The sequence below is a fragment of the Pezoporus wallicus genome, unplaced genomic scaffold, assembly GCF_028554395.1.
Source record: "Pezoporus wallicus isolate ANWC-B61680 ecotype Strahan unplaced genomic scaffold, APGP_CSIRO_Pwel_v1 contig_10953, whole genome shotgun sequence".
Classification (NCBI taxonomy): Eukaryota; Metazoa; Chordata; class Aves; order Psittaciformes; family Psittacidae; genus Pezoporus; species Pezoporus wallicus.
The window spans coordinates 230-144,408 of record NW_026640653.1 but is presented as its reverse complement, the minus strand read 5'-3'; the positions used below and the strand labels follow the sequence as shown (position 1 = coordinate 144,408).

Below are 144,179 nucleotides of genomic sequence, written 5' to 3'. Positions count from 1 at the left end.
CAGGGAACCAGGTAGCAGCTCCTCCGTCCAGCTCCTCAGGGTGCCACTGGGGTCCTTCAGACGAGAGAAAGATAACAAGATAGAGAATAGCTTTCTGGATGTTGGAAGAAAGTACGCGAAGGCAGGCAGCTCCCTTCCAGGATGCCCTTTGTCAGAGACCAGATTAGCCACTTTTATTACCCAAATACAGGCAACACTGCTGCTCCGTAACACTTGACCAGTGTTGACCCCAAGCAGATTAGACACACATGAGTGCCCCATTCTCCGGTGGGGCTTGTGCTGGCTGCGACTGCTTTCAGATTGCTTCCTGGGGCTGGCCTTGTCATGGGACTGAAACACAGATTCGTGGATTTTAGCCTTGCAGCACCAGCTTCTGTAACCCTGTGTGCCACATCTGAAGTGCAAGGTGGGAAAAACGATGGCTCCCATCTAGACGGGAGCATGTGGCAGGGCTTCATGTGAAACCAAGACCAGTTTCAGCCACAGTCCTCCCTTTTGCGTAGGTACTGCATTCCCTTCCCAAGCGTTTCTGAACCACCACCTCCGTCTGCAAACACTAAACATAATAAAGAGCCATTGCAGGCTTCATCCGAGCCTGGCTATAATTAAATATATTGACTGATAAATTGAGTATAGTTATACATCTCCATCTGGTCTCAGCAGAGGACCACTGACATTTTGTTCACATATCCTCATTTTTTTCGTCTCTTTCAGAATGAGATTTGCATCATAGCTTTTTAATGAGCTAATAGTTAAAATAGACCCCTATAATTACGCTAGAATAATCCAGCATTATTTCAGCTTAATTATAGGGGGATATCTTAACTATACATCATTTGCAGTTCTCAGTCACTCTAATGCACAGATGTCTGAAGAAATGACATAAAATACTAGCAAGTTATAAAATATCTAGAGTGGTGCTCATTGCGTCTGTGGAAAATGATCACATCTATTTTCCGTGCCTCTGCTATGCAGTCTCCCTACTCAGATTATTTCCTGCCAACCAAGAGATAATATTGAAAGCAATGGAAATAAAATACTTCACTATCTCATGTCATGCTCTTCTATTGTAGATTCTTTCATTTTCATATCTCCTTGATCCTTTCATAAATCTTCTCATCTACATACCACAGTTAATTTCTCCAGATCTTTAGCAGTTCTGGAAGCAAACCAAGTCCTAAACCCACTGCCTTCATAGCTGTGGCCAGACTGCCTTTAACTTTGCCATGGGGTTTGTTTTTTGCATTAAACTACCTGGAAGAATTGCCCGGGAGCACATGGAGTTGTTATTCATGGTAAATCATCTCTCCCCACCCTTGGAGAACACCACATCCCGACAAGGCAGCATTGCTGGGAACAGTTAGCTCTCTGCTCTGGCTCTCTGCTCTGGGACTCTGCAACAGAGACATGTCTCTCAGACATGTCTCTGCTGCACCATGAGGCTCTTCCCTCTGGGGTCCCTCCTGCTGTGGGTTGCAGGATGCCCGTGAGAAGGCAGGAGATGACTTACTGGCAAGTGGCTGCTGTTTGGGGAAGGTGTAGCTGTCACCTCTGTCCTCCCACACTCAGCACCCCACGGTGTATTGCCATCCTTGGGCTCACCTAATGCTACCAGTAGCTTGGCTACATTTCCTCTATCCAATCCTGCATGCAGGGATCTCAGCCCCCAGGGCTCCTTAACACTCCTCTTCTTTAACTCAGTCATCCCTTCTCACCTTACAAGTCAATTCAATCTGCAAAAAACTCTCATTGGGGGCACAAGGAAAACGGTCTCCATGGTCAGTGCTACCTATAGGCACCTAAATATTTCCATTCACAGCTTGAAAGGATGGTTGGAGAAGATAAATGTGGCAGAGCGGTCTGAAAGCAGGCAGCAAGGGGGGCAGGAGCGTGCTCTGCAGTCCTTTCGCTGTCGCTGTGGTGCTTGGCCAGCCAGCGCTGATCATGCGGTAAGGAAAATGCAGCAGCTCCTGGGTGCCCAGCAGAGGAGAAGGGCAGATGCCTGAGAGGTCTGTGCAACAGAGGTCTGTCGGGGTGTGGAGGTACCTCCCTGTTGCCACCAGCAGCTCCCTGCAGGCTGCCCGCCCTGCTGGGCAAGCTCGTGTGGAGATGAGTGTGCTGCCCTGGGTTGGAAAGCAGGAGGATGATGAGATGATACCTAAGGAGCCTGCACAGTTGGGTGGCAACCCCAGATATTGGTCCAAAAAGACCAATGAGGAAAAATCCTTCTGGACCCTGGAAGGTCAGGCTGGCTTTCTGCAAGGAAAAGGGAAACTTTTAGCACAAGATCACTATGGGCACTGTTATCTCCACTTTTCAGTAACCAGCTTACCCTCTTCTTCTCTCACTCCCATGGTCTTGGACCAGATACTCACACAGATGACACAACCTTTTCCACCTGAATAGGGAAAGAATAAAGACGCGGTGTTGAGATGCACATAGGGATTTTATGTGCCATACAAACATCTTAAGACATTTCCAAACAACATAGCATATTAGCTGCACTTTCCATTACAAAAGATAATGGAATAAGTTACCATTTTTGAATAAGAAATAATTTTCTAGGAGAAAACGTAGCATACTCTACAGTTGGCACCCTATGCAAGGAATGCAGGGGGGAACAATGTGCGACCCCAAGTATATACTTTGATATTCACAAGTTTGCATACCCCAGAGAAGGAAAGATTCACAGGAATATTCCCCTAGGTCTAGGGGAATAGGCCTAGGTCTATGGCCTTCCACAAAAGGAAAAGGTTAAAGATTTGCTCTGTCAACACCATTCCTCATGTTGTCTTGTAAAGCACAATTAGAAGGAAAAGCCTTGTTCTTTGGAATAGGAAAAGTAAAAAGGATGGCAGGAAAGGTGGTGGTGGTAGGCCATGAGGACAGTAACAGCTGTATGCATGCATACGCAGGCAAAGCTCAGCAGTGAGGAGATGATGGAAGGAGGGCTAGCAAGAATGGCTGTGGTCTTCTTGTGTATCTCTGTGAAGGCATGGAGAGGGTCATCAGAAATGGGCTGCAACCACACAGGAACCTCTGCGAGGCTGCTCTGACTTTGGAGGATGTTACCGTGAAATGCACTGAGGGACAGTTTGTATAACTGAGCAGAGTGGGAAGATGGGTGCCACTGCTGAGCACCACGGTAAGCACTGGGAGAGGATTCCTAGCTCCAAGGGATGCGCAGGCAGAGCTGCATTTCTCTGAAGTCTGTGAAGCTATATTTAGCTTCAATTCTCCCTTTTAACACCTGTGGATCACCTAATGGGCAGAGAGATAGCATGTAATAAATGTGATAACCTCCTTGGAAAATACCTCCTGGCTTTTAAACTAATCCCTTGATACTTTGAGAGGACTGCTGCGTGACACTGATTAAACCTCAGGGGCAAGTCCTGCTGAGGTAACACTTAGTGCTTGTAGGATGTCGTTCCCTTGCCAGGCTGGTCTCTGCCTTTCCTCCTCCATGAAATAGGGTTTTAGAGCCCCCCAAGACCATGATCCTGATGTTGATCCTTCAAGCTCCCACCAGAAACATCCCTACTTGAGGCAGGGACAAGGACAGAAGCTTTGTTCTTATTCTACCAGTCTTTCAACCCCTTGAGCATCCCTCTTCCTCTACAGAGGTCCTGCCCTCTAGGGGTGCCATCTCTGCCTGTTAATTGGCTGGTATAGCTGCTTACCATTGTGACTTCTTGTCAAATGCACTTGGACATTTTCTTATGCTCGGTGGCTGACAAAGTGAAGGACCTTCAGTTGGGACTGTGCAGAAACATGAGACAGGTTTGATTTACACTTGATGTGGTGCTTTTTGATAATCTGGTTGGTAGTTTTGATTTTAAAAGTTTTTAAAAATTTACTTTTTAATCAGGTAGAGGACTGCACTACAGGCAGATGCTTATCAGGAAGACAACGATATATGGCAAAGTGAACCCAAAGCAATAGAGGCTGAACAGGCAAAGGAACAGGTTGACCTATGTAACAAGCAAAATTTCTGTGAGGCACTACAGAAAGGACCAGTCATGAATGAGTAGTTTTAGGATAGGGAATGCATGCATTCATCCCGCATCTTGGCAGATCCTTCTCTAGTGTATGGCAATAGCCTGAAATAAACCACTGGAGGATTCACAGCTGGTATGTATGTGTATGGAGGCATGCCTACAAAAAATCTCAGCTCGCTCTCTATGGCTTGCAGGCATGAACAAGCCCTGGGTCCCTCTGGCCCTGACTGGACTGTGAGATGAAGTAGCCTTAAGGGTGGCTTGGCTTGAGCACATGGACTACCATGACTTGTGCCCTTTCCCTCCCATCACAAAGCACCCAGATGAAGAGGAAGGAAGGATTCTCATTTGACAGTCACACACTCACCCGAACAGTCCACGCTGGCCCTGGGAGAGTCACAAGCAGGACACTGGTGGTTGAAGGTACTTCAGCAGTTGATCTTATCCATGCCCCATTCTCACAGAAGCCCTTGACTGACAGGTGATCCAGCACTGATACACTGTACCCCGAGAGGGTCAGTGTCCCTCTACATGTCAGCCCTGCAGCTTGAACTAAGAAAAGATCTTTGCATGACTGTGCTTGGAATATAAGGATGGACCTGGGCTAGCCTGAGCTGTCAGCAGAGATGATGTCCTTATAGACAGAGTCTTTCTGAGATGTACACAGTGAAGAAATGCATAATCTGGAAACTTTAAACCTTCCTGTGCTTCTCTTTTGATATTGTGTAACTATAATGCTATTGTCACAGTTTAAAACCAGGCAGAGGGCTCGTTCACTCACTCCCCTCCCTTCTTGCTTTCCCCCTACTCCTGGAGGGACGGAGAGGAGAATCGAAAAGAATGCAACTCCCACGGGTTGAGATAAGAACAGTTTAGTGACTAAGGTATAACACAAATCACTACTGCTACCACCAATAATAACACTGATAAAAGGAAATAACAAGGGAAGAGAATACAACATCTCGCCACCAGCTGACCCATAACTCGCCCGACCAAGCACTGACCCATAGCTCCTCCAACCCCGCAGTCCCAGCCCTCCCGGCTAACTCCCAGTTACATCCTGGGCATGATGTGCTGTGGTATGGAATACCTCTTCGGTCAGTTTGGGTCAGGTGTCCTGTCTCTGCTTCCTCCCGGCTTCCCCTCCTCCCTGGCAGAGCATGTCACAAAGTCCTTGGCCAAACCAAAACATCCTTGTTATCAGCTCTGTTCCCGAGCTGAAAGTCAAAACACTGCACTGCACCAGCTACCAAGAAGGAGAAAAATGACTGCTACTGCTGAACCCAGGACAGCTATATACCCTACTTTTGTATACTAGGGAAAAGAAAGAGGGAATTGGAGGGAATAAAGTCCTGAGTATTAGGAGTCAGTATGCATTTTTTACTTACCCAGGGTTTTGGAAATATTGCCAGGGAGCACAGGATAAAGACCTAAAGGAAATCACCTTTTATGACCTAATAAATCCATTAGAATCAATTATATTGAGCTATATCAAGCTGAAAGCTGATCCCCTTAGCAACTTTCTATGATCCAGTTGTGAAAATGGTAACGATGAAATTCTCAGGAGTTGCACAAGCCTCTAGTACCTGGAGGTCTGTTTGCTCACTTATTTACATATGCATGCCTTCCTGCTACAGTTTGTCATTAACCTTCTTTGTCTTGTATATGAATTGAAAGTATCTTTTTCATCTCCCTTGCTGCTGCTGAAAATGCCTTCATACAGGTGTACTGGAAATGTCTGTCTTACACTGAAGAAGTTCTCATCTCCTGGAGATGTCTGTAAAACCGGATAATGCATTTTATCAGGGCAACTGACTCCTGTTCCCAGAGCCTTGTCACTTGCCTAAAGCTCAGTCCCCCCCAGACTCCTTCAAGGACTGTTTGTTATGCATGATGTCTATAAAGACTCCTACATCATCAATCCATAGTAGCCATCCTGGTCTGTGGGTGACCAGGGTTATAAGTTCTTCACGCTGCCTTTAAAATGCCCTTCAAATAGTGACAATGCAGCTGATAATGCTTGTTTTGGCCCATAATCTTCCTAGCTAATTACAGGCACAGGACGGGAGCTCCTGAGTGAGGAGACTGGTTATCAGGGCCCTCTCCAGCAAGACAGGAGAGAAGGAAAGAGGGCAGGAGGGAAAGCTATGCCTCTTCCCTGCCTGAGAAGCCAGACCATGTTCCCAAGCCAAAGTCCTTCAGCTGGGCCCTTTAAACTGCATGCAATTAGTCTTCAGGTCTGTGTTCCATTGCCAAAGTTCATCTAACTGTTAAATAGTGATAAACCAAATCATCAACACCCCCTAAGTCCCCCTCTAATGGCAGCACTGGAAAGATTAATGAGTTTGAGAGCTAGGTGAGCTCTGCCAGAATGTTTCCAGACACAGTCACTCTCAGATTTTAATGAATTTGGCCAGCAATCTCCCTTGGTGCTTGCTTTCTTGCATATTCATATGACAAGCTTTTGTCAGAGCAAAGCCTTATAAAGGCAGCATTTCCAGGCTTGCATGCTTGAGCGTTCCTGGGAAGCAGAGCTTGAAACTGGGCCATGAAGGTGTGGGAGCTCAGAGTTCATGTGTGCCCATTTGTGTGGTGAGTGCCCACAGTCTGGTCCCCCCCCAGTCCTCCTCCAGAGCTCTTTGAGAAGAAGCCACCAGCCTGGGAAAGAATCAAAACAGACCTGGAAATGGGCCGGCTGAACCATTCTGGGTAGCTGAGAGTTGCTGTCAACAGCACTGGCTGAGGATGCAGGATTTCGCTCCTAGGAGCGAAGTGTTATTTCGCTCCTAATAACACTTGCCCTGTCTCAGTGTTTCAGGGTCATTTCTGGCACATAGGCTCATGATAGTGAGCACAAGGCTGTAAAAGTTCAAATTATTAAATCCTTTAGGGATCTATGAGGAAAGAGCTAAAGGCCATGTTGAGGTATGTGGTATGTCACACTGAGCAGAGAGAGGGGGATTTTGATTGTCTAATGAAGGCTCCCCGATGGACCTCCACTGGATCTTGTATTTGTTCATTAATGCCACTTCACTCTACATGACTAGTCCAAATACTAACCCAACAAGGCAAATAACTTCAGCCCTGTGTTTTGCCTGGCAATGCATAACTGTGCTAATTAGATTGTCACTTAATTTAAATCTTTAAGTAAATCCTTAATTTAAGGTGAGCCTTTTAAGGTGCACTGAACAAAGAGAAGTACCAAATCTACTGAAGAAGAGCTAGGCTTCCCATGTTCAATCAATTGACCTTAGAAGCTCACAATGTCCAAAGGCCACAAGCAAGGGTGCAGGGTTTATGAAGTGTGTGTGCTCTCTGTAGATCAAGGTGCTGGCTGGGATAACTACTGTGACCCCCAGGCACAAAACAGGGTTTGGTAGGGCTGAAGGACCAGCCAGCCTTGCATGGAAGGGAAGGAAAGGAGATTTGAACTATTAATTTTCTCCATCCCGACTGAGAATTCTGTCAGATATCATTAAAATGTGTGTTCGGTTTAAAACCCCAGCAAGGCCAGATGCTCGCTAAGTGGATACACTTCAGCAAGTGCCTGAACATTAAAATACAAACTAAAAGGGAAAGAGCTAGTGCAACTGAAGCATTAAACAAATGCTGACAGGACATGCATGAGCACACATAAATCGTCGTGTTTACAGTGAAGGACGCGAAGAGCTCCTATTTGCATCCAGAGACATCTGATTTTTCAGATGCTTCAAACACACGGTCCCTTTCGCCTGCCCAGCCACAGTCTGCCATAGACAGGGATATATATAAATAGGGGCAAATAGATACATAAATGGCCAGTTCACTTGGCAGCACATGCCCACATCTGGAAGTGTGGCAGCTCCCGGTCTGCCACAGCTGTGCGACTTCACATCTTGGGACCATCCAGCTGGTTGTCTAAGGTGGATGGTCCCAAGCCACATCCTGGCTGCAGCTGCCAGGTGTACCCAAGAGCTGCAGCATCCCCCAAACACTGACTATGAAATTCCACCACTGCCCCGATACCTTTGGCTGACACCTCCTGCAAGCAGGGAGGATAAACCACAAGCAGTTCTTTTAAACCAAGTAATACAGCATTTACCTTGCAGCTGTCAGAACACAAAACTGCAGCAGATGTTACAGCAGGGCTCCAACCCTGCTGGTCCAAAAAGTAATGCAGTATCCTGTCAGCTCTCACTCCAACCACACGCAAAAGCAGACACTGACATCTACGTCTCTCGCTAGCTTATGAGGCAGAAACTCCATCGTGATTCTGAGCAAGTCAGCAAGATGGTCCATGAGGTCTCATAATGGTTAACGCTCCCTTACCACAGAGAGTTTTTCAGTAGACTCAGACTGTACAATGTGTCATTACCCCTTCAGTTTTGATCATCGATCTGAAGAGCATATCGCCTTGGAGATTAACAAAGACATTCTGGCTGCAAAGCTGCTGGAAAGGCCTCTTTGGTTGATTTTTTTTCATGTTGCTTTGCGTTTCTGCTTCACAGAACAGAAGGGCAATAAAAATTAATTTCATGATGCAATAAAATGTTTGCCTCTGAGGTTTCTGGAAGCTGAAGAACTGGTATTTTATTTGCATGCAAAAATTCATTATGGATATAAAAGTGTGAAGATATGGTGTGTTTGTTAAACGTTAGGATATCATAGGCTTAGAACCAAATGAAATAGCATTTTAAACCAAACAAGGTTACAAATATTGCCATTAAAAATGGTAGTAAATAAATGAACTATTTCCAATCCATAATTATTTTAATCTTCAGAGTGGGAATACAAAAGCATCATTAACTGGCCCCAAATGCCTCAGGTTTGGTTCCTAATTTGAAAGGTCTGCTTTTCCTGAGGTTATCAGATGTTCAGAAGGAGTTTTGTCAATATAAGCTGTCTTTTTTTCCCAAGGCTGTGTTTCTTATTCTTACTTATGCTCAGCCAAAAACCCCATCTTGCTCCCTCTGTTACTGCCTGGCTTTGTAACAAGATGGAACAGCAGCTCCAGAAATGAGAAAAGTAGCACAGCCAGATGACCCTCCTCGGAGGGTCAGAGCACTTAGTGGAGGGATGGAAAGGGAAAACAGAGAGTGATTATTTAGTGTAACATTCATTTGCCCAGACACTGCCTGTGTTCCTGTGTTTAGGTCTGGTTTGGGATGTGCAGGGTGAGGCCACGACACAAGTCACATTGTGCTCTTAGTAAGTTAGAAAGACACTAACAAAGTTATTCTTCTGAGAGGTTGTTTTCACTGGCAGTGGGGGATCCTAGAGTACAAAGCATTAAATTGGTGGCTGACACAATGCAGTGCTCACTGGATAAACTGCAGAAGATAAACAACCTACTGGAAGTGCTCTGAAGTGTGGAGTGCCCTCGCCTTATACACTCTCTTGGAGTTTAATCAAATACACACAGCTGAGGTTCCCATTTGTTATCAGGACTCACTGCTTGAAACACCCAGCACAGTAATGCAGTGACCCAGCGGTGCAAGAGGGTCTTCAATTGCAAATGCAAACTCTCTGCCAGGGTCTTTGTTAGAGCAAATGGGAAAGTCTAGGAGCTTGTTTCTGCACCGAGTCAGGGAAAGCAGATGGAGGAGGCAGGAGGAAGTTGAGCAGAAGCAGAGGATGGTTTGCAACATGGTCCCTGGGCACCTTATGCAGACAGAGGACTTTCTGCCCATGGCCTCCAACCAAAGCCTGCCACACACCAGCCCAGAAGAGGATACTGATACATGAGAAGGGTGGGAAATGTCACTGAAGCAGGCAGAGAAAGGCAGGGATCCATTAGGGATGGATTTACAGAGTCACCTTGACCAAGTTTTAGGGATGAGGGGATAAAGACTATGAGCTGTTAGCAAAAAGCCACTCTTCTCACCTTTATCCCTCCCAGCATCCAGAGTAATGGGGCTTTGTGCACAAGTTTTGTAAATAATCCACCCAGGTCCAACGCAGTGACAACATTTTGTGTTTCACCTTCCCACCAGCCAAGCTAAAAACCTGGGGGAGCCCTCAGCCCAAAGTGGAGACCTAATTTTACCCATAGTAACCTTTCTCCTGCAGCTTAGACCTTTCTGCTCAGAGGAAGGCTCATCAAGTCTTAAATGAATTAGTACTTTTCAAAAAGCATTCTCATTACAGTAGCTAAAGGGTGTTCCGGAGACATGGATGGAAAGGCACAAGCTCCTGTTCTGAGACCATTTGGCACTCTACATCTACGGCACAATTGCTCAAATCTGCTAATGATTGCACTCAGTGACCCACACAGTCCTTTCCAGTCCATGTTCTTCACTAATCAAGAGGAACAGAGTCTCAGGCAGAATGCAATTACGCAGGGAGGTTCAGTTATGCATAATAAAAACATCCCACCAGAAGAAGCAGTCCATGAAGCAGCAGCAATACCAAGAGACCAAGCAGTGACAATGCTCAGGGGATATTAACTTACAATGAAGTTTAGAGACAAATAAAGATTAATACCAATTTGGGCTTCTTCAACAGGGACATTAAGTTGGAATACAGGACATTTTCTCACTTTCACGGTAATGGGCTAGCTTTCTCCCATATGACCTCTCCACACAGAAAATTGCCATGTGCAATTGCTCTGACAAAGTGATGCCCTTAATGCGAACACTCTTTAGCTAAGATCACTCCTTCTCTGAAAATTAATAAATAAATAAATTTGATATAAGTAGCCACGAGCTCAAAGTAGAGCTACAAAACCAGTGAGAAACCAACAAAACTAGACCAATTTTGTTACTCCCCAAGCTTATGTGTGGTCATGACAATGTACGCATAGCACGTACTGACTCCTGTGGGAAGGTTAGTGAAGTTATATAGGCAGTTGATGGATAACAAAGACTAAAGAGGAATAAAGTATGCAATAGATATTACCTAGGAAGGAGACATCATAACTGTCAACTACTGCATGCACAAAAAGAGCAGACCACCACAACCTATGGAATAATTTTCCTCCCAGAGGAATGTGTTGAAAACATCATAATGAAAAACTGTTGAATTGACCCTGAAAAAATACTAATAAATAGATAGTCCCGTAGCAGCAGAGATGGGCAAAATTACATGAGAAGGCTTACAAACCTGAGAAGTAGGAGTGATGCTGTGGATTTTTGCTTTCATATGAAAGGATTGCATAAGTAAGATTTTTCAAAGCAATTTCTCCTGACAGCGTGCTGCAAATGAAGACTTTTCTTTGATAGCAGAAAAGTGCATAAATGATTCACTGCAGAGAGAAAAAAAAAAACAGAGCCAGGGTGACAAAGACACTAAGTGAATGTCAATGTGAAGAGGCATTTGAGAGAACTGGTAAACAAGCTTCCACCCCTGGTACATGCCAGCCTGCGGATTAGGACCTTAGGGCCTGACTTTCAAGCGAAGATTAATCAGGTCTCTATTTCTGCTGTTCTGATGAGAAACTGTGCTGTATTATTGTACATCAAATAAGTCTTGAGTAGAAATTTTAGTAGGAAGATACGTGAACATCCAGTCTGTGGGGAGAATTGGAAAGGTGATTGAGTAAAGGTACAAAATGATTGCTGAGTAGCTAGAGATTTTCTCTTCTAATTAAACTGGTTCTGGATTCTGGAACAGATGGTAAAAAAAACCTGTTTTCAGGGTGGAGTCTGATATCACTTAAGGGATGTAGTTCCTTGTGACTGAAGATGATTGGTTTTGGTAGTCTATGAAGTCACCTTCTGTCCTGTGATTGCATGTCCCTAATGCTACTCCTCCTGAAGATCATAGAATCATAGAATAGTTAGGGTCAGAAAGGACCTTAAGATCATCAAGTTCCAACCCCCCTGACATGGACAGGGACACCTCACACTAAACCATCTCACCCAAGGCTCTGCCCAGCCTGGCCTTGAACACTGCCAGGGATGGAGCATTCACAACTTCCCAGACCAACCCATTCCAGTGCCTCACCACTCTCAGAGTAAAGAATTTCTTCCTTATATCCAACCTAAACTTCCCCTGTTTAAGTTTTAACCCATTACCCCTTGTCCTATCACTAAAGTCCCTAATGAAGAGTCCCTCCCCAGCATCCTTATAGGCCCCCTTCAGATACTGGAAGGCTGCTATGAGGTCTCCACGCAGCCTTCTCTTCTCCGGGCTGAGCAGCCCCAACTTCCTCAGCCTGTCTTCATACGGGAGGTGCTCCAGTCCCCTGATCATCCTCGTGGCCCTTCTCTGGACTTGTTCCAACAGTTCCATGACCTTTTTATGCTGAGGACTCCAGAACTGCACACAATACTCCAGGTGAGGTCTCACAAGGGTAGAGTAGAGGGGCAGGATCACCTCATTTGACCTGCTGGTCACACTCCTTTTGATGCAGCCCGTTGACTTCCATGGGGTCAAGATGGCATAAGGATGTGAAGAGTCTAGGGAAGATACAGCACCTGCTTCCATGATCCATACCTCTTAGGGCACAACAGCAGCACTTGGGAAACACTAGCATTGACAGAATAGTGTGTTCACGTTGAGCAGCAGGGAGAGCCAGGTGTAGGACGGTGGCTCACCTCAGGGCAGCTCTGTCACCACTGCTTCCTGGAGCAGGAGCTCCTTCTGCCTTTCACTGGAGTGACAACATCAGGAGACTTCCCATTGCACAGCTGGGAGATACATCAAATCCCTGAGCTATTTTCTGTGCTCAGCAAGGTACTCCACCAAAGTTTTGTCTGCGGTCTTTTCAAGACATGGGGATGTTCCCAAGGTGCAGCTGAGGAAAAGTCCCAAAGGCATGCAAAGATGAAGGATTGCCCTGGATCCAGTAGAAAGCAGATGTCAGTCATGAGAAGCACTCCATAGACAGATAGGAACAGCCTCACGCACACAGGCCCTTGTTCTCATGGGTGACTTCAACCACCCTGACATCTGTTGGAAGGACGGTACGGGCCGGCACAAGCAATCCAGGAGGTTCCTCGATTGTGTGGAAGACAACTTCCTTCTGTAAGTAATAGAGGAGCCGACAAGGAGAGGTGCCATGCTTGACCTCATGCTCACCAACAGCGAAGGGCTCGTTGGAAATGTGACGCTCCAGGGCAGCCTTGGGTGCAGCGATCATGAGATGGTTGAATTTGAGATCCTCAGAACAGTGAGAAAAGTGTTCAGCAAGCTCACTGCCCTGGACTTCAAAAGAGCAGACTTTGGCCTCTTCAGGAACCTGCTTAGTAAAGTTCCATGGGATACAGCCCTAGAGGGCAGGGGGGCCCAAGACTGTTGGTTGATATTCAAGGATCACCTGCTGCAAGCTCAGGAGTGTTGCGTCCCAACCCGAAGGAAGTGCATCAGGAGGGCCAGGAGACCTCCTTGGATGGATAAGGAACTGCTGAGGAAAATTCAAATGAAAAGAGAGGCTTATAATAAGTGGAAGCAAGGGCAGGTGGCCTGGGAAGAGTACAGGGATGTTGTCTGAGAAGCTAGGGACCAGGTTAGGAAAGCTAAGGCTCAGTTAGAATTAAACTTAGCTAGAGGTATTAAAGATAACAGGAAGGGATTCTACAGGTAAATAGCAAATAAAAAACAGACTAGGGAGAATGTAGGCCCCCTCAGGAAGCTCTCAGGAGAACTGGCTGCACAGGATTTGGAGAAGGCTGAGGTTCTGAATGACTTCTTTGCCTCGGTCTTCGCTGGCAAAGGCTCTGACCAAACCACCCAAGTCTTGGAAGGCAGATGCAGGGACTGTGAGAATGAAGACCTTGCACCCACTGTAGGAGAGGATCTGGTTCGAGACCATCTTAAAAATCTGAACGTGCACAAGTCCATGGGACCTGATGAAATCCATCCGCAGGTCCTGAAGGAGCTGGTGAATGAAGCTGCGAAGCTGCTGGCCATCATATTTGAGAAATCATGGCAGTCAGGTGAAGTTCCCGATGACTGGAAAAAGGGAAATATAACCCTCATTTTCAAGAAGGGGAAAATGGATGACCTGGAGAATTACAGACCAGTCAGTCTCACCTCTGTGCCTGGCAAAATCTTGGAGCAGATTCTTCTGGAAGGCATGCTAAGGCACATGAAAATCAACAAGGTGCTTGGTGACAGCCAGCATGGCTTCACTAAGGGGAAATCCTGCCTGACCAATTTGGTGGCCTTCTATGATGGGCCTACAGAACTGATGGACAGGGGTAGAGCAGTTGATGTCATATACATGGACTTGTGCAAAGCGTTCGACCCTGTCCCACACGACATCCTTGTCCCTAAATTGGAGAGACATCAATTTGATGGATGGACCACTGGGTGGATAAAGAACTGGCTGAATGGCCGCACACAAAGAGTTGTGGTCAATGGCTCAATGTCCGGCTGGAGACCAGTAACGAGTGGTGTCCCTCAGGGATCGGTGTTGGGACCGGTCTTGTTTAACATCTTCGTCACTGACATGGACAGTGGGATTGAGTGCACCCTCAGCAAGTTTGCCGATGACACCAAGCTGTCTGGTTTGGTTGATACGTTGGAGGGAAGGAATGCCATCCAGAGGGACCTTGACACGCTTGTGTGGTGGGCTGATGCCAGCCTCATGAAGTTTAACCATGCCAAGTGCAAGGTCCTACACCTGGGTCGGAGCAATCCCAGGCACAGCCACAGGTTGGGCAGAGAAGAGATTCAGAGCAGCCCTGCAGAGAAGGACTTGGGGGTGTTGGTCGATGAGAAAATGAACATGGGCCGGCAGTGTGTGCTTGCAGCCCAGAAAGCCAACCGTATCCTGGGCTGCATCAAAAGGAGCGTGACCAGCAGGTCAAAGGAGGTGATCCTGCCCCTCTACTCTACCCTTGTGAGACCTCACCTGGAGTATTGTGTGCAGTTCTGGTGTCCTCAACATAAAAAGGACATGGAACTGTTGGAACTAGTCTAGAGAAGGGCCACAAGGATGATCAGGGGACTGGAGCACCTCCCATATGAAGACAGGCTGAGAAAGTTTGGGCTGCTCAGCCTGGAGAAGAGAAGGCTGCGTGGAGACCTCATAGCAGCCTTCCAGTATTTGAAGGGGGCCTATGAGGATGCTGGAGAGGGACTCTTCATTAGGGACTGTAGTGATAGGACAAGGGGTAATGGGTTAAAACTTAAACAGGGGAAGTTTAGATTGGATATAAGAAAGAAATTCTTTCCTGTTAGGGTGGTGAGGCACTGGAATGGGTTGGTCTGGGAAGTTGTGAATGCTCCATCCCTGGCAGTGTTCAAGACCAGGTTGGATGAGGCCTTGGGTGATATGATTTAGTGTAAGGTGTCCCTGCCCATGGCAGAGGGGTTGGAACTAGATGATCTTAAGGTCCTTTCCAACCCTAACGATTCTATGATTCCATATCTGCACTTGGGCTTCAGAACACTTTGATTTTTCATTGTGGTCTTCAGATTTGTGGCTATTGCTGTCCTGTCCCACTCATGTTCTGGCCATGACCTGATACTATCTTGGTTGCCATCTCTGAATTGAACAAGCCCTACCTGTGCACTGTAGTTGGAAGTGTGGAAGTGGAGGCCTGGCCCCCATCATTTTACACTCCCACAGCCCCTACCACTGTGCAAAATGAGTTAAAGGTGCTGACAAGTCAGGAAGGCTGGGTATCAGCTGTACCTGGCTTTCCACAACCAGGGAATCGAAGAATCGTACTTCAGGCATGGCTGCAACAACCTGTAAGCATTTCAAGTTCAATCCAACCATTCCATCCCAGCTCTGCTGCACTCCCACGTTTCCTCCAAGGCAGCTATTTGCAAGCGAAGGAGAAAAGTCCTATGCTTTTTTGTTTTGGCTATGTTTTTTATCCAGGTTTATCTCTGTGCCTGTTCCACACAGGGTTCAACAGGCAGCAAAACAGCAGATCTCAGAAGGCAATGATCTCTAGGGACCCCCTGGCTAGGAGTAAAGTAGGCAGGAGCTGCTAACAGTTTGTAGCTGTCCCATTTCCCATTACATTAATGCCAGAAGGTCACAGTATCACAGTATCACAGTATGTTAGAGATTGGAAGGGACCTCGAAAGATCATCTAGTCCAATCCCCCTGCCGGAGCAGGAACACCTAGATAATGTTACACAGGAATGCGTCCAGGCGGGTTTTGAATGTCTCCAGGGAAGGAGACTCCACAACCTCCCTGGGCAGCCTGTTCCAGTGTTCCGTCACCCTCACTGAGAAGAAGTTTCTTCTCAAGTTTAAGTGGAACCTCTTGTGTTCCAGTTTGTACCCATTACCCCTTGTCCTATCATTGTTTGCCACTGAGTAGAGCCTGGCTCCGTCCTCGTGACACTCCCCCTTTATATATTTATAGACACTGATAAGGTCACCCCTCAGTCTCCTCTTCTCCAAACTATAGAGACCCATCTCCCTCAGTCTTTCCTCATAAGGGAGATGCTCCACTCCCTTAATCATCTTCGTTGCCCTGCGCTGGACTCTCTCCAGCAGCTCCCTGTCCTTCTTGAACTGAGGGGCCCAGAACTGGACACAATACTCCAGATGCGGTCTCACCAGGGCAGAGTAGAGGGGAAGGAGGACCTCTCTCGACCTACTAACCACCGCCCTTCTAATACACCCCAGGATGCCATTGGCCTTCTTAGCCACAAGGGCACAGTGTTGGCTCATGGTCATCCTGTCGTCCACTAGGACCCCCAGGTCCCTCTCCCCTACACTGCTCTCTAACAGGTCATTCCCCAACCTATACTGGAACCTGGGGTTGTTCCTGCCCAGATGCAGGACTCTACACTTTCCCTTGTTATATTTCATCAAGTTACTCCCTGCCCAACTTAGTAGGTATTTCCTTATCAGAGACAGGAAGAGGCGCTAAGCTCCCAGCAATTCTCCTTTCCTGGCCTGGATACAACTGGCTGGTTTTGGAGGCAGTGAATGAAGATGATTAATTATCACTCACTTTTTCACTCCATCAGATTAACGAGGGACATGCCTGTCATGCCAACAGCCTCCCTGCCCAGCCCTTTGTATACACAGCTTGAGTGGCGTGATTCAGTCTCACACGCCACCTTCTGAAGGGAAGAGACAGGGCCGTGAGTCAGTAGGACATGGCTCCTAGAGTCCTTAATGTGGTAGTGTCATCCCTATTGAGCAGAGCTGAAATATTTATTAAACACAAACACAGAAGTGATTGTGCCTCCTTAATTTGGCAATGCTGTCTGAAGAGTTAGAATGCACAATGCAGATCAGCTTAATTAAAATGCTGCATTTCAGAAGCTAATGATCCTCATCTGGCTACCAGGAACTCAACGAAGAAAACAGGAAAAAAATGAATGAACTATGACATTGAAATGAACTGTGGGACATAATAATAAGTGTGAATTTCCTTTTGTGATGCCCAGTTGCCCTTTGTGTACATACCAGCCAGGAATCAGATATTTGTCAGATAAAACAGATGACAGCTATGCTAAGGAAATCTGGGACCCTTAGCTGGGCTAATGGCCCAGCAAGTGTTAAAGACCCATTAGTAAGTACAATGGAAACGAATAATGACTGTAATAAATAATGAACACTTGGCCCTTAGCTAAGATGTATTATATTTCCCATTGTATATGTCAGTAGTTAAGAGTATTTATAAGCCACAGTCACAAATGACTGGCTTGTGCTAAATGCAGCTTGGAGTAGGCAGACAAAATTTTCTTGGAAGTCTCTGGGCCAAATTCAGCAGCCACGTCAACGACACTTTCAGCAGTACCATTTGTCCCCCATCTGTGGGAGCAATATGCAATTTAGTGCTTAGAGTATTTGAAGGAAATGGCTACAAATGTGGTCATAAAGTTTTTCTCACTGTCCCTGCTCTTTGAACACCAGGGTGCCTTGGGGCAGTCTGTAGGAAGCCAGGAGGGGAACCAAGAACAGCCTTGGAGAGGAAGCATTTCCTGAAGACTGAAGGGCCACTGCTTCCTTGGGTGGGGAAGGGTCAGGCACCCCAGGGTGGGAATCAGAGGGCTGATGCTTTTTTCCCTTGGACAGCCTAAATAGGTGCCTTCCCACTCCCCATGCTTGCTGTCTCCAGGGAATGTGTGAACCACCTCTGGTGTGTGGGAGAAGTCACCCCAAGAAGGACTGCTGTGGGCTGTGTTGGGCAGGAGTCACTGGCATTTAGCTCCCCAGGTGCTTAAGGGTTCGAGCAGACCAGCTCTGAAGTCACTCAGATCACTGGCCATTCAGTGTCACTTCAGAACTTGCAAATTCAGGATAAACCTGAGCTAGTGGTTTCTTAAACCATCCAGTCAGTGACATCCCATCTTGCAAAGGGGGGAAGACAATTAAAAGAGTCCAAAACAATTTCAACCTGTGGTTTTACTTGTCACAGATCCCTATATGATTTTCAGGAAGGTGCATAAGCCCAGAAAATAGATATAAGCCAACTGCTAATGGTAGTTTTCTTGCTTAGCTTTAATATAGGCCTTGAAGTTCTCCACACCCCCCAGGGATGACCATGGGCTAAAAATTACTGCTCACCTTCGCCTCACTTGAGAGGCCACTTCCACAACAGCTAAAACCATGGGAAACTGCTTCAGAGGCCCAGGGGCAATGCAGTAATGATCTCGTTTTCATTGTTTAGGGACAGCAAGGCTGCCCGGTACCCTCTTGCTACACTGCCGCAGAGATAGATGCTTGGCTAGTACAAATCAGTGCATATTATCAAGGGATTTTGGACCCTACAGTCCATTTATTTAGCTGTTAAAGGCACCGCTGATGCTTTTGGTGAGCAGATCACTTTCACACATAATTGGAGGCTCTCAGCAGACCTGCGAGGACTACACCTATGAACAAACCCTCTTGGTAAACAGAAGGTCTGTTTGATTGGTGTCTGCAACAACATCCATTTCTAACAAAGCCTAGAACAGGTGCTACTTCACCTTGGGCAGCATTTGCTCTGTTGACATGACCTGTTGTAAACCTGGTACAGTGAACAAAATGTGAACAGAGACCTATTAAAATGTCAAGCTGCAAAACCCACAAGCCACAGGGGGTGTAATTACCTGGATAAGAAGTGCAAGGCTTTCCTGAAAGCCAATTTTTTTTTCCTTTTTACCCTTGCTCTCCTTGCAGTTGTGTGCTCTGCCTATGGAAGTATGTGACCATCACGATTAGCAGGTGAGACAGAGAAGTGGGTGAGTTATAAGCAAAGCTAGACAAAACATGAAGATAAACAGAAGCAAGAGCTTCTTAAAGCTCAGTAGGTTTTTATAAACGCTGGCAAAAAGTATGCAGGAAAGCAGGCATATTTCTTATGAGCAACTCTTACAGGGAGATGAGGCAGATGAGATGGGATATGAAAGAGTGTGAAGGTGTCAACACCTAAAGGAAACAGTGTCATGACATTTCTTCAGGCTCCCAAAAGGGTAAACTGAATTTCTTTCATCAGCCATTATACTAAGTGGAACCTCTACAAGTAAAATCACATCACTGTATGACTGACCTTTCTCCTGATCAGGACTTAAAATATGTATTTTTAATCAGGCAGAAGGCATTTTGTTTATGAAAGAAAAATCAGCTTTTGAGATAAAACTGAGACAAAGGTATTTACAAAAGCAATATGGTTTATCACAGGGCAGAGTCACCAGACAGTGTACTTCCCATGACTTAAACTCAGCAAAATACACAAGGACAGCTTTTGTTTTCCAGGACAATTCTTTTCTAAAGGAAAAGAAAAGCAATTATATATAAACTATTTATCTTTGTATTCTCATTAATGTCTTCGGTACTTTCCCTAATAAAAGAAGATATATGTCAGTGATCCATTTCTTCAAAAGAACAAATTTTCCCAGGCAAAAGAATTGTGAGTGTATAAAAGCATCCCCCAAGAAATCCAAACCCGCCAAGCTCTGTTCTATTTTGTATTTCTCTAAGTCAAGAAGTGAATATTATTGAATTCAGTCTCTTTGAGAGATCCTCTGAGCCAGATTTCATCTCGAAAGAAATTGCTTTTCCTGTGAGGAGAGTGAGGAAGTCATTGGAAACAGAGCATAATAATGGCCCTGTCTCCTAAAGTTTAGGTATAATATTTCCAGTAGGCACCACCGTAATGCACTTTACTGAGGGATTCAGTGGACACGTTTGTAACTACGAGAACAAAGCTCAGGGGTTTTGTGCGGAAACTTGAGGTGCAGCAACCCTAACATGAAATATATATTAACCATGAAATTTGGGCATTATGCAGCATATCTCCGAAGGCTTTTCAGGAAAATTCATGTAGATTTTGAACAAGCCTGGATTTCAGAAAGGCAGAGCTGCCCTATCTGAGCAATCCCAGCTGGAGACTCAGTGACAGAAAGGCTGAAGGATGTGTGCCATGTTTCCTGGCCTCAGGGAGGAGGGGGATAGAGAGTGGTCCTTCCTACTGGGACTGCCGATGCTGGGGAGAAGCCTAGGGCAGGTGGGCAACAATTCTTCAGCTTCTAGCTGCTGCTCACCTGCCCTGGTCCCACAGGGCTATGGGATGGGTGTAGGACAGGAGATGGTGGTGGGGAAATGTTTCTGCAATGAACTTGATTGCAAGGAGCAGCTTAGGGGCTGACTGGACCTCCTGGCACACCAATAAGCATTTTATCAGTGTATGAAATGCACAGAGCCTTGCCTTTGAAAATTTAACAGCCATAGAGGTCATGCGCCCTTTTGTTCGCCATTCCTTGACTGTAGGATTTCTCCCCCAGACTAATTTTGCTCCAAGTAAAGCATGACTGAGACTCAGTTTCAAGTAAGCAGGTGCTTTTTCTGTGAGTACTCCATAGAAATTACTCTGTCAAGAAAATGTTCCAATTTAAGATTGAAACTCCGTATCTGGTAATGCCAAAATTTCAGCTAATGGGCCAGCACCCTCTGAAGGTGATGCAGCTTTTAAGGAGGTGAGGAAAGCTAAGCTATTTCTGTTAATAATGCGTCTGCATTTCTTGGACCCCTTTCAGCTGTCTACAAAATTGCATTCCCTCCCAGGGTAATACAATCAGCCTTTGGGGCTAAGAAGAGAGTGAGAAGCCACAGGCAGAAGAACAAAACACAGGCTTGAAATTCAGACCAGCTGGGGTCTGATCTACCTCACCTGACATCATCCATCTATAAGTCAGTCTCTCCTTCTTGGTAATGAAAAGAGGCACTTACAGTTAACCCTTCCTGAAAGAGATTAGTGAACCAGCTCTCTGAGAGGTGCCCATCTCTGTTTGGCTGGAGAGGAGGCTTAGACATTTACCTAGATGAAGTGCCTAGTGTTTCACAAGCTATGTTTACATGAGAGGAAACCAGGGGATGATGGCCTTGGAGAGCTGTCAAAACTGATTTTTACATGTCTCATCCAAAACACTCCAGTGAAAAATGTAGGACTTAGAGGTCTTGGAGAAAATAGACTATACAAGTCTCAGGTGGCCTCAATCTTGTGTCATGAAGTAGCTGGGGTGGCCAAAAGTTGCAAAGATGTTATGCAAGAAATCTCTGCCCTCCAACAACAAACAATTAAATGAGGAACTAGAGAGATGTGCACAGTGAGCAAATATTTTCTCTCCCTCATCTAATGAAGACAGCAGGATTTGCTCAGGGCTGAAATGAAATCAATTTTCTAATGAAAAAAAAAGTTAGAATTAAATTTCTATTAAATATTTCACCAGTGTCTGATATCCACAGAGATTTTAATTTAGTGTTGCAAAACTTATGAATAGTATAGTGCTCTCACAGATGACAACTGAGGTAATTTGATTCAGAAATGCTGTTACAGTGTTGTACACTGCCCAGTTTCCTCATGGTCCTGGGCTTTAGTATCAGTGAAGCCACCAGCCAGAAAACGTCTTTCATGAGGTGCTGCAGCCAGGTGAGCCCATGACACCCCCATGGAGGCACAATGATCCAACCCAGCAGACATGGTCACACCATGGAACCAAAGTGGGACTGCAATACATCTAAACTACACTGCTCACAGCTAGTACCTCAGACTTGAAGTATTTCAATTGTTTTCTCAAAAACATGAGCATTTTCTATTGAACAGTTTTAACCCCCTCCCCTTCACTTCCTTTGAAAAATGTCATTTGAAAATACCCATTTGCTAGCAAGGTCTAATTTGTACCCAGGGCAGGTCTCAGCTGTATGACAAATGTGAAGATGGGAACCCAGCTCAGTCGTTCACTGGACACAACCTCCAGAGCACTTGGCATGTCTAGTTTCAATTAATGTCTGCAGGAACTGGGAATCACAGAATCACAGAATGGTTTGGGTTGGAGGGGACCTTAAAGCTCATCCAGTTCCTATCCCCCTGCCATGGGCTGGGACACCTTCCACTAGACCAGGTTGCTCAAAGCCCCATCCAGCCTGGCCTTGAACACTGCCAGGGATGGGGCAGCCACAGCTTCAGTGGGCAGCCTGTGCCAATGCTTCACTGTGAGGTGAGACTGACTAGGGTCAAGATGCTTGGCTGTGCACAACAGACTCAAACAGCAGGATGAGTGCATGCATGAGTCTGCATGTATGTCCCATGTGCACAGTCATAATGCTGTTGTCACTCAGCCCACAGCATGACTAGCAGAGCCTTTAAAAAGAAACCACACACGCACAAATATTTTATGTGCATGCCTTATACATAAGGCATGGGCCAAACGATTTGCGCACACAGTTCTGAGATGTACCCTTTTAATCCCTCTGGTGCCAAGGAAGTATTATTGACTACAAATGGTGACAAGGAGAATTGCACAATCCAGTCCATACGTATAAAAACCAGCAGGCTGAGCATAAATGTCTATTTGAAGGAATACAGATGAATCAGTAATGATATTAGAGTGATTAGCCAACTGCCTTAATTGATATGTACAAAACCATATGTGCTTATAAGCTTACAAATGCTAACTCACGCTTATCACCATCTGCACAGAAAAGGCACAGTAAATTTCCTTTTCCTAAATGCAGGCTCGCAATTTTAAAACAAGATGGGTTGGGAGAGTACTTAAAGGTTGTGCCATGAAATGTCCATCACCACTGGCATGTGGGTCTCTCTCAGGCCAGATATGTTTAGTGTCTATAATAGAGGTTGGTTGTCGTCCAGGTCAATGCAAAGACAAGAGAAATTTAATAACCATCTTTTCAAGCAGAAAAATAAAAGCAAGTTCTTTTGACAAATCACGAGGAAGGCCAGCTGTACGCTGGCTGCCCTTCCTCTGCAGCTTTCTCCTGCCTCTTTCCTAGAGCTGTATATGAACCCACAGGAGAATGCTAAAAAAGAGCAATCCAGAAGTACCTAAATGACTTACAAGACCACAGGAAGATCACTGGTCACCAAAACTTCTACTGAAAAGCAATGATGGCAGGAAATGGTCAAGTGCATATTTTCCCAAAGTTACGGTGAGAGTCTTTGGCTGTAGGAACAAGTCCTTACTACCACAACCAGATAGAGTATGGGGTTCTGCTGTATTGCTGCAGAAAGTTCATGACCATGGTCCATCAACTCCAGGCAAAATCACCCAGCTCTGTTTAAAATCAGGTGTGAAGTGGACTCCAGGAAAGTAGCCTAGAATAACAGTCCCATTGCCAGGGCAGTGATTTGGCCTGACTGAAGTGCTCTTGTGTCCGTAAGCCAGCTCTGCCTGCTCTGCTGTGGGACTGTCAGGGCAGCAGAAGAGCAACAAGCAAGTTTAAAAAATGACCTCTTCGTCATCAGTATTTGCCAGATAAGTCCAGGGCTAAGGAGAAACAAAGGTGCATCCATCTCACCTAACTTCAATAGCAGAATTTAGATGTAACTATGTGAGTCTTGTTGCCTCCTTATTGCTGGAAAGCAGGCTCTTCTGAACTCCAAATCCTTAGAGAATCCCTGTGCTCTTAGTTTTCACTTTAGGATAAGGTGAGCACAGCAGAGGCTCCATCAACTTCATCAATCAGATCTCATATAACTACAGAGGGACTCCAAAGGGACTGGCTCTGGTGCATCTAGTGTAACCCACATGGGATGCTTTCATTACTAGAAGTTATTATATTTTCTGAAGCAGTTTAGGAGACAGTAGCAAAAGAAAATCTTTTTTTCTGGCTTATCTTCACTGGCCATAGGAAGGCATATGTTTATAACTGTAAGGAGTTTTATGTGTTAGCAAGGTCTATGTCCTATTTAAAAAGCATTAGGAGCTTAAAATTGAGGTGCAACATTCATTCATGCCAAATGTATGTGTTTTTCCATCCCTTGGCAGTACAAGCATGCTCCTGATCACTCCCAGTCAAGGGGAATCAGTCATATATCTGTTAATGTCGCCATAGCACACAAATTGCAGTGCTGATGCCGGCTCCACAACTGGCCTTGGGGAGACAGCTGACATCCAACCTGGCATAAAGCTCTCAACATCATTTGGTCTGATTCAGCAGAGCACGTTTTTGTGTCACATACTGGGTTTGTCAAGTCTCAGGTCCATGTAAGGTTGCAGGACAAATCCAGGAAAATATTTAGGACCCTAAATTCTGCATAAAATCAGGAGATAAAAGGCGAAAAAGTGCTTATACATCCCCATGGCCTGAAGGCTAAGTCACTTGCTTAAGCAGCACAGCAAAAAGTTTCATCCTAGCTGTCTTCACAGAAAGATCCATTAGGGTTTCCTGTGCTCTAGCCTGCTATTTATGACTTGGGCTTCATGGTAGAAGACTATTAAGAGAGAAAAAATGACAAGGATTCTCCTGACACTTCTGAAACACAGAGGACATGCATGTATGACAGGCACAGGTGAGTTACTCTTGTTTTAAAAATCCTGACAGCACTGTGCATTAATAGTGCCATAAATATTGTATCCATGCTGCAAAAGAAGCTTAGAAGTTGTTATAATTCAGTTGTCACCATTGTGCTGGCACTGTGCTGTGTCTGGGTGACCTGCAGGCTCAGAATAATAATGAGAGCAATTCATTAGACCCTGCCAGTGACAAAGTGGAGGAGTATGTGATGAGTAAAGGCTTTGATCACATTAGACAATACCATCTAGAGGAAGGATTGGATGGGAAGGTGCATGTTAAGAGTGCAACTTTTAGACAGGTCCCAGAAGTTCTCAAATGACAGGGAATCCCTGGGTGCCTGCTATAAGTGTCAGTCACTGACAATTTAACAGGCACCCCTGAAACAACTCACTCCTGAGATGCTGACAAACATGGCAGAGGAGTGAATAAGTAAGAAACTGATCCAGCGGCCCCGAAAACACTTATTCCACTTGATGGTTCATGTTATTGCACTTCAGGAACAACAACAGCTGGTCAAGCACAGCTGGTATGTGAGCAAACTCTAGGCTGTGGTCCAGCTTGGGTGTGGGCAAGCTATATAATAGGAACAAAGGCACCGGGTGATGTTCAGTGGGCATCAGCACCTTGCACAAGGGGCCAAAGCGATACAGCTCCAGTGCTTCCTGAGTCAGGCATTTGCAGAGCAAATGAGTCCCTTGGGAATCAGCTGAATCCCAAGAAGCCACCACAGGTATGAAATTCTCCAGGTGTTTTCTTCAGCTGGAGCATCCTTCTTTCCCCATCTCCCTGTGCTTGCCTGCCTCAAGTTATGGAAATCTGCCCCAGATTCATAAGCCCCAGAATAATGCAGAAGGAGCAAGTCAGATGCTATTGCTGCTTTGGAAAAGAAGCACACTCACATGTACCAAAGAGAAGTAAACTTGCCTTCTGTCTCATGAAATCCATACACAGGAAGTTGGCCCTGAAAATATACCAAATCAAGTAAAGACCTTAGACAAAGAAGTTCAGGAAGTACTGGTTTTCTTTTTTACTCAAGGTGTTTAGAGGTACAGGCATACATTAGCACTTGCTCAGTAGAAGCTCTGGGTCAATGCTAGAGCATGAGAAAAATGAAATGTATAAATCTAAACCATGTTGGCAGTGCTCCAAAACAGTGGTATCAAAAACAAATGAACTTACTGTATTTTCACCCAACTATGGCACTCAGTATCAAGTCAACACGTAAGTAAGTCAGTACAGCACACATTAAATGTACTGATGGATCTGAAAATCAATAGTGAATATAAAGCCAGAATCCAATAGCAATTTCTAAAGGCGTTTAGCAAAGCTTCTCTGTGATTCCAAAACTCAGTTTCATAGCAAATATAGCCAAATAGATTAACAATAGAACTGCATGTCAACAGTTGCACAATAGTAAAAAAGGGCAAGACACAACTTGGGAGGTCACCCAAATCACCTTTATCCCAAGGAAGAGTCAATGATACACTTAACAGCCCCACAAATGCTTGTTTAACCTGTATTTAAAACCCCCAGTAGCTGCAATTCAAGGTGTGTGCTGCTTATCCTACAGATATGGCAAAGAGGTTCTCTGTAGAGATACTTTTAATGAATTTGAAGGCTGTTATCAGTCCTTCATTCTTGACACTCTGCTGACCCAGTCAGTTTAGTTGTTCTGCAGAGCCCATGTTTTTGAGACCTGTCAGTGGTGGTGTTCTCATCTGCATTCCCTCCATCTGATTCAGATTTTCTTTGAAGTGCAGCATCCGAATCCGAGCTTCAGCAGAGGCCCTCCCAGTGCTGACCAGAGCAGGAGGAATATTTCATTTACGTTGCAGATGTCTATATTCCCCACTTTAACATTTACCCTTTTTTTTTTCCTATCATACAGACAGAGTTGACTCATGTTGAACCTGCAATCCATTAAAAACTCCAATCTTTATTGCAGATTTGCTGAAAATCCAGTATTTGCCATTTGATATTTCTCCATTTGATATTTTAGATGGGTATTCCTACCCAAGTGTTGTACCTTGCACTTTTCTTTCTTGAAACTGACCTTCTTGATTTTCAGGGCACGCTTCCCATTTGGGAAGACTGTTTTGAATTTTCAGTCCTTTCTTTCAACATGTCAGCAGTCCATAGCAGGTTCGTATCAGCTACATAAGAATACATATTCTAGTCCATCATCCAAGTCATCAGTGGGAACACAAAACAGAGTTATGGCATCATTATAGCATCTCGTTTTTAGGATGTAATAGTAGTTACTATTTAAACCTAGAAGAAAATCTAAAGCCGCAACCAGTAATGATTACAAGTGGTACAAGATTTAGTGACATACTAAATAGTGACAAGTCAAACACACAGAAAGATCCAGATCATTTTGCACACTGGATTCATCTGAGAAGCATGAATTTTAATATGCCAAAATGCAAATCACAAGCATCTTTGTAAATGAAAGATGCAGGTCATACCTGTGGGATGAGGAAGTGTGTTTTGGAAATTCTAACACTCAGACCTAACCCACTGAAAAGGAACCTTGAAGCAAAATAGCAGCAGGGCATAACAACAGCCCTTGTATAAGTAAGCAGTGAATCATGAAGCAGAGAAACATCCAAGGAAGGGATCTTTTAAAGAGTTAGAATGTCTCCTACATACATATTTCCCTAGTTAAAACTAAATTGACAATTCGCTTTTTGAAGACGCCAGCAATGCATTTCTTTCAGATACCTTCCTTACCTGCAAGATATCATATGATATCAAACACGTATCAGTGCCTAAGATCTGCAGTGTCAGAGTGATTGCTTACTCAGTGAAAGGAGTGGGGATGTTTGTGTTGCTCTCAAAAGCAAGGGCATGAGGGCAAAATTCAGATGTGTGTATTCAAGGCACCAGACCTGTGGGACCAGGAACAAAATGCTGTGGTCCCCAAAGGAACATGCAATAATCCATTTCATACCTTCAAAGTCTTAGCCTGTGGTGAAGAAACTGCACGAACCACGTGGTTTCCATCTCTGAATGTTTTAAGCAAGGAAATCTTCTTACACAGTCCAGCTTGCTAGTATATCTGATATTGCTTATAGACTAAGGACTAGTATGGCTTTACAGATGCAGAGCTGGGGCTGAAAAGTCTGTTCTGCAATAATTAATATTGCACAGTCGAGTAGAGACCACTGAGATTGAGTCACTTATCCAGAGACAGGTAAAAACTGAAGAACTGAATGATGTTGTTCAGTGCCTGAACCAAGAAGATTTGGGGTGATTCTACTGCTGAAGCTTTAACACAGGCTTTATTTGTTCTGCTGCTGGAGCAGCAGGAAAAGCCACTAACAAAACATGTCTTCTAAGGGCTTCTCAAAAAGCAGAGCTCTTTTAATTCCTTGCTAACATGTTTCCACAAACAAGAAGAAAGATTGCAAGGAAGAGGTGCATTGTCAGACTCCATAACACACCACTCTCGACCGAAAAGATTGAATTGCAGCAGAAGTCTGGCTTCTACCATAGCCTCACAGATAGGCAAATCAGCTCCTCACTGGATATGAAGTGCCACCCATCTCATCCAACCCATTAGCTCCAAGGATGGCTGTCTCAGATACTTCAGATACTTTGTGAGACCCTTCCAATACCAATAGCCACAATTAAGCACAGTTATGCAAGGTTGCACTTGAGAAAAACTATTTTGAAGGCAGCATCACAGAAAGGGCCACTATCAAAACTAGCAGTTTCATCCGAGCAGACTTCAGGATCCAGTGCCCTGGAGCACCTTGAAGAATTGCAAAAAAAGCTGTGAAAATACTTTGTTTTGCTCCTCTGTCATACTGAGAAAGAACTACTGAGCCAGTTTACCTTAGCTGAGGTGCAGCTCTGAAATCTCCTTTATTTCCACATTTTTAATGTCTAACTGCCTGAACTGGTCCCATACAGTACAGTACAGGTCTAGCTACTTTCTAATGTATTTAAATGTATGCAATGAAAGTGTGGCTATGGTGCAATTAATGTGCCATTTCTGTTCATTTTAAATGTCAGTGTAATTAAAGTTCATGGATAATAATATTCATAAATCTGTAAAATTTCCTGTGGATTTTTTCAAGCTCCCCATTTAATATTTCTGGAGATTTCCATATGTGAAAACTTTGGCTTCTGTTATCACTAGTGCTTGGTTAGTCGCAGTCCTTCTCTACTCACTCTCCTTGACCCAAGGCTTGCCTACACTGTTGCAGGCTGATACATGGTCTATCATGTCAGGCTTGTACTTGCTCATTATTTTTTATCAAAAATCACCTGCCATTTTGCAGTTCTTTAATCTGCAAACAACTTTATTGAGATACAGGTTTAGTGCATCCCCATACACACTAGAAACAGATGAATATCCGTGAGAAACAGCTGCTGTACCTGCAGCGGTCTCCTGCTTTCACGCAGGGCTATGCTAGTGATAGGTATCATACAGCTTGATTTCCAATGTGCTGTGCTCTCTGGGGTATTTTCCTGGCTGTCCTGTATGTTCTTCTGCCATGGCTAGAACAGGGCCAGACCCTTGCCATGGCTCCTGTCACTCCTGTCTGAAAAGCCCTGGGAACTCTTCTCTTCTTGCTTGCTTCCCTGGTGAAAACCAAGACTCTTCCCTGCTGGAAACAGGAAAATTTTTTACATGTGGGAATTTTCAGGATTCCCCTGAATCCTAGCCAGGGTACAAGTGGGTCTCTTGGAAAGGGAAAGCCAAAGATCACATTTGCAGGGCAGAGACACTGAAGCAGCAAGATTTTCTAGTTGGGTTGTAAGGAGACTATTACAGCTTTCTTATGACCAGCCTATGACTTACAAGTGAACTTCCCTGGTATTGCTGCAGCTTTGGACATATTTTTCATAAAGAAAATCAAAAGCAAGGGTTCTTACAGACTGTGTCTCCCATTGGAGAATATCCCCCCCCAGAAAATAAAAAGAAGATGAAACCACATTAACTCAGCCAACAACATACATCAGCCAAATGTAGAGCCACTTCAGACCCCAGCATTGTGCAAGCACAAACTCCCCTACACTGCCTTAAACAGCTTGTTTAGCTTTGCCCAGCTCCTAGTTTGTCTAATATCTTTACTTCTCACATATTTTAACTTTGCATGTTTAGTTCTACATACTAAAAAATAACTTTGTCCTCATAGTTCTGCTCATCAGACAGTCAAGGATGATTAATGAAACCTATCACAATCTCCCACAACATATGAAGTGAGCCATGCTATTGCAGTTAGACACTAGTTTATGAGAAGTTATGATGATTCATGTCTGGTATAAAACCAGCCAAGCACCTAGCTGACATATGGCTTCTGAATAGGGACACGGTGCTCTTAGACCTGGAACTGTTTCCTAGAGATATTTTTTCCACCATATGTTGTCTCCATGCTCTGGCAAAGGACCCTCTCTCCTTGCTTTTAGACTGGAAAACACACAGGAAGCTGCTGTGTTAGGCTGACAAACCTCATCAGCCTCCATCCACCTTTACTTCTTCTGGTCATACAGCAGCTGCTCAGAGTATGATGAAAAAGACCTGTATTCCCCCTCCAAATGGCCACTAAAAAGCTTCAATTAACTAGAAGAATAACCAGGATCCTCAACATGAATAGTGCAATAGGAAAGCACAATAGTCCATGAATACAGAAGTCAGATTGCCAATTTCAGAAAGCAGCTGCTATCCTACTGCCTGTGATTTTTCAGTAATAGTCACATTAGTTAATTCACCCCAACAGTAATGCAGATCACCTTGCAGGACCATTGTGAAATACTTCTTTCTTCTGAAAAAGTCCAAATCCTCCCAGGGAACACAAAGAAGGGTACCCAGGTCTCCCCCCAATAAGAGAATATAACCCAACTGCATAAACCAAAGCTTTTCACAATGATGCCTTCTGCTGAGACACTGCCAAAACACATGGCAGTAAAGCAGCAGTATTGGTCTCAAACGCCAGAACCCAAAACTGGTCCCTAGATGAGCTGCTGCAGAAACACGTCTGGGAGAAGTGTCTGCTTGTTTTAGTCTCAGCCTCCACGGGACTGTGGCTCTGAAGTTGCTGCATGAATATCAATGTACTTGCAGCAGGCTGATGAGGTTCAGCATCAGTGTACTTCCTCACTGAAAGCACTTGGGAAATGGCTGTCACTGACTTGCAAGAAAAACCCTCAAAGCCCCCCAGAGGGAAATGGGATAAAAGAAAGAGAATTATACAGATTATTTAACTGGACTGCAAACCTCTTAATCCTGTTGCTTTATAGTGCATAAAAGTCTCAGAAATCTGAAGGCTTTCTTCCAAAATAGCAGCATGGCTGACATGAAAGCAGTTCCATTGCCATGGCAGGATTCATTTCCCCTAAGTCTAAAATTCAACTGTCACTGTTTCTGGTCCTTCTGCAAACAGCAGCACAGCACACCTTCAGCACAGTTGTGGCAGCGGTGAGAGGCTTGAGTCTCGTGGTTTGGATCCTCCTCTATAGACACCTGCTTCCCCCCACTGACAAGTGGATAGGCCATTTTTGGGTGGCAGAAGTGAAGAGCACCCAGCTTGAATTCACTGTCAGAGGTTTTCCATCACATCACTTCTCAGGCAGGAACACACCAGGGCCAAAAAACGTTGAGCGGGACCTTCTCCCATCCATGCACCAACACTCCCACTGCAACATCGGTGGGTTATTGCCATGTGAGGGTTATGGTGAGCAGGCAGGTGGGTCTGCTGCCCACTCTGGGACAATGTCATGCTCCATCACTTGCCCTCCCCCTGGTACCTGCTGCAGACAGATCACATTGCAATAGCATCTCTCTGACCCACAGTGTCAGGAGCACATGGCAGAGAACAGAACACAGATTTATGAAGCTGGGCCAACACCACAAGGAAGGAAATGCTAGGTTTTATGGACTAAAAAGAAATCCTTCAGGGAGAAATCCTTTGCATCATAAGTAATGAATCCACATCCTGCTACCAAAGCAGAAACCTATGGAACAGCTTACACCGCTAACAAAATATTTTTGTTAGCATGCTTTGCCTTACAATAATGCCAAAGGGAAAGAAAACCTGTAGACAGTCAAAATGACTTGAACACATTTGCACTGAAGACTGCTGGATCCCAAGAGAATTTCTGTTTCTAATCTAATAATGAGAGCCTGAATTCATAAACAGCTCCTTGAATTGAAATTTCTACTTTGTAGAACTGGCATTCAGCCTCACTACCTATGTGTCTGTTCCTGGCTTAGGGTGATGGCTCATTCAGATCTGTCCAAAAAGAGATAACTCCGTAATTGCTTATGCAAAGAAATCCTTATCTGTTTCAAGCATAAAGTCTGATGGAAGGCAAAAATTACAGTTACCGAAGGCAAAATACATTTTTTCCTTATTTGGACTGGTTTAAGCTTTGGGGATTGGAACACAGGGGGCTGTTTGCTTTTTGTTTGTTTGTTTTGCTCTGGGAATGCAGCTCTTAAAACAATTAGTCATCTCAGAGAAATTAAACAGAAGAAGCAAATCTGACTGTGAAAAAGGTATTATTCACACCCACATTGATCAAAACAACAACAAAAAGAAATGCAAACAACTCAGGGATTTTCAGTGCTTTCATGCCCTTCATGGGCAGGGAAGGACAGTGCACATGCCCGCTCGGGAAAGCTGCCCACTCCACGTGGAAGAAATGTGGCCAGAAAATGGACTATTTGCAGTAGAAAATGGCTCTGCCATAGCACTGAAACGATGCTGCATGTCACTGTATTCCTCATGAATTGCAAGCAGCACGCTTGAACAGCTGGCGATATTAATATTCTGACCTTAACATTCACATTCATATTCCTAAGCGACCCAGACAAAGTGAGTTTACAGCTGAGGTTAACCTCCCCTCTATAAGCCCCCAGACCTCTTACAACACAAAATCAGAAAGGGTGGGAATCCCACCTGGCCCACAGAGGCCAGGGTGGGAATCCTAAGAAACAGCCAGGCAAGGTGGAAGAAGGAATTTCGCCTGGAAAGGCCTGTGCCCCTTTCAGGCACAATTCTTGCCTTCTTTGGGTGGAGCCATGGGGCACAGACTGGCTCTGCAGCAGGACCAGGAGAAGCATGAGCAATATGTGCAACATGATAAGCTTTGCTGGCTCAGAGCTCCAAGAGCACGCTGAAATGTGCCTGCACCTTGCACACAGCATTTGGGCTCAGTTCTTGCCCACTGCTCTAACACCTCCAGGGCACCACTCTTGTCCTGACACTCCCTGGCTCCATTGCCCAGTGCAAGCCCAGAGCAGGACAGAGCTCTACTCCTTCAGTGGCTCTATTTCCCCAGGGGGTTCTGGCTTGTGCACCAACCCAAAACTAAACCCCATAACACAAAATAACATAAAAAATAAGATAATATAAAATATAAGAAAACAACCCAAAATAAAATGGAATCATAAAATAAAATCCTGTTTCCACTTGTAAGCTTTATAATTTGCATCCATGGAAATATATTTTTGGAGTTGAAAACCCATGGCATTGTGAGGGAATAACAGTGTCATTGTTATTCAGCTAAAGGTGAGCATAGGGCATGGAAACGAATGGAATGGAATGGAGTGGACTGGCATGGAGTAGAATGGGATGGGGAGTCATGGAATAGAGAGTCATAGAGTGGAGCCGAATAGAATGGGATGGAGCGGAATGGAATGAAGAGTCATAGTATGGGGAGTCTTATAATGGGGTGAAGTGGAATGGAATGGAATGGAATGGAATAAAAATGGAATAGGCTATGCTATGTGATGCTTGTGGGTCTGCATGACAGGTGATGCCCTGGGTCTGGTGTGTCCACCCAAAAAGGCAGCTCTCTGCAGTGCAAGTCCCGGATCTGTCTAGGAGACAGGGAAGGCTCAGCTGCAATATGGCCCAGACTGAGGGTCCAAGGCTGGGCTGGGATGCATCCCCCAGGCCCTTGGCAGGGGGCAATGGTGTGGGAGTCCCAGTGGAGACAGGTCTGAGCCACTGAGGCCTTTGAGCACTTCCAGGACCCTGGCAGAATTGGACCTGCTCTGCTCATAGGCTCTCCTTTAGATGCTGATGGTTGGCCTCTTTGGAGACCAAGTATTGGGCATATGGACCTTTTCTCTGATGTATTACTGTTCTTCTTAGGCTCTTGTGTTTCAGTATGTTTTCCCAAGGGAAACAGCTCAGGCACCTCTAAAAATGAGTACAAGAAAATAGAAACTAATCCTCAGGGAACTGAACAGGCATTGCTCACCTCAAAAAGATTTGCAACCATTTGATTGAGGAGCATGTCCTGCTTCAGACTGAGGCTTCCAGCCTCAGCACTAGCTAGAGATGTGGAAACCCAGAACAACTGGATGAACACAGAAGACTTCCATGATACCATACATCTTCCTCTACTCTGGGACCTCTGGGGAGATTTAGATTAAACATTAGGAAGAAATTCTTCCCTGTTAGCATGCTGAGGCACTGGCACAGGTTGCCCAGAGAAGCTGTGGCTGCCCCATCCCTGGCAGTGTTCAAGGCCAGGTTGGACGGGGCTTCGCTTTGGGCAACCTGGTGTAGTGGAAGGTTTCCCTGCCTATGGCAGGGGTTGGGACCGGATGATCTCTAAGGTCCCTTCCAGCCCAACCCATTCTATGATTCTATGATTCTGTGATGGCCCACCCCAGCAGCCCTTTTTTCTAATCCAGCCTGATTTGGTGTTATTTCGCTGGTTTGATGTCAATCTGTGCCTCCGCTACCTTGAGGAGGGCTGTCATTTACATCAGTGAGAGATTAGAGTCAGGTCTTCAGTAGTCACTGGCAAACGTCAGGACTGGAGGGATAATTTTCACCCTTAATCAAGGCTATAGAATAACAGGCAAGTGGTTATAAGACAGTCTCATATGGGGTCTAAAGGCACTTGAATTGCAAATGGTGTTTGTTCTGCTCTCCTTCAGCAGCCCTTCTGTGTGCGCACACATCTGCGCCTGGGAGAAGAAGAAGGAACCACATGCTTTATCAAAGATGAATGAATTCAGTATTCATTTTGAAACATTAAAATTTCAGATGTCTTCCCAGGGTGGCCTTTATGTGACACAATTACACTGCTACTGAATCTACCTTTTTTATTCTTGCATGACTTTTACTGGGGAAAATCATGCTGAAAGCAACAGCTACTTTACAAATATTATCGACCTCGATCTGACTGTTTTCCAAGTCTTTCCATTAAGTGCAGGCTATGTTCAGTAAAAATACTGTGTCAAGGCCAATATACACTAGCTAGAGATTCATTAAACATCTTGGCTTTTATTGCCTTGTTTGGCCAAAACCAAATAACATTACCTCTGCTTGTCAGAAGATGTAACTCACATGCAAGTTTGCTTTGACTTTTATTGCTGGTCCTTTTAGGAATCTCTGAGTATGTTTTCAAGACATTTGCTGGCATAAACACCAGCAGCAAGACCAGCAGCAGGACCAGTGAGGTGTGTGAGCAGCCTGCACTCTGCCAGCCTGATGGGAGAAGCAGCAGAGAGAAAGCAGCTCAGCTGCAGCTGAACCCAGGGCACCCACATGCATGGATGGAAACGGTGCTAAGGCTTTGGGACAGTTACTGTGGTAATATTTTTTTCTGTTACCTTTCCTCCTAATTTTCCTTCTTTTAATTCTATATGCTTTTTGGTGAAACCCTTCAACAGTGATCCCCTCACCTTAGGCACACCATGTCCTACAGGGACAGAAGCACCACCCCGTATGCCTTATTGTTGATGCACGGGGTCCAGATCAGACAGTAAGGAAAGGGTGTCTTGCCAGGGCTATCGGGACATTTTTAATGGTCGCATTTGGACGCAAGAGCCCTGGGGCACTCTGCCAAAGCATTTTTTCCTTTTCAAAATGCCTCAAAAATAGGCACAAGGCAACAGTGAGGGTGAGGGAGGAAGAAGGCTGGGCCTGAGACACCTTTGTGCCTCATCTGCTATCACAGCAATGGCACCCCCATGTCCCTTTCAGAAATGTCACCATCTACTAACTGGTGCTCCACTCTACCTTATGCAGCTGGACCTAGAGGACCCGCACTGTGTTCTTAAGTTGTAGAAAACTTATGTCAGATTCAATGGGCAGGTACCACTTCTGCAAGTTATCAGCCAGCGAGTGCTGCAGCCTCTTTTGGGCAGCCACAAGAGGGCAATAGGACCAAACATAGCTGCTTCTGGCTGAGATGTCCCTTTCAGCAGAAAGCACTACTCGCAGAGCTCATCTCTCCAAGATGCTGGGTACTCTGGGAAGGTACATGTGTGCAGAGCTGCCTGGAGCCAGGGAGAGGCATCCCTGGATCAGGAGCATCAATTTAGTCCTGCAGCCACAGCCAGATCGGCCTCACTCAGGAGCCATGAGGCAGAAAGGCCACGCTGATCCCCACGCAGGGCCTGTATGGGGCCCAGCAAGGAGGGGACACCTCCAGTTCTGGTGCAGGAAGCTCATTGGGAACTGCTCACCCACCTTGCTCCATGGGAAGCAATCCGGGTTTCACCACTGCTTTCAGGAGACAATATTTTTCAGCTCTGCAACCCACAGCCAGCAGGCGTGTAGAATGATAATTGCTGCTAGCATATTAAAATAATTGTGTCCTGTGCCCATATTAAAAGCTGAAGTGGCGTATTTTCACCATAACAAAACCCAGTGGGAACCAGATAAATGTTCCCATTGTGAAAGTACGCACTGTAGCGGGGTTCAGCTGCATCAGAACAATGAAGAAACCTGCTATTTGCATAGAACATCGCTGTATTTTACTTCTGTGCTTTCCATTTAGCAACCTTCAAACAGTGTTTTTACAGAGACAAGTAGAGGCAAGGACAAGAGGGAAAGCTGTGTGTTTACATACCAAACACAGTGTGCCTTGAAAAGAGAAAAAAGTCAAATGCAGAATAGAAAAAAAATCACGACCGTTGAATCCAGGTCAGCTCCATGTGAACAATCCTGCTAAGAGGCCACATTAACCAAAGGGAAAATTAGTTCTCGCTGTTGGAATTGTTATAAACGAGGGCTGTTAAAAGCTGAGTTTATTACTGTCAAGCTGGACTGTATTTAAAAATGTTATTGAAGATTTTCTAGTCGCCTAATAATTTTAGTAAGAACCACTTAAAAGATCAGCTGAAAACATGGTAATTTCTGCATAATACAAACAAGATTTATTCTTCAGCATACTGTGGTTTTATATTTAAGGTTTACATAAAGCAGCCTTGGAGCTTAGAGATGCTGGTGACCACCATGTGAGAATTAATTTACTAGCAAAACTCACCCCCACTAATAGACCAACAAGTTTTGAAAAGTCCCCCAAAAAAAGCCCATGGGATGAACATTAACATATACAGATTAAAGGGGACTACCAGACACTGGGGTCTGGCAATTCAGCTCCAGAAAACTGGCTCAAATCCAGACCAGTAAATAAAAGCAGTTAGCTCCAAGTAGCCTATGTGCCAGAAGTAATGGTCTGAGTTTCTCACAGACATGAGCCTTAAAAGAAGAAACCAGAGATTAAGCATGCATCTCAGCTGACCTGGGTTGAGCTCCCCATGGAGCAGACACTGCTAATGATCCCAAATGTGTCAGCAGAGAAGAGTGCCCAGCTTCCCACTTCAGAAGTCAATGCCTGCTGGGCATATTTAATTCAGGTTTTAAAGTCAAAACTCAGGGCAAAAGGCATATCATCACTACAAGGTTAACTGGACTTGCCCCAGCAAGCCATTGCCCCAGTTGAAAGACACACCTCCTTGCAAAACCCTTCCCTCTGAGGTGGTCTGTGAAGAAGCACAGACCAGAGATCACACTAACACAGTATTTTGAGTGAGGTGACTTGAGCGAGGAAATGGAGGTGATCACCATGTCATGGCTGCTTATTCCCCAGAAAGCCCCTCCAGAGCCAGGAGGGGTACCAAATAAGTTTTCCCACTCCTCATGATGGGGGAATTCAGGACAACCTTCTCATTGCAAAAACTGGGATATATGGGGTGTTCCTTGCACCATCAAGAGCCATGCTGGCCTGTGCACAACAGCACCAGAGCCCTTGTGCAGGGTGGACACCAGTCCCATGGACATCAGTCCAGCAGCCAGGGAAGTGCTCAGCACTGGCGGCCCGTGTAAGTCCACAACAGTGAGGTACCCTTCTGTAAGGGATACGGCAGGGACAGCTGAGGAGGATTTTGTTCCTTCAGCTGGATGAAGGGAGGTCAAGACAGGCCACTGACCTCACCACCTGATCTCACCCAGGAGAGCCCCTGCAGGGCAGCCTGCAGACACCAAACTCCCCCTTCCATCTGCCCCCATGATTTCCCAGAGCCTGGACTTATGCAAAAGGTTTCGCTCCATTTCCCTCCATGGCTATCATGTCAGCTTATGGGTAAATTGCCGTGACAATTAGGGAGAATAATGGGAAGATGTGACATATGTTTCTTTTACTTCAGTGCTGTCGGCTGAAAATTGGAACTAGAAAGTACCAGGCAGCTTCTTCCCTGTCTCTGGAATTTCACAGAGGGTGACTCCAAAGCATTAAACATGCAGAAATAATTCCACTTGCACAGACTAAATTAAAAACAATGAAAAGTACATGATTTTCTTTGTAGCAACCCTTGCTTGCAGCAGTTCTGTATGTTTCAGATAAATAGAGTAGACGCTACAAAACCTTTTGGAAGCTAATCAAAACCTCTAACACAACAATAAAATCTTCTCACAGCTGGAGCTAGAGAACAGCATTAATATTTACTAGCCAATGGGTATATTTACATGAAAGAGGATTCTAAGGGTATCTTCAATACACAATTAAGGCATACATGGGCTGGCAAGAAAATAAAATAAATCTTTTTATTATGTCTATGATAACATCTCTGGTAATGGGCTAACAACTACAAATGTACATGCAAAGTTCTTGCAATAGGGAAGGTTTTGCAGCAAACTTTATTCTTGTTTAAGTACATCTCAAGTCAACTGTGGCTTCTAAATTGTAGGACACAAAGGAACAAACCCCAAAGGTTTCATTCAGAATCAACTACTTCATCACATAGCTTGTCAACTAAGATTTAGTGTGAGAACTATGGATATATTTCACAAACGCCCAGACAACAATAGCATTCAGTTGGTGTTCAAGGCTAGGGAAAAATGGTTTGGTGAGCAAAATACATCTTTTTTAACTAGAAAATATGAGGTGATAGTCTTTAAGGTCTATCCTTGTGTTTGGTGTCAGAACCCAGGCTGGGATCTGCAGTGATGATGGACAAGAGCTGTGAGTGTGTACAGTATCTTACAGTGAAATGATCTGGACATTCATTCCCATTTGTGCCAAGAATCACGTAACTTTAGGGCTGTTCTGCTAAGAGTTGAGTAAGGCTTTGCAGCATTAGGACCTCAGCTTGATCCTGTAATTCTTGGCATGTTGTTTTTCATTATTATGTATTTGTGATTCATTTGAATTTCTGCTACAGAAATGTCAGTACAATATCCTGTATATCCCAGATGAAAACAGCTGAAAGATGGGAAAAAGAAATATTGTCAGTGTTCAAATGAATGATTGCCTACATCATCTTGCCTTAAAATGTTTGAAATATAAGAAAAATAAGCATCTGTCTTAACAAAAATTATTGGTTTGGGTCTATCAGTCATTAGTGGTTCCTTCATCTTTAAAGGCTCTGTTATCAAAATGATATCAAAAACATTGCAAGTGAAGGTCTTGGGCTTTCTCCCTCAGAAAGAGGTTATTAAAAAGGGGAAAGGAAATAAATTTAAACATCTAGTTTATTTAAGGTTTTTTTATTTTATTTTATTGTTTCTCTCATCTTGGATAATGGAAAGTCACCGACATCAGTTTCATGTCACTGGAATAGGTTTCACTTTCAGGTTGTCAGAGCTGCTGTATTATGGCTGCCAACACTGCAGGATGATATTTATTGCTCGAAAAAACAACGGCTCCCACTGGATTTAGAAAACAATATAATTGCAGTATTTTATAGGGCATAAGTTTCATAAATGCCAGAGGTGATTGGCATCCTCAGTGTCTGTTTCCTTCCTCCCCCTTCATTCCCCCCAGGCTAGGTCTGGGACCACTCCAAGCCGGCAATGTTCTCTGCATGACAAGCATACCGACACACTGAAAGGAGAACAGCATTAATTGCCAGCTTAAGCCTAAAACCACACATGAGAATTGCTAAGCAAGGCGCAGGGTCGGGTACAACCAGCCTAACCCCTCTGAAGCTGGGAATGACACCGAATTCCACCAGGCTACCCACAAGCAGAGCACCCTGCTGAAGAGCCCAGACTGAGCTGAGCACATCAGAAGGCAGTGTCATGCCAGTTTTCATCTCCCCAAGCCAGAGATGCTAATTCATTCATGGATAAGAAATAAAGGTAAGGCCTTAGAAGAAATTCAAATGTTTGGCTGAAGGACAGATAACTGAGCATTCCCATAACGTGAAGAGTAAAGAAAGCAAGAGTGAGTCTAGTTTTTATTTTGTCCTATCTTCCTTTCCAGCACTAGTAAACACTCACTGCAAGCCATGTTTTCTAGAAAGAAATAACGGGGGGGGGGGGGGAAGGTAATAAATGTAAAAGGACAGAACCATAGAGGTGGTTAGAGATAAGGAAAGTGACTGTCTAATTTTAGGCAGAGAGAAAAGTTAAGAGAATGAATACATTTCTTGGGTAAAAAGAAGGAAAGTAAAAGGAGTTCTTTAGCATGAATAGGAGCCAAGAATGAAGTCCTGGTCTCTGGGCACAACCCAGGACTTGGCAGAATAATTTCCGTAGGATTTAGGAAGATAATTCTTTAATCTTTCTATATGAAATTTCCCATAGAAAGAATTTCCCAGCTGAAAAATACAGGTGAAATACATAGATGTGCTTTAGCTCTGGGCCTTAAGTAAGGAAGCCATAGTTTAAAGTCATCCAGGGAGTTCATGGGAAGATGCACTCCTTGACACAGCTTAGCAGTGTGGTCCTTCCGCCTCAGTGCCAGCCAAGCATCGCCTTCCCAACCCTGTACACTTTCTCATGCATGTAAGGCACAAAATGCAGGTGCCAGGGTGGCTCAGCGCCAACATGTGCTTAGGAACTGCAGCATGGTAGTAACAATGAAGCCTGTTCCAAAGGGAATACAGAAAAAAAACAAGGAGATACTCAAAAGCAGAGAGTGCATTTGAAAACAATCACTTATGAGGGGCATATAGAAAAGTTGCCAGGGGGAAGTGTGCAAGCCACCCCATTCAGAGCTCTTGGGATCTCATGTCAGAGGCATGAATGTTTGCAGAAAATAGGTTTTCAGACACAAAATAAAAATCAAGACTATATTTTTTTTCAAAGAGAGATCCTTAGCCCTATATGGAAGCTGCACAAGCATTTTTAAATGTACCCTAATGAACCTGCCAGTGTACTTACTAATGAAGTAAGTACTGATAGCCTAAACAGTCCTTATCCAGAAGTCTCTTCTGGAGAAAGTTCAAGGTGCTGGTTTTACTCCTGCTTGTGGCCAATATTTACAGCCAAAGAGGGGAGACAGCACTACTTAAGCTGATAATCAGCTTTTGTTTCTGACACAGTTTAAAGAGCTAGCTGGGCAGGTAGAGTGCATGAGAGGTCTGAACATGCTCAGGGCTGAATTTATGCTGACACTAGTCTGGGCTGTCATGCACAGAGCAAAGACATGAGCTACACAGCTGCTGCCAGTGAGCTCTTGGAGCTGTTTATTTTGTCCAGTGGCTGTTTTTTACCTAAGCACACACCAGGTAGGAGCATCTCTGGTAAAATGAGCTTGCCCAGAGCCACACTTCACACAGGGTAATCAGTAATTTTCAGGGCAGGCATTAGTAGAGGGTCAGAAGAGATACCGCATCTGCTCTGACCACTGCTCATCTAGGTCAATTCCCAACCCATTGTGGTGTCCAGGTGCTTAGTGGCATGGGACACTCTAATCCTGTTCATGTCCTCACTTCTCAGGGTTTGTACCACTGTGATTTTTGAGACCTTAACAGCTAAGTTGTTCATACCCAAGCTCTAAAGACACAGCAATTTGAGGTCATATCTGCAGCTAAGTTGCATCAAAAAGGGGGATGGTGGGACTCTGCAACACCTTCATGCTCCCAAGATAGAAAAGAAATGGTTTTATTACCTGCTGTCTGCATTTCTTCAGCACTTCAAGCTGTATCTGGTCTCAAAATCAGTGGCCTCACAGAAAAATATAAAAACTTACATTGCAACAGATTGACTTGGTGAGATTTGCCAACAGTGACTTTCACAGTTACTCTGATTGAGTCCAAAATCCTAAGGTCTCTCTTTGCCAACAAAACATCTGGCTTGCAGAGTCTGTCACAGCATGTTGTAGGGGTACAACTAATTCATTTCATATCCACTTCATTGTGCTTAATGCAACACAAAGATAATACAGGAGTTTCACTCTAAAACATTAGCTCCCAGGTTGGTGCAATGGATTAAACTGATTAAATCTGGGCTACATCACCCCATGAGACAATTCAAAATGTCAGTGGGACATTAAACAGCAGGACTTGTCCTCTTAGCAGCCAGATCACATACCACTCACAATCCATTGGAATGCCCTCTGTAAAGATCCATGTCAGGCCATGGGCCCTAATACCATGCCTGTGAGTCAGCAGAAGGCACCACCTCATTGAACATTAGGCAACACACATGTATCTACAGCTGGTCCCTTGGCCACTTCACAAAGAAAAGCAGGGTGATAACCTACTGTCTACACAATGCTGACAAGGCTAAGTATTTCACAAAACCCTCTTTAATTTTCCTAGGAAGAGCTGCTTTTGATCAGGTACTGATGGGGTTTTCCAGATCTTGACTGAAGCAGCACTTGCTTCACTTGCGCTTGGGACCATTTGGAGGTGGTTTCCAGGAAGGTCAGTTCCCTACTGCTGCTGCTGCCTGGGCCAGCAAGTCCAGGACATGCAGCACAGTCCTAGCCCATTCCTGGGACTTGTCTCCTGTTAAACCACATATTTCCCTGCCTATCCCCACCATCTTTCAGGTGTCTGTACCACCAATATCACATTAGGAAGCCTCTCTATGCACCTCAGCACCCCGCAGGGTTTATTGTTAACAGAATTTGCTTAAAGGAAGCTTTCAGGCAGCCTTGACAGAAGCCGTTGCTTTGTCAAGGACATACAGTTGTAACACAGCAATTACAGGAGCCAACAGACCGTGGGCCCATGCAGTCCATATGCTCCAAGAACTGGAGCACCTCTCTTGTGAGGACAGGCTGTGAGAGTTGGGTTTATTCAGACTGAAGAAGGCTCCATGGAGACCTTAGAGCAGCTTCCAGTACCTAAAAGGGGTTTACAAGAAATTGGAAGAGGGACTTTTTACAAAGGCATGTAGTGACAGGACAATGGCAAAAGGCTTGAAACTGAGAGAGGGAAGATTTAGATTAGATATTAGGAAGAAATTCTTCCCTGTGAGGGTGCTGAGGCACTGGCACAGGTTGTCCAGAGACGCTGTGGCTGCCCCATCCCTGGCAGTGTTCAAGGCCAGGCGGGATGGGGCTTGGAGCAACCTGGTCTAGGGAAGGTGTCCCTGCCTGTGGTAGGGGGGGGCTACAACTAAATGATCTTTAAGGTCCCTTCTAACCCAAACTAGTCTGTGATTCTATGATTAATGGGTATAAACCTGCTGGTTTGCAGATCTCCTCTCTAACTCTTACACAATCACTCACGTAGTGCCTGTTGCTATCCCAAGGCCTCCCTTTGAGGTGCTCCTCACATAGCCTGCCAAATGTCAGGATAGACAATTACCCCCCGTGATTCACATTAAGGAAGAGAGCTTCGGTAGTCATTAGGAGAGGCCTTCACTACAACAGAACACACTCATCTGTTCTTCCCCCCACCTAAACACAGCTTGTGAAGAGACAGAGAGACAAAGAGACATAAAGAGGGAATAAGGGAAAGAGAGAGATAATGGGGGTGCAGAAAGAGAGGGGAAGGGAAGGGAAGGGAAGGGAAGGGAAGGGAAGGGAAGGGAAGGGAAGGGAAGGGAAGGGAAGGGAAGGGAAGGGAAGGGGAAGTTGGTTCTTTTCCCTTCTGTAAACTAAAAGCTCTGTTTTCAATTTCTATGGCTTGTAGCCTGAAGAACTGTACAATTCTTTTCTAAAGAACTATATGAACTGCCATTTGATAAAAAGAAGAAGTTTGCTCTCTAGTGGCTGAATTTAAATAGCTCAAAAAGACCCAAAAAAACAACCACCTACAGGCTGCTGAAGGAAAGGAGAGTTTCATCCACAGTGTATCCTAATCTTTGTGCCCCTAAATATTTGTTCTCTACCAATATTTACTATGGAACAGCTACCTATGAGCAGTGTGATTGTACTAAGAAAAACTAAAGCACAGGGTACTGCTATCTAATCCCGTGGAGTTTCTAGTTGGAAAGGTAGATTAGTTCTGCCTCTACGTGCTTCCTGACATGGGAAGAGGCTAGGATGGAGCCTGAAGGGTCAACTAGCATGGGAGGGCATGTTGCAAAACCCAGAGGTCACTGGTCTGCCCCCCCACACACAGTCCCTGCTCATGTTTCCCGTTGTGGAGACCCACATCATAACCCCTCAGGCCACATGTGAACCCCAGTGTCTTGGATGGGGAATGTGCTTCAGAGAAGTGCTTTTCCCAGGGTATTCCCACTTCCTATCAACAACTAAGAGGGAAAGGGAAAAAACTAAGAAACAAACCAAAGCTGCTGCCTCAGAGAAGGCAAACCCCATCCACTTCTTGATTTTTTTTTAGTATTATTATTTCATGGAAAAGCCTGCAAGACCTCCTGCGTCGGCAGCCAGATGGAGAATGGGATGAGGCAGATGAAAGCTACAGCCAGGTCTCAAAGGCCCACCCACTTGTGAGACCCATTCCCAGGCAGAGTAATTGCCAATCAGAAACAAACTACTTTATAATTAAAGCATTGTATGAGCAAGGGGATGTCTGGGGCTTTTGCTTAATTGCTAGACGTGGCAGGGAAGCACAGCAGCATGGAGAGAGGGGCTCAGGCAATACTTGCTGAAATCAAGAAGAGTTTTGCCATGGAGCTAATCCAGAGCAGCAGCAGAGGTAGGGCAGGCGCAGAAGCACCAGCAGTCCTCCAGCCAAGCCCTGCTCTATCTTAGCCCAGGAGAGCATATACACCACCTCCTCCTTCTACACACCCATGGCAAGCAGGGGCACAGCCAGGCCCTTAGGGATCTCATTCCCAAAAGAAGAGCCCCATGGTTTTTGTCACCATGGATCATGCAAGTTTGGGCCATGCCCCATTGCTTCAGCTGCTCTTGTTGCTGGCCCACTGCCTGTCTCACAGGTTGCGTTGAGGAGCCCTTTGTGGAGCGTGGGCCTGCAAAGTCTTCTGCTGGGGTGTCCTTTTTTCTTCCCATTGCTCCTTCCCAGAAGACAGGTACAGGTGTTTGACCATGATGCCAGACTGCCCCTCAGCTGCCAAGCTCCTCGCTCTCCAGAAATCCTCTTTTGCAGCTTAAAACCAAAAAGAATGCTGTTATCCAATCTGGCCTCCATAACCTGCTTCATTGGGTCCAAGCCCTTCTTGAGCAAAGGTATATCTTTGAGAAATGGCTTTTGTGTGAGAAGAAGAGTGGGGTGATAAGGAAAGCAAATCACTGAATAAGGGAGAATCTCACCCCACAGAGCAGAAATTCTATTACTGGATATGATTGTTGAATTTTGATCTTCAAACAAATAATAGATACTTATTTACAGAACAAAACCATCCACGCTTCAGTCATATTTCATCATTACGGCATTGCATCACTTTGGAAATTATTTGGTTTTGAGTTTATTAATAATATTAATATTAATAGATGGAAAATGCAGAACCAGCTTTAGAAACCATTTCTGAGTTAAATCAGCCCCCCTGGAGATGAGGAAGTGACTAGGTTAGTTTCTTGGGCTGTCTTTGGCTACAGCATCATTTCCTACTATGAGCTAGTCCAGACTGGCACAACATCAGTGGAAGTAAGGCCCAGGCTCTTTGCAAATCCATAACCTCCCCAGTAACCACCATCCTCTTCCAAGTTCCTCCAGCACCAGCTGCCACAGTGTGCTCTCTGTGCACCAACCATCAGCTGGGCCACACAGATTTACTTCAGAGAAAAATACTATTAATCCACCCCAGTAGGGACCATCAGCCCATTCCTCTGATACAAGGCAGCAATAGTATTACTGAGCATGCAGTTAGGTTGATGTTGAAACCAAACAAATCAGACCTATGCCAGTGGGATTGATAAAACAAGACATTCTCCTTCTTGGCAGTCTTCACGTCAAGCAGGCCTGAGGAAAAAAAATGTGTACCATCACTCTCCTGCAAATATCAGAGCCCTTCCAGTGTATGGAATCACTGTATATTCCCCTTTCTTCCCATCAGTCCTTCCAGGAGGTTAAACCTACTACATGATATTGGACTACCTTCTCCAGCTGCTCTGTGATAGAGTCTAACACCAGAAAGGTACCACTGTGACTGTCTTTTCTGATCTCCTACATAACCTGGCACAGTGGGCCTCCTGGAAGTGATCAAAGAAAAACACAAAGAAAAAACCAGCTCAACCTTGGTTGAAGTCATCGAAGTCCAATGATTATTACACTCACAGTAAGAAAATGCATCTTTATTTTTGTCTGAGTTTGCTTACTTTCAGCTTCTACCCACCGTTTTTTTCTGCTCATCTGCTAGAACGAAGAGCACTCTGCCACCAAATACTGTCCTCATCCAGGTGATGGTAAGTAGTGACCAGCCCCTTCTCAGCCTTTCTTCCAATATGACAGACAGAGGGAGGCCCTGGAGACTTTCTCATGTTCTGCAATTCCTCTTCCCAGATCTGTGACTTCACATTAGGCAACATGTTGCACCACATGTTGCTCATTTGCACTCAGATGAACAACCAATCCTCCTATGAACTGACCTTAAACATTCTCTGTTATCATCTACAGATGTCATCAGCAATGGGTCCTCCTTCCCCAGCATCAATAACGTATTCAGTAGAAACACAGCTTTTGAATAATGATTTGTATCTGTGAATATGGATTGATCTCCAGCAGTCAATGAAGACAAATCTAATGCTAATCTAGGCATATAAGAACCAAGAAAGCAGGTCTTAAATATAGGTCAGAGGAATTTGTCTGAGAAGCAGTGATCCCAGAAAGGGCATAAGACAAGGAAGCAGGTTGAACACCATGTCCTTGAGATGCCATGGCCTTTCCTGGCCTATCTGATCCCTCTTTAAGGATGGGAAAGGGAAGATCTGGCCTGCCCTGAAGGTAGAAAACAGGCAGGGCTAATCCTGAAACCCTACTTCCCAAATGGCTTCTCCACAAGAACAACCCTTCCTGCCTACAGACCACAGCCTAACCTGGGTGAGAAGGACATGCCCACTGAGGTCTCCCCTGGCTTCTGAGGCTGGACATGCTGTTCCAGATGAAAGATGAAGTCATCCAAGTTGCTGAAATGTCTCTCCTGCACCTTACAGTGTGTAAAGAGGCTGGCAGGAATGGCAAGTGGGTCAGGAAAGGGGGGCAGAGGGGGAAAGTTAGTGTTAGTACAACGTGACAGGAGTAGAAATTACATTGCACCAAGCTTTGATGTCTCTCCTAATAACCTCAGTTTTTCTGATTTCCTCCCTGGCACTGTCACACAAGTAGATTACATTTTGCTTATGGACGATCTGACTGGGGCTCCACCAAAACCTAAGGCTCTCTGAACAGGACATGCTGGAAGTTCATTAGTATAAGTTACACTTCAGCAAAGCTGAATGTTGCATAAAGCGTCTTTTTTTGACCGGTGCTGAATCTGAATGAACTCCTCTTTTGACTCAGCTTTCAGTCCCTGGAACTGAAGATCTTAAGTCCCTGCTTTTTAAAGGGCCTTAGTTCCTGTCTCACTGAAAGTGAAATCCGATTAATTCTGAGTAATTCTCTTGACTTGGGTGCTGTGCTGTGAACTGTCTTTTAATGTACCTCAAACTTCTTTTAAAAGTGTATCTAATGAATAAAGGCGAATTATGAAGTTCTTCTTATGTATTCTTAGTGTTGCCAGGGAAACCATTTCCTGCCTGTATTTATCCCAATTCATCTCTGTTTTTTCAAGGAGGGGAGGTAAACCTTACAAAATAAACAGACAATACTCTGGAATTAAGATACTTGTAAATGAGATGGGGTACCCCCAAGATACACAGCGCAGGATCTGGTACTTTTCCAGTCAACGTCACTAGTTGAAATACATCCCAAATTCATAGCTTCTGGAAAAAAAAAACAACTGATATAATGAACGGACTGTCTGTATTGTTGGTGGTCTGTGTTTAGTACATCTTGGACCAGGCTGTTTCTAGGGAATTAATCAGTATTGTTGTGTGCAGTTGGCCCTTGAAGTCTATACTCACCTAGAACTGGTTCTTCCAGATCAGGCTTGACACACATCTGGAAAGCATTGCAGGGACTTGGCAATCCTGTGAATAAGCAGAAGCACTTGTGGTGGGCCCACAGAAACACCTGTGCTGTTCACAGAGCACCTTGCAAAGGATCTGAACCTCATGCAGGACTCATAACTACCTGCCACCAACTGACATAATGTGGCCAGAATCCTTGTTCCTCAGAAGTGATCTGAATATACCCTTAGGAAAACAACAGAGATGGAAAGAAATGTGTGCACCTGCCATTGGCTTAGTAGGATTGACTGCACTCGGGTAAAGGTGTCTATCTCCTTCCCTCTTCCCAAGAAGGAGGGAGGGTTTATGGGTTTATGCTATTAACCTAGAGCTCAGTTTCTCACTGTTCACATGCTGTATGACCTAGCCCCACGAGTAGTGGGTAATAGCACTTCTCCATCTCACAGAGGCATAAATACATAAAAGACTGAGATAGAAATATAATCTTCTTGAGGAATAAAAACATCCTTTCAGTGGCATATTGCCCTGCGCTGTCAAAAATGACAGCACTGTAATTATCCTCCCGCCTTCTGTTCCCAACAGACAACACATCAGTCCCCTTGCAATTCATGAGTCCCTGGCAGCAAGGAGTTCTCTTGAATGACATCTCCCTTTCTGGTGTTCTGGAGATCCACCTTGTGGTGGATTAAAAATAGCCCTGGGGCCCTCAGCCAGCAATTTGCATGCAAGCTTTGTGGACACCTGATGGGATGGTGTCCAACATGCTGCACATCACGATGTACAACGAGAAAGCACCAGCATGAAGACCAGGATGCTGCCACACACTTGCCACAGGTGTTCCCTTTAGGGCCACCATGGGGTAACTCTGGAAGTCAAAACCCATGGTGGTGGGGCCAGCAGGAAGGAAAGTAGGGTGGAGAAAAAGATAACTATGCTTGCCCTCCTCATCTCTCTCCAGCCGTCTGTATTTCCCTGCTATGTTTTGCATTTTGCTGTCCTTAAACATTCCTCATCATGTCAGAGCAAGAATTTAGTGGGAAAACCCTCAGTGAGAAGATTATATGCAAATACATTAAAATCTGAGCATATTGCTAGAGTTGTATGTTGTGGATCCTGTGGGTGTGTTTGGCCTATAGCTTTTCAACTAGAGAGTGCCTGTTAAGCTGAAATCCCAACCCTGTGAAAGCCAAGGGCATTTTTCCAGTACTCCAGTGGGTCAGGGATGCAGCTCCTCACATTCAGTACCTGGGCTTTTCCACTGGTGTGTGAAGGAGGCGGCTGTCCTTGCAGCCTGGCCTCAGGCTTGGCAGGAACCCAGGGATGGGAAACAACAAAGGGGATGATGAAAGTCAGGGGAGGAACTGGGCCCTCACACAAGCACGCAGAACATCCTGCCATTTCTTCTCCTTTCCTAGAAGCATGACACACTGCATCCCTGGGAAGACAACTGAAGTGGTGTTTTGAAAGACAGGCTCTCAAAAGTGCAAACTTCTGCAGGGGCCTTTTCTCTTTCTGAGAGGTTTTACTTTTTTGTCTCAATTGCCAGAAAACTTAAGACTTTGTCTCACTAAGCCAAAAGAAGAGGAGCAACAAAGGACTTAAAATATCAGCTTTTAAACGAAATGAAAAAGATAAAACAGCTTTATGGAGACAGGCCATCTGTCTGCAGATGTCACAGGCTGGGTTACATTAGGCAGCCTCACCACACCCCTGCATTTGAGATAACTCTGAGAGATAGCTAAGCACATATTTAAACCCAAAACAAAAGCAAACACACAAAGCTGCTCTAAATTCTAGGCAGAGAAGATGGGCCAAGGGTGGAGTTGCCTATGCATTTTCTGGAAGGTTGAAACTCCCTTCCCATGCCCTAGGCTGGTACCTCTGGGGCATCAGCCTGGGGCTTGGCACAGGGAACAAGCCACCAGGGGCAAGGGAGGCAGAGGAGTATCTGGTTCTGGCTTCCTAGGAAAAGGAACATGTGGGGCATTGCACCCTGCTCATCACCTTGAGCACAGCGTGTGTGTAAGGAGAAGCAGGGAGGCAACACATGGAAGCAGACCTCTTGGATTCAGATCAGAAAATACAACTGCCTGACCAGCTGTGCTGGCTCAGGGTGAGGAAAAAAACTCATGCTTCCCAGCCCATGGAGCCAACTGGAGCAAATCAGGGTGAGCACACAGGAAATCCATTAGCAGAGACCTTTTGTCAGCTTATTTTTAAGGAGATCATAGTTGATAGCTGTACCATAGACACTGCTTTTGGAGCCCTTGGCTGCACTGCCACCATGCCAGCCTTGCTTAATGCTGGTACTCAAGGGCAGACCAGGAGTACTCACTCAGCTCCTAGGACGTGGGTTATATCTTGCTCTTACATCCTGAGATGTAAAGAGGGAGTGAGGCACAGAGCTCTGCCAGATGTGTGCTGCCCTTTGAGACAAGGAGGCACAAAAGCACAAAATGCAATCAGTTCTAAGTAATGTTAAGTTTAATGGCTTTGTAATGGAAAATAACTGAAGTGCTTGAAGGTAGTTGACATAGTTTTAGGTCCTTAGGACCTTAGTAGAAAAGGTGTAAGAAAAGCAGAATAGAAAAAACAGGATCTGGGGATAGGGAGTATCTGGGACTAGCAGATGTCCAGGATGGCCACAGTTAAACTAACTGGTAAGTAGAAGGACAGGATGATTGCTATATTTGTGGTATTAATAAACCCATTAAGCTGGTGTAAGCACCTACTGGGGAGTATCCTGGACTAGCAGATGTCCAGGATAGGAGCAGTTAAACTAACTAATAAGTAGAAGGACAGGATTATTGCTACGTCTGTAATGTTAATTAAGCTGGTTATGAAGATTGTTGGGAGAAGTAAACGACCCTCAAAGACCACCATCACATTTTTGTATGCATGCCGGAAACTTTCTGGAAAATGATGTAATTCATGTGTAGCCTCATGAATATGTATGTATGCCCAGTGACCATATAAGGATGGCGTGTACAGCAATACGGGGACACACGTTAGGAGGAGCTATCCCCCGTGTCTCCCAGCGCCGCAATAAAGAATACTTGCTTGTCAGCTTGAAACTCTGTTGGCGAGGTTGTTCCTGGAGTTTTCTCTGAATCACCTTGGATAGAGCCAACCTGGGCTGCCTCAGCACCACCTTGCTGGAACCCAGGGGAGAACCTGCATGGATGCCCAAGGGCTTAGGGACTGGCTGGGATCCTGAGCCTGGCTTAGCATCATGTCATATTTAGGAGATACAGACGAGAGAGCAGTGGGGCTCCTGGGGTTGAGTGAAGGGCAGCAAAAGGAGGCAGGAGGAGGGCTGGAGATGGAGCAAGGAGCTAGAACCAGGCACGTACCAAGCTTTGCCAGACAGAGAGAAAGCTGAGAATCATGTGGGCAATCCCTGGAGAAGATGCCTGACAAATCCTGAATCCTCACTGTGTCTTAGGAAAAGCCAAGTGTGTTCTTGTAAGTAAACACAATTGAAATAACTTTGTCATACTTGCACCTCTTACCTGCAACAACCTGCATGAAGCTTAAGGCTCATAGCTATCTGGATCCAAAAAATTGTTCAGAAAGCTGTGTTTGACGCAGCTGTATCACTGATTTTGGTCCCACTGTTTATAATAAGGAATTCTGTCATATGCAGAATAAGTATTTTGAGTATATAATATTAAACTATTAAAAGGGCTTTTTGTTTGTGGTATCTAGAGTACTTCTTAAATCAAGACTTTGCCTCTTGACAATATTATCCCTGTAACTTTCTGCTGATCAGTCAGTGGAAAGATGAAGTATCATGGCTTCTTGCCAACATGCAGTATGATGCAGTTAATTAAAGAAACATAAATTTCATGTGTGACGCTAAAGATCACCTCTGCACCTCTGAATGCAAGCTGGCATTAAATCAGCTGGGTAATGATGGGATAATTTCGTTCACCATTTTAAGCTGAGGTTTATACAGTCCATTACAGGAAGGAAATGTCATCTTACGACTTAGCTGAAGGCTATGTCAGACTGTATGGTCTATAATTTAGGCCAGATTTCCAGTAATATTCCAATTTGATGACTCTGAAGTATGAACTTGAATGGTCAGACTCCTGAGCACCCTAAAGCATAGGGTGCTTAAACAGTTGGAGATGTCAGAGGAGAGCCTCACAGCCTTGCTGCCCTTTTTCTGCCCCATGCACCTCCTCAAGATGGCAAAAGAGATCTCTGGGGTGGCATTTGCTCTATTTGCATGGGTAACAGCTGCGTGCACGACAGCCTCACCCAGCAAGAACTGAGCAGCAGATGATAGGAAGCCTGAGAGTTGGTATGTCTCCTGCTTGCACCCATGTCACTGAGGGAAAACCATCAGGAAAACTGCATCTTTTAAATAAGCTATGTTGGAGTTACCTCCAGTAAACACATGACTTCAGAGAGACATGCAACTATATCAAGAGTATCAGTGGTTTAATACAAAATGTTTTAAGAAACAAATGATAAAAGAAGTTTGCAGAGCTTGACTACCACAAATTTCAAGTTATCTTTGGATAAAAAAAGGACAACAAAACTCTATAGATTCCACATTTGCCAGGTTGTGCATAATACGAGCATAAAGCAGAAGCAATAAGTCTTTTTTGAAGAATAAAGATACATAAACTATGTGCCAGCCACAAAATCTCAGGGGACATGTCACTTGCCCTCGGTATCCACAGCCTTTGCTTGGAAGAACATTTTACCAGCATCTATAACACAACTGGCTCATGCTGCGAGGCTGGAAGAGCATTTCTAGGTCCATACTCCAGCCCTGTTGCCCTCAGGGAAACACATGCCACATGCCCTGGGACTATGCAGGGGTGAAAGTGCAGCTCCCAGCAAGGTTAACCATTTCAGGCTTCAGTGTCCTTTTACCCATCCCACCAGCCTTGTACATCCCAACTGTCCAGTCTCTCAGGCTGTGAGACCCAGAATGTGAGCAAAAACTCTGCAGCAACAAGATGCTTGCACAAGGTCAGAGCAACAGGAAAGACAAAAACCTGGGCAAGCCAGGCCATGAGTGTCTGCCAGACACTGCGCTGGGGCCAGAATCACTGAAAATGGGAATGTTTCCAGAAAGGGCACCGGCTGCATCATTCATTCCTGACAGAGTTATGCAGCTGTTACTTAAGCCAGTCCTTGTCATGCCACAGTTCTCTGATAGTATCAAGAACTACACGGACATCTGTCAAAACAGCATGATGTCTAAAGATAGCATTGAACCTAAGGGAAAGGAATTTAAAAGAAAACAACCATGGTTACAGTGTAGGGTGAGAAAAGTGTATGGACACATGAGTTGGGCAACCTTTGCTGGGACGGACTCCTGAGACAGCACTAAGCTGCACAGAGCCAGCGAGGGGAAAACAAGGGAGTCTGAGCAACGAGCAAAGATATTTCAATGCTCAAGGTTGCAAAAAGCAGCTGCTGCAGACACCCCTGCAAAGTCCAAGGGCTCAGCCTGGGGGCCTCAGTGATTTGTAGCTGCAGCAGCTGGAGCCCACACAATGCTGCTGTGGTGCTGACAGCCAAGGCGAACATGCCAAAACCTCCACCACACAGCCAAGCACCTCTACCAACCATCCAAACACCCGGCCAAGCCACAGGTCAGAGCTGCACCCAGTAACACACTGAAGCCAGCGTTAGGGTGCGTAGCGCTGAGTCAAATGCCACATGGTGCAAAACTTTGGTAAGTTTGCTGTGGCTACTCAAGCTTGTTTAAAATTATTGGTGGGTTAACCTTGTACAAGCGTGTGGGTGCCGGATGAGGTGTTGCTTGTGCCACTCTGCCTCTCTGCTGCACTGTGTCCTCCCAGGAGCGGTGTAAAGGCAGCATATAGTCAGCGACTAATCTGATAGTGGTCGTGTGCTTGCTGTTGCCCAGGACCGGTGAATTGCAGCATGGGTGTATACAAGCACTCAGGTTTCCCACAGCCTGATGTGAGAAGCTGGCAAAGCCCAGAGCCTGCTTACCTGTGTGTCTGGCTGGTGTATGAGGAAACACGCAGGGGTAAACTGCCACTCCTCTGTGCCCCTTGAAGGAGCAGCTGCGGTACTATCTTGACTCTTGAAGACCCCATGTGCTGGCTGGTCTCTATACAAGAGTGTTAAGCCTTTTGCTACAGCTCCACACCAGCTCCTCACTCAGCCCCTGCCCTGGCCAGCAGGGTGAGGAGTGGCAGAACTGGATCGCGCCTTTTGCAGTTGCTCCATTTCCTCCTGCTGCCTCCACAGCTCTGATCTAGTTTGTGGCTTCCCTGGCCTTTCAGTGATCCATGGTCTGACCTGTGGGAGGATTCCCACTGTATTGCTCACCCTGAGAAGAGACGCTACTTGATCTTCCTACCCTTTGACCATCACAGCTACCACTAGGCAAACAGCCCACGCATAAGGCTTCTGTCATAAATGCAAGCTGGCTGCTCTATCAGAGTAGTAAAAATGTAACAGAACCATTTACCTACCCAGGCAAATCCAAAGCAAGTCCTTGGTCTTCTCTTCCTTGCCTCCTGCATGTCTCTATTTCAAACCTCAAAAGCACTCAGTTACCTAGGTATGCAACTTTCACCACCATGTGAAACAGTAAGGCCCAAACCAGAAGGATGTTGATGTGGGAACTACTGGTACTTTTTGTTCCTGAAACTCTTCTGAGCAACCTGGCCAAGAAAGTCCTGCTTTGGTAACTTCAAAGGAAAGTCCACACAAATCCTCTAGGTCCTGAAATTTTCAGTTGATATTTTTGGGTGGTGTGGCCTTCTCTCCCAGTGTACCTCCTAAATAGAGTTTCTGACTGTGTTTGCAGCTCTCAGGAAGGGGACAAGTTTGCATAAAAGCATCACTTCCATGCTGAACTCAAAATAGTGTCACATAACCAAACTGTGATGAACTGATGAAAGTTTGTTCTGATGATGTAATCCCAACTGTGTTAGGCAACACTGAAGGGTGGCATTGCTGTGGACAGAAACAGATTTTGCAATCCTCCCTTTTTTAGCCTACTCACGCCCTCTGAGTTGAATGCAGCTGAACTGACCTTTTCAATTAAGGCCATCTCTGAGTTTCTCACTCCTTCCTCACATCTCTCTATCCTTTTTCTACTAAGCAACAATATGTCCTTAAAGTTTTTACTGTGTGCAGGCACAAGCAATGGGATCAACAGAAACAATGGGATCAACATACAGCTGCAGTGATAAAATTACTGTACAGCATGGCAAGTTTACAATTGCACTTTGAACTCCAGCCAGTGGTGGGTTTCTCTGTGGTGCAAAGGAAGACAGTAAAGGTGCTTCAGCCCTCTGAAAAGTACTTCTGTTTACATCAGCCAGTGTTGTGACTGCTGTGGTACCCCACATGCTTTCTCCCAAATGCTCAATCAGCATTAACCACTAGGCATTTCTTTTTAAATCAACAATTCAAAGCATCTGACTGATATTCCCTTCAGCTTTCACTTCCCACTCTTCTGACAGCATCTTTTCAGTATCTCTCCAGTCATCACAGAGTCCAGCCAGAGAGGCTGAACAAATGCAGAAGCAGACAATGAACTTTCCCAGAATTGCTTTATTTGCTGCAATTAAGTAAGCCAGTAAAATGCAATGGGAAAGGACAAACTCTTTGTCATGTTTTTAATTTGCTACACATCTTCAAGACATGAGTTTAAACTAAAAATGGTTATGCTATATAGCAGAACCAAATGCATGACTGAAGTTACAAACAGATTTTATTGTTTAGTGTGTAACCTAAAGCACCCAACCATTTATTTCCCCCAAAGAGTTATTTCAATACATCAGAAGGCACTGGGTATTTTGCAGTTGTTTTTTTTTCCTTTTTCTTTTTTCTTTTTCCTTCTTTTTTCCAGAACTATGTTGCAATATAGTTTTTAGCACAGAAATTTATCAGAAGTATTTACAATTGGTTGAAAGTTCAAAGGGGCAAGATAGGAATTCAGATTAACTGGAAATCTAAACAAATGTAAAGGAAAATGAGGATCAGATTGCAAAAAACCCTCTAGTCTACATGGCAAGCCTTCCATATGTTCCTGATTTGTATTGGTTGTTAAAGAAGTGTAAATTCCATGATAAATTGATGTAGCTCCTGGGACAAATAAAATCAATAATGTAATAACATTGAGTTAATACCAAGGTGACGTTGACTGAGGATGAGTACATAGAATTTGAGGTCTCCTTCCATGCACAAGGAGATATTAGTATATCAGACCCAGATCGCCAATTAAACTTTGTTATTTTAGGGCAGATGTATAAAATCATGTGTGATGAAGAGAGCAGGCTGCGAGTAAAGCTATTCAGGTGGGAACTGAGTTTTCAGGGAGTCTATGATTCCTGAATGGGAGCATGTCAAGAAGTCAGTAATGCCCTCAGAAGGCTTGCAGAACCTGATTGCAATGCCTTTTCCCATAGTTATTTCTATAAAGGGAAAGCCACCGGGGACAGTTTCAAAGCAAAAGACCTTTACTCCGAGGAATGGAGCCTCAGTTCACAAATTAGTCTTTGCAATTTGTCTCCAATTTAGACATATATTATTGCATTCCCTTCTCATATAGTGAAACTGGTTGATGAATGGACCTGCTTCACCTCCTAGCAGACCTGTGCCCTGGGCATGTTCAGTGACCTTGCTGCTTATTTATGCTCTACCCCTGTCAGGGGTGGAGAGTCAGCACTGGGTGAGCTCTGGTCCTCTCTGGATAACCTGCTGAGAGCAACTGGGTGCTAAAGAGAGGAATTTTTGGTTGCTAGTATACTAACAGACACTTCAAATCCCAAGTAAGGTTTAGATAACTAGAAGTTACGGGAAAACAAGCAGATAACCCAAAATAAAATGTGTGTGCAACAGAATGAGCAAATGAAGCCTCGTTTCTCATGCCTTCCTCTCTGTCCCTCTTTCCACCTTTCCACTGGGAACCTCTGATATCTGGTAAGACTTTTCTCTCAGCAGAGGCAATGCCTGAATTATTTGTTCTCCCAGTTTTATGGAAATTTAATATAACTTTGATATCACTGAGGACTACACACTTGAAGCAGGGAAGAGGAAATGTCTGTGAAAGCTCAGGGTGCTGCCAGGTCTCAGCAACTGTCTTTCAGCACATAGGGAGACTGCAGGAGAGTGACTTGCCTGCAGGAATGCAGAAGGCATCACAGAGGCAGACCTTGGGTTTCTCACTTTCAGCTCTTCACCTTGGGAAAAGGCAAACAAAGGTTTCTCTTTTTCTATGGATGTGAGAGTTACGTATCAGCTGGATGACTCCTCTGACAAAATATTTAGACATCTGTTCAGACAAATCACAACCTCCCCATCTAAAGAAAATATCTCCCAGGCAAAGACCCCATCACTGCAGCAATGAGCAATTCCTTTGTGCCTGAGGTTTGTGGCAGCCTCAGACTCTCAGTGGTGACTGTGCTGGGATCTGTGCTGCACACATCACTTGTGATGAATAATTACTTGACCAGTTACCAAACTCTTCAGAGAGACTCCTATGCGTGTACACCCTCCCCAGATGTACTGGACCAGAGGATTTCACAGGATGACCACCTGACCTTGCTTCCACTTGATCCCCTACAAGTTTGGTCACCAGTTTCAGCAGAAAGGGGAGATGAATCCAGGATTTCCTGTCCGATAGCAATGTTTTCTAACTGCAATTCACTGTTGTGTGTAACTGTGGAAGCTGGTAAGTAATGAGGGAGGGGACATATCAGACACAAATGCCCTTGAAATAAGCTATTATAACGATACCATATTGGGATAAAGAGAAGCACATTATCCTCAAGCTTGTGTGAAGGCACTAGGGGACGGCTGCCGGTGGAGGAGGTCGGGACGGTCGAGGAGCGGAAGGAAGCGGCTGCCGAGCAGCGGGAGAAGGCGGCGGAGGAGTCGAGCCCCGCAGCCGAGCCGAGCCCCGCGGCGTCCGAGAGCATTTCCCGGCAGCCGCCCGCCGAGCCCCAGGAGGATGCAGGAGACCACGCAGCATTTCCCAGCAAGGCAGAGGAGGAAGAGCTGGGCTCAGGAAAAGAGAAGCTGGTGGTGGGAGAGCCGGCAAGCACAGCAGCTACACCAGCCCCAGTGACAAGTACAGCAGCATCAACTGAGAGTTCTGAAGGTTTTGAATGGCCTTTGGGTATCCTTGGGACCTGCCTGCTGATTGTGATGGGGATCAGCATGTTGGCACACACACAGACTGTGTTTTACCCACCACCATTTTGTCTGATCTCAAAAGTTAAGCAGAGTCAGGTTTGGGTCTTGTCTGGGGTTAGATGACAATATAGGAGGACCAGGAGATTTTCCCCAAAGCTGGACAGTCATGAGTGGCAGGGTGCGTGGGACAGTATGGGCAAGTATCTAGTCCACTGGGCCCCTCCAGTGCTTTGGAAGCATTGGAGATGGAAGGCAGCTGTATGGAGTCCCCAGCAGCAAGCTACAGAAACTGCTGAAGGGGACAGTGAATTATTTTAAGCCTGGTGGGCCCATAACATTCAGGCCATCAGGGCAGAAATGCAACATAGAGATGGACTCATGATCGAGGGGTGGACTTAAGAATGGACGCTATTGGCTATTGCCCAGGTGATTCATGAGTGTGAACACTGCACACAGTCTCTCCTGCTCTGAAAGACTGTTACAAGAGATGGAGCCTGACATCATGGACCAGATGGACGCAGCAGTTTTATAGGGACTGGTCCATGAGCTAAGATAAGAGTGATGGTATATTGAAAATGTGGGATCTGAGCATGACGTGAATGGTATGGAATAAGGGGTGGATAATGTCCTGGGTTCAGCAGTAGCAGTCATTTTTCTCCTTCTTGGTAGCTGGTGCAGTGCTGTGTTTTGACTTTCGGCTCAGGAACAGAGCTGATAACAATGATGTTTTGGTTTGGCCAAGGACTTTGTGAGCCTCATGCTCTGCCAGGGAGGAGGGGAAGCCAGGAGGAAGCAGAGACAGGACACCTGACCCAAACTGACCAAAGAGGTATTCCATACCACAGCACATCATGCCCAGGATGTAATTGGGAGTTAGCTGGAAGGGCTGGGAGTCTGCAGGGTTGGAGGAGGTATGGGTCGGTGCTTGGTCATGTTGGGGGGGCGAGTTATCGGTCGGCTGGTGCTGAGGTTTTGTATTCTCTTCCCTTGTTATTTCCTTTATCATTATTATTACTGCTGGTAGCAGTAGTGATTTGTGTTATACCTTAGTTACTAAACTGTTCTTATCTCAACCCGTGGGAGTTGCATTCTTTTCGATTCTCCTCTCAATTCCCCCCAGGAGTAGGGGGAGGGCAAGAAGGAGGGGAAGTGAGTGAACAAGTTGCCTGACTGGGTTTAAACCATGACAGCAGCTCTGTAACTCATTCAGTTTTTTTTCCTCTGAGTAAAACACCAAACTCATTCATTATAGTTGGCTTCAGGGCTCTTGGGAGCCACCTTGAAAGCTCTCCATCTTCAGCAAGGACAGCTAATCTGGACAAATAATTTCAAACAGTTTAAGAAAGAGTGTGACCCCCTAGGTAAAATAACCAGAGGTTAAAGGGACATCTTGGTGTGTATCTGTAGAGAATATAAATTGAGCTGTCATTCCTTCTCCCCAGAGCCTTCACAAGGTTCAGATTCAGTTTATAAGCTTATCACCAAAATTAATTTTATAGAGTACCTTAAACATAAACTCCCATTCAGTCCTATCAAAGCTTTTCCAGCATGAAGCAGCTGAGCTACAATTGGCTCCCTTGTTCAGCCAGCCAAGGCAATGTTCTTCATCAGTACAAAAACATCAGAAGTCAAATAGTGGTTTTCAATAAAACAGGTTTGATTGGCTTCCAAGGAGGTGGCAGAGATCTATGAAAGAAACATTCCTGCTCCTAGAAAATGTAGCCCTGTAAAGTGCTGGGCTCCAAGAGGACCCTGTGGCTCTCTGATGACTAACCTCATTATCCTGGGAGGAGTGTAGACCCCCTCACCTTTCACTCTAATTCACCTCCAGCATGAACTCTGTGAGTTCCTTTCTCCTGAAAACTCATTTATGTCAGCTCCTTTGACTGGATAATAACCAAGCCCCTGGGCTTTGCCAGAGATCAAAGTATGATTGTTCCAGTTGTCTCAAAATCTATTGCTCCCTTAGATGTTGTTGCTTATTCAGACAAAGTGAACTTATGCTGAAAGGAAAGTCCACAGCAGCTGTGGATTACAGACTGGGCAATGTTTAGGAAGTGATGTACACTGCACAGCATCTGTCTATCGTTTTGGGTGCTTTCTCAGTTGCTTAGAGGAGAGTGCAAGTACACCCAAGAGCACTGCATGGACACAGCCACTTGTTGGTAGCACTCCTACAACTCTTTTCCAAACACAAACCCATAGATGACAGCCTCAGCTATGTGGTCATTCAATATACACCCAGATGTGCCCCACAGATTTGGCTGGAAACTAAGGTCCTTTTTTGAATTTACTGTATATAAATTTGATTCTTTCAGAGGTAGAGGAAATCCCTGAAGCCCACAGCCTTACAGCAGAAAGCACAGACAGGGAGAAAAGACACGGATACTGATCACCCTTAGCACACCAGGAAATCAGTTATGTTGCCCAAAACCTCAGTGTGATTTGGGGTTGTCAAACAGCTGGATATCCCCATACTACAAAATGGAAGAATCAGGACAACACTGTCTTGCAATCAGGCCCCCAGTGGGCTCCCAACCTTCCTGATGTTTCTGTGCTACAAATGATCTTATTCCAAAAGTCTTCAAGCACTGACTGCCAGAAGCTGTTTTACCACCTAAAGAATAGCTCAGGTATGTGCCTCTATATGACTGAAATAGAGATGATCAAGAAACATTCATGGCAGTAAGAGTGAGGCTGTTATGAAATTAAATTATTCTCTGAAGCTCTAGACTTCAAACATTTTGGGCCAGAAAATTAATCTGAATTAGATTTTGATCCATGCCATTAAGTTACAGCAACAAGACAGCAGGGCCTTTTCAGATTCATGTGCTGTGAAAAAACCTAACTAATGAAGATGCACTTTTGCATTCATGAAGTCCTCTCCTCCCTCCAAAACATTGTCAACAGAAATGATCAGTAAGACCAATGTAACACAGATTGTTCGAGGAAGATAGCTTATAACAAGACCTATTCACAGATGCAAGTTGTCAACAAACATTTCATCTGGGAAAACTAACCAAATTTGGCAGGAGGAGCCTTTTTTGCCCTTGAAAATATACTCAAAACAAAGCATCACTTGCAGTTATCAGCTTTGTTGGACATATCACTACCCCAAAGAGTTTAATCAGTGAAGCCATAATCTTTCTTTAGGATAATTTTGCACCAATTCTTCTCTCCCCAAAGAGCCATTGCGAGGCAGGAGGGATGTGTCCACACATTGGTTGGTGCAGGGAGCTGACTGATAGGAAGAAACCTCCAACAAGGAGGTTGGAGTGGGGAGGAAGGAGGCATTTAACAGAAAATTGTCTCTTCCATTGATTTATATTTTGATGGCTGATGCAACTGCAGAGATTTGATCATTTTAAAGAACCAAATAAAAGACAGGAAAAGTAGCTGACCTGTCCTACTGGTTTGCTACACATACTACCAATTCAGGCAAGTAGAATGACTCCCAGAAAGCCTGAACGACCGAGCCTTACACCATTTACAGAGTAAGAGCAGGAAGAACAGAGCAGCTGAAGTTGCCAGTGATTCCACACTTTTGAAAATAGGAGCAGCTCCTTGGGTTCCTAAAGACAGACTTGTAATGAAGCTTTTACACCCACTTGTTAAATCTTTATCTGATGTCCTAAGCAATAGCCTGTGCACAGTCCCTCATTTCAGGAGCTACCTGGAACATGTATCCTTGTCCTGAAGTCACTATCTCTTTCATAAATAGAGAACAGTCCTGGGTTTTTTATCAGATCTCCAGCATACTAGGTGGAACTGAGGAGATGCATATGGAAGAACACAAAATCTCAAGAACCTTCTCCCAGGCTGCTGTCTACCTTCTGATAATCCATCTTCTCCAGCCATGTTACAATGTCTGTAAATCTGCAGAATCTACACGCTATGTCTAAGTGTTGCAGTCAGTGCTCTCTTATACAAAGTATTCAATCTAAACAAAAAGGCAAGCAAATTACTAGGCAAAGAAATAGAAATGAAGCTCTGTTATCTCTTAATTTTACCTTGTTAAGTGCCCATCAATCTTATCAGCTTTGCCTTGATAAGTGCTCATCAAGCCAAGCTTATCATCCTCCTTGCACATCTTGCTTTCTTATCCCCACACAGTGACCGGCAACTCAGATTTCCCACTGCAAGCCTGACCACCTTATCTGTATCACATACCTCACAGCCCCAAAAGGTGTGACCTCCTAGTCTGGCACCCACCCAGCCCATTTCCACCTTGATGCTTCTGCCCAGCTTCTTCCTGTTTGCTGACAGAAGTGTGTTTGTGCTCAATTACAACTGCCATGCTATTCAATCCCTGACAGATACAGGACAGGAGTTGAGTCAGATTTCTAGGAATAGTGTATCATCTTGCTTGTGCTGCTGAACTGTCTCTCTCTGAAATGCTTGTGAATTCAGGATTTGAAGAATCTATTTGTTATTGCATTTGCCAAGCCAGACACTTTCTGATTCTGGGTAATGTGATCTTCTCATTCAAATTCCTAAAAGTGGAAAATAAATGCCTTGTTCTTGCAGTTCTTTGTCATACAATTAGTTACATATCTGTGTATGCAAAATACTGTTTACCTGCATTTTTCACCTGAAAATGATTATACAGAGTAGCTGCTGTATTGTCACTGAAGAAGGCATCTGATAACCTGGTTCAGTTCATGTAAAATCTGCCAAGATTTAGAGATTACCATTTTTGATGCACTATTAACTCTTAATCACAATATTTACTGTGCTCTGTACAAGATAATGACAGGTTTCATCCTGCCACCTTTGATAATAATATGGGGTTTGTCATATAGCTCAGAAGGAACAGGATGAGGAGGGTATCATTCTTTTTCCATTTTTGTTTCAGCTGAGAGAAATCATGTAGGACAGCAACTGGAATAGTTCAGCAAAAAGCATTCATCCTTCCCACCTCATGCTGGTCACTAGCTGTTGACATGTTTAACTCCTGACCTAGATATCTGTAGGATGATGAGAAATGTGCACATTGAGTGATTTTATCATTGTTTTACTACAGCATTTATTGCATCTCCACTAGCAGCCAATGCCCACCATTGTCTGAAGCAGGATACCAGATTAATCAGTTTGGCCTAGCACAGCAACCCCCATCTTCCTATAAATACAGAAGATGTGTTTCTTCTTCAGTCTACCAGACTGGATGCACTGTCTGTGTGAATACTTACCAGACTGCTCCCTACTTGCAGCCTCCACAAACTTAAGTCCATGCTTCCCACACTGGCAGCACAGTGCCATAGTCTCTCCCGCTCCATGACCCCAGGCTTCCAGCAGAGCTGACAGGGCAGCCTTCAGCTGGCAAAGTGAGTGGATCTGGGAAGGCAGAGTGGTGGAAAGGCAGAAAGGAGTCAAGGCAGTGTAGGTGTTGTCCCACCCACCACAGGCTCGGCTGCAGGATTGCTGCCTGTCCATGTTAGTGTCATCTGCAGGGGTGAGTGTGGTGTCCCTCCCATCCTGCATGAAGTGTAAGTTCTCTTATGCACTGCAGTCAAAGAAACTTTGGGTGCCTGCATTCAACATGAACAAAGAGTGACAAAGTCACTTCTGATTGCAAGCTGAGGAATTTGAACACAGTAGCTTTCATGCAAGCCCAAATAGTTATGCAAGGAGTGAGGGTCACAAGACCTCTGATGAAAAAAAGTAAAAGGAGGCATAGTCTGAAAACAAGGTTAAGATGCTAAGAAAAGTATCAGGTGTGTTTACATAGCCAGCTAGGTAGTGTGAAATGTGATTCAGACATGGGCTCTTCTGATCCAGATCCAAATAACTACAAACTGGATAAATCTGCTGGTTTTCTGTGCAGCTCCATTGTGCTGTAGGGAATTGTCACACCCCTGATACTGTGCTGGAGAGGAAGGCAGCGACTTCCCTGCCGGGGAAACCCTAGCCTGTCATGCAACAGCAGCCATATTTTCCCAACCAAAGGCTCCACCACCACATTGCCAGGAATGGGAAAGCCACACCCCTTCTGCAAAAAGTAGAGGGGATTGCAACAAACATCCCTTCAAAAATGCGCAGCTCATAATGGCTGCAGGCAGCAGCAGGCCATTTCCTATCCTTCAATTAGTGATCTTCCAAATGACTCACAGTGAGCATTGCATCAAGGGACCTGCAATCTGGGAGGGCCATATCCACGTATTCATTGACAGGACTGGTAGCACCACTTTTTTGAAGGTTGCCCAACTTCTCTTTATAAGGTCCCATTTCAGATTGCTTACAGCTCTGCCAACCCTTTATCAGTTCACATGTTTCAAGCATACTGCCTGCCTACATCTCATTGCCTGTCGTTGCTATCTGCCACTTTCATCGGTTTCCTTTTAGTCCAGAGAAATGAGCCCTGCCAATTAATACAAATCAATATAGAAGAGGCTGTAGCTAATTTCTGGAGGTTAATACGTTCCACATGCTCTGGGTAAATACATGAGAATAACAGGCATGTGGCTGCATCTTGGACTTGGGAGATTGTTATGCCAAAGAGACACCATCAATCAATCAATTAGCATTGATTAATTAGAGGAGAGATGAAGGATAGTGAAGATACTGTAATCCTGTTTTCTGAACAATGGATGCATAAGCTTCAAGTATTCCAGAGCCATGCACCCTGCAATATATGGTGTCTGAAGCAGGATCAGAAACAGTGCGGGAATAGTATCCAGGGGGAAGAGGAGCTGCATCTTGGAGGAGGAAGAAAGGTTTTCAGCAGTGAGACCAGGCAACTATGTGAAAGTGATAGTAATAAGAGTATGGATGATAGAAGTTAGAGGGCTAAAGCTGGATAAGGAGAGGGAGTAAAGCAAGGGAGATACACTTGGAGGAAGGAACTGGTGAAAGCCTGTCTGCTTCCCGTTCTCCCCCTTTAAGGACTGAAACAAGACTAGCGAAGCTAGGACTAGCTCTTCCTACCTCCCAGGCCAGTCCTACCAGCTCCATGGCATAACAGAAGGCCCTTGCCAAAGCCAGGCTGCAATGGGGAAAAAGCAGTTATGAGTTCATGAGTTCATAGGGTACAGTCTGGTTCCCACAACTGCACAAAGGTGTGATGTAGCCCGGACAGGTATTCACAGCACCAGAGGGCACCAGTCAGCAAGGAGCAGCAGTTAACTGGGTTCCTGGGGCTACAGAGCTAAGAGGGTAGAAAGACGGGGGGGTTAGCTGAGAAGGCAGACAGGAAGGGCTACTTATCATGAAGGTCAGGATGGCAAAGTCAAAAAAGCATACCTATTTTTTTCATTTGGTCTTTGTAATCAACTTGGAGTAAATCTCAGGATACGTGGCTTCTGGGATTTCTTTCTTTGCCCTGTCAAATCAAGAAAATGAGGCTACAATGCCAATTTAACCTACCTCCTCTACTACTCCTACCCCCTCTGAACTGGGCATGCCCATACCAAGCATACCCTAAATGTGGCTTTGAAGAAAGTCTGAAACACTTTGAAGAAAGGGGAACCACCAGAGCTACTTTTAGTGTGGTAAAACTTGTGCTGTTTGTCTCTATGGTCAGCACTTATTTACAGCCCTAGAAACAATGAGACACCGAGTAAAACTTTCAGCCCTTGCACTGTCACTTGCAGACCCCTCAGCCTAATTGCAAAGATGATAGCACCTGTACTCACCTGAATACAGTCACTGTCTCAGTTGTTTTCCTGCCCTCTGTTAACAATCCTGGTGGCAGCATGGCCCAGAGGCACTTCCCATGACACAAATCTCTGCACTGATACAATCATTTGAACACTGGAAAAATCAGGCTTCCTTTTCCCCTCTGTGTCCTTGTGCTCTGAAATTAGATTTCCTTAGATGTAGGGTAATTAATATGAGTCCTCTCCTCAAAAAGGCACATCAGTCAGGCTACAGATGTAACACTTCAGATGCATAATAGAGACAAGTATTACATCCTTCCTATACACCCTGCTCAAAACCCAGTCTCAGGGCTCTAATGGACTATTGAAGAGAAGCAGCTGTGGCCAATGCAGACTCCCAGCCTGGGAAATACTCGGTGGAAGAGAAAATACCCTACCTGGCATGATGATTTATAGATGTGTTCAGAGCAAGACTCTCAGCTGTTCCCCAGCTACACAGCCATCTTCCTCTTTTTACCCTACAAATTAGATCCTCTAAATCCTCCATTTAGCTTTTTTCCCACTAAACTTTTTAGTCAGCTCACTTCATTTTTAGCTTTGGATTTTGTCACAGTAACTGCTCAGAGCAATAGAGGCCTCCTTTGCAGAGGTCACTGCAAGGCCTCTCAGCTAAATTAGCTGCTTTACCTCTGACAGCCCCTCATTTAAACTCACTTTCTTACTGCTCTACTTGAATTTCACAGAAAGCCGGACCACCAAGAGTGAAAGGATGTTGTCTAACAATCACACCAGAGATTAGAAACACCATGTTTTGGAATGAAAACTAAGAAAAATATGAGGATGCAGCTGAACAGGAGTAAGTATTCAGAAGACCTTGATGTGTCATCTTAATCATCTTCCTATTCATGAACGTACTCGAAACCTCTTACAAGGTTATGATAAGGAGTCACTCACCAGTGTTACAAGAAGACAAAGTGTTCTGTTTTTTTCCAGTCAGCAGGTTACAACACGCAAGCGAACGCTGTATGCAGAACACTTTTCACCTCCATGTTCCCATCCAGAACTGTATTTACCCTTGATAAATGATGAACAACGTCCTACAGCTGTGCTACATATTTGAGACTAGCAAGGGCAGGAGTAAGGTCATACCGATTCTAGAGCACTGACTATTGAGACAAAGGGATTCATGCTGTGTCATGTGCTCTGTATTTCATACAGCCTAGCCTTAGATTATTTCCTGAATTTCTTGTTTTCCTGGGGACATGGCAACAGCTTATGTACACTGCTCTGAAGTTGAAGACCTGGCCAGCTTATGCAGTTTTCCCTTCCTCTACCAAACATTATCTTGTTCCTTTAAACCCTGCTTAACCTTACTTTGGTTCCTGTTTCTCTGCAGGGTCCATACACCAACAACAGAAGTGAAAGCAGCTATTTCTGTTTCTTTCCGCTGCTCTGAGCAATACCTGAGTACTTGAAAGTGAGTAAGAGCCAGAGACATGTCCAAGAAGCTGAATGAACCTCCAGTTACAGCTCAAAACACACGGGACCCTTAAATTAACCCTCTGGTGCAAAATTTCTAGACCTCATCTAGTAATGGGAGTTTGCTTTGCTGCCAGCAGCGCATGGTCAGACTGCACAGGAGCTGAACACTAAGGCTGGAATTCATCTCACTGAACATAAGCTCTCTAAAAAATTCATGGTCATCCAGGCCTCCTCAGCACACAGTGCAAACAAACAGAAGAGGAAGGGTTCATCATACCCATTTCATACCTATTTTGGGCTGGAACAAATTGGTCCTGGAATGTATCTGTTTGCCTCCAAAGTGAGTAAAGACTCATGTGGGCTAGATAATGAGGCTGTGGCTAGGTGAGAGGCATTGAAACCATCTTGAACAACTAAGTTTATGTGGGTCTTTTTCCAGTCTGTGCATTTGTATCAAGAATCTCCCAATGTGCTTACTTCCAAAGTGGCCGGAGGGCTGTTTGGTGGTGGTTCCAGTGATCCCATGTCTCTCTTGCTTTCTGCTTGTTTTTGTTCTCGGGAAGTTATTTCCCTTCAACCAGAAACATAATTATGAAAGTCCAAAGATGATGGGCTATATGAAGGAGAAAAAGAGGAGATTACATCTCCCTCACTCCTAATGGTGTCTGAAAAATGCCCCAAAGCTGCCCTTAAATGAGTAGCTTTGTGAGCAGTGTGACTGGTGACTCCTGATTTCCTATGGATTTCTGTTTATGGTTAAATTCTCTGATGCTTAATAACACACAAATGCCAATTACAGCTTCCCCTGCACTTGGGGAGGTCATAATGATCCACTCCCACGCAGTGTCTGGTGTCAGCCAGGAGTTCTGCCTGGGCCTCTCCTCCAGTGAAGGCATATGCAGCCTATGTCTTCCAGAGAGCCTGCTTCTTTCCTAATTGGAATTGGCCTATGAGTTCAAAGATCTGGGTGGGATGGCAAAAACACAGTCAGTCTTACAGCGAATACAGCAAGTCTCTTAAAAACACAAAAAGAATCCATTTATACTGTAAAGAACTAAGAATGGAAGTACTTTTTCCAATGAAAAGCTTTCTTCACCTCTGCCTGTTTTCCTGTTACATCATACTTTTGAAGGCACAGGCCGGGCAGATGGGAAGAAGAAAGCAGTTGGTTTTGTTATTATTTAGATACAGAGCACCTTAATGTATGTTAGTAACTGCTGAGTTGGGTGGAGAAGGAAAGATAAAGGGCAATTCAGTCCTTTGAATGCTCATATCATAAAACTGAATAAGAAATAATTACCATAAATGAGGCAACTAGTTCCAACACCCTCTGCAACCTGGATGATATCCTTCTGTGTCATCAAAACAGAAGTTACTTGCAGAAAACACATCACTTACTACCTTATCTCAGTCACGTGAGCTCACACATACAAAATGAGAAGACCAGAGTTTACTAGATCACCTCTCTCTGCAAAGAAATGAACTACAAACATTTTAACTTTACTTCTTTATCCAAAACTACTGGCACCAGGGCAGGCATGTGATTTTTATCCCTAAACAGGGTGTTCCTTGGGCTCTTTGCCAATTTAATTGGCTTATTCATATCCTTCCCTTCCAGATTACCTCAGGGTGATTTACATGTTGGAGGCCTATAAACACTGATGATTCAGTGCATGAAAACCAAAAACATTGTTCAGTGTCTGACAGGGTCCTCACTGACTTTTGCTCCCAAATTAATTGTTCTTATTGGAACAACCTAATACATAATCAAGCTCTGACATCATCTTCAGACAACAGAGTTTCTAAAATACAATGGTACTAACGCAATTTGTTTTTTACCAGCGTTCTCAGGTACCCTGTAGGAACAACAGGCAAGGTTTTCAAATGGGAAGAAATATGGATGGTCCCAGCCCAGCTTCTTCAGTCTTACTGACCATTTTGAAGACTGTCTCCTGATTTTCCATGAATAAACCACTTGGACTGACCTCTAAAGAAATGCAAACACAAAGACAATTTCATTTCTTTTCTGCAAAACACAACTTTTCTTATAGCAGTTCAATAGCTACTTACTAAGGTGGTGTTTAGAACAAGCAGGTAGACCTTCCAGTGAATTCAGAACAAATTTCCTTCACATGTTGAACCTGAACTCTCTATCTAGGAAATATTTTGCGGGCCAATTAAGGACAACTTCACCTCCACTAAATATGGTAACAAGCAAAGATTTGTATTCATGAATAAAGAAAAGGCTGAAAGAGGTGCATTTTGCCTTTTCGTTGATTAAAAGCTTGGACTTCCATGTACCTCTTTGGTTTTGTATACATGAACAATTTTGATAAAATGCATTAGAAAACTTTACAGAACATACTTCTTTACATCTTTGGTTACAATTTAATATATTCTTGTCTCAGTATTCAGACAAAAAGCAGCCACTTGGTCTCCCCTCAGGAAAAGATTGCTGCACCCCATATTCGATCAGATTCCATTTTCTCCTTATGCTAGATGCCCCTGCAGTGCCTTTCCTAAGCAAGCAATCTGCTTCTAGACCAAATTTATTACTGGCTACACAGCCACACATGCAAATCCAGCACAACCTGGCAAGTTCCTATTTTGCTTTCCAAAAAAATTCTCCATGCTTAATACCCATCTCCCTAAGACCATCAACCAGCACTTTTTAATGCATTTCACAGTAAGATTTCCATAATGTTTTTAAAAGCCACAGGTTCCTTTGTAAGGCAGTCCTCACTATTCTGGTACTTGTTTTCACAAGGACTTTGGCATATAAACTCCTAATAAAGTTCTTTTAATAACAGAGTTTATGCACTTAAATACCTGCCAGAGGATGAACGCATCTCCACCATTACAGCTTAAGCATTTCAAAGTCCAGCAGTTTTAAATCAGCGCAAATGCCTAAAAACTAGTTTGCCTGTTTGCACTGACAGTTGTGGTTACAGGTGTTATGCTCTTATAAGCTCTGCTTAGATATTAAAACTTGCACTCAAATTCACTCATATTTGCATTCACTGACTGTGTTTATCTACAAAAAATCTGCAATACATTTGTCATGCCCACACTGACTCCATATAACATGTTCATACAGAAGTTCCAAGCAACATCACAGAATTACTACAGTCCTCATATGTAAATGCAAGTGAGCCACTGCATCTAGTTTTTAATATATAATACAGGAGAGCAAAAGTAATGAAATAGTGGGAAGAATGAGGGGGGAACTCCCTAGAATTAAAGCACGTATGTACATAATTTTTGTAAACGGCAAGAATGTTTCACTCCTACTGAGTGCTTTAGAAACATTTATACCACACACACACACAAGTACATAAGATGCATATCTCACAAGAAGTCCCTTATAAGACCTGATCATTTAGAATATTAGAGAGGTATTGCCTAACCAACAGAAATAAACTCAGCCCGCACTCCAGACTCACTGCAGGAAAGTGGAAAGCGGGGCAGCCCAAGGAATTCCTCCTCTTTGATCCACAATGAAAAAAGGATAATAAGGGTGGATGTACTCACCCTTGCCTAGTTTTCAGTTTCTCTAAGGAAAAGGGTTATGCTGATTCAGGGCTCCAGTCATGGACCAGAAGAATTTTGTTCTAATACTCCCCACACATCAAATCTCTGCTTTTTAAAAGTTCTCAAGATTTTCTCTCCCTTTCCATAATTCAATCAATTCTAGTAACAGACACTTCTTTGTTGCTTGTCACCAAAGTATTTTAAGCACTTTGGGTCCTGTCTCTTTTTAGATTTGTTTCTAAAGGAGTCAGTTCTGGCCTTCAGCTCTTTGTTTTCCTTCAAAACCTTATTGAACGAGTTGTGCTCCTCTGCGTTCACTTCAAGGACACCACATTTTCTTTTGTCATGATAACTCTCACCCTGAAATGTCTCAAATTTACAATCAAATGCAAATAAACAAAACTATTTTTTTCCATTTAGTCTTTTTAACAGCATCCTGATGGCTGCACATTTCAGATAACCCCTCAAAAAGACATGCTGGGGGTAACAATGCAGAAAATTATGCCGAATCCCTGCTTGTCCTAGTTCAGGCAAGAAAAGCCGTTAGTGCATTTTATTTAGGAATGTCCAGATTACGGCTCTATATTTACAGCTTATGTTGCAACAGGGATTGGCTCTCTTATCCACACCGGGCCCATGTTAGCAGTGCCTTTTCTAAAACATTAAAGGAAAGTATGTGTTGTGTGAGCGTGGGTATTGTATAGAAAACCTGGTCCTGCTTCCACCCAAGCCAACAGGAAAACAAAACAGTCTAGGAGTCAGAGCTTTCCTTTCTTTACTCTTATTTAAATGTCAACCTGTGTTTCATGTGGTTGTTTATTAAATAATAGTAATACAATAATGCCCAGAGGCTCCAATTAGGACTGGGAAGTCACTGCAGTGGGATTGTGCAAAGGCAGAGGAAAGGGCAGCAGGGTGGGAATTGGATGGCTCCCCAGAAGTGAGGAGCACGGGCTGGAAGCTGGCTCCCCTCAGCAGGCGGAAGGGCTGCTCCCAGTGCTCCCTGCCACCGGCAGCATCTAAGCCTTTTGACTGCATGGGAGCTTAATGTTACTTTGGTTTTTGGTTTTCATTCATCTGGGTTTTTTTAATGTCAAGATATAGAATAACCAGGAAGACATACAAAGAGGTTTTCTTCAAAGTAGCTAAGCCCGCAAAGGGAAAAAAAAGAGTGTATGTAGACGTATATGCTAATTCTTATTAATTAAAACCAGAGTGCTGTGCTGGAGCTGTGCACAGACTTTATTAGCTAATATTAAAACAAAGGGCTGATTCCCTTCCACAGAAATTTCACCTTGGCAAAGACCTGTTTGCTGCAGCAGTTACTCCTTGTTTCACACCAATGGGAGCACAGGATTAGGCTAGGAGCCCTCAGGAAGGACTCAAAAGCCAGTAACAAAACAAAAGGACAAACAGGAGGCACATGGGGAGGACAGTCCTAAGGAGTGGGATAAGAACAAGCATGTTGCTCTTGGCAGAAAGCAACTGGCAAAAATTAATTGCGCAGTCAGTCTCTCGCTCAGTTCTTTTTGTTTTGTTATGAAACAGGATTTGTTTTTATTATAAAGGAATGGGATATATTTCAGCAGAGGAATCTGAGCTGGATAGGCTTTATGGCAGAACATTTATGGGGAGATTTGAATGAAGACAGCATGGATTTGGTTCACAAGATGGGTGCAGTTGTTCCAAGCTTAAACAAAAGGGCAGCATGAATGGAAGCCCTTGGAAGAAAGCAAGGAGGGAAGAAAGTGATCAGAGGAAAGCTGGCCTGGACGAGAATGCATGGGAGCAATGACACAAATCCTGAATTAGTGCAGCAGCAGCACAATGGTGAGCCCTGAAGATGAAGCCTGAAACCAAAGGGATGAACAACCCAAGAAGGACCAAAAAGGGGCACAGCAGTGGTGAGATGCTGCTGCTTGGCGACAAAAAAGGAGGAGGAGGGTAGTAAAAGCTTTATCTCCTAGAATGGGTAACAGAAAGACCCTGAGCTGACTGGAAAAGAGAAGAAAAAGATTCCCCACAAGAAATTTCTAGAAACCTGACAATTTATGAGCATCTTCAGGGTACAGGTGACTTAAGTTTGGGTAACAATTTTGGAAACAAGGTCTGAGGTTGGGAAACAGGTCATTGAAAATACTCCATAGAAGAACAAGCATGGCCTAAAACCAGTGTTCATATGGGAGGGAAAAGGGAGCAAACAACCTCAGAGGACGACAGAATTACCTGTGGTGGTGGTGAAGAAAGGATGAGGAAGGGATATGCCAGAAGACAACGGTCATCCTGTTTTGTTTTGTGAATGGAAAAGATACACTAAGTGAGAGATGCTGCATGGGATTGGCAGAGGGGGCCAGAGATGGGGAAACAAAAGCAAAATTTTCAGCTGGCTTCCACTGAGTTTCCATGCAAAACTTCCAGAAGAGCAACAGGTCTGCAACGAAAAGTACAGCCCATTTCTTCAGTGTGCACAACAAACTGCAGAGGTACATGATGCGAGTGAACAGAAAGGACAGTGTCTCAAACCTCCTCGTAGACCTAAGGAAATTAGTAGGAAATTGTTAATATGTCTCACTTGTCACTGTGTCCTATACTGGTTTGTTCACTAACATACCAGTACAGAAGAAAAACCTGACCTTCACTAAATCTCAGCCTGACACTGTTGTGTAAGCTCACAGAGGATCCAGGCTCTAGTCCACTGCAACAGTGGAGAGACGTTCACAACTGTAAGCGTATTTTACTTCAATGCCTCTTAATTCACATGTTGTGTATTACTCACCTGATTCATATTTGGCCTGTAATTTTTTTTCACCATTCCAGTTCAATGTATTTTTAGTTGGCTCAATTCTACTCTCCAGTTAATATGTAACACCAGGCTGCTCCTCTGCCCTTATAATCACTTACAAAAAATTAATTGCCCTACAAAGATATAAGAAAATATTTTGGAAAAACATCTTTGTAGAAGAAGTTTGGTTTTCCTTTATGTTAAAGCACTGTGGCAGTTTCTTTAAATCAAGAGCAAAGCACTGTTTAGCTTGTTTCAGAGTTTTTCCAAAATTCAGGCAGGGAATGTTATGTGTGAAATTTAAAAAAGCAAATTCCTTACAACAGGAAAAGCAAGGAAGGTAATAGGCATAACATAAATGTTTGTGTATTAAATTGTTTGACACTGGAGGGTAAGGCTGTGCATTCTTTCTTCAGGTTGCAGTAACATTTCCAGTACCTTGTGACACTGCTCTCCCTAAACCCCATCCTATACCCCATTATTTTTTTGGACAATCACAACCCTATACAATGTTATGATTGTCCATGGATGGAAGCATGCACTGATCCACACTTTGCTAGCGTTACTTTCCTGAAGTTGTGGAGGCAATTCCAGTTGTCAAATCTGCAAAATTTTGCTCACTGCTTCCTAATTATCCTATATCCAGGTCCATTAGCACAATTCATGCATATACACTAGTGAGTTTAGTAATTTTCCTTTTATAGCCCTGATGTATATTCTGAATATAGGTGAACTGACTCAAATTGGTTATTACTGCTTCACCTTCTTGCAGGTTGTCGTGGTTTAACCCCAGCCAGCAACTAAGCACCATAGAGCCACTCACTCACTCACTCCTCTCCAGTAGGGGAGAATTAGAAGAGCAAAAGTGAGAAAACTCAAGAGTTGAGATAAAGACAGTTTAATAGGTAAAGCAAAAGCTGCTTGCACAAGGAAAGCAGAACAAGGAAGGAATTCACTCACTACATCCCATGGGCAGGTAGGTGTTCAGCCATCTCAGTAGAGCAGGGCTCCATCATGCATCATGGCTACTTGGGAAGACAAGTGTACCCCCTTCCTTATTCTTCACCAAGTTTTTATTGCTGAGCATGACACCATATTGTACAGAATATCCCTTGTGCCAGTTGGGGTCAGCTGTCTGGCCGTGTCCCCTCCCAGCTTCCTGTGCACCCCCAGGCTACTCGCTGGTGGAGCGGTGTGAGAGGCAGAAAAGGCCTTGACTCTGTGTAAGCACTACTCAGCAGTAACTAAAACATCCCTGAATTATCAAAACTGTTTTCAGCCCAAATCCCAAACAGAGCTCCTTACCAGCTGCTCTGAAGAAAATTAACTCTATCTCAGCCAAACCCAGCACAAGGTGCAAAAAATTCAGTTCCACTATAACTTTGTGGTTGCCATCTTCTATAACAAAACAACTGCAAGGACCTCCTGGGTCATTCCAGATAATCTCATGCCACTGAGAGCAACCATACCATACAACGCTTTTTCTTAAAATATTAAGCCTTATTTAAAGACCACCTAAACCTCATATAAAGATTTGGGGTTGATTTTGCTGATTTTCACCTATACTATTGCTACTAGAAGAGTGCTCTTGAAATGCATTTCTTTGGTAGTTATAAATTTTCCTCTTATTTCCAGTTTGGGTCAGGTAACTTGACAGTTCCTGTATCAACACAGTCTGCATTGCTAAAATGGATCTTAAAAATCTCCTGAACTTATCTCCTTGCACTTTTAGAGAAAAATCATAGACTTCAACAGTTATTTGATTGAGCCAATCACCTTTAACTAACAATCCTTTAACTTCTTGTAATAGGTAAATTTTCCATTTCTATTTTCCTAATCAGTTCAGTTACCTTTTTCTAGACATGTTCTGGTTTTAACTAATCTTTCCTGAATATATATGAGTGGAAGTATACACAGTATTTTGGAGGAAATAGGTGTTTTGAATGTCTCTTATATCGGCTATTATACTTCTGTACTTCTGCTGGAAACACCTTAGGCCTAAGAAACATATACGTCCTATTGAAGGTCGCTGTATTTTGCAGGTTCAGATCACAATTTTTCATACAGTTTACCAGCGTAAGTCAGCATCTGGAAAAGCAGAGCTGACCTTCACTGACCTCTGCCTTTCATTCCTGTTCTGTGTACCCTTCCCTTTTGCCAGCACTACCATACAATTTGCTTTATATAGCAAAGCAGATTGAAAAACTTAATCCATTTTTCTTTTGGCTGATTTTCTCACCTTATAATTCCTGCTCTAACATTTTTTCAACATAACTAATCCTTTTTCACTTGGCACCACACAAACACTTCACTGACACCCTCACATATAACCTCCGCTGCATTTTGTCCTCAAAATCTGCAACCTCAATGTGTACCTGATACATTGGTAAGAAACCTTCAGCATCCATGGCCAAATTCAAGTGGAAAGACACTGCTTAAAGTGACTTTCACTCACTTGGGATGAGGTGAAACAAGCCCTAAAAAACAGTTAAGCTAACCAGTGGTCCCATGTTGGTGAGCACAACCTGTTAATGAGAAATGAGCCACTGTGTGAAGTGGGAGGAATATGGTTAGATGGCACAAAAGGATTGTGATGTTGACCCTGCACCAAATGAGTAGGATGTCTCAAGGAAAAGGAAGAGGAAACAGAGTCAAGATGGTAGAGAAAGAGAATGAGGGGAAGACATTAAAAAAAAAAAGACAAGACAATAGGGAGATGGAGCAATGGCAAGAGGAAGAGGAAGAAAAGAGAATGCATAAGGACTAACCTTCAGTCAACTGAGACATTTCCATCACAGCAACACACATCCCAAAGCAACACACTGAAAGGGTTACTTTCCCACCCCATTAACAGCTGTACAGAGTTTAAAATGGTGGCCTGGGTCTGGACTTGTCTTTTTAACAGGTGTCACGCTTGAAGTGCAGATCCAATGAAAACTAGCATGATACTAGTTCTAAGTTCTCCCATTCCCAGTATTAATAACATTTGTGGATACTATTTATTTTAAAAATATGCTTATAATTTTAATGGCACCCCACGTAGCATGTAATGGGACACTGCAAATTGGTTATATAATAACTAAGTGGAAGAAAGAACAATATAAATAGTGGTTTGCAGCCTTGACCTTATGGTGTTTCCTGCCACAATGAAAGTAAAAACACATGCTCCCCAAGAACCATCAAGCAGTTTGTCACTCCTGTTGGACATTTGGATGCCTTAGGGCTTGTCAACATGCAAGGCTACATTGGTTTAGCTGGGTTTAATTTGCTGCAAAGGGCTGTGTGAAATCTTCATTTGACTTAAATCAGACTTACTTCAGTTTAACTCAACAAATTAAAGGTCTGATAAAGCCTGAGTAACTGTTGATTAGGACAACTGTGGTTCTAATCAATTGCTTAAAATTATAGTGCTGCCTGAGCTGACAGACCTTCTTTTCTAGCAGCTTATCTTGATGAAGTTTTTCCAGACTCCTCAGACTGTTTTAATCAACTTAAATTGTGCCTGAATGCTCCTTAGGATCTGGTGCCACATGAGTTAATGTAACCGAATCTTCTCTGCTGCTGAAAGCAGAATATATACATATAGAAAATACTAAGTTCAGCAGAACAAATATTAAGTTCAGTGGGAAAGCACTGGTTATTCTAAAATTTAGTATTTTTTTTTTTTTTATATTGCACCCGAACACAGGCACTTCTCAGCTTACAGATGACAGCAAAAGTGGCTGTCTCCATCCTGTGTGGGCACATGGCATTCCAAACTAAACAAGTGCATCATACATATGCTGAGAGAAACACCCAGGGTTTCCTTACTTCAAAGCCTACAAGAATAATTTTGCCTCAGTCTTCCTGGGTGAAGTGCTTGGTAAGAATACTTAAGACTGTTGCATGAACACTTATCTGCTTAGGGAAATGTCATGGAAATGAAGAATTAAATGAATGGAAAACCAGCCATCGTTATTCCACAGAAGAATGTCCACAGAAGGAGTTATACCAGTATAGTAATAGTAAGACAATTATAACACTTTAATAACATCAGCACATTTCCTGAGCCTTGTTATGGAGAACCAGAACTTGCCTTAGCTTTAGAATGGCTTGTCAGCATCCTCCTTACTAAGGAAACACTCCAAGTGCTTCCTCTACAGAGGAAAAGGCAACAGCAGAGGAATCATTTTTTTATTTTCTGTAACTGGTTTTAGGCTAAGGCAAGTCAAGCAAACCTCGGTGAATTTCACCTAATTGTTCCAACATCGTCAGGAGCTATCTGTCAGAGAAAGCAAATAATGTATTAATTACTATTTCTACTTTTGTTGGGCAGAAAGGCTCAGCTAGGTCACCCCATCACCCAAAACCCCATTTACGCTAAAAGTATCATAACCATATTGCCAGCGCAAACATCAGGTTAGTTAGACAGACAGGGTGCTGTTACAGCTTAACAATACACACCACACATTGAACACATGAAGCAAAAACTTGCTTCCAAATGATAGAAACGCTTATTTTTGGTTTAGCTATCATTTGAGAAAGGCGAGCTTCTATTTCACAAGGCAATAAAAAGAATCAAACACTTAAGTGTTAAAATTTTATGAGGGCATATTCCTTTTTATCTTCCAAAGACAACCTCTGTTCATAGTTAACAGGATTTAATACAGAAAAGCTTGAAAGATACAGATATTTTGGGGCCTATCAACCTCTGTTAACTTTTCCACTGGGGTGAACTGCGACCCAGTTTATTTCAACTCACAAGCTGAACAGGAAAGAGCTCCGCTTTTCCCACAGGCGACTATGGCACTTTGAACCTCTTCCCCCGCCACCCTCCTTAGGCAAGAAAGCCCTTTACATAACTGCGAGGAAACCGGCTGGTTAGAGAAACACAACTCTCGACACCACGAACCCCTCTGGCACGTCCTTAGCTGTCACCTCCACCCACTTCCTATCTCTGACTCCTGCCTGCTCCCTGCACTGCCCTCCCTCAGCACGGAGACCACTAAACGCACTCTGCCCTTATTTCACAGCCAGCCAGTCTCCCGGCGTGCACATCAGCCGCCGGAGACCCGCTCGGCACTGCGGTCACAGGAAGCTCCATGCCATAGGGCCTAGCGTAGACGGCAGGGTTTCGTTAGCCCCCTTTGTGTATCCAGGACCAGACGGTAACCCTCCCGCGCTTCCCCAAGGCCGCGCCAGCCGCCCCGGGGCTGAGCCCTGACCACCGCCGCCGCCGCCCACAGACATGACCCCGTCCTTTAACCCACACCCCAGCCTCCGAAGGGGGATTTAAATCAGTCCCCAGAAGCCAGGGCGGCCGGCGCAGAGCACGCTGGGATTTGTAGTCGCCACGCCCCATCCGGACCCTCAGGCTTTGAGCGCGAGACCGGGGCGGAGAAACCACAACTCCCGTGAGCCTCCGCGGCGCCACCGCCCCAGGAGCGCAAGCGCAGTGGGGAGCGTTGGTTTTTGAATCCGCGGCGTTGTTATTGACGCCATATTGCTGGTGTGGGAGTCACGGAGGGAAGCGCCGCTGCCGCCCAGGCCCCACCGCCATCGCTCGTCATCGGCGGCCCCGGACCGGGTAACAGGACCCGGCCCCTCGCCCCTCGGCACAGCTTCTAGCCCGCTACCAGTTGCGGGCGGAATTGGCCCGGCTAGGGCAGGGCGGGCGGTGAGAGCGGAGATCCAGCCGGCCGAGCCGGAGCCTCTGGCGGGGCCGGCACCGCTCCCCAGAGAGAGGCCGACAGGGAGGCGGTGGAGGCCCTGACGCAGCTGCCCCCTCCTTTCCCTGCCGCCCTCCTTTCCCTCCCCCCCCTGCCCGCCCCAGACAGCGGGGAAGGCGCGTCTGGGCAGGGCCGGCTGCTGCCGCCACCACCACCGCCGTTGCCGTCGTCTCCCTTGCCTCTCGCTCTGAGCCCCCTTCCTCCGCCCCGCCGTCGCCCTGCGCCATGGCTTGCGGCGCCACTTTGAAAAGGACTCTGGATTTCGACCCGCTGCTGAGCCCGGCGTCCCCGAAGCGGAGGCGATGTGCGCCATTGTCAGCCCCGGCCTCGGCCGCTGCCTCCTCCTCCTTCGCCGCCGCCTCCCCGCAGAAATACCTGCGTATGGAGCCCTCGCCCTTCGGAGAGGTGTCGTCCCGGCTCACCACAGGTGAGGGACGCGGCACCACTGTACCCGGCAGCCAGCCGGAGCGGCGGGTGGTGGGGGGCTGAGGGTGAGGGAGCGGCGGGGAGGGGGCGGCGGGTGCGCAGGGCAGGGGGCCGGGAAGGCGACCCGGACGGGGGGGAGGTGGAAGAAGAAGAAAAAGCGAAAGTTGGGTGGGTCTAGCGTTCTCCTCCAGCCATTTTTTGTCGGGCTACATGGCTGGCAGCGGCGGGGGCCGGGGAGATCCCCGCTCGGCTTGGCACCGCCGCGACGGAGACACAATAGAAATGGCCGTTTGCAGCAGGAGTGGGGGAGGAGGGACTTGGAGGAAGGGGGGGGGGGCGGGTTGAGCCGATGCGGGCGGGTGGCCATAGCAAAGGGGTCGGGGTGGGGGTGGGGGTGGGGGGAAGACTGGAGAAAGGGACCTGAGCAGAAGAAGGGGGAGAACGTTGGTGGGAGAGGCTTGATCCAGTGCCGGGAAAGTGGGGACCGGCTTTTCTCGCGTCGGGGATGGGCACGGAGGATTTTTTTCCTCTTTATCACGGGTGCCTGGATGTGGCAAGGAGAGCCGCAGGGGCGAGTCAGGCTGCGGAAACGCTGGGGGTGGTGGAGGGAGGAGATGACCGTGGTGTCGGCGGGGCTGGGGCTGGCTTCCAGGAGGCGCCCTGAGCCCCTCTCGGTGGGGCCCCCATCGATCCGTTGAATCCATTATCGGTGGGTCGAACGTTGCCCGAGCCGAGGCGGCGGCACCTCCTCCCGTTGCTCAGACATGGGGGGGGGGTGAGGGAGGAGGGAAGCGGGGGGGAGGGCGGGGAGCGCGGCCTGTCATCAATCACCCGCAAAACGCCAGTGGGAAAAGGCAAAAGCAGATAAAACAAAGGGGTAATTCCGCTTCCAGTCCCTTAATGCGTGCCACCGTCCCGGATCACCCATTCTGTGGCATCCTTAAAGTTTGGTAGGAAAACCGAGAGATGAAAGCGATTGTGTGCAAGGGTGAGAGTTGCCTTCGGGGCAGATAAAATGGAATCTGGCAATCTCCTCGTCCCGGAGACGTCGGGCGAGAGCAAAATCTTTTTACATTCTTAACGTGTGAGAGATGAGTCAGCCGGTGCCCCTAAAAGCTGTGGGTCTGCTTGTGTAAGTGTTGTCAAGCATAGAATTATCCTAGTTTGTTTTACCAGCGAGCAGGGAGAGAAGAAACAAATGAATCTTGGCCGGGCACGCAGGATTGATTGGCCCTTCCTTACGGTTAGTCTAGTGGATAGCTTCCAGTAACGCACTTAAGAACGGCTAAACTCGCAGCCATGAGTGGCTGTGGCGCTGAGGTATGGATCTGTGTCCTTTGTGTGCAGGGAAAAAAAAGCCCTCTGCAGTTGTTGCAGCTGAATTCCTCCTCTTGCTGCTGCTGCATTTGGTACTCCCTTTAAACAAAAGTTGGCTCCGGATTACTGCTGGTTATTACTGAGCATTAAGTTTGAATATGTTTTCAAATTACCACCTCCTCCATGTAGGACAGTGCCTTGCTTTTATATTCTCGATTCTGAAAACTGTACAGTAGAATATATTTTTTACAGGTTTTAATCAAATAATAAATTGTTATGGAGGAAACACATAGAGGGCATACAGACTACTTAAACTTGGCATCAGTGCCTCGATATTTTTTTGAACCTCTAGGAAAAGATCCTGAATGAGTCAGCGGTCTAGGATGGGAGCTGTGATGGATGGCACTCCCTGGTACAGTGAGGCATTACATGTACTTTGAGATAGATGCTTAAAATGACAATTGATTTGATTCTTTTTAGAAGCTAAGTGTGGCTTCATTGCAAGGTTTCCTTTTGGCTTGTTTCCTTGGGATTTGGAGAACTTAGGTTTTGAATATTTAATATAAATATTGTCTGGCCAGTAAATGTGTATTGCTGAAAGGAGATAATAAAATTTTCAGTAGAGATAACCCACAGCAGTATTTGAGGCAATACCTAAACTTCTGTGTTAATGATTCTAAAGGCCTTGTAACTGAAAATGTTACTGAAGTTAAGCAACACAGGCTTCATCTTACCTTGAGAAAATCAGAGGTGCAGGTGGTAATTCATGTGAGAGGGTGATTCTGTACTGACAAGGGTGTATTTCATGTAAGCCATTTGTATAATACAAGGAAAAGTGAAGGACAGTAAATCATAATGTCTTTTACAGCGCTTGAATCCTCCTGAGCAAAACTTGAAACATTTAGAAATTGCTTACATTTACAAGTTTTGCTTAAAAGCTCCCTCTGTGGGGTCTGTTACAAGGGGAAATACCTTTGTTTGGTGGGAGTGCAAATGTGACTGTTAAGCAGCTTGCTTAGGTTTTACTTGCAGTTGAATTCATAGGTATTACCACATTGGGTGTATTTAATTTCGACCAGCAAATAAAGAATTTACAAGAGCTTGTAATTTTAAAGGGGCCACTTGAAAGATTGTGTGGAATTCCATCTCATCCAATTTTGTAAATGTATGTATGTCCTAATAATTAGTAGCTTTTGCGATAGTGGGAAGAAACAGACCGTTTATTCTAGAGCTCTGGCTTAGGATGAGGCAGTTTGCTATAGAAAAACGTGTTGCTTTCCATTGACTGTACAGTGAATTGACGTGACCATTTCTGATGTAGATGTCTACATTTGGATCAGATAAATCCTGCTCTGTGTGTGAAAGAAATTCCAACCTGACTTCAAAAAGTGCTGCCAGCTGAGTCACTGTTTTGTTCAGTTCTTATATTGGGAAATTTAGTAACAATAGCCAGAATTCAGTTGACTTCAGTTATGGTTTTCTCAGTGTGTTACTGAGCACTTAAAAAGTGTCTGTCTGAATTTTATTTAATGGAAGTTAATGGTTATACAAAATCGGAGCTCTGGATATAAAACCTGAGGCTGCTACTTCATTTAAAGTTCATGCTTCAGCATTTTTGTTCTGTCTGATACGGTGTCCTGGTAGTGTTTAACTGTACCCAGTGGAGACTATGTCAGCACCAGAACTTCTTACCACATGGTGAATTATTTAGAATGATGGATTATTTGGAAGTAGAATATGGGTTGATGGAGGGTGGTGCTGAGAACTAAGAATACAGTATGGTAGTCATATGAGAAAACAGCTGTCTTCAGAGTGGTCATAGACAAATAAATGTTATGTTTGAGAGAGGGCAGGCTTATTCAAGATAAATTTTATCTCGAACAAGAGTATTTTAATATTTTGTGCTTATTTGAACAGCTGTTACTTTCAGTTTTTCGGTGAATTTGGCAGCCAAACTGCAGTTGTGGCTGTACCTTCTGTGGAACTGTGCTTACTGGCGTGAGCATGCTCGTGTGGGTGCCAGCTAATCTTTGGATGCTGTTGTTTGCCTCTAGAATGAATGTTTTTAGAGCAGTGTTCACTGTAAGTGGTGCAGACCATACCTGCCTGGCATAAGGTGGGTTCAGTTTTGAAAAAGTGGCTCTAATAAGTTTTCTACTGCTTGAATACTACAGTTGAGTTTTACTTTCATGTAAGTTCTAGTTATAAATGAATCTGTTGTGTATGATCAAAGTAACTGCACTTCAGTTTGGATGCCGGCGTGTAGTGCACTGTACATGTTCGATTTCCTCTGAAGCCCTAAGAGCTGTCCTGTTTCAAAGGTGTTAAATGAATTCTAGACAGTGAAAGGAGGAAGCAGTGGCAGTATTCTGTTCTGCTGGATGTTTTAGAACCATTATTTGCAGCTTTACCGTGATGAAAAATTATGTTGGGGTGGGAGGGGAGAAGAGGAAAAGAAAGAAAAAGGGGAATAAATTATCCTGAAGTTTTTAAAATTCAAAGGCATGTCGGCGTATAAAGCCTGGACATCTGGATATTCCTGAGACTGAAGCAACAGTGGGAAATACAGTCCAGAGAAATGGAAAGGGGGGGGGGGGAGAGAAGGGAGATGGAATGTTGACCTTCGGGATTTAAATCTAATTCGTGCTACATAGTAACTGAGAAGACAAACTGAGATCAGCAGCTTGCTTCCATACTCCTTTCATGAAATCTGGGGTTAACTTGCAGCTAAAACTTTGTAGAATCAGAATGTTACATTTAAAAAACAGTTTGTGAAATTACTTAAAAACCCAGAAACTTTTTCGTCTGTACATGCAGTTTTTCCTCCATCTGAAATATTCATCTGCCTTCCCCAGCAACTAATTAATGTTGCAAACCAAAAATTGTACTGGGTTGAGTTACTGAGAACAGTCTTTCAACTCAGAACACTGGTTGAAATCCAAGGAGAGATAATGTCAAATGTTTGATAGAATATGGAAACTACTAAATTTATGCAGTATTGAGTTATGAGTGTGCGTAAGTGCATATTTGTGCATATTTGCTGCCCGAACACAGTCGTAAGGCAAATTTCTGGTTAAAGACAGCAAATGGAGTTGTTTCTAAGAGTCCTTCACGGGGGATTCTTTACAAACATAAGGCAGCTAAATTTCTCTATTTTGTGAAAGAACAGGTATACAAGGTATACATTAATCTGAAGGAAAAAAAACCCCAAGATATAATTAACACAGATTTTTAAAATTACTGTGGGAAAATGACTTTGACCTGTCTGAATAGGAGGAACTGTTAGTCTTCCCATCAGGCTGTCCTCCCGTGACCTTTCAGTTGCCCTGTTGAGCAAACTGACTGTTTCTGTCCGAAACTTGGTCAGACAATGGCCAAGTGCAGGTTTGGCTTTAAAATGAACATATCTAGCAGCTTAGGAATGTGACATATTAGTAATGGTGTATCTCCTTCTGCTTGATTTCTGTTTTGTTAACATTTATCTGCATGTGTATTTATTGCTAAATTACCCTGGCAAGATGCCAGGTTTCTCATTGTGCTCCAGTATTGCAGAAATCATTTGGATTAAAAAAAACAAAACGTTCCCACCCCTTACAAAAAAAAAAAAAAGGCAACACATAATGTCTGCATCTGGAGTTGATAATTTAATTTATATGAGAAATTTCTGTAGATGCCTGTGGTACCTATAAATGTTAAATACCCTTGGTTGTAGATGTCATAAAACATTGAAGCAGTTTTTTGTTTCAGTGGCAAGTCTGATAAATGCAATGTGACATACTTTTTTTATGTGAAGAGAAAGATCTAATTGCTGTGTCTAATACATTTTGCATTGCTTGATTTATTTTTCATTCCTCAACCCCCTGATCAGGAGAACTGGGATTTCCTGAAATAACACATTGGCAGAATGAGCTAATGCATATGTGAGCATCCAGCTTGTGGGAGAACCAGAATCTTCGTCAGCCTTAGACCTTGAGTAATTGGATCTGGTGGGGTGGCCAGCTCTGTGCTACAGAGTCCCATTACAAGCTGCTTCTGGCTGTTCATTAGCTATAGACACTGGCTGTGAAGTGTCAGCATGTACCCATTATCAGTGTTCTCTCTGGCTTAGAGCATGCTCCTCTGAGGTGAGCATTTTTTCCAGAAGTATACATTCTGTAACTGAATACAGTCCATGCCTACTTAAGAAACATAACTGGAACAGTTGATGTCTGTGACCAAAGCAGGAGAATAAAAGGAGTATCTGGATTATTTTAATTTCTGTCTGTGCCTGTGGATACCCTGGTTAAGTAGATGGATACCCTGGTTAGGTAGATAGAAAAATTGAAGAATTGCCCTGTTGCAGTGCTGCCCTTAGTGAAAGCTACCTGCTTAAAATTAACATTGTCAGTAGTCTGGTGGGAAGACCAAAACTAGGAATGTGGTAGCATCAACTAGATGTTGAGTAAGTGTGATGGTCTAATGGAAAAGTTACAAATTTGAACTAGGACAGTGAAACAGTTTTGCATTTGACATGAGCTGAAGTCCCAGAAAATGTATGTGATTGACGTCAGGGTAGCATTTGCTTGATTCACTTAGAAGAAATCTCAGGCATGGTTCAAGTTTGAATGCATATGTTGAATGGTGACATTGCAGACTGAAACCTGAGCTTTAGGTTCCATTTCAGGCCAGGAAAACTGCTGCTCTGATTTCAGCCTATTGAGTCACCTTCCTATGTATTTTGCCAAAGTTTCCTTCAGCTAAGAGAGAGAAGCCAGGAACTAAGATGAGAGATTGCTGGTTTAAAAATCAAGGCAAAAGAAAAAAATCCTTCAGGGGAAACAGTCAGCACTTTCGTAGTTGATAAGCAGTTATTAAACTGGGGAAGAAAATTGTTTGTCTTGTTACATTTTCAAGTTGAACTGCTGTTTCTCTTCTACGTAATTTCTAGGTAATTACAGGTCAAGATGAAGTAATTAGATGACAGAACTTTGAAAAAGAGCAACTTGCCTTTTATCATGAATTAAAGGAAGTAAGAAGACAACATCACTCCTTGGAAATGAATATTTGGCTTTGTAATCCATTAGTGTGACAGATCATATTCTGATTTGCCCTTTCACATTTTATTCTCTCCTCATTGGGAGTTAAAGCAGCTGAGACATGAAACATTGTTTCCCCAAGTCACATCTCTTACTCTGTTAGAGCACTGGTGTGAATGTTGTCCTTCATCTAGTGTGATCTTTAATGAACCTGTGTACTCAACTTTATGCTCTCAGTTCATTGTGCTCTAGATAAAACAAAGAGTGTATCAGCGTATTTCATTATTTTCAGGTGTAATTGACTGAATCCTCTACACCTTTAGTGGTCATGGTGAGAAAGTAGCAGACTTTGTTTGCCATTCTTTATCTTAGCCTTGAACTTGAAGGAGGAGAAAGGGCAATGTAATACAGTCTTGCATAACAGGCTGGGATTCATAATCATCCTGAAATTGAAACATCGTTTATGAAGCACTAATTCATTTCAGTGTGTTAGCAGTGTGGCTTTTTCTTGCTACTACCTTAAGGTGAAGGTATCTGTAACCAGTAAGGAAAGCTGAGCAAAAAGGCTAAGGTGAAATTAAAAAGAAACTGAGGGTAGGCCTCAGTGATACGTGCTTTATCATATTAAATATATTCCTTTTGTAATCTCATAAATTAAATTATTGCCTGACCTACAATGTCTCATTTGAACTTAAGCACCTATGAGATGTCATTGTTGAAAAAGGCAATTTGGGCCTCGATGTTGAGGAGCACACAAAAAACCTCTCTCCTGTGTTTGACACCAGTTAAATGCACATTTTAATTCAGTTGTCAGCTGCCGAGTTAATAGTCAGAGCTAATTGGAAGTAAGAAAGGTTAAGAAAATGAACTTGAAAAAGCAGGAAGGTTTTCTAGAATTAAAACTAGGTTGGAGAATGAGATCTACTAACGCTAAGCTTTGTTTAACTGGGCCAGAGGTTTAACGGGCTTTGCAGTTAGCTGTCTGTCATATAAATATTGTTCGAAAGTTGTCTGGTTTGAGCTGCCTTAATATTTAATGGTTTCTTTCAAGTGCTGAGATGCTATAGAAATTGTTTTGGACAGAATTTGTTTGTTCATCAAACAGTTTTGTGGATTTATTAAGCAAAACTGTAAATGCCAGAACTTTGGTGAACTTAAACAGCTTATTCTGCTAGATTGTGGGTTTTTTTTTTTTTAAAAAAGACTAAGTAATTCAATTTGACATTCAGATTTTCATTTAAAATGAGTCATGAATATTTGCAAGCTTACATGTCACTTCACAATGAAGTAGTTTTTTTTAAAGTCAAAGATTTTATGCCACTGTATGTTAATTAAAATGCCTGTTCAGTTTTTGCTGCTGCAAAAATGTGTCTGCTTAGTTTGAGGGTTTGTTAGTCTGATCATTCGTGTGTGAAATTATTGAACAGTTTGGTGCCACATAAAACTCGTGTTTCTTGATTATTAATCTCAATTTTACCAGTGGTGGAAATTGGGAAGTACGAGGCGAGTCATTTCCATAGTCATCTTGCCTACTAACAGCACAGAACCGAGCAGAGCTTGTACTCCAGTTCTCTGTACTGAGCAGTAGTACATTAAATCTCATAAATTAGATTAAGTAGAGGAATGCCGTTTACCAGAGCAAGTTATGTACATGTTCTGCAGGTGTGTTCAGTTAGGACTTCATGCTTTTCTCTTTCTGCCAGTGGTTGTTTGCAATGTGAACAGTGTATTGTCACATTTAAACAGTCCCCTGCTCTGTTTCACTTTGCTTAGTTTTACTTCTTTACATGAAGTTATAGCAATGCAGACTGTCAAAGTGGTTTTCTCAGGACTGGGAACTCCCAATGGTGTATCTTGAGATTTTTTTTTATTTTCAGAGCAAGATTTGAAGATGGCAAGTTTAAAAGTGTTGTCAAATTAGAAGCAGATTAGAAATTACTGCAATATCATTGAGACTTCTGTGTTCACCATTCAGTATAATTGGGATTAGAACCATGTATCATTGGTGTAAAGATCTTAATTTTCTATCCATATTCTTCCCTCGCCCCCCAGTTGCTCTCACTCCTTCTATTCTGGCTGCTGTTCTAACATCGTCTCTGAATTACTCCATATTTAATTTACAGGGGTTGATAGGACTGGAGGAAACCTGGCTGATGATTGCTATTTTAACTCTTGCAGTTTTATCCATTGACCAGAGACAAGAGTCTTTTATGGGTTTTGTTTGGGTTTGTTTTTTTTTTTAATTATTTTGGTGGTTAATGTGGTTTGAGAATGTGTCTGCAAGAAGATAATAGGTGAGCTGTAGAGAAGATTATTATCAAAGTTGTTGTGCCCAAAACTTGGCTGATGCTGTTGCAGTTCATATGGAACTTGGAAAGTATGTCCAAGACCAGGTAGTCATAGTGTAGGTTGCACATGGTCTGTTACATTTTTCAGTTGACGTAAATACAGTGTGAATGTTCCTCGTAGTGTAGACACTTCAGGACAGATATTCTCTTATGAGCTAATTCGGTTCCCACTCAAAATTATGCACTATTGCTTTAGCTAGAACCGCATTTGATTCTGAGGAAAAGTATTGTTTTATGACCATAATGCCATTGAGTAGAGCTATTGCAGGGCCATTCTCCCACTGCTGCAGTGTGTATGCATGTGACTAATTCTACACGGGATTCTGTTAAATTTTGGAAGGCTGACTGCATCTTCATTTAACCTGATTTGTTATTACCACACTGGAGCATAGTATGTATCTTGTCCTACAAAAAGTGTGCATCCTCCAGGCATCCTTGAGTGCTTTTTTCGCCCCTTCTGGTTTCCTTCTCTTCATTTCTCTACTGAGCTGCTTTATTGTGTCTTCTGCATTTGCTTCTGCTTTGAACCAACTCCCTGATCTCCCTTTACGGAGCTGAAAATTGTACAAGCGCTGTAGGCATGGGACTGAAAAGGTATAAACTGTAAGGCTTCAATCAGAGAACAAAATCCAAGGAAGAAGCTCCTTCACTGACAAAACCTGGTATTCCTGTTGACTGTGGAAACAGTTTCCTCTTCTTTTATCTACTGGCTGCTCCTGGACTAACTTACAGAGTTGAACCACCACAACAGCTAAACCTCTGAAATAGAAATTGGTGAATGTTTGCTTCTGCTTGGCCTGCCATAGGATTCCTTCACTGACTGACCAAGCTGGTAGCTAAAGTTACTTGTTCACATCACATGGTTGCTTCCTAGAAAATGTTCAAATAAGGAAGCTTAATAGCATACTGTTAACAAACCTGAAAACTAGTTGAGAATTTTTCACAGTATTGTGTTGGCAAAATGCTGAACAGAAATAGAAAGGTACTGAGTGGAGTACTTTGCAGCTCTCGGATAATCACGTAGATTTATATGTACCTGAGTTTCGGAAAGCTCTCTTTGCCAAGAGTTTGGAAGCTGATTCTGTAAGAAATTTTTCAGAAAAGGCACACAGGATTAATAATTTTACTGCAAGGATTACCCCTCTCTTGTAATTCTACAGTGAAAATGAGATTATTAAAAACACTTGCTGTATTTTATTCAGTGTGATCAAATGCTGAGCTACATATTGCTATACTCCTTTAAAAGAGGTTATTGATCCATCCGTTGTCTTTATTTGGATAGATCTGAGGTTGTCAGAAGTGTTGTGGAATGCTTTTTTATTTTCCCTGTGGGTTTGCCATTTTTTGAGATTTTAACCAGTAGTTGCTTTGTGCATGGTACTTCATGTATGTATTTTATTCTGGAGTCTTTTGTTACCCATAACAGTATGAATGATAAATGCTGTCTGGGGGAGAAAGATGACTGCAAATTAAATGCATGAAGGGAAGATCATAAATACCAGTAGAAGTTTTACAGAATATTTTTTTATCCATGTATATTGTATTACTGATAGCTCCTAAATTTTAACCTTATGCTGTTTACTTTAGTTAGCAGCACTCTGGCACTGATACCTGACCTTAACTAACAACATTTTTGTTAGTGTTCTGGTGCAAACAGTCTGGAGTTACTTTCAGTTAGTCATTCTTTGTGTCTTGGGTAAAACATGGTGGGTTTTGCAGGCCATGTTTAAAGACTCTATCATCAGTTAATTACCTGCAGTGTTTGGTGCTTGACTGGAAACCAAGTCAAGTAAAACCTTGGATTGTTAATTATTTTAGACTTATTTTTTATGTTGTTTTTCTTTCTAGAACAAATTCTGTACAACATAAAACAGGAGTACAAACGCATGCAGAAGAGGAGACACTTAGAAAATAGCTTCCAGCAGACAGATCCTTGTTGTTCTACTGATGCACAGCCACATGCATTTCTCCTTACTGGACCAGCTTTGCCAGGTACCTGGAAAATTCTGTGTAATTCTGCTTTGTCTTTTTAGACTCTGTTATGTAAATGATTTTTCCTAGTTATCTTTATAGGACCTTCTTTCCAGTTACTGTTGCTTTTTTTGGCAATGAATGCTGTGTAATTCTGCTATATGCTGTTAGACTCCTGCTTGAGTAAATAATTTTCCCCAGTTATCTGGTGTTTCATGGCACATTCTCGCGAGTTACTGTTGATTTTTTTGGCAGTATTAGCATGGATGTGGAGGATTGTAGCTTCTTGTTTTAAGAACCAGTAGGACACAAAGCTTGCATTATTTTCAAGAGATCGTCCTGCATACCCTGCCACTGATACTGTAATAAGCTTTTGCAAAGCATCTGGTTTTGCACAGATGCACTGTACTGACAGTTTTACATGAAATAGAAGCTTAAATTTGTAAATGGCATTCACAGTGTTTGTGTAAGATGCCTGTGCATATTGCCCATTGTAGTCTTCTTCCTTTTGAGGGTCCAATTCTAATAGTAATTAGAAGCGTTCAAATTGTAAAGACTTCTCCAAATTCTTTGTAAAGCTCCTAATGTCAAAGTTGCAAAGAAAATTGATTTTAAAGTGGTTCTGAACTAGTTTCAAGTGTAAATTTGTGTGCCTGAATATTTAATCTTAGGTACTTCATCTGCAGCCTCATCACCATTGAAAAAAGAACAGCCCCTGTTTACTCTCAGACAAGTTGGAATGATCTGTGAACGCTTGCTGAAAGAACGTGAAGAGAAAATCCGTGAAGAGTATGAAGAAATTTTGACCACAAAACTTGCAGGTATATTATAGCTCAAAATAATGTGTTAGGATGAGTTTGAAAGCTTAAAGATTTTCATTATGTTTGTTACGCTGTACTTTTTTTCTGACCTAACATGATCAAGATTGCATACAGGACAGAAAAAATGGTGTATAGACTCTTTGATAGGCTTTTTTCTTCTATGCTGGCTTGGGTAGAAACTGACTGCTGGGTATTACTAATCAGTTGAAACAGTGGATTTATTTCACATGGAAATTTTTCTTGCTATGATGTCTGAATTGATGATTTCCTCCTTTTTTTTTTTGTTTTTAGTGGTTTGATTTTGTTTTGTTTGCTAGAAAGTCTTTCTCTTCTACTGGCTTAAGGGACCTTTGTGAAGGGTTTTGTTTGTTGTTTTTTTTTTTCTTCCTGCTTAGGAACTGACTTCCTTTTTCTGGAATTTGGCAAGATGACAGTACCTAAGATTTCCCTTTCTCTTCCCAGTACTTGCCATTACATTGCTGCCAACAGTGTTTGGTATCTGCCCGAGTGTCAGTCGTTCAGCTGATGCTCTTTATTGAATTGTTGTATTTCACACCATTTAGCTCATGTTTTTGGTGCCTGATGCCAACTTTCCCATAAGGATCATGTTAATGTCAGCATTATAAATAGGACCTTTCTTTACTTGAAGTCCTCTACTTTATAAGCCCTTTGCTAGTATTTGAGCATCTAAATTGTGGTGCATTCAGAGGTACATGCCTTCACAGTATGATTCAGTGTCTAATTTAATATTTATGGTGATTATAAGAGACATCTGAGTGCACTTTTGGGGCAGCAAACCTGTGTTTGACTCCCCACAGCTGTTCTGCCTCCCACCTCAAAACACAGAGAATTAAAGTTTGCAGATCTCTTCTGGTGTGGTAGGAGTAGTGTGGTGTGGCCATGCAGAGTGTCAGCAGACTTGAGTCACCTTTGTGGCTTGCCTTTGACAGTGTGGTCTCTGCAGCTGAGCCTGTATTCACGTTCTGTATTGCTGTCCTGCCATTGCTATGTAAGAAACAGCTACAGTTCCGAGTCCCTCTTAAATCTACATCTGTTTACAATTGGAGCTAGAGCTCTAAATACTTCTGTTGCTTTGGATCAAACACTCCATTTCTGTGCTTATAACCTGCTTCAGACTGATGAATTATGACCCTTTAGAGTGTTATTCTTCTAATTTGTATATGTTAGGAACTGGGTCACTTCTTGCATTCTCTTAAATGCATTTCAGTTAGCAGTGATCACAGTAACCATTTGAAGACCAGATATATTTACATTTGTTCCAGACACTTTCTGAGAACAAACTTGTAGTTCTTTACAAGCAGGAAGCTCTCTGGCAGGTTCCTTATGTGTGCTCCATCTGTTAGTCCCAAAGGGAACATTCTCTTCCCCCCCCCCCCCCCCCTTTTTTTTTTTTTTTTGAAGGGGAGTGTGTGCTTTACAGTGAGATGGGTTAGGTTCTTGTTCTTAGGATGGTGGTCATCAAAAGAGTGAGAAAGATCATGTTACTGCATCCCATATATCAAGCCAGTATTACATTTTCAGTATTATATGGAGATTTTAGAGACTGCTAAAAGACTTTAGAAATTCCTTACATAGAAGGCCAGTTATATTTTTCTGCCAACAGATGATTATACCCTTTTCTAAACTTTGTACTGTAAGGTAATACTCATTCTTACAATCTAGTGAAGTCAGTGGAAACTGGGAATTCTGTAATAAATCTCAATTTAATAGCTTCTTTTGAATGACTTAACTGAATGTTTGGATCTGGGATATTTTCCTGATTCCTTTCTGAATCACGATGTTCTTGTAGGTAGGTAACCAGATAGATGCTGCTTAATTTTTTTTTTTTTTCTTCTCCCATATTCTTTGTGAGCGGAGTTGTCTTTCACACAGAGTGAGTGTTTGATAAACGGAAAACTCAGATCATGCTAATGCCTTGATTTCCCTTCCTGCCTGTTACCTGAAACTGCTGTGTTAGAATAAACTTGGGTTTGCAAGATCCTGCGCAGGTTTTAAAACCAGAGGAGTTCAAGGGACTAAGTGAAGTTTTCACTTGAAAGGTTTTTTAGAATCCGGTTGTGGAAACCAGCTTTTTATACGAAAGGTCAGGTCACATAGTAATCATGTTTGTACTCATGTTGTTCGGCCACCTTCTGATTGAAAACAGATAGTTAGAACATACATGATACAGGATGCCAGTGGTGTAAGTGTCTGTAAGTATTCACTTAAATTATCAAACAGCTCACTGTAGGTTGCTCAGACCTTTGGGTTGCTTAACTTTCTGAATCTGAATGCCACAAGAAAAGGGATTTTTAGTAACACTGGATTCTTTAAATTTCCAAAGTCACAGTTTTTAACAAAGATGATACTAAAAAGCAGCTGTGTATGTTGACTTAAACCTTTAAAGAAGAAAGCTTGCAAGTTGGTTTCTGGCCTTTAATACATACTTTGAGGAAAAGTTCTAGTTTCTGTTATTTTTGGAAGTGGTTTCTGGGCAACAGATCCTTCAATCTGCTCTTTGTGCTATTTTGTTGTTTGGCTAAGATCCTCGCATGGCTGCTGAAAAGCCATCAGTCAGAACTGCAGTGAACAGAGGTCCTGCTTGTTGGGCAGAGGGGAACTTCTGCCATGGCTCTGGGCCCCTTTGGCCAGGGATGGATGTCCTTAGGTCTTGGGGTCAGATCCGAACTTCGGGCTGCTGCTGAACTACTTGCTGATTACTGATACCCTGTTTACTTCAAAGGTGAAGCTCATCCCTGCAAGAGGATGGGGACTTTAATGGGGCAAACCTGTGGGACTAGGAACCACTACAAATCTAACTGCATTTTTGGTTGAAGATTGCCTTCTTTGACCTTGCCCCTTTCTCAGAACACCCCACATTGCTGCACATGTATTTTTCCACAAGGGAGGAAGGGCAATGGAGAGGAGCAGCATCTGGTAGATATTACTCTCCTTGTTCAATTTCCTAACTCTGAAAGGTGATATCCTGCTGATGAGTGCAATATTAAATTGAATAAAATATTGCAAATGTATTTGTGTGTATGTGCATAAAAAGAATAATCTTTCAGGAAAATAGAAATACTTAGTTCAAAGCCAGATTGATACATTTGAATCTAAATTTCATTTTGGATTGCACAGTAGTTGTTTTCATGAAGTCCACAGTCAACTACATGTCTCTATTGTGGCTACTTCTGTGATTGGAGTTAATCAAGTGCTAGTCACTTGGTGTTTCATTCTTTTAGTTTGTTACTTGTGTTTGATTTTCTGGTGGTCAACAAAAAGAATTTCCTAATTCCATAGCAAGTGCCTTTCCTCTACTTCTGTGTTTCCATTTCATTAAACAGACTTTCTTGCGTCTGGTACTGGTAAAAGCAGAGGTTGTGTTTCCAACCCTAGCACTGACTTTAATACTATGTTTGCTTAACTATTTTGCCCCCATTATGGATCTGTGAAATGATTACATTTGATTACTTCAAAATACCGTGTCTGATGCTTAGCAGGCATTAGGTATGTTGAGGTCTGTGTGTGTGTGCAGCACAGTTCTCCTTGAGCATATTACCATCATTCCCATTACAGATGTTTATATGGGAAAGTTTCTTAATTAGGGGGATGTTGTTTTGGGGGTGGTCAGGAATGGGGATTTTGGACATTGCTGCCTTGTTGTTCTGGGGATGAAAAGGTATGAACTGTGTGAAGTCACTTAAAACTACTGTTAGTGGATGTGTGTTTAACTTGTATATATAAAAAAGTATGTTCCAGCCTCAGTTAATGTACTCACATTTCTGCTTCGTGCTTGCAGAACAATACGACGCATTTGTGAAGTTCACGCATGATCAAATCATGCGACGATATGGAGAACAGCCTGCCAGTTGTGAGTATTGGTTCCTTTGGGTTCCTCTTGCACCATTACATTAGTGAATGTTCAGGAATTGAAATGGCCAGACTTTGTTGTTAAGCTACAGCTAGGCCCCAAGTTAAAGTATCTTAAATTGGGAATAAGAAAGGCCGACCAAGGTCGAAAGGAAGACATGGGATAAAATGCCACTTTTGTTTTAAAAATCTGGGACTGTCTCCCGTAACACGCTGGTATTGTATTTCTGAAGTGGGGTTTGATGTATCCATGGCAGATTTGTGACAGAGCTGGCATGTATTAACTCCACTATTAACTCTTGCTTTTTTTTCTCTTTCCAGATGTTTCATGAATCACACTTTCTGCATATGTGGGCTGCCCTATACACCCCGTTTTATTGTTGCAAGCTGTCCCAGTAAAGACTTGCAGCAATGCCATATTTTTTCCCCCTGTGAACACAGGTTATTTCAAGCTTTTGTCAGTGGCAACCACTCTTATGCAGCAACTGGTTTTGGAGTGCTCCCTGATGTCAGTACCACCTGGATGTGGACCTTTGCTACCTGTAATAATACCAGTGGCCTCATTTGCTGTATCATTACAATTTGGCTTCTTATGTTAAGTTTGAAAAAGTTAAAGGATTAAAGCTGGTGTTCTAGAAGTTGCCCTTCACTGGTTGTGTAAATAAAATTGTAGAATGACACTTCTGACTGAAGTTAGTGTGATTTTCATAACTGTGCACTACAACAAAGCTGTAATCACAGTTAAGTTAGAATGTAATCCCAGGACAATTTTAAGCAAATAGCCCACAGTACTGCCTGTGAAATAGTGAAGGAGGGCATTTCTGTATTCCATGACTTTTTTGGGGGTTAAGAATGGGTTTATATGATTTCTCATTTTTGTAGTTTTTATTTATTCTATCAGTCTTTAACAAATGTTTATTGCTGCAATTTTTCAGTGTATCATTGTTTTACTGCCCTTGTAGTACTGGAATTTAGTTGGAAGAATAAAACATTTACTTCTAATCTGTTTGTTTTTAATATGCAGGTGGAACTTCTGCTGTGTACGAATAAACTTAAATCTGAGTGTTTAAATGAAAACTTTATTCACTGGCAGTAGCGGGTGGGTCAGAATTTTAGATCAGGAGAAGGAGGTGGGTGAAAATCTTTGGTAATTCTTCAGAGGCAAAGAAGTCATTCTTAGATTGGCTGTATTGTGTTCCTGTTGTGGAAGCATGTTTGGTACAGAACTGATAAGAAACTGTTGATTTAGCTTGCTGCAGCTGACTCAAAAGGCTGTGTTTGTCCTCCTTCAGATTCAAATGACGCAGTAAAGGAAATCTGTAAGATAGGGCAGGCTCTTAACACCACAAGCTAGAACTGCATAGGTATTGGAAGAGCTAAAGGTGTGTAATCTCTTTGTTCAGGGTCGAGGAGTCTGTTGTTGGATGCATTCAGCTTTTTCCAAACTGCTGTATCAGTGCTGGTTGCTGCTGTCTGTGCAGTTCTGAGTCCCAGAGTGAATTACTGCAAAGTTACTACATGGCAAGTCCAGATCTGTGTGCTGTGGGGTAGAGGTATTGCTTACCAAAGGACTCGGGGTATCTGCTTTGGGGACTTGAAAGCAATTCCAAAGTAATCCTTCAATTATAAACCGTCTTCTCTAACTTACTGCCAGCTTCTGGTTAAGTGCAAGTCTGTTGTGTAATAGGTCTTTGTACCATTTGAAATTAACAAGAGAGTTTTAGTTGAAATGGAATTGAAACCTCAGTTGGTAGATGCAGGCGTTTATTGGCTTATGCTGATGATTATGGTATCATAGAAGCCGTGTGATGAACTCTAGTTCTTTGTGAAGGTTTATTCACTCAGTAAGGAGGTTGTTGCAGGTTCAGAATTGGGCACATTGCCACAGTATCACAGTATTTTTCTGCACACTTTCCTGAGACTCGGCTTACCTAAATATTTGGATTCTTCTTACTGTATTTTCCAAGTCTCAGAAATGGGAAATGTGTGCTAGGCTCCCTTCTCAGGTTTTATCTGAAGGTAAAACCAAGTTTTTCAAGGGCTGTAATTCCTAGGTGTCTGTGTTGGGGTTCCCAATCCCTCTCCTTCCTGCTCCTCTTTTTTTTGCCCTCTTTTTATTGTTAATTTGCCCAGGGTATGAAAGCCACTACTTCTAGGTGGGCCACTACCCAAACTCCAACATCCTGATATGTCTCCTCTGTCTTCTGTGTTCTTATCTTTTCCTCTGGGATATTAAGAGTTATAAATAAGAAGTGATGTCATGTTAGCACCCAGCCACTGCTGTGTTGCTCCAAATTAATGCATATGAGCAGTCTTCTGGCAGATGAAATACAATGCCACTGTGGGTGCTCTTGCATCACAGCTGTGATATGCTTAATTTCTGCCTGGTTTGGAAATGAGGTTGCATTCTCTGAGATACTCCATATTTTTTAACCTGCTGTTTGTTCTGTCATGGACCTTAAACTGGCTCCTTTTCCTAATCTCAGTGCCAGTGTATGATGAATTTCATGTGAAAGGCTTGTTCGAACTGGTGACTTACTCTGTCGTAGGAAAATTATTTGCTGCTTGGTTACTTTTGAACAAATCGGGAAAATTGGGATGCTGTGGGGAGCAGGCTGGTGCTTAGAAACCTGCTTTCAAGTCAAGTAGAAATGGGTAAGATTCTGTAACTGCTAGATTCTTGGCACTACATTTTTTGTGGTGGCCACGTGGAGGATATTTGTGTGTAACTGCAGTCTGCCCAAAATCCAGGCAAGCTGAGGACAGTTAATGGCAACCTCACAGAGTGAAACCAAAGATCTGGGTTAACCTGTTTTTAAGACAATAGTATGTAAATTCTTTTCAAGCAGCTCTCTGTTACTGTCTGCTTAAAAAGCAGCATGTACATCCTGACTGTTGTATTTTGTGCCTAGATGTGAAAGCATGTAACCATAAGATGATTCAGCATTTTTCAAGGTTGGAAAGGAAGATTGCTTCAGTCTTGTGTGCTGCTTGCAGTGTGCGTGTGTACCCTTGCACAGCAAGGCCATTAGCACAGTGGTTAGAAGCTGCGTTTTGTGAAAGCTCTCTCCCTTCCCCAGTTGGAAATTGGGAAGGATTTAGGTCTGTGACTGCAAAGTGGGGAGAAAAAAATGGAGTATTAAAGAGTTTATGCTCTTGTTGTGAACCAGTGCTCATGACCATTGTACTGGAAGCCGTTCTCTGAGATGAAAAATGGGGGCATGTTTGGCTCATACAGGCACCTGGCTGATGTGTTTTACTGCTGTTGTGGGCTCCAAGATAAAAGTTACCAAGTTTGTGTTTGAAACCACAGTGTGGTAGTGGTGTTGGAGAACAGCATCTGCAGTGGTAAAGAAGAATGGCAAACTATTCAAATGAGCTAACTTACTTTGAGGTCTGAGTTTTGGCAGTAGCACTGTTGAACTGCTACTACAGAACACGGTATTGGTTATCCATCCAGAGGTGAGGCTTTACACTGTGTCACGGTTTGAGAGGTAGTTCCACAATACAAACATTGGCTTTTTTTTGGGTGTGTATGTCCTGTTTGCAGACAAGCTCTCTGGAGTACCAGCAGAATGTGGTGTTACTATGCAGGCAGTTGTAGAAACTAACATTTTAAAATTGCATAGTATTAGCAGTTGAAATCTCTGTGTGTTTCAGCTGGCATATGTGTGGGTGAGTTTGCGGTATTTGCAGCAAAAAGTAGCAAAATAAATTGTATGAGAGGAGCCACGTGTAAAATTGGTACTGTATTGCCAGATAAAACCCTGGTGTTACTAGACCCCCGAGTAGTAAGCACAAGGTGCTTTTTCATGGCTGGAATGTCTTACCTATTCCTGATGAATGCTGGGTCAGAATGCAGTGATGTTAAGGTCTTTCCAGGCAGGTGGGACTGCAAAGAAAGGCAGAGTAAATTAAATTTATGACCAGTTTTGTTCCATTTGTAACTGTCCAACCTTCCTAACCTCCTTGCTGAAGACAAATCACACAGTAATTTTAGTCGTTGCCCCTTTATACATCTTAGGGTCAGAAGTGCCAAGTACTGAATTAAAACTTTGATCTTGAGAAACCATATCTAGCATAGCAAATGTGACTGTAAGCTTCAAGATTGATTAGTAGCTAAAGAGAAGACATTATTAATTTTTCTGTTTTAATGTTATGTTGCCTATGCATTTGGGGATTAAAAGCACACACTGTTGAGGCTGGCTTCTCTTTATTTCCAAATACTTTACGCTCCAGAGGCGCGAGTTAGATGATGTGGGCTTGTTTTGCATTGGGTGATGTGAAGGGAGGAAGGGAGGGGGCTGTAGTAGTTGGCTCTGTGTCCTCATGCAGGTGGGTGAGAAATTTGTTCTGCTGCTCCCTTTCATTTGTCAGGTGCATTTGCAAGATAAATAGGTGCAGTTCAGGATGGAGCTGATCAGCACTGCCCTCCTGAAATTCCTCCCTTTTCACTGCTTGAAAGCCTTGCATACAAAGGCCACTAGGATACAGGTCCTCTAGCTTGCCCTTTGAAGTGAGGAACAGTGGAATTTGTTCACCCCTGAGACTTGGTGGAGCAGCTGCAAAAGCTTTTCTGCTGAGATCCTCAGTTCTTGCTGATCATGTTTCCCATGTTGTATGTTTAGGCAGCATAAAGGCAGATAAACTCCTTGTCCTCCTGATTGCCTCACAACGTTTAGAACCAGGCGCTCCCTTAAGTACAGCAGGAGGTGTGACTGTGGCTCTGCAATTAGAGCAATTGGAAAAAGCATGACTCTACCCTCTCTGAGGGTATTTAAAGCAAGCCTAACCCATCCTGTGCACATTCCTGGGTAACAGCCTGGTAAGTTACAGGTTCCTGTAATAGCACTTCTCCCCTCCAAGTAGGGATCTGGTTTATGCAAGTGATTTAATCTTCAGTGCCCCAGGCTGTCCTTTTCAGTTGTTTGTGTAGGCTGAAGTGCCAGTGCAACCAAGTGGGAGCATCTGGATTCTACTGACAGGTCCAGCAGCAGGGAAGTGAAGCCTGTAATCTTCTCTAAGGAACCTGAGGAAGGCTGGAAGTTTTTTGAGGTAAATACAGTCTCTTTTGCTGTAAACTGAAGTAATCATCATTCAACTTTTAAGTGAGCTGGGGGGGGGAACACAAAATTTAAACACTTTTCTCTAACTGCATCCTGTTTCTAGGTGGTAGAACTGACCTGAAGTCTCCATGAAACTGCTGAAATGCATGTCGGGGCCCTCAGGAGAGTTTAGCAAGGCATGGCAGGCATGCATGCTCTCCTGCAGGGAAACACAGCTTTCTCCCTTTGGTTTATAAGGCTTTTTCCACAGTTGGAAAACATGGGGTGCTGACATTAGCCTGAACACATTTGCTCCCCGGAGTCTGAGAGAAGTTGATGATTAATGCTGTAAGAAGTGCAGAGTTCTAAAGACTGGTCTGGTTAGACACCCCCATGCTGTTAGGTTTTTCTTAACCTCTGCTTCCTTGGGGACAACAATTCCAGCACTGACTGTGGTTTCCCAGTGCTTCAGCACAGCACTTTGTGGCTTTTGTTACAATATCAGGCATTGATCTGCAACTTACTCTAGGCAGAGACCAGCAGCTCTCTGGTCTCCCCTGACCAAATCAGCAGCAGACTTGAGCTACTCCAGTCCTGTTCCACAAAAGGGGCAGCATTAGCAAGCCATACCCAGATGTATGGGTTGTGCTCTGTGCGGGCAGAAGCTCAGAGGGGGCATCCTGGGCTTGCTACTGCCCAGGGCTGAGTGGCTGCTGAAGATCAGTTGGATGAGCAGTGCTTTCACACTCTCAGCCAATAGCCATTATTCTCAATGTAGCTGTTTCCTTTGCTTTCCTACAGTACACATCCTCAGCAAAGGGACGTTACAGCGTGTAGTTCAGATGTGGATTTTACTACCTTCGTCTAAGGTGCATGAGTGCCGTGGTCTCATTTAGTGTGTGCTGACCCACATTTCCCTTACAGCAAGTCACCCATTACTAATCAACTTCAGTAGAAGAAGGGAGTGGTTTAGACAGTTTGCTTTTGATATTCTCAAAGAGCAAAAACTTGTACCTTCAAAATAATTCCATCCCTTTCTCCTCATGAAGGAGTTTTCAGGGTGTTATAAGCAGTTGTGGTTTGACGAACATGCAGCAGAACATGGAAGCTTAGTCTTTTTAGCATACCGGCTTTATTTATTTTTGAATGTGTAGTTCAAGGATCTGGAAGGCATTTTATCATGACAACTCTATTCCTATCAGCTTACGAGCAAGTTACTTAATACTGCTTCATCAGTTCTGGAGCCTACACAGCCAGTGTTGTCCTTTTGGCTTGCTAGCCCGAATTACATCAGTATAGCGTTAAATATCAGACATCAAAGATGAAAACTGGCACAGCAGCAGTATTTGGAACATGAGCATTATGAGAGCAGTACATCACACAGGGAGGGTGAGTGTTAAAAACCAACAGTGCTATTCAAGCCTACCCAGGCACTCAGAATGTATCTCACAACATTCGCTCATCACTGACTCGGTATCCAAAGTTACAAGTACTGGGTTAGTGGGAACGCAGCTGTTGCACGGTGGGAGAAAGAACAGATTTACTAAAGTCCTGGTGGCACATTAACAGCCACCCCACGTCAGCCGTGCCACGTGGTCCGTTTTCTGCTTGCTGGGCTTTATGAAGCCCAAGAGTTCCAGTTCAGAAACAGCACGAATAAAACGAGCACTGGATGTTTCAGTTAAGGAAATTGCACTTTTTATGACATGTATTGATGGAGGCAGCACTTGCTGTAGGAGGGCAAGATCTCTGAAGTCATGGTAAGCACTGATAACACTAAAATTGTTGGGGAAAAGGACAGGATTTGCCTACAGAAGCACAAATCTTCAATCTGATCAGTATTTCTTTTGCTGAGTGCACAATGTGGCAACAACGGGAGGGAGTTCCTTTCTCCACTGTTAAACCACATTTAAAGCCTACAAAGACAGAAGTAAAAATTCTTTCTTCTGAGAGACTACAAAATTACTATGTCTCCTGACAAAAGAATGGGAAGTTAGATAATTAGATTTTTTTTTGAGTTTCATAAAACAGCACCACCTTTTCTATACTCTGATACACCTTTCTTGCTGCCTTCCTGACACACAACTATATATCCTTCAGTTAAACACAGAATTTAGTTTTAATTATCGTCAGGACTGTAAAAAAAGAAAGGCCTTATACTAAAAGCTAGGTGAAGTTTTACACCATAGAAGTATTCTTCCTGTAGTTAAACCTCCTTTTCTACAGCTAGGGTTTAAGTTTTGGTTCTAATGCTCATCCTTTAGATATTTTTCAGATCTCAGTTAAGAATCAGTACAAAGTGAGAAGCAAAATGTCTGTTTTGAGGGAACTAAAATTCTTAACTCTCAGGTGCTAGAACTCATGGATTCTACTGAGGACACTACTTGTGTCATTTCTTCTGCTAAGGTTCCACCTTCCTCATCATAAACTCTCATTGTTTGTTCTCCATCTGCTCTCTAGGTCACAGCTATCTTACCCTCTGTTCCCCAGCAGTGCTCCCCCCCCATATAGCAGCTGTACCAACTTTCAGATGATTTAACCAACTAGAACAGCTTCAACTTGGTTTACAGTCTGTTGGTTCTGTTTCAGACCCAAACAGCTCCTATGGTCAGAAGCTGCTCTCTTACCTCAACCCACTCAGCCCAACTGCTGATCAGCTGATGTATTTCTGTGACATTTCCAGTACATTAAGGCTGCTTAAACCAGCCTTATTTTTCTGGAATCAGTTATCAGTGAACATGAAGCTGAATTTTGAAAATCCTGGTTCGTTAATCCTGTGATTAACAAATGTCAAGCTTGAGAGCAATGAGAAAGGATACTGGATGATATCATCCACCTGGTCTGAGGAAGCTGTATCTGCATTTGGTTCAACTGCTGTCACCACTGTTGAGAAAGCCTGGAAAGGGAAAAGCAGTACAGATTTAACATGTTTCATAAACAGAGCTCCACATAAACAATGAGCTCTTAGTTGGTGACTATCACTCAGGAGGAATGAGATCTTGGAATGGCAATTCCATGAGAATCTCAGTTCAGCAGCCATCAAAAGAGCAAACAGGGTTACACATTAGCATGGCAGGAATACAGAATGAAAGACCTCATTCTCTGAACTCGTGTGCCTGCATTTTAAATCCCAGTGCAGTTCTGGTCCCTGGCTTGTTCTCAGAAACAATACAGAACTGAAAAACATTCTCAAAGTGAGACTGCTTAAACATGGAAAAATGAAGGCAATAGATATGTTAGCTATGAAGAAATCTGTAAGAGTGAGGGACAGCAAGAGGCTTCTGTCCATTTGTATTTCTAGTATACAAACAAGGCAGCAGAAAACAAAACAGATAAAGGAATGTCCTCAGCACGCACTGCCTGTAGTTAAGCTACAGCACTTCTTGCCAGAGGATGCTGTGGTGTCTACAAAGGTACATTGGTAATATAATCCAGACAGGCTTATGAAATACAGTCTAGGAAACATTAGAACACAGAATCACAGAATGGTTTAGGTTGGAAGGGACCTTAAAGATGATCCAGTTCCACCCCCCTTGCCATGGGCAGGGACACCTTCCGCTAGACCAGGTTGCTCAAAGCTCCATCTGACCTGGCCTTGAACACTGCCAGGGATGGGGCAGCCACAGCTTCTCTGGGCAACCTGTGCGAGTGCCTCACCACCCTCACAAGAAAGAACTTCCTCCTTAGCCTTTCAGCTGAAAGCCATTCCCTGCTGTCCTACCAGTACATGCCCTTGTAAAAACTGCCTCTCCAGCTTTCATGCAGGCCCCTTTTAGGTACTGGAAGGCTGCTGTAAGGTCTCCCCCAAAACATTACTGTTATTAATGTATGTTCTCTTGTTATACTCCTCCCCTCTTTTGGTCACACCACAGATGGGATATCAGGCTAGAAGGACCTTTGCTCTGCCTTAGCACAAGCATTCTCTCTGAGAGCCCCACACTTGCCAAGCAGCAGCATCACAGAAGCATCACAGAAGACTTTAAAGGGAATAATAATAAAAAAGTAACATTGTGAAGCATAAGATCTGATCTGTGCCGAGCATAAAATAGAAGCAGAACATTTTCATCATCATCTGTAAATAAACGATCCACAGTAGTCAGAGGAAGTCTCTGTGGGCTGGTGACTAGATTCTTGCACAGGAGGGACTGAGGTGTGCAATGATTTAAGCTGTCAAAAGAGGCACTGAAGAAAAGTAGACATGCAGCAAAAGGATAAATCAGAACACTGAGAGCAGGTGAAGACCCTGTTTGCACTGTCACATACCTCTAACCAATCAACAAGGTTAATCAATCTGCCACACTCCAAATGAAGCTTATACACGATGCATATGTCAGGGGCTTTATTAGAAATGCTCCCGCCGTCACCCTTCAAAGCTTGATTCTGTTGAAAAGAATGCAGTAACTTTGATCAGTTCTGAATCTGGAACAGTTCTAAGGGCTACACAGAACATTACTTCAGGAAATTCACATGGTACGTTTACTGTTTGTGTGGTTAATGGCAAGTGGAGGGTACAAAGAAATAAAGAACAAAATGGGAAAATAAGCAAGCACACCATTAAAAACAAACACCAATAAAAAAACACGCAGCTACTTCACTCCTGGCGTTCCTTCTATAGTTTTGTACACTTAGAGAGTTTCTAATGAGCGATTATCTGATTAGACTTTTCCCCCAATTCTTTTGCAAGTTCTATTTACTTATCAGAGGGAAATACTCTGTTCTATGGATTCAGGAAAAGAAACTAGTCAGAATCTGCCTCAGAATGTAGTATGTAGAAAAGTGTCTCCTCCCCCCCCCCGCTAAAGGAAAAAGGAAATCTTTATCAGATATGCTAGAAAGCAAAATCACTTCTCTCATCTGAGTTTCGTCCTTGAAATGTAATGATCATTTCTCTCTGGTTTGAGCCGCCATAAAGGCAAAAGTCTGATTTCTCACAAACTATTCTGTATGTCAGGAAATTCACGTCATCAGCAGTGAACCATTTACTTGAGAAGTGAAAAAGCCACTTGAGCCAGAAGCAAGAGCTGCAGCAACATTCTGTTATCGGTTCATGGGGTTTATTGCAGTTTTCAGTTTCATGCACTCTTAAGAATGAAAACACCCACTGACCATTCCTGTCAGTTCACAGAAATTTTGGCTAAAATGCTTTTACATGTTAGTAGAATATGCAAGTTGCTTTTGGGAAGCCTGTGAAGCCATAGCAAGATGCCGCCATAAATAAATGCTTTTCAAGATAGAAAAGAAGGTTGAGCCAAGAATGTGGCTGCTCAAGAATCTCTAGCCTACCTTTCACAGCTCTCAAACCCTGCAATTTGTGAGACTCAGGTTCAGCTTGCGCTCCAGCACTTAGGAGGCATCTCACTACATCCAGAAAGCTTGACAATTGTCAAACTCACTTATTCTGTACAAGGACCACAAAAGCTGCAGAGATAAGGTTAACATCTGTCAGTTCAGTCTAAATGGTCTCCAGATAATTCACAGTAACATGGCTGAGCCCTCAAAATGTGACAATCCAGACAGTAATTTACCAGACTATAATTTGGGAGGGTACCGTAGTAGTTTCAAATACTACTGTGTTAGTAACCAGCACAGGTGAAGTTACACTTTCTGGTTGATATAGTGGCTCACCACTGCCAGAAGGATAACCCCAGGTCCTTCTCTTTTCCCTCCTGCTACTTCAACCTAAGTCAGTGGCTTCCTACCACTCACCTTATGCCAATGCCGGCATTGCTGGGCACTTTGCACTGATTACCACTATCATGAGAGGATGCAACTTCTAAAGCAACTGCACTCTCCTGGAACAGGTTCACCTACAGAAATTAGTATCTAGCTGGACCACACATAAGCGGTGAGAACGATCCAAGAAAGGTATTACTTTGGCACTGCAGGGGCTCTGCCAGCACCTGGAAGAGCTCAGCCTCACTTGTGGTGACAAGGCCAAGTCTTTACAGCATAGTGCGAGGGACTGCATGTAGGGAAACCTCAGCTTCCTGAGGCAGCAGCACACGCATTGTGCTGAGAGGAAATAACTACACACAGAGGCAGGAAGCTGCCCCAGAACGAGCAGCAGTTGTGAAACCACCAGTACAGCACCACAGAGGTGCTGCTTCAGCAAGAGTGAGGCAGTGGGCACAACCCAGAACACTGTTGATGAGGGGCTCCTCTTGCTTGACCCTGCGCCCAGAACCCAGAAGCTAGACAGAGGACAGATGCATCCCTTGCTCTGGAATTAGTGTTACTCTCTTTCCAAAGCATCAAATGCATATGGTATCTCCTTTCCCCGATAAGAGAGCTTAATTGCAACTTGAGGATTTTCATTTCATAGCAATCAAAGTGCTATGAATTAGTGGGTAACTGGGCTCATCCTTGAGAACAGTGTGAAAATTGCCCTTCCTATCCAAGGTCATGATCAGAACTTGCATGACTAAACTCCGGGAAGATCCAAGATCAGATTTCCTCATGCAGTGCTATTACTCCAAGTTGCAACTTGCTGCATTTTCAAGGGCTCAGTGAAAACAGAATTGCACTTTACTTTTGGTTTTTTTTTTTTGGCAGTGTTTTTTGTTTGTTTCAGGATAAGCATGATTCTTGGCTCATGTTCTGATAAATAAATAACTGGACTGGGTTCCTGCAAGAAAGGCATCACATATTAATCATTTGCTGATACTCCACTGAAGCAGATCCTTTTCTGCCACTGCCCCATGGAAGGAACAGCTCTAGAGAACTTTGCTCTGGTTATAGCCCAGGAAAGTACAAGCCATGCAGAGGTCATGGATACAAACAAGAAAACATATTTCTTTTAGTCACATGGATTAAAATGCAAAGCAAGGTACTCAGCCAGTATTGCTGCTGTTAGAAACTATGCCAAACCTTCATGATCTACTCGGAAAACATCAGAAATATGTTAAAGCATGTCAAATAACAAAGTACAGGATGACAGAGGGCTTTAAACCCTGTCAACTCATCAAAGAGAATACTTATTAAACACATCTGTAGGCAGATTTTGCTAGCTTTCCTGATCTGTATTTTTACAGGTTTTCAAAAACAATAAATGACTGAGGTTCATATTAGGTCTCTTTAATGGTACCCACTTGCTAACTACTGTTTTCACAAATAAGCTCTTAAGTGGTTTTAGAAATAGCTCCTGCACACAGCAAAACTTGACAGCCATCGTTCCAATAGAGGCACGGTGCGAACAAACCCAGTATGAATCGGGTTGCAGATTTCAAAGACTGATCTTTATCAAGTACAACTCCCCGTAAGTGCTGGCTTTGATTCAAGTAGCATATAATCACTCAGCTCCAGCTACAACCAATTGTTTTCATTTCAAAAGTGTAATCACATTTTCAAGGGAAATGTTAGGGCACAAGGATAACTCCAAGTAGTATCTATAGTTAAGGACAAAACAAAGAAATGCATGGTGTCCTGGGTTCAGCAGTAGCAGTTGTTTTTTCTCCTTCTTCATAGCTGGTGCAGTGCTGTGTTTTTGACTACCAGCCTGGGAACAGCGCTGATAACACCAATGTTTTTAGTTGTTGCTCAGTAATGTTTACTCTGACCAACGACTTTGAGTCTCATGCTCTGCCAGGGAGGAGGGGAAGCCGGGAGGAAGCAGAGACAGGACACCTGACCCAAACTGACCAAAGAGGTATTCCATACCACAGCACATCATGCCCACTGTATAAACTGGGGGCAGTTATCTGGAAGGGTCAGATCACTGCTCAGTCGGGCTGGGTATCAGTCAGCAGGTGGTGAGGTGTTGTATTCTCTTCCCTTGTTATTTCCCTTATCATTATTATTATTGGTGGTAGCAGTAGTGATTTGTGTTATACCTTAGTTACTGGGCTGTTCTTATCTCAACCTGGGGGAGTTACATTCTTTTGATTCTGCTCCCCATCCCTCTGGGAGCTGAAGGGGGGGGGGGGGGGGGGGGGGAGGGAGTGAGCTGCATGGCTAACTGAGCTTAAACCACAACAGTACTTTTTTGTGCCCAACATGGGGCACGAAGAGTTGAGATAACGACAGATCTGACCAGAGTGTGTCTAATCGTATTTGTGATAAGCATTCATTGTTTTGGATTAATAGTCACTTGTCACAGTGCTCTCAAAGTTGTTGCTCTTGATCTCACAGTTTCAGCATGTTGTACCTTACTTACAGCTGTTGTTTGCTCTGTTAGTGTTTATCAGCTGGGGGCCTTGGGATAAGGCTCTTGTTTCATTGTACTTTATGGTAATGACTTGTAATACAATAGAATCATTGATCATGAAACTGAGCTGGCTTAGGTTCCCAGTGTGGTCTCCACCTCTATACTTTGGGAGGTATGTAATAGAAGTGTTTAGCAATTACACATCTTTTTTCCCCTCCTTGGGTGGTCAGCCTATGAAGGAGACATTCCCACACACCCTAGTGACAAGTACGGCAGCATCATTTGAGAATTCTGAAGGTTTTGAATGGCCTTTGGGTATCCTTGGGACCTGCCTGCTGATTGTGATGGGGATCAGCATGTTGGCACACACACAGACTGTGTTTTACCTGTAACCATTTTGTCTGATCTCAAAAGTTAAGCAGAGTCAGGTTTGGGTCTTGTCTGGGGTTAGACGACAATATAGGAGGACCAGATTTTCCCCAAAGCTGGACAGTCATGAGTGGCAGGGTGCGTGGGACAGTATGGGCAAGTATCTAGTCCACTGGGCCCCTCCAGTGCTTTGGAAGCGTCGGAGATGGAAGGCAGCTGTATGAAGTCCCCAGCAACAAGCTGCAGAAACTGCTGAAGGGGACAGTGAATTATTTTGAGCCTGGTGGGCCCATGGCACTTCAGGCCATCACAGCAGAGATGCAACATAGAGATGGACGGACTCATGATCGAGGGGTGGACTTAGCAATGGACACTAGTGCCCAGGTTATTCACAAGTGTGAACACTGTACACAGCCTCTCCTGCTCTGAAAGACTGTTAAAACAGATGGAGCCCAACATCATGTACCAGATGAACTTAGCAGCTTTATAGGGAGTGGTCCATGCACTAAGGAATGATCTCTGTGTGTGTGTGTATGTATATATGTATATATATAAGAGTGATGGTATATTGAAAATGTGGGATCTGAGCATGATGTGAATAGTATGGAATAAGGGGTGGATAATGTCCTGTGTTCAGCAGTAGCAGTCATTTTTCTCCTTAGTAGCTGGTGCAGTGCTTTGTGTGTTTGACTTTCAGCCTGGGAACAGCTGGGGTGATATGATTTAGCATAAGGTGTCCCTGCCCACGGCAGGGGGGTTGGAACTAGATGATCTTAAGGTCCTTTCCAACCCTAACTATTCTGTGATTCTATGTTTTTAGCTGGTGCTCAGTAATGTTTATTCTGACCAACGACTCTGAGTCTCATGCTCTGCCAGGCAGGAAGGGAAGACGGGAGGAAGCAGAGACAGGACACCTGACCCAAACTGACCAAAGAGGTATTCCATACCACAGCACGTCATGCCCACTATATAAACTGGGGGCAGTTACCTGGAAGGGTCAGATCCCTGCTTAGTTGGGCTGGGTATCGGTTAGCAGGTGGTGAGTGGTTGTATTCTCTTCCCTTGTTATTTCCCTTATCATTATTATTGCCGTTAGCAGCAGTGATTTGTGTTATACCTTAGGTACTGGGCTGTTCTTATCTCAGCCCGTGGGAGTTACGTTCTTTCAGTTCTCCTCCCCATCCCTCTGGGAGCAGGGGTGGAAGGAGGCGAAGTGAGCGAGCGAGCTGCATGGCTGACTGGACTTAAACCATGACATATGGTCACTCCTTTTCCAAACCCTGCTCTATTTCTTTCTTTTGGTCATCCCGGGAATTTGATTTCAGGAAGAAAAAGGGCTGATTTTCTTCTCTACAAAAGGGCAGGGTTAAGTAACAGAACCAGTGACAATCCTTTTCACGGACTTTGAAAAGACATAATCCCAATACTCAATAGATACTATGGTAAATAGAAAATCAACATACTACTTTAAATATGCTTTATTTAAGCTATTGTTAATTCATCACTGCACCTGAACAAAGCCTTCACCTTACACTGAGTCTACACAGTGAGGACTAAGCACCAGCCCTGTAAAGGAAGTCCCTGGAAAGAGCTGCAGACACTGTATTTTTCCCCACGGACAGTCATGCCATCTATAATGGGGGACAAAATGACTTTTCTGCTACCTCAACAGGAGGAAGAAAAGAGCATGACTAGAACAGGCTCTGGAAAAATGGATTTCCCACACAGAACCCTTTCCATAATTAGGTGCTTTGTTTCGGCCAGCCAGATTCCCCAGCACTTTGCAAACTCCCCAGCTGCCTATCAACACTAACTTGCTGGTTCTCTGCAAAACAGCTGAATGTGTGCCAAGCTCCATGAAACAGCAGAACTCAGCCTTACACATCATCCTCCTGTGCAGCCTTCAGAAACCACTACAGCACCACAAACAACTCACTTGTTTCTTACCTTCAGGTAGCTGTATGGGTTATTTAAAGCTGTATGAAGTGCAATCCTCGGGGCAGCATTCAAGTGCCCACGGAGAACACTGGCTGTGTTGAAATACACTATCTCATGCAGAGTTTTGTGGTCTGCAGGAACAAGGTAATTCCTGAAAAAGCAACATGAGATATGGGGAAAGGAAGGAGATACAAAGCTTTACCTTGTGGGAAACAACAGAATTCTACTGCGGTTCGAGACTACAAGAATGTATGTTTCCCAACCAGTACTGACAAATCTCTGAAAAATCAATGAACAGTGCTGAAATCAACTTTTAAGCAGGGAAGTTTGTTATTAGCAACTCTACATCTAATGGATTTAGCATAGCTGGGCCACTGAAGAGCAGCAGCTGAAATGCTAACATCAGTCATATACCCCACAGATCTTGCTTAGCCATCTCAGAGCTTTGTGCTGAGCCTCTGCCCATCACTGTCTTTATACGTGAAGTTTTTCTCTCAGCACAGTCATACTTGTCATACTTCTGTTAGCTTCTCTGCCCCCTCCCCCCCCCAGCTCTATAATTAACAAGTGCCTTCATCTCTTCCCCCATGCCAAGCCTTTCACATTTTCTGTTACTGAGCTGCCTCCAAACCCCTCTCTGCTTTGCCTTGCTCACCAAAACAGTTCCCAAAACGCACAGGATATCTCACTTGACATCTATAATTTTCTAAGTAGAACAGATCAGCAAAGATTAGGGTAAAACCTCTCAACTCTACTTTGCCACATACACCCAGTCCTCCCTCAGCTTTCTTCTGTAGCCAATTACTTCTACTGATCTATGGAAAAGAGATTATATAATTTTTTTAATTATTATTATTTTTAGAACCCTCAACAAAGAAAGAAGAGGAAGGGAAAAAAATGTGCTTCAGGCTGCAGGGACCGAACCACAGTTTTGGCAAGGTTAACATGCTAGCAAGATTTCTGTTGAAAGTTATGGTGCAAGCTAATGCAGGAGTATAAACCAGGAAGGCTCACCTTACGAGACTGTCTATATAGTCAACAACTTCGTAACGAAGCATTTCAAACTTTGTCAGTTTCTTAGATCGCCTTGAATCCTTCAACTCCAACAAGGTCTTTAAAAAAAGAGTGGTGCATAAAACTACATGACTACATGGGAGGCAGTTATTCTCTGCAGAACACAATCTATATGCTTAACATGTATAATTAATCTTTGCTGGCATGTCTTCACTGGTGATGTCTGAAAGTGTGATTGTGCAGTTATTTTTATTTAGGCCAGTGTATTCAGTTCTCAAAGTGGTAGGAGTTTGGGAAATTCAAAGAAATATGTGTTAGGCAGAAAGTGTCATTTACAAGTTAAATAAGAAGAAACCCCCTAATTTGCATTTTAAAACCCTAGTTTATGACAGATATTTTCTATAACTGTCTTTGTGCCAGGTGCGCCCGACATACACAGTTGGTACTTATTCATTCATTTTTAAGAAGAGTTACTTATACAAAACCTCCACTCAGAGCTCCAGCAAGCTGGGAAGAACTAACCATGGACAAGTACATCTTAAAAGATTTAGTTAAGGAACTAGTCAGTAAAGCCTACACAGGCCTAACCTTCTGAAGATGATAAAGGTCTGTCTTCTTCTGGAGCTCCTTTTGTGACGATACGGACACATCTTGTTCTTGGAAAGCTTCTGCTACTAGAACAAAACTAATGTTTGATATGTGGGGTAAACTTTTCCTGACTACCTATATAGCCCCCTTGCCCCTAGAAACAATCTGAGAAGTGTTCAGCTAACATAGACCCAAACACAGGCAGCTTTTGAGTCTTGCAATTTGTAACAGATAGTTAAACAAGGACTCTGCAGTGCAGCTTAATCAATGGTAACTGAAGCAATTCAGCCCTGAGCAAAGATCCAGCACAAGCCTTGCACAGCACTTGAATTCTGCTTATGTCATCCTAGGTCATACTCTTAATATCTGTAAATTGAACAGATTAGTACTAGATACCACTGATGCTTAGGAGCGTTCAAAAAGCCAATCACTGCAATACACAGCCCTTCTCACACACAAAAAACACAATGTCAGAAATGAGTTCTCTGTACTTAACCCAGAGCAGCAAACCAAAAGCATGGTAAGGCATTTCATTGTTCAGTGCTATTCTCAATTTATAACAAAGCTTTGTTTTCATAGCCATGTAGTCTGTTGATCGACTGCACCAATAATTAGTAAGTTTTAGGTAAAAGCAAAGAAGCAAAAACTCCGGAATCACAATCAATGGCAGGATGAGTGATAACCAGAATCAAAACAAAAGGTAACTAGATTTCTTGCCTTACTTATGAAGACGGTAATAACATGGAGATTCCACCTACAGATCACAGGTCAAGCTCCAATCAGCTGTGACAATCATTACATATAAAAGCTTTCTGGTGACCTACATAAAATGAGTTTGTATTTTCCAGTGCCCTGTGGACATTTGCATTTGTGTTGAAGACTCCAAAACAGAGAACTTGCTCTCTCCACTACTGCACCAATACATTTTAAGGTATTTTTTATCAATCCTTTAGGTCAAAATAGACTGAGCACAAGGGTATTCTGTTTCCTCAAGCTTCACGTTTTCATTTTTTCCAGTTCACGAGGCAGTTGGGAAGATGGGCTTTGTTGTTGTTAACAATGGAAAATAAAGAATTTTGGACTATCTTTTCACACCAAGAGCTCTGTGGGAAATGTGGGTATATAACATTTTTGGCAGACTTCTGAAACTCCCACTGAAGATCAACACAGTCACAGAAACATATCAGAAGTCACCTAACTCAGCAACCTATTCATGAAGAGTTTATCCGAACTTCCCCTTCTCACTTTTTCATTATAGCTGAAGTCCACTTTGAAAACAAACTAAGACCCTTTATGGATTCATTAGATCATCTCTGCTTTAAAAATATCTTCAAGTCCTACGTGAAAATAAATACTGCCCTTTTTTCTTTTATAGTTCTACATGTCCCTGAATTCCCAGAATTGTTCTCTTTTATTTATTACCTCAAGGTAAGTCAAGCTACTTAAAAGCCTTTCGCTTCAATTCTTTTTTCTAAACTAGATCAACCTTTAGGTTTTCCACCATAGTTCAGATCCTTCAGTGCTGCTGTCCTCAGTGACATATACAGCTTTTTCAAAGTGACCACCTACTTCTTGTACCACAGCCCTGCTGTCACTACATCTATTAAAAAATATATGGTACAGACAAGAGCAATTTCTTCTAAACAAGCCTCAGTTAACACCAGAGCATTACATGACTACTTTGATTAATATTAGACTGCATTTTGTGGGGCTTATTGCCTACTTGTCCAAAAGCTGGGTAGCAAGCAACCACCCTGATAATGAACTTAATAAGCATAAAGCAGAACAGGTAATAACCACTTCATCTTTAAAAGGGAATCACAGAGAAGCACTCTTGTAGTTCAGGGGAAGCAATGAAATTCCCATTCCAGAAGAATGCTGGAGTATGTCATACTCCTATTTCAGAGGCAGTATGGCACTAATCTGCCTCTGAAAGATGGAAGGCTGCTACTCATTTGCCTTACTAACTTTCAGTTACCATGAACAATATGAACAATCAAATATATGGGCCTGACAAGTTACACCCTGTCAGCAGAGCCCTGACAACTGGCACTTGGTGTCCTGGCTCTTATGTGAATCTAACTGAACATGCAGGTGAAATAACTTTATATATATTTGGATTAAATACTGTATCATAAGGAAGTTTGCTCCTATATATCTCTCAATATCTGGTTTTAGTTGTTAAATGTTTTAAACAATTGCAACATCTGGTAAAATGTTCAAGATCTACATATGACAGATTTAGTGAGTAATGTTTGCTGATCTGTCCAATTTCTTACCTCACATTGCTTTTCTGTATTATAAAAAGCATGAACCACATACCAATAATCTAAGCACTTCCTAATTTTGTGCATGTATTTAAAACAATCCTGAAAAATCCAATGGTTTAATATGATGGCAGGATATCACCAGGTAAAATTATACCCATTGGTCAGATTATAAACCATCTTTTCCTATAATCTGCAATGGAATGTTTGATGGTACACACCCACCTTCCAGTTTCTGAAACTGGGTCAAGAACTCCTTCAGCTTCTCCACTGCCTTATCAAACTCGTTTCCAGAAGATGACACAAGTATCTCCACACATTGTTGAAGCATAGTTTCCAAATCAGACTTATTCAGCATCCTGAAAGACACAATTGTTGGCTGAAATTGAAACACAGAATGATGAAACAGCTTTAAATGTTCTTAGTTGGAAAAATGTTAAAAAATAATTGGGAAAACTCCTTTTAAAAGAGAAAACTGTCAAGATTTCAAGCATTCAGTCTTTGTTCCCAGTCTTCAGTTATTTCTTTCCTTGCTGTCATCGACAGAAGGAAGCAAAGCAACTTGGACAGATGCCGTTTACAGTTTCCTGCAGAACTGACAATGAAAACTTTTCTGATATGCTAGCTAAAAACACTCCCTGCATACAGAGTTAAATGTTTGAGACTGTGACTCTCATCAAAAAGAAGAACGGTGTGGTTTGTAAGCCATTCCCAAGAATGAATAGTTCATGAAATGGTAGAAAATTAGATTAGTGTGTGTTCACACAGCCACAAAATCCATTACTCTGTATTCAAAATGATTCGCAAGCAAAACCCTAATTGCAGTTTTCTGTATTTGGTCACTATAAACCTAAAGCCTAACCACCACTAGAAGTGACCCCTTGAGATTATTTAGCCCAACATCCAGCCATTTACTTATTTTTAATTATGTATTAGGGCATTCTGTAAGTGTCACCAAGCATTGCTCAGTCTCAGAATTTTCCTTTAAAAGATACCAAAGCAAGTCCTGGCAAATATCCATAAATGAAATCTAGAATTGCAGCCACTGCATCAAGCCAGTACCATTACACAGGCATGGAACTTTCTTCATGCAGTGTGAGAGGCTCCCATTGCTAAACACTCTGGTTCTGAACAATCACACATCTGTAATATCCACTGTTACTAGAAGCCCTTCCCAGGCATATTCTTACGGTTTTGCTTTGTCTTATTGAAAGCAAAGGTACTAATATAAAAATAGAAACCAAAGCTGCTAACAGTCTAAGGATTTTAGTTTAGAAGATACAAAAACCACAGCTACACAAAAGAGGGAGCATGACAGAAGAATGAAATGATGGTGATCAGTGCGTCAGAGAGTCCATCTCCATATCAGCCACCTAAATATTGACTAAGAGAGATTTAAGGAAGATTTACAAGAGGCTGGGGAAGCTTTATGGATGTCTGGAAGAGCAATTGCAAATTGATCTCTAGTTTCTAACTGGCAGTTGATGCTAAATGCTTGTAAAAGCTGGAATTTGAAACTTCAGTTTATCTGATTCGGGGTTATGGATTTTTGTAAGCCTGGTGATGCCTTCAGATACACTTATTGTGTACAGAAAAGCATTAGGAGTTAACAACAAGCACACAAATGGCTAGAAAACATTTTGAAACTGTCTTGTAGAAACTAATGGGTAAACAAGATAGCCTTCTTCCAGGTCAGACAAAATACTGCAACAATTAAACACTTAAGATGGGGAGAGGATAACCAGATTTGGAGATCTGTGAATGGAAAGAACAAATTTATTTTAGTAACATTATTCAAAAAGAAGCTGCAAGTTCTAGGAAAATAAATATTTACAACAACAATGGGATTACAGGGCCCAAAGAGCAAGCAAGAGGATGGTTATCACCTATCAGAAACAGAAAAGGATGCTTTTAAACCTTCTGGTCTTGAGATTACTGCAAGGTATGCCAGGTATCAGAGCGTGGGTTTAAGATTTTAATTCATTTAGGAGACAAGCTTAAAGCAGAAAGGAAGATCTCAGATCATCCAAAGACAGTAAATAAATCTGTCTCTGATTATTCAGAGATGAGTTAAGAAAGAGAAGAAAGGAAGACGGGATGAAGTCCACAGAAACTCCTTCTGAATGCTGAAGTGGGCAATCATCTGAAGAAGTGGTTACAGAGATTGATCAACAACAAAATGACAACAGTCACCGAAGGGCAGGACTGTGATAAGCAGTATGTGACGAATGGCCTCAATGACTGACGAACAAAAGCATCAGCACAGTATCTAGACAGAAGACAAAAGGTCAGACAGTCCTCAAAGTTTTGCCACCTAAAAGCTTGACCAGATGTTGCAGTCAGTCAGCTCCCCATAACCAGGTGAGACAGGTGTGGGAGACTGTCACGTGAGACACTTTCCAACATCTCCTAATCTTATCTGATTAGATTAATCCAATGTGAACTACTGTTCACACACACTCTCTGTCTCCCTATTATATATTTTAAGATTCTAGACAACTAAAGTAGAGTAACTACTGTCTAGATTGCTAAACTTTGATAACCTGAAACACCATCTTTGGAGAGAGCACTTTTAGCAGAAGGGATAAAATCCAGTCCAAGGAAAGGCTGTAGTATAAACCAACCAACCAACCAACCATAAAAAAACTCAATGCAACAACTGAAAACCCCACATTCAAACATAATTCACGAAGGGTGAAAGACTTTGTTAGAAATTCAGAAATAAGCTGATCAAAAGCTTCTGTTTTTTACTTTCTAAATACAAGGGAAAAAAAGAAGGACTTCAAAAAAAAAAAAAAGACAAGAATAATAAGGGATGGGAAAAGGCAATCCAAAGGATATCAACAGGTGATGTGTCCCCTCGAAAGACAGAGATATTAAGGAACCATGACTAACTTCCATACCTGAGCAAAGGACAGAAAAAAGAAGATTGTGAGTGGAAAGGGAAAGATCACATTTTATCCTTTTCTTAAAAAAGACAACAGCAAGATTCTATGCAGAAAAAGCAGAGACAAGTATGTGTAAAATGGAAAAGAGAGTTAAAGCTGAAAGAAGACAAAATAATAATCACAGCATCCCAAGTATTTGAAGAAATTGGGCTGAAGCAGTTTTGTTAAAAAAAAAAAGAACAAATGACAGAGTACCTGGATTTAAAAAAAAAAAAAAAGGAATTAAACAGGTAAGAATAAACGGGGAGCAAGCCAGAACCTGATGGCACCATCAACTTTTGAGATAGGAGACAGATGAATTAAAAGTGCAAGAAAGCAAACTAAACATAAGGGAGAGGAAAAAATGCCAATTACTAGCCATTACAGAACAGACTACAGGAAAGCAAAATGAAACACTGGTGGGCAAGGGTTGATAGGTGCTTGAGTGCTGTCAGTATTCAGTGAGTCAGAGAAGGATTAAGGAGGAAATACTGTAGAAATGACAAATCAATAATGTAATCCTTTCAAAGGGATGAAGGCAAACAATACGGTGCAGTGGTAATGTATAAGAGTATGCTTCCTTCTGTATATGAGCCCAGATATATTCTTCCATGCAATTTTAGTGTCAGACACATAAAACCTCACAAGCCTGGAGGCTCTGGAAGAGGCAGCTGAAGTAACGGTGCTGCATCAGAACTGATGTATTACTGGAATGAATGCAGCTACCAGGAAACAGCCCCTTGCCATAATAAAGCACATTTAAAAGTCTGTAGCTGCAGCATTACAATTTAATGATCTTCTGTTAAGAAAAATGGCTTGGACAATGTCCTGGGTTCAGCAGTAGCAGTCATTTTTCTCCTTCTTGGTAGCTGGTGCAGTGCTGTGTTTTGACTTTCGGCTCGGGAACAGAGCTGATAACAAGGATGTTTTGGTTTGGCCAAGGACTTTGTGAGCCTCATGCTCTGCCAGGGAGGAGGGGAAGCCAGGAGGAAGCAGAAACAGGACACCTGACCCAAACTGACCAAAGAGGTATTCCATACCACAGCACATCATGCCCAGGATGTAACTGAGAGTTACCTGGAAGGGCTGGGAGACTGCAGAGTTGCAGGAGGTATGGGTCGGTGCTTGGTCAGGCTAGGGGGGGGACAAGTTATCATCGGTTGGCTGGTAGTGAGGTGATGTATTCTCTTCCCTTGTTATTTCCTTTATCATTATTATTATTGGTGGTAGCAGCAGTGATCTGTGTTATACCTTAGTTACTAAACTGCTCTTATCTCAACCTGTGGGAGTTGCATTCTTTTCGATTCTCCTCTCCGTCCCTCCGGGAGTAGGGGGAGGAAAAGAAGGGGGGGAGCGAGTGAACGAGTTACCTGACTGGGTTTAAACCATGACATTTTCAACACTGTCAGTCAGACAACACAGGTGTAGGCTCTCCTGAAGTCCTAAGCTTACAATAGACACAAAAATTTAACTGAGTCCCTGTACAAACTGTCAGAAAAAGGAGGCAGGAAGAAAGAAGTAAATTAAAGAGATAAGAAAGGCCTCAGCTATTAATTTGGAAGAGATTCTAATTTTCACAACAGATTAAAGTTTAGACCAACTAAAAGTAATAGTAACAAAAGACCCAACTGATGTTCTCATTCACACACACTATTCTCTGTGGTTTCAGCACAATTACTCAGGGCAGAAGAGATACTAGAAGCTGGTTGAGTTTCATGGAAAACAGTTGAAAGACAAAATGAAAACAGCAGACAATTTTACTTGCAAGCAATCCTCCAAGTAACTGCGAACAGGTAACATCCTCAGCTTTAAGTTCCAGAATAACTGATGACTGATATTCTCCATGTGCACAATGGTATTGAAACAAAATGGAAAGAAAAAAAAAAAAAATCACCTTGCTAGCTGAAGAGATGACTCATAATCTTCTGTCTCCCACACTCGGTTTTCCAAACATGCACAATGCAGCTCCCTGATCTGTTATGCAGAAGGTGAAGAAAAGATAAAGTGTTTTACAAACAAAGTAATGTGAAACTCTTACAAGAAGCCTGTCAAAGCAATACATGATTCCTTTGGAGCTTGTTTTTGCAAAGATGCAGGAAGAATGCAAAAGAAATTAAAGCATTTAGTATCTTGGAATCTATGTGTTGCTATGCACCAGGTTTCAAACATCTAATATTCAGATTAAGATAACAGCAGAGAACAGAGAGGAACTCCAACCAAACACCACAGCTAAAACACATTTTTGTTTTCAAATACTAGGACAGTTTATGCTGATTTTGTAGTTAGGAACAAATTCCAGTAACAGTGTGTAATACATTGAGAACAAAGAGACAAATGAACATGCACAGAATAGATTGCTCTCCTAGTGGAAGAAGAAACTGCTTAGCATGAGAAGGTGGATTTAATGACATTAGGGCAATATGGCTATTAAGAGCCCTTATCACCATTCCCCTACTATCATTTTATTCTGTACAGAAGGTTGCTAAAACTCAGTCTCTCCAAGTGATTTTGACTAGTGAGCTAATAAGTGGCAGAAGAGTGCACACTGTCTGCAGTGCATACAGATAATTCCAGATGTGGGAACCATCCATGTGTGCATTCTATTGCTGATCTGCACATCTGCCTCTTCCTGGAAACTCGTTCCTTTTGATTGACAAGGTATCACCCATGCCACTAAAGACATCACATGCTGTTGCCCTCTGCCCACAGCAAGAAAGCATCTGTCTCCATTTTAAGCAGGGAGCAAAGCAGCAGAATAGTAAGCAAAGAGAAAGAAAATATACTTATTCAGATGCCATACAAACAAACAAACAAAACATATTTCAGTGAAATGGAATAACAGTACATCACCTGCTTGCCCAAAGGATACTTTGGAAGAGAACATGTGAAAACATGAAGACATCTCAGAACTGAAACATAATTTTCATGGTAAACATGCAAGTCCTCCAGCAACTTCTGTGTTGTTTCCTACAGTGACAAAATAATTGCTTTGTAAGTCATTCTGACATACAGTTATTTAAAACTCTCAGTAAGACTACAAATAACTCTGAAGATTTGACATTGTGGTGTGCTATGATTTAAAGCACTAGTGTTAAATTAAGACCACTATGCAAAAAAGCTGTATTTCAACAGTTCACTGCAGTCACATTGCATGTTGTTAAATCTCTTTCTTCCTCCACCTCGCTTGAGATTTTTCATTGATTAGCATTATCATTTTACAATTTTCAACTATATTTCACTTTAGATTTGGCATGTCATCTAGCAAAAAGGAGACTGTACACTATATCTTTAGCAGGCAATGAGAAAGTATATAGTGACTTTTACTCAAATCCTTACTTGCAGTTTTATACTACAAATGCATTTAAAATTTTATTTCTTATATTGGAGGTGGCTGCTGTTTTTATTAGTTAGGTATATGTAAAATGACCAGTTCACAGAAAATAAATATGCAGTTGCTGTTCCTTTGTGCTCTTAATTTGACTTCCATTTATTCATAAAGAACTGGAAGGAAAAAGAAATCATGCATTCAGAAAAAGAAATTATTAACTGTTGCTACTGAATTTACTAGATGGTGTCTCATTATCACCAGCCTCCCATAGAAGCATATGCAACGCTTCTGAAAATTTCTGGTAGCTGTATTAAAGTACTTTGGGCTCATTCCATTTAAGTTTGTGAATCAGATCTTCTCTCATCTGTCCTTAGTCAGATAAAATAGGGAAAAAAAAACAACAGAATTTGTTTTTTCCTTTTATCTTTGGGTTTTCCAACAGGATTCTCTGCATACTTCATTGCCATTTTGCTCAAGTCTGAGAAAACTATTCCAAATGGAAAGGGAAAAACAAAACAAGCCACTGAAGTTCTGTACAGTTAAACTGAAACAAAGAGTATCAAAGATTTTTAAAAAAAAAGCAAAACTTTATCTGCAGACAATATGAGGAAGTATGAACATGTAAAGATTAAGTATCCTACTTCAAAGACTGAAAGTAACAGACAGTGCTGCACACAGCTTTCTGATGTTACAATAAGTTTGAGATTATTAAGAACATTAAAGACATTTCTCCCCACAGAGTTTTATCTATTAAAATTTGAGTGTCACTGATACAACAATTGTTTAAATGACTTCTAAGATCTTAAGGGAGATGCTCACAAGTTTGTATTTTAATTCTAAGCAGGATCATTAAAAAGAACATATCCCCACTGCAAAAAAAAAGCTGAGAAAAGAAAACAAGTTCTTTTTAATGGTGCTACATCAGTCTTATTCCCCCAAACTCAGAGCATTACAGCATCTATCAGAGCATCAGAGCACCTATTAGAGCAGCTATATTTCCTCATCTTGTTTCCCAGATCAAGTTTGAAAACATGTCATTATTAGAAGACTATGCATTATGATTTTGATAAATATAGCTTGCCACATTTACAGAACTTCAAATTAAATTTGCCATGAAAACTTTCGGAGTTGTAAGTAATCAGGATGTATAATTGCTTTTTAAACCAATTATTCTAAATAGGTGGAACTCTACCCATAATTATTAAACAAAAAGTGGCAACAACATGGAATATAAACTGCAGCTGACAAAGAGTATTGCAGGTTTAGGTGCTAAGCTTGAAAGACAAGTTCACCTGGTCCTGAACATGAACAGTCACCACAGTGACTTTGAAAGCATTTCAAAGCTTAGAATGATACTGTAGATTACTACGATATACAGAATAACCAGCACCTCATTAATACAGCCTTGTGGGCCTTGTGTCCCCAAGCAGACTACATTGCCAGCTTGGCAGTACAGTGATAGTCCTAACCCTGCTGCAGAGTTTAGAACAAGTGTCTTCAATTAAAATTTGTCAGAAGCAGCATATGCACATAAGCAAAAAAATTCTGGCTTCCTTCCCAAACTCACAGGGTGAGGCTTGTGATATAAGGGGTATATATTATTAAACATATAAAGTTTAATACACACGAAGTTTAAGCTGATAAGTATTAAACTTTCAAAGTAGCAGCACATTACATGGTCTTTAAACTTGAAACAGAGTCTCAGCTGCCCATTCCCACTCCTTCCCTCCTGTTATTTCAACAGAAGTGAAATAATTCTGCAGAAACAACCCAGCAAAAACATTCTTATGTCTTGTCATTTTTTCTGGTCGGGTTACTTCAACTGGGTTGTTTCTCTAATGACATTAACTACACAGCCACATGAGGAATTCTGCTGGCATAGTTCAGGTGTGAATAAACAGCAAGTGAGCTGTAGCTTAATCTATTTTTGCCACTGAAGACTAAGGATCAAAAAATCATGTATAAATCATGTCTAGCCATGACGAGTTGCAAACTGCACTGCAGTTGCAAACTTGTGCGCTACCAACCCCTCTTCCAGCCATTACCGTTGCTCTTCACACTTGAAAAGTCCTTGCAAACTAGGAAGCTCTGCTAGGATAAATTAATTGCTTTATCTCTGGTAATACTATTTGCCTGACAGGTTAGCTGTACTTGAGATGAAGAGTTAGGAGAAATCCTTTACCCTGAGCAATGCTTCTGGGAGGGGTTCAGCTGGTGAAAATAACCAGCAGAGCTTTGTTGGTGAACTCCAGAAGGTCTCACAATAGCAGTAACCTGACTTCAATCACTTGATAAACCTTCAGATAAACAAGTAACATAAATTAAAGTTTTAATCCTGTATGACATCTAGTATGAAAATGTGCCTCAGGACCCAGACTGCCCCACTGAGATCAATTAGAAACTACACAGAGGGTATGGAGGATTAAGAGTTTATGAAATAACCTCCAAGATTACTTACTCATTCTTCAAACACTTCACTGACTTTCCAAGAAAGTCAATCTGAGTAAGCATTAAAATACCAGGCCATAAATAAGCTTATAAGCTTCTTTTTAAGCAGTTATATTTCTAGACACAGCTAAAAGTTGATGTAAGAAAAGCTGTGCAGTTTTGTGTAACAGTATACGTGGCAGCCCTAGAGATTTGGAATTCTGACCTCCCAGTCCCAATTCTCTGTTACTGGACATGAAGCACAGTATGTACTGTACAAAAGATATTACACAGAACTATACATCTTAGTCGTGTATTTTATTACACTCCACAAAGTAATACATTGGGAAAGTTGTTTGTGCTTTCCAAAGACATTCTTGAAATTTTACCTTTACGAAGCTGTCTGCTGTGAGCAGTGCAATCTGTTTCTCTGCTTCTTGCCTTTCTACGTATCTGATGGCAAGAAAAAAACAAGAACATAAAAAATATAATGTAAAGTATGATTAAAGATTACAGGGTTAAAAATTTCAGATAGTTTATGCTGCTCTAAGGATATCTTTGGAAAGATTCAAAAAGGGACAGTCAAATCCAGCAAGTTGAAAGGCCACTCCAAAACCCTAGAGATCATGCTCCAAGCCAGCTTAACAAGTTCAAAAGTGATTTATGGTTATTTGTCATAATAGCTTGTTTCTGCATTAAGAAAAATGGGGGAGTGGGGGGAAGTTCAAGTGATTACACATCACAGAAGATGAACTCTGAAGACCAGAAGATGAAGGCTTTATGAAAATATTTAGAACTGACCTCTTTCTGATCTATTTCCCTTTGCAATAGAAACACATGCACAAATGATCTAGTTTTCACAGAGCTTCATTTACATATTCACAGAATCACAGAACAGAACAGCTAGGGTTGGAAAGGACCTTAAGATCATCTAGTTCCAACCCCCCTGACATGGGCAGGGACACCTCACACTAAATCATCTCACCCAAGGCTTCATCTAACCTGGCCTTGAATACTCCCAGACATGGAGCAATCACACCCTCCCTGGGCAACCCATTCCAGTGCCTCACCACCCTAACAGGAAAGAATTTCCTTCTTATATCCAATCTAAACTTCCCCTGTTTAAGTTTTAACCCGTTACCCCTTGTCCTGTCACTACAGTCTCTAATGAAGAGTCCCTCTCCAGCATCCCTATAGGCCCCCTTCAGATACTGGAAGGCTGCTAGGAGGTCTCCACACAGCCTTCTCTTCTCCAGGCTGAACAGCCCCAACTTCCTCAGCCTGTGTTCATATGGGAGGTGCTCCAGTCCCCTGACCATCCTCGTGGCCCTCCTCTGGACTTGTTCCAACAGTTCCATGTCCTTTTTATGTTGAGGACATCAGAACTGCACACAATACTCCAGGTGAGGTCTCACGAGAGCAGAGCAGAGGGGCAGGATCACCTCCTCCGACCTGCTGGTCACGCTCCTTTTGATGCAGCCCAGGACACAGTTGGCTTTCTGGGCTGCAAGCGCACACTGAAGCCTGCCCATGTTCATTTTCTCATCAACCAACACCCCCAAGTCCTTCTCTGCAGGGCTGCTCTGAATCTCTTCTCTGCCCAACCTGTAGCTGTGCCTGGGATTGCTCCGACCCAGGTGTAGGACCTTGCACTTGGCATGGTTAAACTTCATGAGGTTGGCATCAGCCCACCTCACAAGCATGTTGAGGTCCCTCTGGATGGCATTTCTTCCCTCCAGGGTATCAACTGAACCACACAGCTTGGTGTCATCGGCAACCTGGCTGAGGGCGCACTCAATCCCACTGTCCATGTCAGCAACAAAGATGTTAAACAAGACCGGTCCCAACACTGATCCCTGAGGGACACCACTCGTTACTGGTCTCCAGCTGGACATTGAGCCATTGACCACAACTCTTTGTGTGCGGCCATCCAGCCAGTTCTTTATCCACTGAGTGGTCCATCATTGATGTCTCTCCAATTTAGAGACAAGGATGTCGTGTGGGACAGTGTCAAACTCTTCGCAGAAGTCCAGGTAGATGACATCAACTGCTCTACCCCTGTCCATCAGTTCTGTAGGCCCATCACAGAAGGCCACCAAATTGGTCAGGCAGGATTTCCCCTTAGTGAAGCCATGCTGGCTGTCACCAAGCACCTTGTTGTTTTTCATGTGCCTTAGCATGCCTTCCAGGAGAATCTGCTCCAAGATTTTGCCAGGCACAGAGGTGACACTGACTGGTCTGTAATTCTCCAGGTCATCCATTTTCCTCTTCTTCAAAATGTGGGTTATATTTCCCTTTTTCCAGTCATTGGGAACTTCACCTGACTGCCATTATTTTTCAAATATGATGGCCAGTGGCTTCGCAGCTTCATTCACCAGCTCCTTCAGGACCCACGGATGGATCTCATCAGGACCCATCAACTCGTGCACGTTCAGATTTTTAAGACGGTCTCGAACCAGATCCTCTCCTACAGTGGGTGCAAGGTCTTCATTCTCACAGTCCCTGCATCTGCCTTCCAAGACTTGGGTGGTTTGGTCAGAGCCTTTGCCAGTGAAGACCGAGGCAAAGAAGTCATTCAGAACCTCAGCCTTCTCCAAATCCTGTGCAGCCAGCTCTCCCGAGAGCTTCCTGAGGGGGCCTACGCTCTCCCTAGTCAGTTTTTTATTTGTTATGTACCTGTAGAATCCCTTCCTGTTATCCTTAACATCCCTAGCCAAGTTTAATTCTAACTGAGCCTTAGCTTTCCTAACCTGGTCCCTAGCTTCCCGGACAACATCCCTGTACTCTTCCCAGGCCACCTGTCCTTGCTTCCACTTATTATAAGCCTCTCTTTTCAATTGAATTTTCCTCAGGAGCTCCTTATCCATCCAAGGAGGTCTCCTGGGCCTCCTGCTGCACTTCCTTCTAGTTGGGATGCAACACTCCTGAGCTTGTAGCAGGTGATCCTTGAATGTCAATCAAGAGTCTTGGGCCCCCCTGCCCTCTAGGGCTGTATCCCATGGAACTTTACTAAGCAGGTTCCTGAAGAGGCCAAAGTCTGCTCTTTTGAAGTCCAGGGCAGTGATCTTGCTGCACACTCTTCTCACTGTCCTGAGGATCTCAAATTCGAGCATCTCGTGATCGCTGCACCCAAGGCTGCCCTGGAGCATCACATTTCCAATGAGCCCTTCCCTGTTGGTGAGCATGAGGTCAAGCATGGCACCTCTCCTTGTCGGCTCCTCTATTACTTACAGAAGGAAGTTGTCTTCCACACAATTGAGGAACCTCCTGGATTGCTTGTGCCGGGCTGTACCGTCCTTCCAACAGATGTCAGGGTGGTTGAAGTCACCCATGAGAACAAGGGCCTGTGAGTGTGAGGCTTTCCTATCTGTCTATGGAGTGCTTCATCCACAGGTTCTTCTTGATCAGGCAGCCTGTAGCAGATCCCCACAGTAATGTCTCCCATCGCTATTTTCCCTTTAACCCTGAGCCACAAACTCTCTGTGAACTGCTCACCTGTCCCCAGACAGAGTTCCATACTCTCCAGCCTGTCCCTAACATAAAGGGCAACTCCCCCTCCCCACCTGCCGGGCCTGTCTTTTCTAAAGAGCCTGTAACCTTCCATTCCAACACTCCAGTCATAGAAGCCATCCCACCATGTTTCTGTGATGCCTGTTTTATCATAGGCATATGATATTCCTTTCATTTTCACATGATATTTCATTTCATATCATTTCATATGATATTTCATGTGATGTTTCATTTTCATATGATATTCCTTTCATTTTTTAAAAAAGCTGACTACAAGATTGTCCAAAATTTATTTAGCCTTTTACCTTCTAAAAGAGGGCAGTCTTCGAATGTTTTCACACTGATCATGTGATAAAGAATTTACTCTCTTCTTAGCATCTGCCAGTTGGCAACATAGTACACTAAGTGGCTGGGAATAGAAATGTTCAACAATACAGAGCTGAAAGACAAAGCAAGAAACAGTGAAGTTAATAAAACTCATCCTCCCTGCTATATCTACCTTTTAATGCTTTCTTATTACTACAGTGCATATACTACAATGGTCGTAATAGTATTCCTTCAAAAAAGAATTCATTAAAGTTGATAAATATTCTGTAAGTCACTACAGGACACATCAATCACTTCTTAATAGTCACATAATTACCTTTTCTGCTGTATGCACTATTCATTTTCAATACCTCATCCTTCCCTTCTCTTACATGATGATAACTATTGCTTGTCAAATATTTTCTATTCATTTCTGTGAACTACTGCATTCTTCAGGTTATATATTCAGCTCCAATGCTCACAAATAACAAAGAGTATATTTAGAGATATGAAAAGCAACTACTGTACAGAAGCAAACTTACTGCATGTCCTAATTTCAATTTCTGTTTCATGTACCATTTCAAATACACTGCTAAGCTCTTCCTGTGCATACACACAAATGCACTTCATCACTGATTTCAGCTGTACTAAAAGTAGCATCAGGGCCTTGCAGGATAGTAGCGTGTACACCACACATCTATTCTTAAAAACAAAACAAAACTCCAATCAGACTACCTCACTAAAAACTTCTAAAACATAAAAACTGTCAACGAGAAAAGACACTTCCTGTCATAAAACTTAACATCACTGCTAGACATAGCGAGATGATGGTGGTTCCTTGTACCTATCACTTAGGAAATCTGATCCAAAATTGCTTCATCCTTGAATACTTTTAAGGTACAAGGACACAAACATACCCTGTCAGAGACGGGACCTGTATTTTCTTATCAGGCCAACATGGACTCACTAAAACCTGGTGCCTCATTAAAATAAGAGGAGTTGAAACCTATCAAAGGCCAGGCAGGTCTGTCTGCAGGAAAAGGTGCTAGAGCCAGGATATTTCTCTTGGCTATGTGTAATCACTGAATCTTAGATATCAAACAATCTGAAACACTCTAAAGGTATACAACAGTAAAAGGGCATGTTTTACTAACAGGTTCACACATGGAACCAGGCAAGAAAGAAACAATTTCACAATCCTGCATTAGAACAGATTACAGGGACTACAAATTCTTTGCAGAACTCTTGTCAATGATCCACAAAGGCCTGAAAGAGACTCAGACACAGAGATACATCTGGAGATGAAGATCTATATAAGCCAGTAAATTCTTATTACCATTGCCTACCTGAAATCCTTTGATAAAATTCCAGACAGAAAAATCATGGTACAAGAATATGTTGATGAGAACCTGCAGAACTTTCTCACCCAGTTTAAAGGGAAACCGGGATGTCAGAAGCAGCTAAGGGAGACAAAAAGGAGAAGTAGCTACAACAGAAATTCTTTCCTGAATTCGACTCGTCAAAATTTACATACACAATTTGATACAACTCTTACTATGTGTCAGCATTCAACTAAACGAGATACTAAATAAATACACTAACTTCTAAAAACAATTCTTCTACTAACATATCCATGCAAAGACTGATGATTTTCAGTATATTATTTCATCACATTTTCGTAAATACCTTTTGCTAACATGCAACACTTGAAGTTAGTTTTGCTTAACGTTATTCTTGTCTTTATTTTTAAAATTACAAACAGAAGAGAGGCTGCTTTAACCACCAGGGAGACCACTATTTTCAGCATGTGTAACAGGGATCTTGGAACTCCTGCACAAAGTGGCATACCAAGAATCATACAGGCACAGCATCTACATGGTTTCATCATTTGGAAAACTGCTAATTTCTGACAAGCAGCAAAATTCAGGCTGAACTATATTTTTCTATGTTTAAAGTTATGTTTTTATGGAACAAAATAAAGCTCAAGTCCAAGTACTGACTTAATGAAGAGGTGGGAATGTCAGTGTGTAATTGCCCAAGCACGCATGGGCAGATGTCAGTGCAAATGAAAGGCAAAAGCAGATATATGAGTGTGTCTCAATGTGAGAAAGAAGATATCAATATTAAGCCTACTTTGCAACTATGAGTAGAAATATCCAAAATCCACAGCTCTCAGGAACAGATTGCATTTCAAAAGCTTCAGACAAACCTAAAGGCCACACGTATTATACTGTGTTTGAATAAACAAACACTCCTATTCAGAAAGGGAATTACCTTGTCAATTATAGTAGACAGGTGCTCCTTACAGGAAAGGGACTGGAAAAGCTCTATGCACAGCAGAGAGGAAACAGAATGAGGAAGTAAGCTGTGGATAATCATTGGAGATGTAGCGATTCCAAAAATCAGTACTAGAGGTAATTCACGGATATGTTGACTACATCATGGGGAAAAGGAGAAAAATCAATAGTTACATTATAGAAAATTATGAAACAAATGTATTATGCTCCTACTACAGCACTAAGCTAAGATGCAGAAATGGGTAAATGAAAAGATTTGTTGCCAGTAAACGAAAAGGGTTTTGATGTAGAGTAAAATGAAAAAGAATGGAAGCTATTTAAAGTCCAAAAGCAGAAAAGGAAATTAAATCATATTTTAGGATTCAAATTTCAGGAAATGGCATAAAAAGCATCTTTCCAGTTAGAGTATCGTACTGCTCCTATCTGCCCCCGAAGTTATATTCAGACAACTCAATCTTTTTTTTTTCCCAAAGAAATAAAGTAGACATAAACCAGCTAACAGTCTCCAGAAAATGTACAGACTTTGCACCATTTAATACATGGAAAATAAATATGAAACACTTCTAATGTTCTGTGTTCTCATTAGACTTAAAAAATAAAGAATTCCAACTTCTTCAGATTAAATCTTATTGATTCAATCAATTTAACCATGCCAAGTGCAAGGTCCTACACCTGGGTCGGAGCAATCCCAGGCACAGCCACAGGTTGGGCAGAGAAGAGATTCAGAGCAGGACTTGGGGGGGTTCGTTGATGAGAAAATGAACATGGACTGGCAGTGTGCACTTGCAGCCCAGAAAGCCAACCATATCCTGGGCTGCATCAAAAGGAGCGTGACCAGCAGGTCGAAGGAGGTGATCCTGCCCCTCTACTCTGCTCTTGTGAGACCTCACCTGGAGTATTGTTCTGGTGCCCTCAACATAAATAGGACATGGAACTGTTGGAACAAGTCCAGAGAAGGGCCACGGGGATGATCAGGGGACTGGAGCACCTCCTGTATGAAGACAGGCTGAGGAAGTTGGGGCTGTTCAGCCTGGAAAAGAGAAGGCTGCATGGAGACCTCATAGCAGCCTTCCAGTATCTGAAGGGGGCCTATAGGGATGCTGGAGAGGGACTCTTCATTAGAGACTGTAATGACAGGACAAGGGGTAACTGGTTAAAACTTAAACAGGGGAAGTTTAGGTTGGATATAAGAAGGAAATTCTTTCCTGTTAGGGTGGTGAGGCACTGGAATGGGTTGCCCAGGGAGGTTGTGAATGCTCCATCCCTGGCAGTGCTCAAGACCAGGTTGGACGAGGCCTTGGGGCGATATGATTTAGCGTAAGGTGTCCCTGCCCATGTCAGGGGGGTTGGAACTAGATGATCTTAAGGTCCTTTCCAACCCTAACGATTCTACGATTCTATGATTCTATAATCTTCCTCTTCAGATTTTTTTTTAGTATATGCTTTGAGAACTGATAACCAGGATTGAATTCCTTGTATTCCTTGTGAACAGCATCAAATTATTTAAAATGCAGTGCTTTAAGTATTATGTAATCATCATTTTCCCCTTTTTTTTTTTAAAAATCAGGGTTAAGGAGATACAAATTCTGTTATCTTAAATATCTTCTAGGCTAAAATTGTCAATTTATTCTGGTTTTTTTTTTCTTTTCACCACAGCAACTTTTTGACCCTGGTGTTTTAATTGTCATCCCACAGTTATTTCATTTCTAGAACTCCACAGAAGTCATTGCTAGGGACTTAAACATAAAACAGATAAACTTCATCTATTACTGTCCACTGTTGATAACCTAAGAATATTGGCAAGAAATTGAATCTTGTGATGAGCCAATCAGAAGAACCTCTCCCATTCACCCAACTTCACCCTTTATTAAACACATTTCAAACTGAAATGGAGAGAATAAATCCAACCTCTACCATTACTCAGAAGCCTGTTTTCAATGTATTATGCAACTCTGCCAAGCTTCTATTTTACCCATCTTCTGTTTACTATAATCAAGACAATATTTAGTTATAAGCTCATTTGAATCCTCTACACCTTTCCTTCTGAAGGGACACACAACCAATTAAAAAAGTGTATTTGCAAATAGTAGACAGATACACTTGAACAGCACTTCACCTACATTCCATATATTCAGTTATTTATCCTTGACACAAAAATCAAAACAAACACAACACATAATGATTACAACCTCATTCCCCTCTGTTTTACCCCCTAATTATTTCCAGATTATTGTGCATTTCTGATTTTACTTCTTCAAATGTTCCCTAGAGAGCCCATCTGCCAGATCTGAAGTAGAAAAATGGGGTTTTTTGTGGGTCTCTCAGCAAGAGAAATTGCCTAACCTTATCGAGAGGTAACGTAAGGCGTGCATGCTGCAGCTTCATTGTACAACTGCAGCCACAATTTTGCTGCACCTGTCATTTCAAGCTGGGGACTGAATGTAAGATGCTCTTTTTGGAGAATAGCATGGGTTTCGGTTAGAATGCATGAGATTATATTAAGGAAGACATGTTAAGGATGGACAGAAGCACAGGAGCACCTGAAGTAGTCAGCTACCCATTACAGACACTGGCTGACACAAAAATTCTCTGGGTAAGTTTTATATCCTCCCATTAGTAAGCTAGTGACCTTTAAACAGCATTAAATCAGTAGTCATACAACTGTAAAAGTCTACAGAAGAAAGATCTGGGCATCTTGAAAAATTAGTTTTGCAATCACTAATTCTATAACAACTAGTATCAACAAATACTCTTATGTAAAGACTTAAATCAGCCACCCAATATCTCAACCCAGCCCTTTGGCACACTGCTTCAGAGTCCCAGGTTAGCCTTAGGATAACTTATCCCCAAAACTTAACAAATAGGTTTCTGCAAAATCACTGCAGCAAAGATGCAGCATCAATATTTGATTCCAATTCTCCACTGGCCTCACTGTTATACTTCAGAACAGCTGCAAATAGAAAATGGGTAAAAGAGTGGAAGAACTAAACTTCAGCTCACATTACCTGCTGATGCCTATGAAGTCTTGAAGTACTTTTGTAGTGAAACTTTCCATGTCTTTGAATATAACTACAACTGGAGGAGACTGTTGGTGTTTTGAAGAGGAAGTTCTTTTTTTGCTCACAGTTTCAGAATCTGTTTTCTTTAAAGCCATTTGTTATGCGTTAATAAATAAGACAATAAAATAAAAAGACTAAATCACATCTACAATATTACAATGTCTGAAAGTGACATGAGGTAACCTTTTGCTACAGCTGCTATTTATTATTAACATCTAGAATTGCAATTTTTCTTCCTTCTATTTGACACAGCATGAAGTACAAAGCATAAACAAATCTTAAAATCTCACATAACAACAAAGACAAGAATAGCTCTGTGGGACAGAACTGATGAAATTCATACATTGCATACATGAGACATTGCTTATTTCTTATCTCTTTATCCAGTAATAAAAATGTGGTCACTAAACTTTTGTTTAAACACACTGCTTGTGAAGAAGTCATCATAAAATCAGTTTTAACTTCATGACAGAAGCAAAACTTTAAATTTCATTAGCTATATTAAACATAAAGATGCAAAAACATTTTGAAAGTTACTTTCTCACTGACTGTCAATGTAGTGTGGGCTGCAGGTGACAGAATGGGACATTATCACTAATAGGGTGCCTTTACCCTGGATGGCTGTTCTTGTATAAAGTGTTGTTTTAATAAAAAAAAATCTCGGCACTCCTTGGAGAAAAGCACTCCTGGAATGAAGTTGATACTGCATGTTAAACTTCTAGTTCCCAATTAAACCCCAAAACATACCTTTGTTACACTCTCATACCAGTCGACAACAGATTTCATTGAACAACGTATTCTATTCTGGGAAACCTGCACATAGTCCTCATCTTCCAATGACACCACATCAGTAGAGCAGTTCATCACCTGCCCCATCAGCTTCTGCATCAGATTTTTTATGCCTTCACATTTTTAGACACATAGTAAAGACATTTGGTTATTCAACTCATACTCTAAAATATCACTCCGTTATCCCTTATTATTTGTTCACTTTTCTGATTATGTGCCTTCTTTATCCAGAATGCACACCTCATGCTACAGAAAGCTTGAAAATATTCATGATACACATGCTAATGCAATAAAAATTATGCTATTAATTTGCCTAGATAGCAACAATTTGGGTCAAGATGTTGGCCCTACACCTTTCCTGAACTCCAGCCACATGCCATTGGAGTGACCTAAAAAAAAACACTAAAACAGTACAGCCAATCCATGGATTTGGGGATGCTGCTGGAAGTGATTCTGGTCTTTTTACTTAAAAATTTAAAAAAAGAACAAGGAGAGTGGGACAAAATTTTATTCTACCCATTCCCCACTTTAATAACATGACTGTAAGCATTTAAAATGTGGAATGCATACATACACTATTCAATTAAACAAGAGAAAAGTCATCCTACAACATCAATGTGCAAAGGACTAAGCGGCATGCTCTTGACGTTTATGCTGCAACTGAGCAGTATTTCAATCTTCACTGTTTTAAAGAGAACTGGACACCTCTTAAAATACAGTAGTAGGAATTACTGCTATGTTAACATAGGATTGAGCAAATCTTTAGAAAGTCTCCAAGATCCCTCTCACTGTGAGGGTGGTGAGACACTGGCTCAGGTTGCCCAGAGAACGTGTGGCTGCTCCATCCCTGGCAGTGTTCAACGTCAGGTTGGACGGAGCCTTGGGCAACCTGGTCTAGTGTGAGGCATCCCTGCCCATGGGAACAGGTTGGAACTAGATCTTGAAGTCCTTTCCAACCCAAACCATTCTGTGATTTTAAGATTATTCTTACATTTGGGTGCACAAGCTAGAATTTCTAGCTACTTGTTAGCTTATTCAGAAGAAGCAGCAAAGCTATTGCAGTACTTACCTGGGCAATCTTTGGCTTCCAGCAAGGCTATATAAGGAGTAATATTTTGAAGGGCTTCTGAGAGATTTCTAAAAGTCAAATCATGATCTGTAACATTTACACCTAGAAAAAGAAAAAATTTTAAGGGCGTTTTTTCCTTTGATTTGTGACCACCATAATTTAATAATAAACTGAACAGCAGACAAAACCCAGAAGATACTTCAAATATTTAAAGAAGGAATGAAAAGCACTGCATCATCTATGATGAAAGATGAAAAACTAGCACAAGATTAGACACACATGTTAATACTACCTGATTACAATGAACAGGGAACCTCTGCAAAAACCCCTCACAGTCTAGAGGGGTGTGGGGGGGTGGTGTTTGGTTGGTTGGGTGTTTTTAAAAAACATTTCTCAGGGGTACAAACATGCAAGAAGCAGGATTGGGTTTCTATCTTCCCTGCTACTCATACCCTCAAAAGCCATCCACAGTCATCTAAGGCCTGTGGACCAGAAAAAAAAGTTCACCTTCTGTAAAAGAACAACACTGCATGCACCTGAGACCTGGATCTTCACATGGCTTATGTAAGGAGGAAAATATTAATATCCTTAGTCAATAACAACAAAAAAAGCCCCTCCAGAAGGCAATTCACAGCTTCTTCTACAGAGCAGGAACTTCTCACTTTCTACTGCCCACAAAAGTAGACTACCTTTCACACTTTGTTAGTGCCCACACAGTAAACTTGAAGCACAGGCCTGATTTTAGGTTCCCTAAAATGATCCACTGAAAATGCACTCAGGTTGCCTTGAACCAGGTTCAGGAATGCAGTTACAACCCTTTGAAAGAAGAGGGTGGGGGGAGAAGAAAAGCACCAAACAAACAATTCCAAACTTCACCAACTTCAGTAATATGATCTTCCACTATTTTCTTAACCTTCTTCTCCTTTTCCAAGATAATGACACTGCTCTCCTACAGGTAAAGATGCACTGCAAGAACATGTATCAGAAATACAGAAGCTATGTAATTAAACCGTTAGTCAACACTAAGTGTGTTTGTAGTAGAAACAGGAACAAAATCAAACCATACCCAGATCCTCAGGAAAAAAATCCCTCTAAATCACTAGCAGCGGCCTACGACAAACCTTTAGGGAAGATGCTAACGTACTATGCATATGCTATTATGCACAAAAGGGGAAAGAGGTCTTATCCTGCTTCCTTCTCCTAGCCCAGCCTCTTCTGTTCACATTTCTTATGCCTATATTGCTCACAACAATTGCTAGAAGTACCACTGTATTTTTCCTTGATCTTTGTGACAGCTTTAAGTATTATGTACACAACAAAATATACCTTAAAAAATTACCTAAGACAAGAGCTGCAGTGGGGATTTCTCTGGACTTCATCCGACAAGTCCAGTCTGTTGTCTTTCCTTGGAACTCAGAATGAGATCGCCTCAAAAAACTTACTAGGTTATCAAGTAACTGCTTATTCAAGTCTTCCTGTATTTGCTGTAAACAAACACAAGAGAGATTTTATTTATGAAGATGCGGAAACACCAGAGTATCTTCCTGTTCCTACCTGTCCTGGGTTCAGCAGTAGCAGTCATTTTTCTCCTTCTTGGTAGCTGGTGCAGTGCAGTGTTTTGACTTTCGGCTCGGGAACAGAGCTCATAACAAGGATGTTTTGGTTTGGCCAAGGACTTTGTGAGCCTCACGCTCTGCCAGGGAGGAGGGGAAGCCAGGAGGAAGCAAAGATAGGACACCTGACCCAAGCTAGCCAAAGAGGTATTCCATACCACAGCACGTCATGCCCAGGATGTAACTGGGAGTTAGCCGGAAGGGCTAGAGGATGGCAGGGCTGGAGGAGGTATCGGTCGGTGCTTGGTCAGGCTGGGGGGGGGTGCGAGTTATCTATCGGCTGGTGCTGAGGTGTTGTATTCTCTTCCCTTGTTATTTCCTTTATCATTATTATTATTGGTGGTAGCAGTAGTGATTTGTGTTATACCTTAGTTACTAAACTGTTCTTATCTCAACCCGTGGGAGTTGCATTCTTTTTGATTCTCCTTCCCATCCCTCCAGGAGAAGGGGGAGGCCAAAAAAGGGGGAGGAGTGAGAGAGCAACTGCTTGATTTGTGGCTGACTTTGTTTAAACCATGACACTACCCCTTCCCTGCATAATTTTTAATCCTCAAAACTCCAGGGTAAAGTTTTAAGTAACACTAAGTTTTCCTGTGAACTATAAACATGTTAATTTATTCACTGTGTGGCAAACACAGCCATTTCCAATCTTGGAACTTCTGGTCAAATGCCTCAACTTGGAAAGCAAATGAGCTTAACTGTGTTGTCACTCCACAAGCTTCAAAGGAGGAAAAAAACCAACATCTGACAAAGTGTAAGTGACAGAGGAGGAATGAAACAATATAATTAGTTTATGGAAGAATGTTCATGAAAATTGCTATTATTGTCTTTTGGCTTACAAAACTTTTTTTTTGAGAGATTTACATGAGAGCAAACATTCAGTCTCTCCAAATCTAATTCAGGATCAAAGGAGAAAAAACAAAAGAAAAGAAAAAAGAAAGTACTAAGTATGTTTTATAGGGAAAAATACATAACTGCTACATTTGCTACACTGTCTTTTGCCCTTCAGGATAATTTTCATATGAGAATAAGTATACATAGGAATATATAGAAAGGTGAGAGAAAACAGGGAAAGATAAAACTTTTAAAAGCAGACACAGTGGCAGAATTATGTATTTCTTGAATTATGTATGTGCCTTTGAAAATCCGTCTCTAATCCAAGGTATTCCTTCTGCTAGAACACAAAAAAGCATCCCTGTACTCTCAAGTTCAGCATATCAATATATAGTCTAGAACACAGACGTTAAAAACTGGATTAAACCCCTGCCCCCAGTAAAATCATCAAGGAAGTGACATACACAGCAGTGAACCTGAATTTAAACTAAGTAGCAAAGGCCATTCCTAGCAGCATTGATGAGACAGCTATCAAAGGAGTTAAGGGGACATCTCCAGGAGACTGCACATGATGCCTGCTCAAAAACTTGAGCTCCATTTCCATTATACAGAGGAGTTCCTCTTGCTCTCCTGATAAAACTGTACACAAAGTATTCTTAGTCTTTTCACCCTCTGCTTATTATAAAATATTCTTCTAGCTATTCTGATGTTGATTGTGCACCTCTGAGCTCCCACATGGTAAATTCTATGGCAACTCAGAAGAAACTGCAACATGGCACTTTAAAAAGAAGAATTTACACCATCAGGTTTATAACAGCATCTTAACACCTCCTGTATTACCACACCTCCTCTGAGCTGCTTCTTTGAAAGTCATCAGACCTTGAGCTTCTTCTGATCATTACTGCACATGTTTTCACTAAGCTGTCCTAAACAATAACCTGAATCCTTACTAAGCATGGTTACATTATATATTATTTCTTCCAACGCACACTTGTGAAGACAGAATTCAGGCTGCCACAGCACTACATATTTACGAAGTTTTCTTAAAATCCACCACCGGTCTTTTCTCACCAAAACAAACTTGCTACTGGCACTACTTTGGTAGTGTTGCAGAAAGCATGCCAGGCAGCACTGCATCTCAAGGGACCAGCTCATTTACTTGGACGACACTGTTTACTCTGGCAAAGTCATAATGAAAGTTCAGTTCCTGCTGCTACACTAGGTTTGGTTAACATTATCTATTGTGTGGTCTGAAAACCATTATTGGCACATTAGAGCTAAAATTACCCTATTATAAGCGCTATACTTAGGCTTTTGTTTCTAACCAGAATCGAGGTAGACTGGCAATTGGAATTCCTCACCATATAGGAAAGGAATGTTTGTGAAAGCCTCTGATGAGATGCATCACAATAAGAACATTTGCAAGACCATTGGTGGCAGCAAGGGTCAAAACTGGTTTACCTTGCAATACTGAAAACAGGAAAGGTCCAAAATCCACCTTCCAAAAAATTAAGGACAGTTTCTGCAGTACTTTTGCCAACTTTTCATGTTGTGAGAAGCCTGAAAGAATGTCACAAGCAGATGACGGTGCTGCTACAATCACAGTACAGTTTTATGATGGACATACAAAGGTCAAGAGTGTTCCACAACAAAGTGCCTGCAGGTGAAATCCTCTTCACTCTTCAACACCTCAAGTAGATATCAAAGACTGGGAAAACACCAGCACAAGCACATGGTCTGCCAATAAGTTGTCACATAACAGTGCCCTGGCAAAAACTTCATAGAACGTCCTCTAAATTCCCTTAGCACACTACCAGAACCCCTAGAATAAAAGTCCAAACCAGCAAGCCATCTGCTTCCCAAGTATTCTGCCACAGCTCAGGCTTACTACACCAGTTTGAAAGTTTATAAGAAAGAAAATCGTGACTGGATAAAGCTCCCACCTACCTGGTCTGACCTCACAGATGATGCTGTTATGAGCAGGAGTTCAGACTAGAGACTTTCAACCTGAATTATCACATTATTTTAGATGCAAGAACAATCATCAGCCCCAAGTTTGCCAACAGCAGGATAAAAAGATGGCAATTCAAAACTTGAGAGAAAAAAATATCAGATACCCCCGCAGCTGGATAAAGAAAATTCTACGTATAGCAGGCAATCTGCCTTTGGGCAAATCAAACTCTAAGGCAAAGCCCCTATCAATTTGTCAATGTAGGCTGAACTGTCTTCCATCAGGAGGAGGAATAGCAGAATAAAGTATCTGTCAAACTCCTAGCAGCCTCAGAGAAAACAAGGGTAGGAGATTTAGAACAAGAAAGAACAATGATTTTCCAGAGGGCAATGACTCTGTGCTTCTGACTGATTAAGGGATTCCACTATGATGGGCTGTGCCTGCTGCTCTGGAAAATATCCTTGCAGTGCACTAGGGAAAAAATCCCAACACTTCTCCAGCCTGAAAATCCTGTAGCCACTGTTGGTAGTGTAGAAGCATTATCTCAAAAGCCTTGACAACACTGTGCCAAAGAAAGATCCAAGGAAAGGTCTTCCAGAAGTAGCTACAGAATGCCATCTTCCCTGTAGTCCACTTTGTAGTTGACAAGGAAGTTTCTGGTGCAGCTGTCAACATTACTGGCAATGCTGGCAGCTCACCTGTCAAGCTGAAGCGTTGCCAGGAATTTACCCAATATGCCTTCACAAACTTCTGTTCATTCTCTATAAGCAGCTTTGTACAGCCTGGCTAGTTATGGTTTGAAAAGGGTGCTGACTAGTCAAAGGGAGCTGGATCATGGAATAGCAGGAACAGAATTAAAGGAATTTATGAGTTTAGCCCAAGGGTCCAGGTTTTAAGCTACATCCAGCTGGCTTTACTTTATATCCCAAAACAAACTTTGGAAAAAAAAAAAAATTCTCATAGTGTCTAGAGCCCAACAGCAGGCAAAGGAATATGGAATACTTGCCCAGAATCCTTGACACTGAATAGAGGAGGAAATCCCTGCTGTACGGAAGCAACTACTCATACCATAATGCAAGCCAGCTGGCTATAGGGACACAACAGCAGCATGCCATCTAACACACAACACTTAGGAGGACGCAGTTCAGTACGAAATTAACTCCGATCCCCATCAGATAACCCCACTGACACTATCTGAACTAATTCAATAGACTATACTTGCAGCTGTGTCATTCAGTATTTGACATGGGTGCAACTCTAAGTCGCATAAATCCACTGTGAATTCTAGGCTGCTATGACCTCTGTAACACTGAGCTCAAGAGCAGCCTAAAATCCTCAGAGGGCTGGCAAGCATGTAACTGAATTGAAGGTAGAGAACAGCAGTATGCCAGGAATTAATAAAAAGGACTATTAGAAGAAGTAGTTTGAAGCATTAAAAGCATGTAGTTCTGTGGCTAAAGGTAATGTTTAATTGATGGATTTATTATCACTCTTTTATATTCTGGACAGCAATTTCAGCCTCAGTCAGTACTTCTGGGCCTTTTACTGCTTTAGCTAATCACCCTTTTAAGTGTGTAAAAAAACATCTCTAGAAGCAAAGCAAAGAAGCATTATTAGAAATGAAAAACCCCACTTTAGTATGTGGTATAACACTCACCTCTGTTTCCAATTTGATCTGATTCCATAACGACTGACAAGTATCAAACCGCAACTCACTATCCTCCGAATCAGTTTTTCCTTCTCTGAAATGGACAGCTAGAAAGAGAAAGCAAAGGCAAGCACAAATGAGGTTATTGAAACAAAACATTTTTTGCTAACAAGAAAATGAAGCATCTGGCTGAAACAAGAACATCTTAAAATACATATATATCTGAGGGAGATAACGTTTCTCTTAACCAGTTAATTAACTGCTGGTATCTGACAGAATAAGTATGGGAACAAGCAGAATCTGTTACCCAGATATGCAAGCAAAAGGTAAACTGGCTTCCATCTCAAGTCCCACATGAGCTAAAGGCTAAATCAGAGCAAAGAGCCTTTATTATTAAAATAAAAATTAAAAATTAATCTTTCCCTTGCTTCAGAAAGTTTTGTGTGTCTCTTTCACCTATTAAATATTGAGTCCTCCTTTACTATTACAGTCAGATATGAATCATAAAGGCTTGCAAGAATAGACACATGAAAACTCCTTCTGTTCCGCAGGGAAGATGCAGATAACACCAATACCTGAAAATAATACGCTATACTGGGAAAGGACTGTCAGCTTACATGAAATGTATTTATTTTTAAATACATTTAACTGACACAACTATGCCAACAAAACTTTTAAGCACAAACTAGGCCTACATTTCTGGCTCACCTCAAAATTGCATCTCACTTCTATACACACTCTTCATGGAAAAAAAAAAAAAAAAGGAGAATCAGACCCTTTTTGCTAAAACAGTGTCTTGGCACATTTTCTGAATACATCTGGCTTCCCAGGTGCTGCTCTGCCTCACAGATGTGAGTACAGAAATTCTCCACCAGCTTCCAACCAAGGAGAAACAACCGAGCTGGGAATAAAACTGAAGACTGAACGGAAACTTGCATAACTGAGTGAGCTTTTTCTTGACATTTTTCCTCCCATACTCACACAGTTTACGTTTCCCTTAAAAAAAAAAAAAAAAAAAAAAAAAAAAAAAAAGGAATGGCTTGCAACCATTCTTCTCCTCCCAGCATACATTTAGCAGGCCTGGGGTAGGTTTAAAGCCTCACTAATACCACGTGGAAGCACACAAAAAACTGAAGGCGAAGTAAAATAGCCTGTTAACTGTTGCTATGCAGCAACATTAAATATAACCATTACTTTTTCTAGGCATATGCATATAAAAAAATTAATTTGCTATCCACTACTGTCCATTTGGTGGCCATTCAATGAAGCATCAGTGTCAGACCGATCTCTAGGAAAGAACCAGTTGATGGGCATGTTCTGTCTCCCAAAGCATTAAAATCACCCCAAACAGCTCTGTAAATGAAGAACAAGAGGCACTTCTTACCCTCTGTTTTCATTGTCTCCCCTGACACCTCATTTGTATGCCTAAGGAAAAAATCACTTAAAATACATAACCCATTCTGATTACACAGGTCATAGGCTTTTCAGCTGAAGGAAATCACATTACAGGTAATATACCACATCCTACTGGTATATTAGGATCTTGGCAAATACATATATATTACCAAAACTCAAGCTATAGGTGCAAATGTGCACAGAAGGCCTTTCGTGAGGTGCAAGAGCACTATCAACCAGTGATGCTGTGAAGCTTCACAACCGAAACCTCACACTCAACAGGTTTGGGCTTCCAAACCTTTAATGATGCACATCAAAGCACTGATTATTTAGAACACCATTCTAACCAACTGCTGTGAGCAGCCAAACTAGTTCACCTCTGCCTTTCATTTAGGGCAGTTCAGTAAAATTTATTTTTCTATCTTAAAGCATTTGCTAACATGTTTAGCAGGATTTACCCAAGCATTGCTAACCTTGCAAAAATTAAAACATAATATCCAGTAAGGGGTAAAATTTCAATATGGTTTAAGTGCATAGGTCTTGGTTGTTGGTTTACTCATTTGCGATGACTTGGAATGACAGCCATTCTGTTTTCCTGACACTCATTTCCTGAGCTACAGATGTGCCAACTCTCACACAAAATAATTTTAGATTACTTTTAAAGCAGGTGGTACAATAAGTAATGAATGAGCCTGTGGTGATGTCCACAAAAATCTGGCCTTACGACTTTCCTCTCCACTTTTTTTATACAAATTGTCATACCTTTTGACAGCTCTGGTTATGCCAAAAGTTTAACCTGGGAATAAGAAAGGTAAGTTTCCTAACCAAATCTCTAACAGCAACTATTTAAGCAGCAGTATTTGTGGCTCCAATAAGAGTTAGTCCTGTTGTGGCTCCAATAAGAGTTAGTCCTGTTCAGTCTTCCTCAAATGACAAGAAACCTGTATATACTGCATATAGGCTGGAGAAAATATATGTAACAAATGCTAGTGGACAGAAGCCATGGAATCTTCACAAACAGCTTTTCTTTCTTTTCTCAAGAAACTGAAGCAAACGACCCAGCATATGATGAGATTTAAGAATGGGATATCATTTCTAACTCCCGTATCTTAAAGGTGGCTCATTCAGATAAACAATTTGCCAGTAAACAATTTACTGGTCATATGGAAAGGAGTTCTCTTGTTAAAAAAAGGTGCAGAGACAAAGACAGCTATTCAATCTTTATTGCTGAAGATAAAAAAAAAAAACACATTTACACTAGCCAACAGTTTCCTGGGGTTCCTCAGAAGAAATGAGTTTTCAGCAATATCGACATCAAGGAGCAACGAAAATCCTCAAGCAGCTATGACAGAACTCAATCAGATGTGGTGAACCTGGAAGCACAGAAATGAATATCAAAATGCACTGACCTGCTTTCTGAGACACCCTTCTCTTCTTGGGACTTGGTTTAAAAACAAAGCAGCCCTAGAGAATAGCAAAAAAAAATATCAACTTCAATATGAACACCAATCTGTCAGGCCACTTTATTCTCCTTTGATTTCAGTGCTCCATTAAACCAACAATTGGAACTGAACTACCAGCATCTTAAGGATATTGATTTGCATGTTGCCCCTTTATACTCCTGCTTCAAGCTGAAAACCCCATGGGAACAGTATCCCAGCTTATTTGGGAGGAACATTTTCATCTTCCCATTATGTTCTTCAATTCAACCATCAACTAGAACAGCAGCAGTCTTTAAATGTCTGATAACCTCCAACAGGTTTAGAATTAAGAGGAAATGATTCCCTGGGGACACATCAATAGAGTTTCCTCAGTACAATTTCAGTTAAAAACAACAACAACAACAACAAAAAAGGCAAGAGACCCAGATGCATAGAAAAGGTGATCTAGAATAATGCAGTGAGTATTAATAAGTCACTTACAGAAGCCAATGACGCACCCTAGCTACAGAGGACAAGGGCATCTCAACTTGAAAAAGTAAAGACGTTTAGAAGCAGAATGACAAACGGTTTGGAAAAGGTTCAGGCAAATAAAAACCTTGGCTCCAAGGAAGCCCTCCAGACAGAATTCATCTCCCAGCTGGATCTATCTCATCACAAAGGAGGAAGATATAAAGCACAAGAATCAAGCTTTTAATTCTGGGAAGATTTTTTTAATTTTCTTCTAGAAAATCTGAAATGTCTTTCCCCATCTTCTTAAAAATTCATCTCTTTTGAAGGGGTATAATGATTTCTTATGTATCAGAAAATATATGCATTCCCCAACTGTAGCTGTACACCAAGAGGGAATGAAACACACAAGTATTCTAGAGAGATAAACAGACTGACTGAGTCCTGTGTTTCTCAATCAAGATGCTTATACAAGCAACAACTGCAAAACTCAGCCTAGGATAGTTCAGTAACTGCATAATAATTGACCTAATGAAACTAAAACTCCAGAGGTATATTTAATTTTGATCACAGGCACTACTTTGTTGGGTGACTTTGAAGATGGTATTTTCTTTCTTAAGCAAATAAGAGATTGCAATAAAACACTAATAAGAATATTGGCTTCCTCTGAAAAACAGCCTTATGAATTACAGATGCCTTCAGATAATTTACACGTTACAACATATATTAACAAGCATCTA

General features: G+C 42.8%; 2 protein-coding genes across 8 annotated transcripts; one reads left to right on the top strand and one right to left on the bottom strand.

The window, feature by feature from the left end:
- Window positions 1–78,925: 78,925 nt before the first annotated feature.
- On the top strand, window positions 78,926–96,035 carry AKIRIN2 (akirin 2). Of its 4 annotated transcripts, none has more exons than XR_008973577.1 (6): window positions 78,926–79,692; window positions 90,220–90,363; window positions 91,029–91,163; window positions 93,907–94,100; window positions 94,963–95,034; window positions 95,355–96,035. XR_008973577.1 is itself a non-coding variant. In XM_057419986.1 (5 exons), the coding sequence occupies exons 1-5, from the start codon at window positions 79,491–79,493 to the stop codon at window positions 95,363–95,365; spliced, it is 564 nt and encodes a 187-aa protein (XP_057275969.1). In that variant the 5' UTR covers window positions 78,946–79,490; the 3' UTR covers window positions 95,366–96,035. The 4 variants fall into 4 exon arrangements, 2 of the variants coding, with proteins under 2 accessions (XP_057275969.1, XP_057275967.1); XR_008973576.1 differs by having other exon boundaries at window positions 78,929–79,692; window positions 90,220–90,367; window positions 91,018–91,163; XM_057419986.1 differs by lacking the exon at window positions 93,907–94,100 and having other exon boundaries at window positions 78,946–79,692.
- Window positions 96,036–101,187: 5,152 nt separating this feature from the next.
- Window positions 101,188–143,036, bottom strand: ORC3 (origin recognition complex subunit 3). Of its 4 annotated transcripts, none has more exons than XM_057419982.1 (19): window positions 142,960–143,014; window positions 140,165–140,262; window positions 135,449–135,593; window positions 134,110–134,211; window positions 132,999–133,153; window positions 132,198–132,334; window positions 129,170–129,329; window positions 128,242–128,355; window positions 126,895–127,028; window positions 123,469–123,532; window positions 120,175–120,291; window positions 119,219–119,298; window positions 114,623–114,756; window positions 112,131–112,216; window positions 111,543–111,640; window positions 110,538–110,679; window positions 104,342–104,458; window positions 102,898–102,974; window positions 101,188–101,746 (listed from the first exon to the last, which is right to left on the bottom strand). In XM_057419982.1, exons 3-19 carry the CDS (start codon window positions 135,486–135,488, stop codon window positions 101,641–101,643), a joined length of 1,863 nt encoding a protein of 620 aa, XP_057275965.1. In that variant the 5' UTR covers window positions 135,489–135,593; window positions 140,165–140,262; window positions 142,960–143,014; the 3' UTR covers window positions 101,188–101,640. The 4 variants fall into 4 exon arrangements, with proteins under 4 accessions (XP_057275965.1, XP_057275966.1, XP_057275963.1 ...); XM_057419983.1 differs by having other exon boundaries at window positions 112,131–112,213; XM_057419980.1 differs by lacking the exon at window positions 135,449–135,593 and having other exon boundaries at window positions 142,960–143,036.
- Window positions 143,037–144,179: the final 1,143 nt, after the last annotated feature.

Coding starts and splice junctions, on each gene's coding strand:
- AKIRIN2 (XM_057419984.1), top strand. CDS start 79,491: ATGGCTTGCGGCGCCACTTTGAAAAGGACTCTGGATTTCGACCCGCTG. Junction 79,693..90,219: donor GTCGTCCCGGCTCACCACAG/GTGAGGGACGCG, acceptor TTTTCTTTCTAG/AACAAATTCTGTACAACATA. Junction 90,368..91,017: donor GGACCAGCTTTGCCAGGTAC/CTGGAAAATTCT, acceptor AATCTTAGGTAC/TTCATCTGCAGCCTCATCAC.
- ORC3 (XM_057419982.1), bottom strand. CDS start 135,488: ATGAAGTCCAGAGAAATCCCCACTGCAGCTCTTGTCTTAG. Junction 129,330..132,197: donor GACTTCATAGGCATCAGCAG/GTAATGTGAGCT, acceptor CCCATGATGTAG/TCAACATATCCGTGAATTAC. Junction 110,680..111,542: donor TATATAGACAGTCTCGTAAG/GTGAGCCTTCCT, acceptor TTGCTTTTTCAG/GAATTACCTTGTTCCTGCAG.